Raw genomic sequence first — 144,179 nt, 5'->3', positions numbered from 1 at the left:
TAAGTGGATGTTAGTCATCCGAGTAGCTCAGTGGCGTTAGTCGCCGAGTAGCTAAGTGGATGTTAGTCATCCGAGTAGCTCAGTGGCGTTAGTCGCCGAGTAGCTAAGTGGATGTTGGTCATCCGAGTAGCCCAGTGGCGTTAGTCGCCAAGTAGCTAAGTGGGTGTTTGTCACCCGAGTGCTAAGTGGATGTTGGTCATCCGAGTAGCCCAGTGGCGTTAGTCGCCGAGTAGCTAAGTGGATGTTGGTCATCCGAGTAGCTCAGTGGGCGTTAGTCGCCAAGTAGCTAAGTGGGTGTTCGTCACCCGAGTACTAAGTGGATGTTGGTCATCCGAGTAGCTCAGTGGGCGTTAGTCGCCAAGTAGCTAAGTGGGTGTTTGTCACCCGAGATACAAAGTAGGTGTTAGTCACCTGTAACCAAGTTTGATGAAAATAAAGAGTGTGTTACCCGTGAAGTCGTCTCCCGCCGAGTTACTACATTACAACTGGCGTCAGAAGTAAACCTGTCTTCAAGAAGTATGGACACAAGGAAGACTACCCGTACCCACGAGCGAGGTCGGGATGACGACGGCGTACCGGGGACACCGACCTCGGGAGTAGAGGACGAGGAGTTGCCGCCGATGCAGCACTTCGCGGTGATGGCCGACGCTCCGCTTGCCTCCGACACCGGCCTCCAGGACGCGCACGCCCGGTTGGCGGAGTTGCTACTCGCCGCCGCCGCTGTCTTGGCCGACATCTCCGTTCCGGCGAGCGGAAAAACGGCTGCGGGGGTCGTGGAGGAAGCGACGGTGGAGGATTCCCGCCAAAGGGCGCTTCGCGCCAAAAGTCTGGAAGTTGCCGCCGTTTTTGGGGGGCCGCCACCGATTGGCGGGAAAGACGGACGCCACGTGGCCGGACACCTCCGCGCAGCGCAGCCCACGTCATCGGCGCGCGCCGGAGCCCTCCATTTTGCGCCTGACAACCGAGCCGACATTTTACACAACTCCAGCGGAGCGCGGGAAAATCTCTCCGACGTCGACGACGATCGGGTCCTCCAGCAAAGATTGCCCGCGCTGTCGGCGTTCAAGGCGGATGGGGGCGACTGGGGAGCCTTCCAACGAAGGTTCCTCGCTCATCAGGAGATGTCGGGGTGGTCCGACACCACTGCCCTGCGTGCGTTGCCAGCGATGCTTGACGACGACGCGCTTGCAGCCTTCACATCTGCTGCAAGGTCGTCCCGCTCTACGCTCCAGGCCGCGCTACACCTGATGGCGAAGGTGTTCGGGCCGCCCTCCACGTGCCGCCACCAGTTCTACGATCGGCGGAAGGTGGCTGGGGAAACGACGCTAGCCTACCGCACGGCACTGCTCGCCTTGGCGGACGCGGCTTTTCCCCGCATGGATAAGGAGGGGAAGGACGCCATGGTGACGGAGCAGCTGCTGGTGTTGGCCCACGAGTTGGGGGTCCCCATCAACGTGGCAGACGAGATGGAGATCTGCTCCCTGGCGATCGCCACGAGCATTCACGCGTACGAGGTCCTCAAACGCAAGCCGGGGGTCGTCTGCAAATGGCCGGGGAATGCGGCACTGGCCGCCACGATCGCCGAACCTCAGCCAGCTGCAGTGCAGGAGCGGGGCTTCGCTGCATCGTGTCCGGGGGAGTGGAGAACGGGAGGTCGTTCGCCCACACGTTCGCCCCGCAAGCTGGAGCAACCGAAACCTACGACGTCCGTCGTCTGCTACAACTGCGGCCTTCGGGGTCACGTCGCAGCCGGGTGCCGGGCCCCGCGTCCGCGCGCCGCAGGACCACGTCGGGACGACGACCAGGGCCACAAGTCATCCCAACAAAACCCGGCAAGTCGCGGCACCTCACACGTTCGGTCCACAAACACGGCACATTCGGGTCGCCACTTCGCGGTGGGGGGTTCGCGGCTGGGTGCCGGGGGTTCAATTCGGCGAGGGGGGTCCGTACGCGGCCCGCAAGCAGTCGAGTGGTCCGAATTGGCCCACAGGATCGTGGCTGCGTCAGCCGGGTCGTCCGTGGTAACGGGGTTCATTGACGGGGTTGAGGTCCGGGTGCTTGTTGACACGGGTGCGTCGGCCACCATCATCTCGGACCTTATTTATAACATTCTTCCCGTCCAAAGTAGACCCCTTCTGCCAGTAGACGTGCCATTTTATGCGGCGAATGGGGGATCCCTGGGGATCATCGGCCAGATTCGGGCGACTATTTGCATTGGGGACATTAAATTAGCGGGCCCTATTTTTGTATCATCATCGCTGGCCGTTCCCTGTTTGCTAGGTACGGACTTTTTGTCAAAAATGCCCATCAAAATTCTTATTGATCAGGCCTGCATAGAGCTTCCGTCAGGTCGGCGGGTTGCCTTCTTGTCGAGCCCTATCAAAGTGCGCACGGTTTGTGCGACGGTGCAGGCGCTGGCGACTCACACTGTACGGGTACCCCCGGGATCGCAAATGTTAGTACCCCTTCGGTTCAGGAAGCCACTCGAGGTGGGTGCGGAGGCACAGGGGGTGCTGTTGGGGCCGTCAAACAGAGCCAGTAAGGGCCTCGACTTAGCGGTTGCTCAAACCGTGGTGAGAGGGGACAGTGAGCCGTTCGTAATGGTCCTGAATACGGGGTCGCGGCCGGCCGTAATTGCGCAGGGAACGGTGCTGGCTCACGCCGCGCCGCTGCCCGTTGAGGAACGGCTCGTGGCTCAAGCAGATTTTACTGTCGAGTCGCATCCTCAAAGTGATGAGGGGACTGAGTGGTTGGACTCGCTGTGTGCGGGTTCTGCTAACTTGTCCGGGGTGCAATTGGGAGCATTGAGGGGTTTGCTCATCGAGTTTGCTGACGTGTTCAGCAAACATAAGTACGATATCGGCTGCACTGACCTGTTGCGCCACCACATAGCTACAGGGGACGCGGCCCCTATTCGTCAGAATCCCTTCCGGCTCAGCCCGGCCGAGAAGGAACATGTGCAATCGGCGGTTAATGATATGTTGGCGGCCGATATCATTTCGCCCTCTTCTAGTCCGTGGGGTGCTCCTATTGTCCTAGTAAAGAAACAGGACGGGTCCTTGCGGTTTTGTGTCGATTTCCGCCGCTTAAACAAAATCTCGATGGCGGATGCGTATCCGCTCCCCAGGATGGATGAGTCGCTGGATGCCTTGGCGGGAGCGCAGTTTTTTTCCACACTCGATCTGCTTTCTGGATTTTGGCAATTGCCACTCGATAACGAGTCTAAACCTAAAACTGCTTTCCGGACACCTGGGGGCCTTTTTGAATTCAACCGTTTGCCCATGGGCTTACATTCCGCTCCCGCCACGTTCCAGAGACTCATGGAATTGGTTTTGTCGGGCCTCCAATGGGATACCTGTTTGATTTATCTTGACGATATTATCGTTTTTAGTCGGACTTTCGAGGAGCACCTCCAGCGACTGAGAGCGGTGTTCCTCAGGATGCGTTCCGCTAAGCTTAAATTTAAACCGGCTAAATGTTTTCTGCTTCGGGAATCGGTCAGGTATTTGGGCCATATCGTCAGTCGTTCAGGGATCTCGACGGACCCTGCTAAGACGCATTGCGTCAGCTCATGGCCAACGCCAACCTCGGTCACGGAGGTTCGTAGTTTCATTGGTTTTGCCTCCTATTACCGTCGTTTTGTCAAGCAATTTGCCACCATAGCCAAGCCCCTGCACGCTTTGACGGCTAAGGGTGTGAGGTTTCACTGGGGGGCAGAGGAGGAGGATGCGTTCTGCTCCCTCCGTGACGCTTTGGTGCAGGCTCCCCCCTTGTGTTACCCCGATTTCACACAACCGTTTTTGCTGGACACGGACGCCAGCAATACGGGTATCGGGGGGGTGCTCTCACAGTTGGTCGGGGGGGTTGAACGGGTGGTCGCCTACGGTAGTAGGGTTCTTTCCCCCGCAGAACAACGCTATTGCGTAACTCGTCGTGAATTGTTAGCCATTGTGTTCTTTACACAGCAATTCAGGCCGTATCTTTACGGCCGTCATTTTACGGTCCGGACGGACCATGCGGCTCTACAATACGCTATGCGCGTGGCGCAGCCATCGGGCCAATTGTCCCGATGGTTGGAGGTCCTTCAAGACTACCAATTCACGACGATTTACCGCAAGGGGTTGCGGCACTCAAACGCGGACGCCTTGTCGCGGTTGCCGCCGTGCACGGACTGCACATGTTTGTTGGGATCAGCGCGGTGCAAACCCCCGGTCGCCGGCACCCCGGGAGTTGCGCTCGCCGCCACTGACACCCCGGGAGAGGACGCCCCCACGGGGAGGGATTCGCTGTTGTCGTTGCCCCTCATTGAGTGGGGCCGCCTCCAGATGTCCGACAGCTCCCTACTTACGCTGCGTCGGAAAGTTGGCGCTCCCGAACAAGGGGAGGCGCGGGTCGGTTCCTGGGTGTGCAGACAGGGCCTGTTGATGAGGTGGGACAACATGTCCCGGCGTCACGTGCTCGTTGTGCCTGTTGCTATGCGGGGTAGGGTTGTTCTGGCAGCTCATGAACGGCTCATGCATCTGGGTTTTCACAAAACGCTCGCCCTAATCCAGCGAGACTATTATTGGCCGGGGATGGGTAACGACGTGGCGAATATTCTTAAGGGATGCGTAGGGTGCGCCAAAAGGAAACCGCCACCATTGGCAGCTAATCCACCGCTGCAATCCATTCAGGTTTCGCGTATAAACGAATTGGTAGCGTTGGACATCTTGGGGCCCTTTCCGGTTACACCAAGGGGAAATAGGTTCCTGCTGGTTGGCGTGGAATACTTCACCCGATGGCCTATGGCATGGCCGCTCGCCAACCAGTCGGCTGCGGCGGTGGCGGACGCCTTTGTCCAGGGTTATGTGTTGGACAAGGGCGCCCCCGAACGCTTGCTGACGGATCAAGGGAAGAATTTTTCGAGCGTTTTGTTGCGCGAGGTGTGCGACCTGTTGGGTACAAAGAAAGTGCGTACTTCCCCCTACCACCCGCAGACTGACGGGATGGTTGAGCGTCTGAACAGAACGATTACGTCTATGTTGTGCCAACAGGTCTGCGACGATCAGGTTGATTGGGACTTACAGGTGCCGGGGGTACTCGCGGCCTATCGAATGGCCCCTCATGCGGCGACAGGGTTTTCCCCATTTTTTCTTATGTATGGGCGGGAGGCCGATCCGGCCATGGACGTCCAACTGGGGATTTCCCAGCCACGTGCAAAATCTAAATTGGCAGACCACATCAAATTTAATATCGCCAAATTGACTGAAGCGCGGGAGGGGGCAAGGTTGAATTCGCGGTCGCGGCAAATTGCAAACGAGAAATTGCATGAGCGGAGGGTGCATACGCATGATTGGAAACCAGGCGATAAGGCCTGGCTGCATTGTCCACATGCACCGTTGGCTACGTCCCCCAAGTTGTTGAGACCTTGGAGGGGACCGGTGGAAATTGTGCGGGTTGCACGGCCCCAGAGTATACAGATTAAATGGGGGAAACGCCGTTGGTATGTGCACCCCTCCCGACTGAAGCCCTATGCGGCACCGTGTGACCCCGTTCTGTGCCGTGACGACCGGGCGTGTGATGTGACCGTCGACTCGGGGAGGGAGGTGTCGCAGGCTGATCCTCACGTGTCTCCACCTGACCCACCCCCAGGTGCCTCGGGCTTGACGGCTGCTGACCGTCGAGAGCCTGAACCCCGGGGCACGCACGAGTCCTCGATGCCTGGCCGATGTCTTCCTGAACCGCCGGCACCACCGGACGTTCAACCGCGTCTGGTGCCGTACGACGGACCGGCAAGGCGGACTCGGGCTAGGTCTCAACAATTTTCATGAGGACGGTTTTTCTTGTGCTCTACACCGAGCTCGCCCGGTGTTCCCCTCTGCCGGGGTAATGTCCCGTTGTAGGGACGCTCGGAAGAAAAGGGGACACTGCACGAGTCGAAAGAAAAAAACAAATTTTTCCATTTATTTTTTTTGTATACACATTGCTATTGTCACTCGCCGGTTTGTATATATTGTTCTATTGTCGCGGTGGCATTGGTTGAGGGTTGCGGATGGTGGTGTTCGCGTCGTGTTGTGTTGTTAGCTTAGTTGTTGTTCTTGTTGTTGTGTTGTGTTACGGGGCACACAGGGAGGGTTTGTATATTTTTGTAGCAGCCGGGGCGGCTGCGAGCTATGTGGTAGGGGGTGATGTAGTGGTGGTATTGACGTGCGCCGACTGTGACAGTGATGGATCACGGGGCGGCGCGGGGTGCGGGGTTGGGCACGCGTTGTGGGCGTGGTGTGGACGCGCGCGCCGGGAGTGACAGATGACGGGGCGGCGCGGCGTGAGTGGTGAGGCACGATGAGATGTGGGAAAAGAGGATCGTAGCCAGCGCCCGGCGATTGGTCGAATAAGTGGGTGCTCGCAGCGACGTCCGCAGGTGGGGTATAAAGGGGGACGCGCGAGAGCACTCGGGGAGAGTTACCCAGTTGAAGACCCGAAGACGGAGCTGAAGACTTAGTCAGTGGCGTTAGTCGCCGAGTAGCTAAGTGGATGTTAGTCATCCGAGTAGCTCAGTGGCGTTAGTCGCCGAGTAGCTAAGTGGATGTTAGTCATCCGAGTAGCTCAGTGGCGTTAGTCGCCGAGTAGCTAAGTGGATGTTGGTCATCCGAGTAGCCCAGTGGCGTTAGTCGCCAAGTAGCTAAGTGGGTGTTTGTCACCCGAGTGCTAAGTGGATGTTGGTCATCCGAGTAGCCCAGTGGCGTTAGTCGCCGAGTAGCTAAGTGGATGTTGGTCATCCGAGTAGCTCAGTGGGCGTTAGTCGCCAAGTAGCTAAGTGGGTGTTCGTCACCCGAGTACTAAGTGGATGTTGGTCATCCGAGTAGCTCAGTGGGCGTTAGTCGCCAAGTAGCTAAGTGGGTGTTTGTCACCCGAGATACAAAGTAGGTGTTAGTCACCTGTAACCAAGTTTGATGAAAATAAAGAGTGTGTTACCCGTGAAGTCGTCTCCCGCCGAGTTACTACATTACATATATATAATGGTTGAAGAGGGGAAGGGACAAGTACGGCACACTTTTTATTAATATGGTAAGGTGAGGCTTAAGACTAAGAATAGACTGCATAACAAAAGACTGAGCCTTTGTTATGGAGAGGTGCGGTTTGTGACTACGCCTAGCCTACATAACAAAAGTGTGAGAAAAGAAAGAAAAAACTAAACATGGTAAAACAAAACTGGCTGTCTATCAATAACCTGTAATAGTTGTCTGTCAAATGAGATGGTCCAAATAAGTGTAGTTAAATCTTTGGTGGTACTCTTGCCATACGATCGCTAGCAGTTATTTTGTTTAAATGTACGAGTGCTCTCGACTTGTAGAGAACTCCGTTGTTTCCACAGCAGTGGTTCTTCATTACAAGGTCCGTGCGCCTCTGCCGGCCCTTGGTGACCTTTAGCGCGGCCCATGACGTGGCGCCCTCGTCAATACACAGTGACACCACCCCGCCCCTCCATCATCATCATCGTGCTGATGTCATAAACCCACCAATAGTTTCAAATGGTGTGGCGGCACTCACACTGATGATGTCTTATCGGCGAAAGTGGCCCCCCTTCTGAAATTAGTGAAAAACGCTGCTCTGCAGAGTGGTCCAGATGTGGAAGTAATACAATAATAAAAATAAAACATAATAAATAAAATAATGTTTTATTTTTATTATTTTATTACTTCCCTTCTACGTGACTTTACTTCCCTTCTACGTGACTTTACCGAAAGAACCAAGAAGATGAATCCCTGCAGTCACGAAAGCTTGAAATCGAAATTTATGGTCCAGATGTCTTGTGACCCCCCCCCCAATTAATTGGCCCCCTAAAATGTCATTCACCTTTGCATATTTATTTATGTTTTAAATAAGCCTTGCTTAAAATAGTTTCGGAGAATTAAGTCGGGGTCACAAGACATCTGGACCACCGTGTACAACATGAAATCAAACAGTTGTAATATTTTTTTAACTAATTTCTTTATCACTACTTTTTGTGTTTAGTTTGTTGTCCTTCCCCCGCACCTCCGATTAGCACGGTTGGCTACGTACGGTGTGAAAGAAGTTCAACATACAGGAGATACATTTCTCACAATCCAGTATGTCCAGTATGAACTTCTTTCGCACCGTACGTAATTAGGACAACTAACTAAACGCAAAAAAACAATTAGTTCACTGCTTTAGCCCACCGGTGTGTTGAAGCGTGAAACCACAACAATTTACAATTTGAGTACGACGTTTCGCTGGTAATTGCATCCAGCATCATCGGGTAATTCGCCAAAATTCTGGCGAATTGCCCGATGATGCTGGATGCAATTACCAGCGAAACGTCGTACTGAAATTGTAAATTGTTGTGGTTTCACGCTTCAACACACCGGTGGGCTAAAGCAGTGAACTAATTGTCTTTTGTCAACGTGACACTTTTTTACTGATTGGCCGTGTCGGGTGATGGAGGGTTACGACACATTTATAAATAACGCGATCTAAACCCAAAAACGTTGATTATGAATAATATTGGTCGCGAAAGCCTACCACGTGTTAAACTAAACGCAAAAAAGCTGTTCGAAAGAAAAGTTTTAAATCTAGTTGATTTAAAAGTGCATCGTTCCAGTGGCTTCCTAATATTGGAAGGAACAGCGTTCCAGACGGACGCAGAAGCGCATCTGAAAGCGCGCGATGCAGTGACCGTCTTTGTTCGATGGTCAGCCAAAAGTCGCTACGAGTTTGCGTGATGGTTTCTGCCAATCTAATACTGCGGACGTGCTTTTTCTTCACGTATTACAGTATATAGGATTTGACAAATATTCTGCACGATAATAGAATGGTTTCAGAGCACAGGGACAAAAAAACCACCGATTCAAGACTCCCCCACATGTTTAATTAGTTCCTGTCAAAACCTGAAATGTGTGCGAATGGGGCATGGGACCGCCTTGTAATTACACCGAGAGGGAGAAAGTGGAGCACATGGATAAATTATCCAGTAAGTGTACAGTACAAGAAATACCTGTACAGGCATTGGAGTGGCAGCTGGTTGTTTCTGTATTCTCATATATTTAAAACGGAATTGTAGTTATGAAAATCGCTGACATTAATACACCCTAAACTCCAAGAGCTGGAAAGTGAAATAACTTTTTGTTTATATTAAAAAAATATGCTTGCATTGGCCGGGAATCGAACCCGGGCCTCCCGCGTGGCAGGCGAGAATTCTGCCACTGAACCACCAATGCTTCATGTATTACCCTGACTTCTTAAGCGACTTTTAGTTATCGGCCAGGGATGAATGAAACTAAAATCGAATATTGCCCGAACAAAAGACATACACAGGAACATCCTTGGAAGAACAATGATAGACATTTCAGTTTCAACGCAGTTTAAAAAAGTTTCAACGCAGTATACTAAAGTTTCAACGCAGTGTAAAAAAAAGTTTCAACGCAGAAAAAAAGTGTTGCAATCGAAACGTCGTATTCTATTATTTAATTTAATTTATTATTTTATCTTTAGACGTGACTTAACCGAAAGAAACAAATAATAAAAAAAGTTAAGTTGCATTGGCCGGGAATCGAACCCGGGCCTCCCGCGTGGCAGGCGAGAATTCTGCCACTGAACCAGCAATGCTCCACGTAGTACCGTACCTTCATAAGCGACTTTTAGTTAACGGCCAGGGATGAATGGAACTAAAATCGAATATTTCCCGAACAAAAGACGTACACAGGAACATCCTTGGAAGAACACTGACAGACATATCAGTTTCAACGCAGTTTAAAAAAAGTTTCAACGCAGTATAAAAAAAAGTTTCAACGCAGTATAAAAAAGTTTCAACGCAGTATAAAAAAGTTTCAACGCAGTATAAAAAAAAGTTTCAACGCAGTGTAAAAAAGTTTCAACGCAGTATAAAAAGTTTCAACGCAGTATAAAAAAGTTTCAACGCAGTATAAAAATAAGTTTCAACGCAGTATAAAAAAGTTTCAACGCAGTATAAAAATAAGTTTCAACGCAGTATAAAAAAGGAGTTTTAACGTAGTAGATATGAAAAAAAGTTGAGTTGCATTGGCCGGGAATCGAACCCGGGCCTCCCGCGTGGCAGGCGAGAATTCTGCCACTGAACCACCAATGCTTCATGTATTACCGTTACTTCTTGAGCGACTTTAGTTATCGGCCAGGGATGAATGGAATTAAATTCGAATATTTCCCGAACAAAAGACATACACAGGAACATCCTTGGAAGAAAACTGACAGACATTCGAGTTTCAACGCAGTATAAACAAAGTTTCAACGCAGTATAAACAAAGTTTCAACGCAGTATAAAAAAATTTCAACGCAGTATAAAAAAGAAAAGTTGCATTGGCCGGGAATCGAACCCGGGCCTCCCGCGTGGCAGGCGAGAATTCTGCCACTGAACCACCAATGCTTCACGCATCTCCAAGTCCTCGTGAGATACTTTTGTTGATGGCCCAGGAACGATGAGACCAAAGTTTGATATTGTAAAAAGCAGAAAGAGGACTATCCTTGGAATTCAACTGAAACGTAGATTAACTAAAACATTAACATACTATAACGGGTTTCATGGTTTTGAAAACCCATTCATTTTAAACAGAAGCTGAATTCATACACACCAGTGATCACGATGGTTTTTTTTATTTTACATTTTACTTTGCCAAAACTGCAATTAAAAATAATCGAAAAGTTAAAAATATCGCACAAAGTCTGAAGACGTTGCATTGGCCGGGAATCGACTACTGGGACTCCCGCGTGGAATTCTGCCAACGAGCTAACAATTCTCAGCGGGGAGGGTTTTAGTTTGGTTCAACTTTTGTTCAGTGCAGTTATCAGACATTTTAATTTCACATTAAAAAATGTCTTCTACACAATTCTGAAAGTCTTTGCCACCGCGCCCACAGGTTCACCAACATACAACACATTCCTGCGGAGGGAGCTGGTAGTAACGTTGGGTTGCTCGGTCAATGGCCAGGGTCAACGGCGGCCTGGTGTATTCCGCAAATATGCCCGACTGTGAGCGCGGGCACAAGCCGGCGTGAGTAGGTTAAACGTTGAGTTTTATAAGGGCACCACGGGGTGACCAGCCCCTCCCCACCCAGCTCCACCCCTCACACCCCCCACCCAGCCCCTCCCCACCCAGCCCCTCCCCACCCAGCCCCTCCCATTCTTTGATGCACGACGGACGGACACAATAATCCCCTGTTGGCTGGTGTAACCAGGAGGTTACTACCAGTATTATTTTGAACTTGTATCTAATGAATATTTCCAGTCACTGTACTTGTGTCCGCGTTGTTAGTAGGGCATGTAAGAAGAACGGCAAGTCCACATCTTGACAGGCAATCGCCAATGTCGCGAACAGCTAGCCGTGAGAAGCCTTCAGAAGACAGTTTGTGGAAGTTCGCTCTTCCTCCTCCTCCATTGACGGAGCACCCGAATGTGCCACGTCTCCACGTAGGGGGCCGTCCATAAATGACGTCACGTACCTAAGGGTGGGAGGGGGGGGGGTTTGAGAAATGTGACGTCACATCAAAATTCGCAACTTTAAATAAATATAAACAATAAGAATGTTATAACAACACAATTTTTTTTAGAAATTTGTATTTTTAATTATTTGATTATTTAAATTTACTAAGGTCACCTTTTATTTATTCTATGGAGGAGCATTTTGCTTCTCCATGAGAGAATGGAGAAGCATACATTTTGTAATTTTTTGAAATTATAGTTATTAAACATTTTAATGTTAATGATTGTACCAGGGCTTTTCATTCTGTGGAATGATTATGCGATTATTATAATTGTACTCTCCATTTTTCTTCGTTCTACTACAAAGTTTCAAGTATTTTTTTGTTATAATTACTTTTAATATTTGATAATTAGAAAATAATTTAAATATAATATTCTGAACATCTGCAGTTTTAGTTAGACGTTGAATATTTTCAAGTGAATGTTATGCTAAATTTCAGCTTTCCAATGCCTCCTTTTTAATAAATGTTTTCTCCTACAACATCAGAGTGCAGCGCCACATTAAATACGCACTACAATGATAATAGTTTAAAGTGATTTGAAGCATGTTTATTTTTTGTAACGCCATGTGACGAGGGGGGAGGGGGAGGTCAAAAATCGGTCAAAATCGCGTGACGTCATTTATGGACGGTCCCTTACACTCAAATTATTGTCAACTCGTTCTTATTCAATCTGTCTATTTGTGGCCACGTTTCGTTTCAGGAAATGTAAAATAATGCGAATTCCACGAGGCAATGAAAGACAATGGCCGTATTCTCTGGAATAAAACCCTCTTCCCGTTATTCGGGTATTTTAAATCATTTTAGGGGAGATGCGTTTTATAATCGGCCACCAAAAATTTGTAGACGTTTGAAATAAGATTTGCGTAACTTTTGTTTGGGGTGCGTTTTACTTTTCCGGAGCGTCTCACAATCCCGAGAATACGGTAACTCTGCAAGCCACGTGGCTACTCCCAGGATGCAGTGCGGCTCCGCAGCCTGACGTCACGTGATTTAACAAAAAAAAAACTGCGTGTCTCTGATGTTTTTATTTACCATCAGATTTGAAACGGAAACGTATTCGTACACATTGCCCAGTTGTGATTATTGTTACCTGTGTGTGTGTCTGTGATCTCTCTTCCCAGGCAAGTGAAAAAAAAACGTCGCTTGGTGATTGCTGATGCGTTAGCAGCCATGCAAAAAGCACGAAGAAAAAAAAACACTTTCGTCAATAACATTGTGGCCTCAAAATAAAATAAAGGCGATGTTTTGGGGAATTACCCTTCTTCAAAACACGTAAACAGGAGCATTTATTTCCTTTTAAAAAATTAGGAACTTCAAAAAAAGAATAAAACTCGTTGCATTGGCCGGGAATCGAACCCGGGCCTCCCGCGTGGCAGGCGAGAATTCTACCACTGAACCACCAATGCTTCACGTCAACCCCAAGACTTTCCACCTCACTTATGGCCATCGACTTTCAATGTAGTACTTGCAAGCCAGTGTTGATCGCCGGTTCAATCTCCCGGTGCGGCACGGTAGCAATCACATCCGCCAAGTTGGGGGGGGGGGTCCTACTGATGCTCCTGCTGTTGTGGAGTGTCTCATGCAGCCAGCTATGGCTGCAGGGTTTGGTGGTACATGTTGTTTATATTGTTAATTGTGAAAATTCGGTCACAGTTCCTATGATCACTGTTACATTGATTTTATGGCTTTATTTTGGTGATTTGGAAAAGTTTTTTGGTTTGGCCATGCTTGTTTGTTGTAGTACGGAGTTAGTCTGAAGACCTTAATCTAAGTTGTCTTGTGGTTGTTGTTGTTGTTGTTTGAATGGCTCACAGGGCTATACCAAATAACTGAAACTGAAACTCCTTCTGCCAGCAGTGTAATGAGTAAGAACATTGCAGGGGCTGCGCCTTCACCCATACATCGTGTATTCACTGTATTGCAATGAACATGCACGCACAAAACTCAACACTTTTATATACCCAAACATCGTGTATTCATCTTCTTGGTTCTTTCGGTAAAGTCACGTAGAAGGGAAGTAATAAAATAATAAAAATAAAACATAATAAAACAATTCTCACGACGTTTCGGCCACAACGCAAGCAGCCGTCCTCAGGCGAAGAATGAGACATTATCAAGCTAGGAGCTTATATAGGTGTAGCGAGGAGGAGCGCCTTAACAAAAGAATGTGCATATGAAGAGGAATTTTAGCATACCAATGGGCAATGCGTAGGAGGGGGGGCGGAGGAGTTTCAAAGTCCCATTATGCCCATGCATTATGCAGGATCAACAGCACCACGGGGGGGCGCAAGGAACAACGTTAATAAAGGAAAGGAATGTTAATGATATGTAGCTGCATTTACCAAACAACCACGTAGAAAACCAAAGTAAAAACTACATAAAAAACTAAAATATAAACTGATACTTACTATACTCTACAATAAGCTGAGTTACTAACAACAAATAATAAATTACAATTCTACGTCGTAAGAAGTATATAATATACTTCCATCTAAACTTTATTCTCTTAGCATATACAGTACTATATACTGCCATAGATAAACCCAACATTAAATTATATACTGTATTGCTGTAAACAACCCTATACTTTATACATTTTAATATAACACTATGTATTATTCAACTCACCCTAATGTGTATCGAAATGGTTTATTACGTCCTTCCAATGATTGCTAAGCCTGAATCCATCTTCTCGGTTAAAATTGTCTCTGTGTTTGTATATGTGGATCGCCTCATGAACGAATCTCTCATGATAGCCTGGTGAGACACTGCTTAACCAATACATACTTCACCTGGAATGGAACCTTCTACAAGCAAATTGAGGGCACCCCAATGGGCTCCCCCCTATCTCCGGTTGTAGCCAACATCTTCATGGAGAAATTTGAGACGGACGCCATCCAGACTGCCACTCTACGCCCGACCTTATGGAAGAGGTACGTAGACGACACTTTTGTCATCTGGCCACATGGCCGGCCTGCTCTAGACCAATTTCTCGACCACATCAATTCCATACACCCAGCCATCAGATTCACTATGGAAGTCGAAAATGATGGCAAGCTACCCTTTTTGGATGTCCTAATCAAAAGGAGACCTGATGGTTCAATGAGCCACTCTGTCTACAGGAAAGCCACCCACACGAATGCTTATCTAAAACCGGATTCCCACCACCATCCATCCCAGAAGAATTCCCTCATCAAGACTCTATATCATAGAGCCCAATGCATCTCCGACCATGAACACATTTCCAGTGAACTCAAACACGTACGCCAAGCTCTTAAGGCTAATGGTTACTCCGACTACACAATCCGCAAAGCCATCACTCCAACCATTAAGAAGGATCCTGTTGAGGAGCCTTTCAAGACCATCACCTTACCCTACATTGCTGGGGTCACAAAAAAGATCTCCAAAATCCTGATTAAACACAAGATCCAGGTCCGATTCAACACAGTACATAAAATCCGTGATCTGGTACCGTCTGTAAAAGATGTGATTCCAGACATACAGTACCCTGGCGTCTACAAACTAAGTTGCCTCTGTGGTAGCAGTTACATTGGGGAAACCAAACGACACGTCTCAGACCGCATTCGTGAACATAAAGCTGATCTAAAACACGGTAGGACAAACACCTCAGCCGTGGCAGACCACTGTTACAACTCAGTAGGCTCACATGACATTGACTTCTCCAAGACGGAGGTTCTCTGCAAGCCATCTGGCTATCATGAGAGATTCGTTCATGAGGCGATCCACATATACAAACACAGAGACAATTTTAACCGAGAAGATGGATTCAGGCTTAGCAATCATTGGAAGGACGTAATAAACCATTTCGATACACATTAGGGTGAGTTGAATAATACATAGTGTTATATTAAAATGTATAAAGTATAGGGTTGTTTACAGCAATACAGTATATAATTTAATGTTGGGTTTATCTATGGCAGTATATAGTACTGTATATGCTAAGAGAATAAAGTTTAGATGGAAGTATATTATATACTTCTTACGACGTAGAATTGTAATTTATTATTTGTTGTTAGTAACTCAGCTTATTGTAGAGTATAGTAAGTATCAGTTTATATTTTAGTTTTTTATGTAGTTTTTACTTTGGTTTTCTACGTGGTTGTTTGGTAAATGCAGCTACATATCATTAACATTCCTTTCCTTTATTAACGTTGTTCCTTGCGCCCCCCCGTGGTGCTGTTGATCCTGCATAATGCATGGGCATAATGGGACTTTGAAACCCCTCCGCCCCCCCTCCTACGCATTGCCCATTGGTATGCTAAAATTCCTCTTCATATGCACATTCTTTTGTTAAGGCGCTCCTCCTCGCTACACCTATATAAGCTCCTAGCTTGATAATGTCTCATTCTTCGCCTGAGGACGGCTGCTTGCGTTGTGGCCGAAACGTCGTGAGAATTGTTTTATTATGTTTTATTTTTATTATTTTATTACTTCCCTTCTACGTGACTTTACCGAAAGAACCAAGAAGATGAATCCCTGCAGTCACGAAAGCTTTAAATCGAAATCGTGTATTCACTCTATTGCAATGAACATGCACGCACAAAACTCAACACTTTTATATACCCAAACATCGTGTATTCACTCTATTGCAATGAACATGCACGCACAAAACTCAGCACTTTTATATACCCATACATCGTGTATTCACTCTATTGCAATGAACATGCACGCACAAAACCCAACACTTTTATAACAAAAATATACGGTGGCCCTACAGTGGACTGAAAGGGACAATAAGTATAACCCGTAAAAACAAAGTTTTTCACTATAAATCCTTTATATGCGTGGCGGCTAGAGTCCTCTCGTCCTCTGGCTTGAGATGGCTGCCACCTATGGGTCAGATGATTGCATTGCACCATTAAGCAATTGGTAATTAAATATAATATTTTTGTCCTAAAAAGTGTAAAATTTTTGAAAAAATGTTTCACGAACATTCATTGTCACGCACAACGAGTCTGTGTGGAAAATGTCAGCTCGATTGGATCACGGGAAGTGGGTTAAAAAACGACCTAAAGATTTGCACGGTCTTAAGCAAGCAAGCGAACTTAATATAAAAGATTTAAAAATAAAAAAAAAAACTTTTGGCGACGTTTCGGGAAATGCCCCCTTTCTTCACAGCTCATAAACAGAGAGGCCAGATAGATCGAGTGGATGATGAGGGTTGGAGATCTGCACTTAACACCACGATGTTTTAAATGTTGCTTGATGATGTTATTTTCAATTGGCGTATAAATACAGTGGTAGATTTTGATTTAAAGCTTTCGTGACTGCAGGGATTCATATTCTTGGTTCTTTCGGTAAAGTCACGTAGAAGGGAAATAATAAAATAATATAGATATAAAAGCAAAAATTTACCGAAACAACCAAGAATATAATACAGTGGTAGTTAGCTATTTGTACCTAATAAGTAACTTGTAACCCCCTTCAATTACGTATGAAACTTAAATTAATTTATAAAAATTAGTTGCATTACCCGGGAATCGAACCCGCGCAGGCGAGAATTCTGTCACTGAACCACCGATAGCTTCACACAGCTCCATTGCTTATTGAGAGATTTTTGTTGATAACCAGGGATCAATGGGACTTAACTTGAATAAAGCGCAAAGAAAAGGCTCAGCGAGGAACATCCTTGGAATTTAACTGAGACAGAAGGCGCGCACGTGGATTCACTAAAACATTCACAAAATATCACCGGATTTACGGTTAAAGTTGTTTAAATACCCATTAATGTTAAACTAAATCTGTGTTCAATATTTTGTTTCGATATTATTCTCCGCAAGACATGCAACACAAAAAACAAGACTATAATACAAGTTAAAATATACGATATATTTAAAAATAAAAATACCAGTTGCATTGGCCGGGAATCGAACCCGGGCCTCCCGCGTGGCAGGCGAGAATTCTGCCACTGAACCACCAATGCTGCACACAGGGAGTCACCGCTTCATCCAACTACACATGTGGAGTTATTGTGATTTCTCGATTTAAAGCTTTCGTGACTGCAGTGATTCATCTTCTTGGTTCTTTCGGTAAAGTCACGTCGAAGGGATTTAATACAATAATAAAAAATAAAACATGATAAAATACAATTCTCACGACGTTTCGGCCACAACGCAAGCAGCCGTCCTCAGGTGAAGAACAGGTCTGTCGGAAAGACAGCGTCTGTTGTGACTTCCTGTGGAGTTCACCAGAAGTCTTGAACCCCACAATTCAGCAATGGGATTAATTTATTGATCATGGCCAGAGGCTTGTGTTTTTTGGAATTCAGTAAAAAAATAACCGCAATATTCCAAGACAATGTAAATACGAGATAGTGGTCCTTCCTTCCGATATTAATAAGCCACTGGAGATATGCACTTTTCCATCTCGAGGTAAATATTACTCCATGACATCAAATCTCAAATGCTGTGAAACTGACTAGTCAGCAAAAGTGATATAAGAAGCCGTGAAGTCGTGTGAAGCATTGGTGGTTCAGTGGCAGAATTCTCGCCTGCCACGCGGGAGGCCCGGGTTCGATTCCCGGCCAATGCAACATAATTATTTTTTTTATCCTGCGTTGAAACTTTTTTTATACTGCGTTGAAACCTTTTTTAACACTGCGTTGAAACTTTTTTTATACTGCGTTGAAACTGAAATGTCTGTTAGTGTTCTTCCAATGATGTTTCTGTGTATGTCATTTATTCGGGAAATATTCGATTTTAGTTCCATTCATCCCTGGCCGATAACTAAAGTCGCTCAAGAAGTAACGGTAATACATGAAGCATTGGTGGTTCAGTGGCAGAATTCTCGCCTGCCACGCGGGAGGCCCGGGTTCGATTCCCGGCCAATGCAAGCATTTTTTCTTTATATAAACAAAAAGTTATTCTACATTCCAACTCTTGGAGTTTAGGGTGTATTAATATCAGTGATTTTCATAACTACATTTCCCTTTTTATTATATGAGAATACAGAAGCAATCAGCTGCCACTCCAATGCCTGTGCAGGTATTTCTTGTACTGTACACTTACTGGCAGAGGTGGGACAAAGTCATTGTTATGCAAGTCCAAGTCGAGTCGCAAGTCATCAAATTCATGACTCGAGTCTGACTCGAGTCCAAGTCACATGACTCGAGTCCACATCTCATAGGTGGGACAAAGTCATTGTTATGCAAGTCCAAGTCGAGTCGCAAGTCATCAAATTCATGACTCGAGTCTGACTCGAGTCCAAGTCACATGACTCGAGTCCACACCTCTGCTTACTGGATAATGAATCCGTGTGCTCCACTTTCTCCCTCTCGGTGTAATTACAAGGCGGTCCCATGCCCCATTCGCACACATTTCAGGTTTAGACATGAACTATTTAAACATGTGGGGGAGTCTTGAATCGGTAGGTTGTTTTGTCCCTGTGCAGAATATTCGTTAAATCCTAGTGCAGTATAAGTGAGGTGAAAGGTAGATAAGAGTGTGGAGAAGTTAAAATATAAGTGACCGTATCGATAGTTATAGGCGTGCCTACAACTGGTGCAAGAATAGGTGAATAAAGTGTAAGCAGGTGACTTGATACAACGCATCGGTGTGAGTAATTTTTGAAGACACTACACTATAGTAATAGAGCGAGTGCAGAATCACAGAACCGGAATTGATAGCTTGAAAGCATTTAGCACGGGCCCTTGAAAGTGCAGGGCCCGTAGCTGCATATGCCACTACTTTTGCTTCTAGGATAATCCGGCACTGGGTACCGAGGAGTGAGATGTCCGCCCCTGGGCTCATCAGACTACTTCACACGTTCATCGACATTTTCGGAATGCGCCCTGTTCTCAGTCACAACTCAGATGCTAAGCAGAGGGGTTGAGCTGGATTGTGGATTGTAGAGTTCAAGACTTCTGGTGAACTCCACAGGAAGTCACAACAGACGCTGTCTTTCCGACAGCCCTGTTCTTCACCTGAGGACGGCTGCTTGCGTTGTGGCCGAAACGTCGTGAGAATTATTTTATTATGTTTTATTTTTATTATTTTATTATTTCCCTTCTACGTGACTTTACCGAAAGAACCAAGAAGATGAATCCCTGCAGTCACGAAAGCTTTAAATCGAAATTTATCATAGTGTGTTTTTTGTTTGCATTTTGACTGTAACTATTGTGGTTGATGCAGACATGCATCCTTGTAAAAAGGTTTCAGTTTTGTTGCCAGAAAAAATGGGAAAAACCCTATAATTATACTGAAAACAAATATCCTGAAAATTACTCAATAGGGATCACACGCAGCAGCAACATCATCACCCCAACTGCAAAAACTTCGCAGGATCCTCCTGCATAAGAGTCTTGAGACTCAGAATCTTTCCTTGATAAACAATTGTAATAAAAAATAAATATATGGAAAGCCGGCACAATAATTGTTCTATAATTCGATATATTCAGAGTTCAAACTTGTCATTATTCAGAGTTGCGTCAATCCACTGCTGCATGAAAGCCTTGGCATGCAGTGTCAGTCACGGCACTCGTTTGACCATACTTCACCGCAGTGGTCAGTGCGTGTTGATGAAGAGGGTGTCCAGGTTTCTGATTGGACATCCCCTTCCGCTGACGCTAGCCGTGGCCGGGAATCCAACTCGGGTAGCCGGCCTCACAGCAACGCGCCGTTCGCAACATAGACGCCGCTTCAGAATACAAAACCGAAAAAATCATTCCAAAAAACCCTTCGCATACATCCTGTATTTTACAACGTTACATGCACAGTTTGGGTAAACACACGTGACACAACGTAGCCACCCCATGGTCGTCGAAATTCGAAATTGATGAACGCTGGTTACGCCAATACGGTGGCATTCCTTGTGTTCGGAGGGACATTGATCCGGCCCATGTTATCGTCACAGCACAGGGCCAAATACACAAAGACCCACCCCCCCTCGCATAGCCTTCAACTGCAGTTAAGCGAGCAGCACCTATGAAGGCCAACACAGCCCCACGAGGTGGGTGGGTGGCCAACACCACGCCCGGCTACCTTTGTCTCCCCGCTACTGATGTTTACACACCGCGCCAGGTACTCATTTAAGGCCGAGTCGACCTAGGGGAGGCCCACAATCGCTTCAGATATTCGCAACTGCTCTTTGTCGCGAGCAGGACTCTAACTCGACTTGCCGGGTTCATTGCACAGCACGTGAACCACTGCATCGGCGCTCCAGTCGCTATAAGAGCAACAGCCGCAATGCGCCACGAATTAGTGGTGCTGACATCACCACGGCGCTTGTGCCAGGCTAGGTGCACTTCCCCGCAATGGCTATAGATACAAAGACAAAGATCCCCCGTATAGCCTTAACAGACTGTAGGGGCAAGTGCTGTTAGCGAGCACCTATGAAGGCCGGAACGGTACACGAGGGGGTGGGTGGCTAGCACCACGCCCGACCGCCTTTGTCTCCCCAGTGGCGATGTTTACACACCGCACCAGGTACTCATTTCAGGCCGAGTCGACCTAGGGGAGGCCCAGAGGACCGGTTCAGATAATCGTCACTGGTGTTGGCCGTGAGCGGGAATCGAACCCGGGTCACCAGGTTCATAGTGCAGCGCGCTAACCACTACACACACTCACAATGCATGTCCCAACTAACGTTATGTTCCAGTATGAATGATTACAGTGTCATAAATTGGAAATCTGTTAATAAACACAACCATATGCAAACCAAAACATGCTACATTGTACATATATCGTAAGCATCGAGACCTTGATGATGACGCGAATTAAAAATAAAAATGTCAACTGCAGGTTGTTTTTTTTATGCCCTCAAATCATGTTGAGAATCGGACGAATATCTGACAAATCGTTTGGCGATGCCACTGCCGCTTCTGCTGCCGTTGCCACGTTGGCAAGGGTGCGGAGGCACGTGGAGCGAAACGTCGGGCATCACGGTGCGCCCCGTGAAATAACCCGCGTCGATCGGAAGGGCAACGGGCAGAAGCACCACCGGGGCATGCTGTGGGTCTGTGGCGTTTCCTCGGGCGAGTTTCACGAGCGCTGCCCCGCGTCACCGCTGCCCCGCGTCACCGCTGCCCCGCGCCTCGGTCAGCTTCGTTAAGAAGCAGACGCCAGTCGCGTTGACTCAACAATCGACGACTTTGTCAACAAATTTCGATTTAAAGCTTTCGTGACTGCAGGGATTCATCTTCTTGGTTCTTTCGGTAAAGTCACGTAGAAGGGAAATAATAAAATAATAGAAATAAAACTTAATAAAATAATTCTCAAGACGTTTCGGCCACAACGCAAGCAGCCGTCTTCATGTGGAGAACAGGTCTCTCGACAGACCTCTCGACAGACCTGTTCTCCACCTGGAAGATGGCTGCTTGCTCGACAGACCTGTTCTCCACCTGAAGACGGCTGCTTGCGTTGTGGCCGAAACGTCGTGAGAAATATTTTATTATGTTTTATTTTTATTATTTTCCTTCTACGTGACTTTACCGAAAGAACCAAGAAGATTTGTCAACAAAGTCGTCTGCCTAGTCTCAAGACGTATTTACAGGTTTGACTCGCTCGAAACTTTGCCTTTTTTTGTCGTAACGTTCCGACCCCTCCCTACTGGACATCTGTGAAAAGAAAAGAGCTTAATAGCTCATCGGATTCCTCCAGTGTAATTAAATAGTTCTGATTCTGTGTGGACTTCTTTCGCACTCTACATAGCCGACCGTGCTAATCGGATTTTTTTCTTTTGATACTTGAAACCAGCGAGCTCGGACACAACCTATTAACTATAAACATTTTGTTTTTATTAAGAAAAAACTTTATATATTACCAGGTAAGGCCCACTGAGCCATATAGCTCTTTTTTTAGAAGCAACCTGGCGATCACAAATGCTCAACGAAGTGGCTTATCGCGTGCGAATTTATAGCAGCCAAATATTTTAAACGCATGTTTCAAAATGTGGACGGGATAACCGGGGGAGAGACCCTGAGAAAAATCAATGTGACTACGGGGAGGGAGGGAGGAGAGGGAGGGAGGAGGTGGGGGAGGAGACGGAGGGAGGGGGGGAGCGAGGCAGGGGAGGGAGGGAGGGAAGGGGGGGAGGGAGGGAGGGAAGGGGGGAAGGGAGGGGGGAAGGGGGGAGGGAAGGGGGGCGGAGGGAGGGGGGAAGGGAGGGGGGAGGAGACGGAGGGAGGAGAGGGAGGAGAAGGAGTGAGGAGCAGGGGAGGGAGGGATGGGAGGAAGGGAGGAGAGGGAGGGAGGGAGGCGAGGGAGGGAGGAGAAGGAGGGAGGGGGGAGCAGGGGAGGGAGGGATGGGGGGGAGGGAAGGGGGGGAGGGAAGGGGGGAAGGGAGGGAGGGGAGGGGAAGGGACAGAGGGATGGGGGGAGAGAGCGAAGGAAGGGGGGAGGGAGGGAGTCTGAGTCTAAGGCAGGAGCGTGTGGATCAGTCGGTGCGCTCAGTCGGCTCGCTCAGTCGGCTCGCTCGTCGCTGAACCGCTGGAAGTGCAGTGAGAGCGGCGCCTCCTCGCCGTCGTGCCGCCGGTAGCACCACTCGTCGCGCGTCACCACGTACGCCACCGCGGTGCCGAACGCGATCAGTGCCAGGCCCAGGCAGTTGGCGAGGATCCCCTCTGCCGGGTACTCGCCGTACCGGTCCCTGTGGCCGAGCCGGCGCGACAATCGTGGCAGTCGCAACCAACGCACAACCAACACAACCATAGCAAACGACACAATCATCACAACAAACAACCATAACAACAAACACAGCCAACATCACACCCAATGCAACCCGCACACGCCTGTATGTGTGTGTGGGTGTTTGTGAGGAGAGGCTTGCGGAGCCTCAATGTGGTTTCAGGAAAGGGTGGTCCTGCATGGATGCCATATTTTCTGTCCGTTTGCTACAGCAGAGGTGTAGGGAATTCCAACAAGACCTACATCTCTGCTTTCTTGACCTGGTCAAGGCCGATGATACCATCAGTAGGCCTGGGCTCTGGGTTGTTCTTCGTGCTTTCGGAGCCCCTGACCCTCTGCTCACGATCATTAAGGACCTTCATGATGGTGAGCGGGCCCGGGTAAAACGACGTGGCCGGGAGTCGGAGCCATTCGCTGTACACCTTGGGGTGCGACAGGGATGTCCTCTAGCTCCCACATTATTTAACATCTATTTTGACCACGTAGTTCGTGAAGCCTTCAATAGCTGTACTGGGGGAATTTCCATCTGGTACAGATATAATGGGAGGCTGATCGATGCCCGGGTGCAGTCAAGGGATGGCTCCCTATTTCTCAACCATGGTATGTATGCCGATGATCTGGTAATAGCTGTTCACTCAGAGGAGTAGTTGGAGGTGCTGCTGCTAAACCTGGAGCTTGCCACTAAGAGGTGGAGCCTTACCATCAGCCCCACCAAAACTAAGCACCTATCAGGGTATTTTGTACCATCGGACACTCCACCCCCACAACTCTCAATTGGTGATGGAGTAGTTGTGGAGAGAGTGGAGAGTTTCCCATATCTGGGCAATGTGCTTATAACAGCAGAGGTCTCACTCCGAATCAGTCGAGCGGCATTATCTTTTCATCGGTTGCGTAACGCTGTGTGGAAGCTACCTGGTCTGTCGCTCCGCACGAATCTTCAGGTCTTCTCGGCCACAGTCATTTCCTCTCTTCTCTATGCTTGCGAAACGTGGACCACCCTAATGGAATATCTTTGCTGGTTAGAAACATTTAGGCTGGCCTGCCTATGATCCATCCTGGGTTTAACCAGGCTGGATTGTGTGAGGAGCTCACAAATCCTTGAAAGATGTGGACAAAGTCCCATCGGTGAGCTCCTCCGGCAGGCAAGGCTGCGTTGGCTGGGCCATGTAGCCCGCATGCCAAGTCACCGCATGCCTAAACAGCTTTTGTTCGGCCGGATCGAATTCATAGGTGCTCCCTAACAGCACTTGCCCCAACAGTCTGTTACAGGCTATGAGGGGGATCTTTGTCTTAGTGTGTGCGTGTCGGGGTGGTGGTGGTGGTGGGGGGGGGGAGCAGTCACACACCCTATGGCGTAGATCAGCTTCTCGGTGAGACCCATCATTGCCGTGGCGATGGAGAGCGCGAAGAGCGCTAGGCCGAAGAAGGTGTGGAGGGAGCGGTAGGCGGAGCGCGACTCCTGCGCTGCCCGCGGGAACAGGAAGAAGCCGAACCCCAGCAGCCACTGCGGCAAAGAGGAGACAAAACATCCATAATTTGAGATCAGTTGACAGTTTGCGGGCCACGGTCATTCCAAATTTCCGTCGTACAGACGCCAAAAATGGCTCCCAGCTGATCTGCTATCTCCTTGTCTATACAGGGTGTTTAAAAAAGATTCACCCGATTTGAAATCGCTATATCTCTGCAACCACGAACCGTCCATGAATGAAACTCTTACCACTTGAAAGGGCGGTGCATAGAGAGGGCGGGGCACAGAGAGGGCGGGGCACAGAGAGGGCGGGGCACAGAGAGGGCGGGGCACATAGAGGGCGGGGCATAGAGAGGGCGGGGCATAGAGAGGGCGGGGCATAGAGAGGGCGGGGCATAGAGAGGGCGGGGCACATAGAGGGCGGGGCACATAGAGGGCGGGGCATAGAGAGGGCGGGGCATAGAGAGGACGGGGCACATAGAGGGCGGGGCACATAGAGGGCGGGGCATAGAGAGGGCGGGGCATAGAGAGGACGGGGCACATAGAGGGCGGGGCATAGAGAGGGCGGGGCATAGAGTTTAAAATGATTACCACTCGCACAAACAGCCCCTAGCCGCAGTCATTCGCGAGACACGCTGCCTCAACGTTGGATAGGTCGCATGGGACCCCAAGACTTGGCGCTACAGTCTTGGCCCTCAAGATCCCCGGACATCATCACACCCTGCGACTTTTTCTTGTGAGAAAACGTCAAAGACCCGTCGTGTTTTTGTGCCACCACTAGCGACTAATCTGGATGACCTCAAGAACAGAATCACGGCAGAAGACACTTTGAGAGGCGTTTGGGACGAATTCAACTATCGTCTCGATGTTGTCCGTACAGCAGGTGGAGGGCACATAGAGCATTTATAAAATGGTTAGTAAAACTTAATAACTCGTTAAACCGTTTGTAACTTTTTGTGTAATTGTGACATGTTGCCATCGTGAAATATACTGCTTTGAAATTGGGTCCATCTCTTTTAAACACCCTGTGCAATAGGCCATGACGAGACGAGACGCCGCTGGTCTATTAACGGCGCTCTCCCACACAAACATAACAGCACATCCACACTGAAGGTTTATTTTTGGGCTGGATCGCGCGAAATATTAACTCTTCAATAAACCCCGCCACCACCCGATTGCAGCCGCAGTGGCGAGATGTTAGCTCCCTCGCTCGGTATGCAGGAGGTCGTGGGTTTGTTATAACATGCCAACCCCTTACTAATTGGCTAAAACTAAAAATTAAGCTACTCTTTGGTTTTTATAATAATTGTTTTTTTACCCTTTATCTGGCAACAAAACTGACACTTTTTTTTTACAAGGAGTTATGCTTGCATTGACCACAATACCTGCGGTCGGAATGCAAACAAAAAACACAACTCTGATAATGTATCCACTGTCCTTGAAGTTGATTGGTCCACACCCGAGACAGCTTTTCTTAGAGCCTCGTCTCACATGGTGTCGGACCAGATGACGCCAAAAGGCGCACAACTCAAAGACAATGCACCGTCAGAGTATGAGAGCTCGGGGTAAGCATTTACACCATTGGAACCTCCTTTGCCAGTAGCAAAATATGATAATTGTTGTTTTACCCTTTTATCTGACAACAAAACTGACAGGTCTTGGTGTGTGTCTTGCTCGGTGTCTTTGTGTGTGTCTCTCTCTGCACGTGTGTCTGCCTATGCTGTTCCAGTGTCTGTGGTTTAATCATTCATTCTTACCTGATGATGGTTGCTTCTGTTGCGACCGAAACGTCGTATTTTATTACTATTTCTTTTATTTTCAACGTGACTTTACCGAAATAAGCAAATAGTTATTCCTGCAATCACGAAAGCTTCGAATCTAGTTTAAAAACTAAATTCTTTTAAATTTCGATTTAAAGCTTTCGTGACTGCAGGGATTCATCTTCTTGGTTCTTTCGGTAAAGTCACGTAGAAGGGAAATAATGAAATAAAAATTAATATTTCATTATGTTTTATGTTTATTATTTTATTATTTCCCTTCTACGTGACTTTACCGAAAGAACCAAGAAGATAAACTCTTTTAATTTTACCAGGTAAGGCCCACCTGATCAATATAGCTCTTTTCAGAAGCGACCAGGCTATCACAAATGATAGCTCAACGAAGCTGCTTATTGTGTGGACGTGTACAGCAGCCAAATGCTCTCAATACGTGATGCCGATTCTAAATGTGGAGCGAAAAACTGGAGGATCCGGAGATGAATCAACGCAGGGCCCCCTCTTATTCGTTAGCGACTAACAATCAGGCCCAGTGCGGGGGGGCCCTCACCTGCTGAACCGCCCGTATTGGAACATCAGTCTTGATAAACATGTAATGAGAGCCATGTATGACTCACGTGGCGATCGGCTTGCCGGTCCCGCTTTGTAGCCAATGAGGGGAGAGCCTGGGAGCATGATCTCGGCGTGATCACGGCATGTTAGCTAAGGTGATTGGCTTGGCCGATCTTGGCCTCAGCTAATGGGAAGCCGGATCATAGGCGTGGTCCCGGGAGGTTGACGGGGAGTGATCTGGAATGTTCGACGCGGACTACTGGAGATTGGCTTAGGGGTACCACGTGACCGAGGGGTTAAGAGAGGGGAGAGACGGAGGAGTCGGGAGCAGACCTGGGAACGAAGATAGCAGGAGCCACGCGCGTACGGGGCTCTGGGTGCCACGTGTGCGCGGTGCGACTTCGCTGGCTGTCTGCCCGCTTCCCGTTGCCTGCCAGCAACGGGGAGCGTGTGTGTGTAAACTGTGGAAGTGGAAAATAAAGGACTGATTCCAGGAGCCGTCTCGAGAAGGTTATTACAAACATTTCCGATTCTATCCCATGGGGGTGGGAGGGGTGGGGGTGGGGTGGGGGCGCACGCCGCGATCACCTGCACGAAGTAGAGGATGACCAAGCCGAGGCCGCACCAGCTATGCAAGCTGTAGAGGTGCGGGAAGCCCTTCATCTGGTGGAAGTCGAACACGGCCACCAGTCCTGCGGGGGCGACATGCGTCAAAGATAAAGACAAAGGTCCCCCCCAACCCCCACTTCTGTAGCCTTAACAGACCGTTGGGGCAAGTGCTGTGAGCTAGTAGTTCCTATGAAGGCCGGCACACGCGCAAATACACACACACACACACACCTACAAAGATCACCCCGCATAGCTTTAACAGACTGTTGGGGCAAGTGCTGTTAGCGAGTAGCACCTATGAAGGCCTGCACACACGCAAATACACACACACGTACAAAGATCACCCCGTATAGCCTTAACAGACTGTTGGGGCAAGTGCTGTGAGCTAGTAGCACCTATGAAGGCCGGCACGGCACACGAGGGGGTGGTGTGGGCGATGTTCACACATCGCACTAGGTACTCACTTGAGGCTGAGTCGACCTAGGGGAGGCCCAAGACTGGTTCAAATAATATATAATCGTCACTGGTGTTGACCATGAGTGGGAATCAAACTCGGGTTGCCAGATTCGTAGCGCGTCGCACTAACCGCTCCACTACCGCGAGGCGCGTCACACACAACGCTCGCGTGCCACCCAGGATCACGATGTGACTCCATCACCCGCTCGCTCGCTCACCACACTGTTTCTTTCCTCGCCTTGCTCCATTCTGGAATTCCCTCTCCCGTCATTGTCATCATCATCATCATCGTCGTCGTTTTTTCCGTCATCGTCATCGTCGTCATCATTATCATCGGCATCATCGTCGTCATCATTATCGTTGCCTTTGCCGTCATCGTCATCGTCGTCATCATTATCGTCGGCATCATTGTCGTCGGCATCATCGTCGTCATCATCGTCGTTGTCCTCGTCATCATCATCGTCCTCGTCATCATCATCATCATCATCGTCGTCTTTGTCGTCATCGTCATCGTCTCTTTGCTCCCCCCCCCCCGCATACCCAGCTCTTCCCATACTGTAATAACCTCCCCTCAGTTCAAGAAATGTGTTCCACCTTTGTACAGCAAACTGGAGTTTAAAAACAACAAGAACAAAAACTCTCCGGTGACATCGCACGCGTACGTTTCAACACAGAGCCGACGATGCAGTGAGGTCACCGTACAGCACTCTGGCGGAACGTACAGTCTGTTTTTTGTTGTTGTTGTCATTAATAAACTTTCTTATTGCAAGCAAACGTCGTCTTCGCCTAGATCTGCATGCCGCAGACAAAGCAAACCAAGAACGTTGGCCGGGCACAAGTCGTGATGACGACGTCACCGTGTAAACGCCGCGCCACAACCGCACGGTGTCCGCTCGCTGTCGTACAGACACAGAGAGAGAGAGAGGGACTACGACGACTCGGAGACGCCAGGAGGAGGGACCACAGTCGAGGAGCGGGGAAGGCAGCAACAGCAGCAGCAGCAGCCTCCGCGGTGAGTCGGGGTCAACAATTGGCCAAGCTCTGCAGCCCTCTATACATTAAGGCATTAAGGACCAATGAACGAGTGCTAATACGCGGAGTAGGAGAAAACCCACGTGTGCGTGCGAGGGAGCAACGCTCGATCCCACACAAGTGGAACAGGTGGAGTCCACATTTGCTGTACCAAGCGGCGACTCGGCAACAACTACGCGATCGAGCGAGAGAGTGAGCAACCCAATTTAGTTTCGATTTAAAGTTTTCGTGACTGCAGGGATTCATCTTCTTGGTTCTTTCGGTAAAGTCACGTAGAAGGGAAGTAATAAAATAATAAAAATAAAACATAATAAAATAATTCTCACGACGTTTCGGCCACAACGCAAGCAGCCGTCCTCAGGTGAAGAACAGGTCTGTCCTCAGGACGACTGCTTGCGTTGTGGCCGAAACGTCGTGAGAATTATTTTATTATGTTTTATTTTTATAATTTTATTATTTCCCTTCTACGTGACTTTACCGAAAGAACCAAGAAAAATAACCCAATTCTTTATTTCAAATTATGATCATGCTATGTACAATTGTATAATTGCTGTAAAGCGCCTTGGTGAAGGCGCGATATGAATCTCATTAAGATAAGATGAAATAAATCAACGAGATTGACAAACACAATTCCTTCGAAGTGATTTTCGTATTCAGTTTGCTGTCCTTCCTCCCGCACCTCCGATGAGCACGGCTGGCTCCAGCACGGCACGGAAGAAGTTCTACGTACGTGCGGACGCGTATTGAGCGCGAAGATGCTCGGGGAGCGGAGGCTCACCGATTATGGCGGCGATGAGGGCGCCGACGTGAACGATGCCGTGTATGACCTTCACGCTCTTCTTCGGCTCGTTCCTGAAGATCCTGAAGATGAGGATGGCTGTCGGGAAGCAGGGAGTCGCACAAAGACGAAGATCACACCCCGCACCCAGCCCAAACCCGTGTAGAATTCAACAGACTACCGACGCATTTGTATTTACGCGATCTAACTCATGAAAAAAAACCTTTGTTATGGATACCATCAATAGCAAAAGCTTACGTGTAAACAAAAAACCCCTCCGTGTTGGGGAAAGTGCTGTTAGCGAGCAGCACCTATGAAGGCGGGTGGCCAGCACCATGCCAGGCCAGCATCGTCTCCACAGACGCGATGTTTACACACCGAAGTGGATTCTCATTTGAGGCTCAGTTGACCTAGGGGAGGCCCGGTTCATATAATCGTCACTGGTTTTCGCCGTCTGCGGGAATCGCCGGGTTCGTAACGCAGAGCGTTAACCACTACACTACCGCCCCCCACTCCTACACAGACAAATACAAAGATCCCCTGCACAGCCTACACAGACTGTTGGGGCAAGTGCTGTTATCGAGCAGGACCTATGAAGGCCGGCACGGCACACGAGGGGGGTGGGTGGCCAGCATCACACCCGACCGCCTTTGTCTCCCCATAAGGGATGTTTACACATCGCACTAGGTACTCATTTATGGCTGAGTCGACCTAGGGGAGGCACAGGACTCCTTCAGATTAACCGTCACCGTGAGCAGGAATCGAACCCAGCTTGCTGTGCGTTGATTCAAGAGAAATTAATTAAAAGTAAATCCACTCACATCATATTCTTGGTTCTTTCGGTAAAGTCACGTAGAAGGGAAAAAATAATAATTAAAAATAAAATAATAAACATATACTACGTGTTAAATTAATAAAAATATATGTTTATTATTTTATTATTTCCCTTCTACGTGACTTTACCGAAAGAACCAAGAATATGAATCCCTGCAGTCACGAAAGCTTTAAATAAAAAAAATCCACCCACATCAATCAACTGGATTTCATTCATGCTGTGGCAACTGTGCTCTGTTGTTCTTCTCCTGCACCTCCGATTAGCTCGGTTGGCTACGTAAAGTGCGAAAGAAGTACAACATACATACATAGCGTCTGCCTGCGCAAGTGAGTGGGGTAGTAAGTGAGTGAGTGAGCGGGCGAGTGCGTATGTATGCATGTTTGTTTAATTTTTTGCGCACTGTTTGTAGCCAATTGTGCTAAGCAGTGGTACCGGGAGGGAGCGAGCGGGCAGGCAAGCGAGCAGACAGGTGAGTGAGCGAGTGACTGAGCAAGTAGGTGAGTGGACGAGTGAGCGAGCGAGCGAGCGAACGGGCAGGCAAGCAGGCAGGTGAGTGAGTGAGTGAGTGACTGAGCAAGTAGGTGAGTGGACGAGTGAGCGAGTGAGCGAGCGTGCGGGCAGGCAAGGGGATGAACGGGCAGGCGAGTGAACGAACGAGCGAGCAATTGAGTGAGTGGCCGGGCGGACAAGCGAGCGAGTGAGGGGGCGAGCGAGGGAGCGAAGTGCGCGAGTGAGCGAGCAATTGAGTGAGTGGCCGGGCGGACAAGCGAGCGAGTGAGGGGGCGAGCGAGGGAGCGAGTGCGCGAGTGAGCGAGCAATTGAGTGAGTGGCCGGGCGGACAAGCGAGCGAGTGAGGGGGTGAGCGAGTGAGGGGGTGAGCGAGTGAGGGGGTGAGCGAGTGAGGGGGTGAGCGAGTGAGGGGGTGAGCGAGTGAGGGGGTGAGCGAGTGAGGGGGTGAGCGAGTGAGGGGGTGAGCGAGGGAGCGAGTGAGTGAGTGAGCGAGCAATTGAGTGAGTGGCCGGGCAGACAAGCGAGCGAGTGAGGGGGTGAGCGAGTGAGGGGGTGAGCGAGTGAGGGGGTGAGCGAGTGAGGGGGTGAGCGAGTGAGGGGGTGAGCGAGGGAGCGAGTGAGTGAGTGAGCGAGCAATTGAGTGAGTAGCCGGGTGGACAAGCGAGCGAGTGAGGGGGTGAGTGAGTGAGGGGGTGAGCGCGTGAGGGGGTGAGCGAGTGAGGGGGTGAGCGAGTGAAGGGGTGAGCGAGTGAAGGGGTGAGCGAGTAAGGGGGTTAGCGAGTGAGGGGGTGAGCGAGTGAGGGGGTGAGCGAGTGAGGGGGCGATCGAGGGAGCGAGTGAGTGAGTGAGCGAGCAATTGAGTGAGTGGCCGGGCGGACAAGCGAGCGAGTGAGGGGGTGAGCGAGTGAGGGGGTGAGCGAGTGAGGGGGTGAACGAGTGAGGGGGTGAGCGAGTGAGGGGGCGAGCAAGGGAGTGAGTGAGTGAGCGAGCAATTGAGTGAGTGGCCGGGTGGACAAGCGAGTGAGTGAGGGGGTAAGCGAGTGAGGGGGTGAGCGAGTGAGGGGGCGATCGAGGGAGTGAGTGAGTGACTGAGCGAGCAATTGAGTGAGTGGCCGGGCGGACAAGCGAGTGAGTGAGGGGGTGAGCGAGGGAGTGAGCGAGCGAGTGGGCGAGCGAGTGAGTGAGCAAGCAAATCGGTTGGCGAGGGGACGTGCGGATCGGCGGGCGTGCGGGGCGAGCTGCCACCTTCCCCGTAGAGGAACACCATGCCGATGACCATGCAGAGCGGGTGGACGTTGAAGAGGAGGTCGCCCTCCCAGGCGAAGCCGCCACGGAAGTACGCCGTCCACACGGCGACTAGCACCACGCACAGCAGGCCCAGCACCTGCGAGGCGGCCACGAACCAGGGCAGCCTCTGCAGCTCGCCGCCCGGCGGCTCCGTCTCCTCCATGGACGCGCCGACCCTCGCCGCTCTCACCTCCTGCCGACCGCCGCCGCACCACCACCACCGAACCGCGCCTGGAAGCCCACAATGCCCCGGGGCACTGAGGTCAGGGCCTGGCACCGTCGGGGTCTGTCCGCTGTTGTTTTTTAATTCCGGCCGGATGAATTTCTCGCTTTGTTCCGTCTACGGGAGTGACAGGGGAGACAGAAACAAGACAATGATCCCCCGTATAGCCTCGACAGACTGTAGGGGCAAGTGCTGTTAGCGAGCACCTGTGAAGGCCGACAGGGCACACGAGGGGGTGGGTGGCCAACACAAAAACAAGACAATGATCCCCCGTATAGCCTCGACAGACTGTAGGGGGCAAGTGCTGTTAGCGAGCACCTGTGAAGGCCGACACGGCACACGAGGGGGTGGGTGGCCAGCGCCACGCCCGGCCGCCTTTGTCTCCCTAGCGGCGACGTAACAGGACCGGTTCAGATAATCGTCACTGCGTGTTCGGCCGTGAGCGGGAATCGAACTCGGGTCGCCGGGTTCGTGGGGCAGCGCGCTAACCGTTGCGCCACCGCTCCCCACAACATCACCACCGGCACTGCGGATGAAGACGCGCACACTCCCGTCATCGAACGCGATCACACCATGGCACGATCACCACGATCAGCATCACACATTCTGGCGTGGTTTGCAAAAAAATTACAATGCATGTAAATAATAATAAAAAAGAAATATATTTGGCTGTCAGTCAACTCCGCAAATTCTTTGTGGCTGTTACCATCAAAACACTCCCCCACGGGGGTCGTCTCACGCCCAGCGCGATGACGAAGACATGCAACACTTGCCGTGAAGAGCAAAGTGCCGCAAGCGACCCGCCCTGGAGGCGAGGTCACTGAATGTCGTTAGACCGGTTCCATTGTTGGGTGAGCCCCGCCCCCCAGTCCCATCCCCCTCCCCGCCCCCCAGTCCCAACCCCCCCGCCCCCCAGTCCCAACCCCCCCGCCCCCCAGCCCCAACCCCCCCGCCCCCCAGCCCCAACCCCCCCGCCCCTCAGTCCCAACCCCCCCGCCCCCCAGCCCCAACCCCCCCGCCCCCCAGCCCCAACCCCCCCGCCCCCCAGCCCCAACCCCCCCGCCCCCCAGCCCCAACCCCCCCGCCCCCCAGCCCCAACCCCCCCGCCCGCCAGCCCCAACCCCCTCGCCCCCCGCCCCCCCCGCCCCCCCACCTCCTCCCCAGGTATTCGCACACGAGGACTTTTGCCATGCTCTGTAGAGTCGGCGCAGCCTCGCCCACCGGGGTCTGCCCCGAGACCTCCTCCTGTCAGCGGAGTCGTCAAGATCGGCCTCTGTGCAGGAGGAGGACGCTGCTGCTGCTGCTGCTGGGCAGTTTGGAGGCAGTCGCCCTCCAGCAGCAACAACAACGGAGGGCAGAGGGAGCGACGCTCACAACAACGAGCCGAGCGTCGGGCGGATAAAACGCAGCAAGTTGGCACAGTGGGCGGTGCAGCTGGTGGTGCATCTGTAGGTCATCTCAGTCAGCCAACCCATGGCACCTGCTGTGTCTGTCCCCTGACCTCCTCCTGCACCTAGCCTGGCACAGCAGGGGGTGCAGCTGGTGGTGCATCTATCGGTCATCTCAGTCAGCCGACTCATGGCACCTGCAGGGTCTGTCCCCTGACCTCCTCCTGTCAACGAGCCTCCGACACTTCACGTGGCCTCAACGTGCACCTAGCCTGGCACAGGCGCCGTGGTATTGATGGTGTGTGGTGGTGGTGTGGTGTAGGTGGTGATGGTGTGTGGTGGTAGAGGTCATCGTGTGGTGGTGGTGGTGATTGTGTGTGGTGGTGGTGGTGATTGTGTGTGGTGGTAGTGGTGGTAGTGTGTGGTGGTAGTGGTGGTGGTGGTGTGTGGTGGTGGTGATGGTGTGGTAGTGGTGATGATGTGGTGGCGATTGTGTGTGGTAGTGGTGATAGCGTGGTGGTGGTGATTGTGTGTGGTAGTGGTGATGGTGTGGTGGTGATTGTGTGGTAGTGGTGATGGTGTGGTGGTGATTGTGTGGCAGTGGTGATGGTGTGGTGGTGGTGTTTGTGTGTGCTGGTGACAGTGTGTGGTGGGTGGCTGTGTTTGGTGGTTGCAATGATGGTGCCAAGCCTCTGGTCTGACCTCTGCCTGCGCCCGCCGTGAGCTGTTCCGAACTCAACCGCAAACCGAGACCACAAACCCTCACCCCAACATCTGAGCATACAGTGCACGCATCACTACACAATCAAAACAAAGATCCCTTCACTTGAGGCAAGATCTGTTCGCGAGCACATATGAAGGCCCGCCACCTTGTGCCATGTGGGCGAAAACCAGGTTACGGAGAGCAAACGCACGCGCGCGAAAGGGGAGAACGTTTTATCCCATACAAAAGAGACAGACGATACTACAAAATCAAAACAAAGATCCCTTCACTTGAGGCAAGATCTGTTCGCGAGCACATATGAAGACCCTGCACCTTGTGCCATGTGGGCGAAAACCAGGTTACGGAGAGCAAACGCACGCGCGCGAAAGGGGAGAACGCTCGATCCCATACACAGGAAACAGACGATATAAGTCCGAACTTTTCTTCTCCTGGCGAGCCAGGGTATGACTAATAAATATTACTACACCTCGACGCCGCCCATGGGAAGGGAGAGTTGTTGCGGCATTCGTGTGGGTGATTTGACAACCCTCCCTCCTGCCAAGCGTTCGTAGTCAAGGCGCTACGTTTGCTTCGCGTGTAAACAATCAACAGGAACTGGGTAGAAAGCGCACATACTCAGTGCATGAAAAAAAACCCCAACAGAATGCCCCGACGCGTACGCTGTTGCGGCCAGCACTGTGATTGTGTTACTGTGTGTTGAACTTCTTTCGCACCGTACGTAGCCAATCGTGCTAATCGGAGGTGTGGGGGAAGCCAATAAACTATGGGTCTCTGTGCGAGTCTATGGGTCTATGTGTGAGTCTATTGGCCTCTGTGTGAGTCTATTGGCCTCTGTGTGAGTCTATTGGTCTCTGTGTGAGTCTATGGGTCTATGTGTGAGTCTATTGGCCTCTGTGTAAGTCTATGGGTCTCTGTGTGAGTCTATGGGTCTCTGTGCGAGTCGATGGGTTTCTGTGTGAGTCTATGGGTCTCTGTGTGAGTCTATGGGTCTCTGTGTGAGTCTATTGGTCTCTGTGTGAGTCGATGGGTCTCTGTGTGAGTCTATTGGTCTCTGTGTGAGTTTATGGGTTTCTGTGTGAGTCTATGGGTCTCTGTGTGAGTCTATTGGTCTCTGTGTGAGTCGATGGGTCTCTGTGTGAGTCTATGGGTCTCTGTGTGAGTCTATGGGTCTCTGTGTGAGTCTATGGGTCTCTGTGTGAGTCTATGGGTTTCTGTGTGAGTCTATGGGTCTCTGTGTGAGTCGATGGGTCTCTGTGTGAGTCTATTGGTCTCTGTGTGAGTCTATGGGTCTCTGTGTGAGTCTATGGGTCTCTGTGTGAGTCTATGGGTCTCTGTGTGAGTCTATGGGTCTCTGTGTGAGTCTATGGGTTTCTGTGTGAGTCTATTGGCCTCTGTGTGAGTCTATGGGTCTCTGTGTGAGTCTATTGGTCTCTGTGTGAGTCTATGGGTCTCTGTGTGAGTCTATGGGTCTCTGTGTGAGTCTATGGGTCTCTGTGTGAGTCTATGGGTCTCTGTGTGAGTCTATGGGTCTCTGTGTGAGTCTATGGGTTTCTGTGTGAGTCTATTGGTCTCTGTGTGAGTCTATGGGTCTCTGTGTGAGTCTATTGGTCTCTGTGTGAGTCTATGGGTCTCTGTGTGAGTCTATGGGTCTCTGTGTGAGTCTATGGGTCTCTGTGTGAGTCTATGGGTCTCTGTGTGAATCTATGGGTCTATGTGTGAGTCTATGGGTTTCTGTGTGAGTCTATTGGTCTCTGTGTGAGTCTATGGGTCTCTGTGTGAGTCTATTGGTCTCTGTGTGAGTCTATGGGTCTCTGTGTGAGTCTATGGGTCTCTGTGTGAGCCTATGCATGTTGAACTTCTTTCGCACCGTACGTAGCCAACCGTGCTGAATCGGAGGTACAAGGGGGTGGGGGGAAGGACAACACACTGAGCACACAAAAGGCAGTGATAGAGAAATGAGTTTTCAAGCGAGATAATTTTTAAGTGCGTTGCTCCGGTGGCTTCTTAATATCGGAAGGAAGAGCGTTCCAGACGGCCGCAGAAAAGCACGTTCGAAAGCGACCGTCTTTGTTCGATGGCCAACCAGAAAGCCGCCACCGCCGCTACTGCTGCTGCGAGGATGACACTGGGGTGTGCGTGGAGACATTCCTGCGGAGGGAGCTGGTAGGAACGTTGGGTTGCTCGGTCCATGGCCAGGGCCAACGGCGGCGTGTTGTATTCCGCAAATATGCCCGACTGTGAGGGCGGGCACCAGCCGGCGTGAGTAGGTTAAACGTTGAGTTTTATAAGGGCACCACGGGGTGACCAGCCCCCTCCCCACCCAGCCCCACCCCTCCCACCCCCCCACCCAGCCCCGCCCTCCCCACCCAGCTCCACCCTCCCCACCCAGCCCCTCCCCACCCTCCCCTCCCCACCCAGCCCCTCCCCACCCTCCCCTTCCCACCCAGCCCCTCCCTTCACGATGGACGGACGGACACAATAATCCCCTGTGGGCTGGTGGAACCAGGTGGTTCCCACCAGTATAACACGGAGTGTCAAGTCTCCAGTGCATGTCCACGGAGTGCTGTGAATATGAGACCCCCCCCTCACCCCCCCCCCTATCGCTGTCGCCCTAATAGCAGCCGACGCAGGCTGTCGGGGCAAGCTGTGCGTGTCAGCAATTCCATGGATCAGCAGCGTCACCACATATATGTTGTGTAGCCAATGGTCAAGAGACACTCGTTCAAAGGGTGGGAGAGGCCTGCCCAACCGGTTGAGACGTTAGCCGCGGGGCGAGGGATCGTGAGCCCAGCGCGCTAACCACTGCGCCACCGCTCCCCCCCCCCCGACACGCACATAAATACACAAAGACAAAGATCCTTAACAGACGTTTTGGGGCAAGTGCTGTTTGCGAGCATACCGATGAAAGCTGGAACGGTACACCCACCCCCGGCTGCCTTTGTCTCCCCAGTGGCGATGTTTACACACCGCACCAGGTACTCATTTGGGGCTGAGTCGACCTAGGGGAGGCCCATGACCGGTTCAGATAATCGTCATTGTTGTTAGTGGCCGTGTGCGGGAATCTAACTGGGGTCGCCAGGATCGTAGTGCAGCGCGCTAACCGCTACACTACCGTTCCCCATCGAACACACACACACACAAAGATCCCCCATATAGCCTTCACAGACTGTAGGGGCAAGTGCTGCTAGCGAGCACTTATGAAGGCCGGCACGGTACACGAGGGGGTGGGTGGCCAGCACCACGCCCGACCGCCTTTGTCTCCCCAGTGGCGATGTTTACACACCGCACCAGGTACTCATTTGAGGCTGAGTCGACCTAGGGGAGGCCCAGGACCCGTTCAGATAATCGCCATACACAAGCACACATACGTACACGCACACAACACATGCACATTTAAATCTAGTTTCAAAACTAACTTATTTTATAACTGTTTTTTTTTACACGCTTTTATTTAACTCACTCTGTCTTTTGTTGTCGTATCCTCAAATCTTGTAACTCAATTTTAACCCACTTCCCAATGTGGTATCGGCTGCAAACTTGGTATACTTACGTCTTACTGATGACAATACCATATTCTATCATAAAAAAATATATATTATTAAACATTATTTTTTATATGTTACTAGCATAAGTACCCGGCGTTGCCCGGGTGAAAAATATATTTCTTAATAACCTTACATATATACACAGATGGGCTGCTACCCCTGCCCCCCCCCCCCCAGCCACAATCTCCTGGGCCGCTGTGCAGTAATATGTAGGGCCTATAGTGTGGTGGGGTGTCGAGGCCTAGTACCGTGCAGAGCCTCCGGCCTCGCCTAAATTGCCCACCCGGCTGAGGCTGGGTACAGGGGCCGTTACCCCCCCCCCCCCCCCCGCGCTACAATAATACTGTGTAATCGCTATAATTGTATTATCTACCGACCCTATAATAGTAATTGCACACATTGTGGTGGGGGGGGGAGTGAAGAGGACGTGAAACTTTGATGAATTTACCTCAGAGTCGCGTGCTGGGTGTCGAGGCCTAGTACCGTGCAGAGCCTCCGGCCTCGCCTAGATTGCCCATTCGGCTGAGGCTGGGTACCGGGGCCGTTACCCCCCCCCCCCCGCGCAACAATAATATTGTCTAATCGCTATAATTGTATTATCTACCGAGCCTATAATAGTAATTGCACACATTGTGGTGGGGGGGGGAGTGAAGAGGACGTGAAACTTTGATGAATTTACCTCAGAGTCGCGTGTTAATGCGTGCGCATATTTTTTACGGGAATTAAAAATGGCGTCCACCCCGCAGCGAATGCGTCGCTACCCGTTGCCAGGGGCAACCGCCATGGAAAACCAAACGGACCAATCGTCTCTCGCAAATCCCTCACATTTCGTCCAATGAAACTGCGTATGGTCCGGCGACACACAGACAGACAGGCACACACACAGACACACACACAGACAGACAGACAGATTTGCGATTTTATATATATAGATGTTTCGGCTTGGGTCTAATTGTCCACGCTCAACTGACTTCGGCTGTGATTGACCACGGGTGCCTTACATTATGACAAGCTTCGGGGCCACTTCCTGGAGTCGTAGAGTTTTGCCATTACAAGTACGGTACATTTCATTAAAGCGTGTTTTTAAAAAAGTATTTTTAAATATTACTTATTTGGTGTTCACTCTATTGTCTTTCCCGATTAGCACCGGTCGGCCGTGTACTGTGCGAAAGAAGTTCACACGCATACACACACAGACGGCTCCTCCTCTGTCGCCTACAAAGCACTGACCAATACACCGTCGTCACTTCTGCAAGGAACTTCCCAAGGCGCTTGCCACATCTCCTACGATAAGATAAGCAGCGTTTTTCCTCCGAAGCGCCGATACTACTCCAGCTGTTCGGCCGCATCATTGCATCACCGCGCTTGCTGGTGGTAGCGCAGTCGGTGGTGTTGTAATGATGCTCTCCAATGTTGCTTACGGCCACTGTCTTGCGCTCCAAAAGAAATTGGCCTCTGCGCGACTCTTTAAAGGCCGGCTTAACGCGCAGTTGGCTTTCGCGACCAAATGTCATCCATGATAGAGTTGTTTTTGGGTTAGATCGCGTAAAATATATCAACGTGTCGTTAATGTTTGTGGCTTGGCTCTCCAACACACAACCGGTGGTGCTGTGCTAGTGACGAATTGGCCACGTTCTGTTTACATGACAACCCTTACTAAATTTCGATTTAAAGCTTTCGTGACTGCAGGGATTCATCTTCTTGGTTCTTTCGGTAAAGTCACGTAGAATGGAAATAATAAAATAATAAAAATAAAACATAATAAAATAATTTTCACGACGTTTCGGCCACAACGCAAGCAGCCGTCCTTAGGTGAAGAACAGGTCTGTCGAGAAAACAGTCTGAATGACACGTCCTGGGCTTGGAGCGTCTATTTAAGCTGGGATGGAGGGGGAAGAGCGCCTTGACAACCCTTACTAGTTGGCTGTGTCGGGTGGTGGTGGGTTTTGACGACACATTTATACATTTACGTGATCTAACCCCAAAAAAAAATCTTTAAAGGCCATTTGAAAAGCCCAACATCCTGAATTAAGCACCCCCCCCCCCCGAAGCTGGAATCATGTTTTTTTAGCCCCGCCCCCCCCTTCGAATACGTTATCATGTGCACCAACAGGGGCTTGCGCAACAAACACGTACACCTCGTGTTTTCTTTTAGCCCCGCCCCCCCTCCCAATACGTTCCATTCATTGGCTACCACATTCTGATAAGCTCCTCCCCCCTTCTCCCCCTTAACTTGTATTTAAGAACTTGCATCTTGGAATCCCTGCCTCACTTGATACAGCAAATCTGGCTGTGACGGTCCCACCTGATGACGGAGACTTGTGTTGCCTCCGAAACGTCGTGATTTTTATTATTTTATTTATATTATTATTAATTTCATTTTTTACCTACGTGACTTTACCGAAAAAACTAAGAGTATGAATCCTTGCAGTCACGAAAGCTTCAAATCTAGAATGGAATCATGTTGTCACATCTCTGACGGAGAACCCAGTTGCAACCTCGCTTGACCTTTGAATTCAAAGTGATTTTCGAATGTCACGTGACCACAATTCACATGCCAGTTTTCCAAAAAAAAAAACTGTTCATCAGGATAAACTTTCAATCCTGATTTGAAGCTTTCGTGACTGCAGGAATCCATATACTCGTTGGTTCTTTCGGTAAAGTCACGTAGGTATAAAAATTTAATAAATCACGACGTTTTTATCGCAACACAAGCGGTCGTCATCAGGCGGGAAAAGTTTCATCCAGCAGTGGAACTGTTGAACCAGCGAGAGAGCTGTTACAACAAAAGGTGATTATATATGTGGCGATGGGCAAGCAGGCGGGGTCTGAGCTGGAAAGGAATTCCATCCACGGACGCAAGCACGCCAGTTGTGTTAATGGGGGGAGATTCGGGGAAAGGATACACTTTTACATCAGACGTATAGTAATAGCTTTTTACCCTTTTAACTGGCAACCAAACTGACACCTTTATACAAGGGATCATGTTTGTATTAACCAGAACACTTGCGGTCAAAATGCAAATAAAAAGACAACTCTGATAATGTATGCACTGTCCTTGAAATTGATTGGTCCACACCCGAGACAGCTTTTCTTAGCGCAGGCAAAGAGGTCATAGGGATTTCCCTCCCACCCTATCTCATTACAATTACCACAGACACACCTGTACACACGTACTGTATGCATACATAGTGACTCGTCATCACCACCAGCCATGGCCAATCCACCGCTGGATGAAGGCCATCTCTCGCGATCCTTCGATGGAACGATCCCATCGCTCCATCTCCTCGCGGCACGTGCTCCAGGAGGCTCGAAATTCCTTGGCACTCAACGCAATGTTCCAGCCCACGGTTCTTCACTCATTACACTGGTCAACACACTTTTTTCTGGCATAAGGTATTCCAACGGTTGTAAAGTAATTTCGGGGTGCTGATTCCAAATCTGGCATCAGTTTTTGTCTATCACATCAGGTTTTTTGAGATATCAAATATTGCATTTTCAATAAAAACTGCAGAAGAAAAATATTAAATAAATGTGGATATCTACATAAAATGATATTATGAACACACTATCCTAAAAATACAGCACCATATTTTAACACTAAAGCAGTCACTGACTCGCAACAACTTGCAATCATAAGTGACGGAGTTAATTTCGGGTAAAACCAATGAAAATGGGGTATGCCGATAGCATACAAATGAGATGTGATAGAGCAAATCTGAGATCAGATTTGGAATCAGCACCCTGAAATTAGTCTAAAACAGCTGCAAAAGTCCAGGCCAGAAATTTGTTTTTGTTGACCAGTGTTTTCAGTGGGGGGGGGGGGGTTGAGGCACTTTCGCCGATAAGACATCATCAGTGCGAGGGGGGTCACCGCACAATTGAAAATCATTGGGGGTTTGACAGCGCGAGGATGATGATGGGCGGTGTTGTCACTCTGTGTGTATTGGGGAGGGGGCCGCACTGAAGGCTACCAGGGGCTGTCATTGGGCCGTGGGCCTTGCAATGAAGAACGCCGATCTGGATCCACCGGCCTTCATCCCATCCCTTGTGACCAAGCCCCACTCACGCTCCTCGACGGCCTGAACGATGGCATTCTCTAAAGCAGTGGTTCTTAACCTATACACTAAATACTACTATACACTACACTATATACTACGCTATACACTACACTATACACTACACTATATACTACGCTGTACACTACACTATACACTACTATACACTACACTATACACTACTATACACTACACTATACACTACTATACACTACACTATACACTACTATACACTACTATACACTACACTATACACTACGCTATTATACACTACAATACACTACACTAAACACTACTATACACTACACTAAACACTACTATACACTACACTAAACACCACTATACACTACACTATACACTACTATACACTACTATACACTACACTATACACTACACTATACACTACTAAACACTACTATACACTACACTATACACTACACTATACACTACTAAACACTACTATACACTACACTATACACTACACTATACACTACTCTCCACTACACCAGTGGTTCTTAACCTGGGCTGCGAGACATGGACAGATATTTTTAGAAGGTAAATAATAATAAAACACAAACTAAGCACGGCCACGCAAGTAACAACTACTTTGTGTCATCAAACCCTCCGTGTGTTTATTAGCACTGTAATTTATTTTACGAGTGAGAACCAAAGGGGTGCAAGGCTGCGGTAAAGGTTAAAGACTACTGCTCTAAACTAAACGATTTTTATTTTTTATTTCACAAGGTAAGGCAGCACTGAGCTACGGGTGTAGCTCTTTTTCAAAAGCAACCTGAGCACAAACGATAGCTCAACGAAGTGTCTTCTTACGTGGCAATGTATAGCAGACAAATACTCTAAACGCGTGATGTTGATTCTTAATTGTGGATGGAAAACCCGGAGGACCGGGAAAAAATCCACGCGACCACGGAGAGAGAGACACGCAAACTCCAAATATACAGCAGCAGGCGTCAGGGTCGGGATTAATCCCACGACCTCCTGTACACCAGGCGAGGTAGTTAACATCTCCTAGCCACCGTGATGATGATGATGAGAGAGAGACACGCAAACTCCAAATATACAGCAGCAGGCGTCAGGGTCGGGATCGAACCCACGACCTCCTGTGTACCAGGCGAGGTAGTTAACATCTCCTAGCCACCGTGATGATGATGATGAGAGAGAGACACGCAAACTCCAAATATACAGCAGCAGGCGTCAGGGTCAAGATGGAACCCACGACCTCCTGTAGACCAGGCGAGGTAGTTAACATCTCCTAGCCACAGTGATGATGATGATGAGAGAGAGACACGCAAACTCCAAATATGCAGCAGGCGTCAGGGTCGGGATTAAACCCACGACCTCCTGTACACCAGGCGAGGTAGTTAACATCTCCTAGCCACCGTGATGATGATGATGAGAGAGAGACACGCAAACTCCAAATATACAGCAGCAGGCGTCAGGGTCGGGATCGAACCCACGACCTCCTGTGTACCAGGCGAGGTAGTTAACATATCCTAGCCACCGTGATGATGATGATGAGAGAGAGACACGCAAACTCCAAATATGCAGCAGATGTCAGGGTCGGGATTAAACCCACGACCTCCTGTACACCAGGCGAGGTAGTTAACGTCTCCTAGCCACCGTGATGATGATGATGAGAGAGAGACACGCAAACTCCAAATATGCAGCAGATGTCAGGGTCGGGATTAAACCCACGACCTCCTGTACACCAGGCGAGGTAGTTAACATCTTGCCACCACGACGCACCATCTTGCATCTCAGGGTAATCGCAAAGCGAGCGGACATGCGTCCATTCTTCCTTTGCGCAACGTTTCAACTTTTGTTCCACTGTTGTTGTTGTTGATGACCAAGTACAGACCACACAATCAGGACACCATGTCGACGAGCATCCGAGGACAGGATTATATCGAGGATGTGTGGAGGACAAGTGCTGTTTGCGAGCACCTATTAAGGACACCCCTGCACACGAAGGGGTGGGTGGGTGTCGGCCAAGCACCATGCCCGGCCGCCTTTGTCTCCCCAAGTGGCGACGTGTAACACACCGCACCGGGTACTCGTATGAGACTAATTCTGTAACACACACTAAAGACAAAGTTCCCCCGTGTAGCCTGTGACAGACTGTTGGGGCAAGTGCTGTTAGCGAGCAGCACCTGCCGAGGCCGGCACTGCAACACGAGGGGGTGGCTTGGCCAGCCCCACGCCCGGCCGCCTTTGTCTCCCCAAGTCGGCGCTAATGTTTAGTTTCAAGTTTCATGTATTAGGTATAGCCCCGTGAGACATGCGGCTATTGGGTCGAACAGAGAACATCTGAAAGCGACGACGCGCAACAGAAACATCCTGGGATAAACCAGATAAAATCTTCCAGAGAAAGAAAAAAAACCTCACCGTGTTACAACGCTGTGTGCAAACATCCCACACCGCACCGTCTGTACCGCACACACACTCACACACTCACTCACCCACTCGCTCACTCACCCACTCGCCCTCTCGCTCACTCGCTCACTCACTCACTCACCCACTCGCTCACCCACTCTCTCACTCACTCACACACTCACTCACTCACGAACTCACTCACTCACACTCACTCACACACTCACACTCACTCACTCACTCACACTCACTCACTCACACTCACTCACTCACCCACTCACGAACTCACGAACTTACTCACACACACACCCACTCACGAACTCACTCACCCACTCAAACACTCACTCACTCAAACACTCACTCACTCAAACACTCACTCACTCAAACACTCACTCAAACACTCACTCACTCAAACACTCACTCACCCACTCACTCACACACCCACTCATTCACTCTCTCACGAACTCACCCACTCACGAACTCACGAACTCACCCACTCACGAACTCACGAACTCACTCACTCACCCACTCACTCACACACCCCCTCACTCACCCACTCATTCACACACTCACTCACTAGCTCACTCACTAACTCTCTCACACACTCACTAACTCACACACTCACTAACTCACACACTCACTAACTCACTCTCTCACACACTCACTCTCTCACTCACTCACTCACCCACTCACTCACTCACTCACACACCCACTCACTCACCAACTCACTCACTTACACACCCACTCACTCACCCACTCACCCACTCACTCACCCACTCACTCACCCGCTCACCCACCCACTCACTCACTCACGAACTCACCCACTCATTCACTCACTCACACACCCACTCACTCACAAACTCACTCACTTACACACCCACTCACTCACCCACCCACCCACTCACTCACCCACTCACTCACCCGCTCACCCACCCACTCACTCACGAACTCACGCGTGTGCAAGAGGAGTCGGTCCGCGGACCCCGAGGGAATTCAACGTGGCCCAGGAAACATCGCGGGGTTCGAAGTGCCGGCCTCTCCCTCTCGCTCTGAGCCATTGGGAGGGGGGCAGGGCAGTGGTGGGAGGGGGGCATGGGGGGTAGGGCAGTAGTGGTGGGGGGAGGGGTAGCGGGGGAGGGGCGATGTAGCGGGGGAGGGGCGGGGCGGCGTGGGCTGGGCTGGGTGACGTGCGCACCAAAGATAAAGACGCAGCCGCATAGGAGGGCACAAGCGGCAGTTGGGGCAAGTGCTGTGAGCGAGTAAGTCGCTCATCTGAGTGCCGGCACGACGCATGGTGGGTGGGAGTAACATCCGCCTTTGTCTCCCTCGTGGCGATGTTTACACTCGGTACTCATTTGAGGCTGAGTCGACCTAGGGGGGGGGTTAGGCAGAGGGGGAGTTGTGTGGAATTCCTGCCCATAGGGGACGGGCGACTCTCTGTGTTGCATTATACTTCCTAATTTTACTAAATTTGCTTTCTACCGTGCTTGTGTATGGGTCCATTCTCTCCTCTGGCCGCTATGGGGCCGTCCATAAATGACGTCACGCGATTTTGGACGATTTTGGACCCCCCCCCCCCCTTCGTCACACGGTGTCACAAAGCTCTGCCCCCCCCCAAATAAAACATGCTTCAAATCGCTTTAAACTATTGTCATTGTAGTGCGTATTTAATGTGGCGCTGCACTTTGATGTTGTAGGAGAAAACATTTATTAAAATGTATATTTAATTAAGTAGAACGTGTTGTCTATATTTATTTAAAGTTGCGCATTTTGATGTGACGTCACATTTCTCAAGCCCCCCCCCCTCGTCACACATCGTCACAAATGTTCTTGACCCCCCCCCCAGGTGCGTGACGTCATTTATGGACGGCCCCTATGGGCAGGAATTCCACACAACTCCCCCTCTGCCCCCCCCTCTATTTAAGGCCTCGACACAGAGACGGCGTTTTTCTGTGTGGGTCTCTCTCTCTGCTTGTGTGTCTGTGTCTATGTGTGTGTGTCTCTCTCTGTGTGTCTCTGTGTGTCTCTCTGTGTCTCTCTGCTTATGTGTCTGTCTGTGTGTCTATGTGTGTCTCTCTCTCTGTGTGCCTATATGTGTGTCTCTCTCTGCTTGTGTGTCTGTCTGTGTGTCTATGTGTGTGTCTCTCTCTCTGCTTGTGTGTCTGTCTGTGTGTCTATGTGTGTGTCTCTCTCTCTGCTTGTGTGTCTGTGTGTGTCTCTCTCTGTGTGTCTCTGTGTGTCTCTCTCTGTTTGTGTGTCTCTCTGTGTGTTTCTGTGTTGTCTCTCTGTGTGTGTGTCTCTCTCTGCTTGTGTCTCTCTCTGCTTGTGTCTCTCTGTGTGTCTCTGTGTTGTCTCTCTCTGTGTGAGGGGCTGGTCACCCCGTGGTGCCCTTATAAAACTCAACGTTTTACCTACTCACGCCGGCTTGTGCTCTCCCTCACAGTCGGCCATATTTGCGGAATACACCACGCCGCCGTTGACACTGGCCATTGACCGAGCAACCCAACGTTCCTACCAGCTCCCTCCGCAGGAATGTGTTGGCGAGTGGCCGGTCAGCTAATTGGTTCGGGTCAGAGCGAATATTCGTGGCTATTTGGTGAGCGGCATTACCAGTGGCAAGTTGATAGGGCGAGTACTGGGGTCGGCACACACACCCACACCTCAAGGCTCGTTGATTGCACCACGGGCCCGGGGTGCCATGGGTTGCCCGACTGAGATGACTGGCCCAATGCACACCACCTGTGCTCCACACGATCCCAAAGATATTCGTTTTAGCCGCCCGTTGTTGTGAGAGCGTCGCTCCTCTGCCCTCCGCTGTTGCTGGAGGGCGACTGCCTCCAAATGCAGTCCATCAGCAGCGTCCTCCTTTACAGAGGGCGATCTTTACACAACCAAATCAGGTCGTTTAGACTTTAGACCCTTCTATCCGGCCAAACGATCCCCCGTATAGCCGTAGACTTTTGGGGAAAGTGCTGTTTGCGAGCACCTATTGAAGGCCGGTTCGGTAGACAAGGGGGTGGGGGTATTCTTTGGTTCTTTCGGTAAAGTCACGTAGGTGAAAAAAAAACCTAAATTCTTTTTTATTTGTATATTTTATTTCAGAAAAAAAATGAAAATTACGACATTATTTTTTATTTTTATTTTTTTTTCACCTACGTGACTTTACTGAAACAATCAAAGAGTATGGATCCTTGCAGCCACGAAAACTTCAAATCTAGAAGGGGTGGGTGGCCAGCACCACGCCCGGCCGCCTTTGTCTCCCCAGTAGCGATGTTTACACACCGACCTAGGTGCTCATTTGGGGCCGAGTCGACCTAGGGGTGGCCCGGGACCGGTTCGGGTAATCGTCACTGGTGTTTGCCGTCAGCGGGAATCGCCGGGTTCGCAACGCGGCAAGCTAACCACTACACGACCGCTCACCACTGCCACACAAAGACAAATACAAAGATCCCCCGTGTAGGCTTAACAGACTGTTGGGGCAAGTGCTGTTGGTGAGCACCTATGAAGGCCGGTACGGTACACGAGGGGGTTGGTGGCCAGCACCACGCCCGGCCGCCTTTGTCTCCCCAAGTGGCGACGTTTACACAACTCCACGTGTACACACGCACGTGTACACGCAACACATACTCACACTCCAGGGCAGTGCACGGTCACTTGTGATCTGTATTTGTTCATTCACAGTCTTTATCACGTATAATAAACAATACACGTACGCATGCGTCGCAGTTTTATTTCCAACCGGTGCGTGGGCGCGTGTCTACGACGACCCGTGGTCTCGCCCGACGGGGGGAAATAACTTGATAATTTCGGGGACTCCTCTACTTACGAGCATTCGACTTACGCACTTTTCAGAGATACGAACACACCATGTCCGTATGTCCAGTTACCTGTTCGGACCGAGAGTCGTGAGTTCAACCGCCGTGCAATAGATGGCGATGGTTGTTTGGTGTCATTACCCTGCATTCCCGTTCATTACCCATCATTCCCGTTCATTACCCAGCATTCCCGTTCATTACCCAGAATTCCCGTTCATTACCCAGCATTCCCGTTCATTACCCGACATTCCCGTTCATTACCCGACATTCCCGTTCATTACCCAACATTCCCGTTCATTACCCAGCATTCCCGTTCATTACCCAGAATTCCCAGCATTTCTACCTGGGCCGCAGCCATTGCCTGTTGTTGTGCTGTCACTGTGGGGTTGATAATGATCAGGTCGTAGTAAGATGAACCAGTGGAATCTACATCACCAGGCGAGTATACAACTTTTAAAGCCATTCCCCGTGTGTAGTGTACACCAAGGCCGTAAGGCCCCCCCAAAATTCAAGTATGCTCTAAATGTCCCCCCCAATATTTTGGTATGAAAACATTAATTGCTATGCTATGTAAATAAAAACAATTTGCTCAACCTTGGCCACAATATCTGGACTTGTCTTCGTATAAATCAACGCATAGATTTATGTTCATATGATTGTGGTTATTGGTTGTACTTTATTAATCCCTAATCTCTGCTATTAAATACAATGAAACAAGAAATGGTAAAAAAAAGTTAAAACAGAGCAATGTAATACAATACACTATGCGACATTATTCTAAATAAAAAAAATGTCCATCCCATGTGTTTGTGAAATTTTAAATATTTTAGGCAGGAAATTAGATTTTAAATTTAGATTGTTTTTCTGGGTTGGGACCCCCAGACACCCTGGAAGATTTGGTCCCCCCCAATGTTACGGCCTTGGTGTACACGCCATGCAACATGTTCGGAATCGACAGGAGTAGAGTTTGGACTTACGAACAAATCGACTAACGAACACAGACCTCTGGAACCTAACTCGTTCGTAAGTAGAGGAGTCCCTGTCTCGTACTCGTTTATAATTAATAACATCAGCATGCGGATATTATTACAATGACTGTACAGCCATACGTCACGGGGCATCACGCCTAGCAAAGGTGTTGTAGGTGTACGTGTGTGCAAGTGCCAAACTTGCGCGTGTTGCATCTGCCAGTCATCTCGCGAGTCACCCCATCATCATTACACGTGGCTAGCGAATCTTCGTCATTTCACGTGACAGCCTCAGGGTGTACCTCCTAGTCTGGCACAAGAGTCGTGGCGACGTGGCCGTCACTTCGTGGCTAACGGTGGCGGCTGTTATTGTACAATGATGTATGTGGGCACGTGGTAAGATAAAAACCAGTTTATAGGTTTGACACCTTTATACAAGGCATCATGTTTGATTTTCTAAGAAAAGCTGTCTCGGGTGTGGACCAATCAACTTCAAGGACAGTGCATATCATCATCATCAGAGTTGTTTCTTTTTGTTTGCATTTTGACTGCTTGTGTTGTGGTTATTGCAAACATGATGCCTTGTATAAAGGTGTCAGTTTTTGTACCAGTTGAAAGGGTAAAAACCTATTACTATATTTTGCCACTGGTAAAGGAGATGTCTCATAGTGTAGTTTAGTTGTATTTGTATATATTGTTTTCGAAGTGATGCGTTTGCCTTTCCGACACTTTGCGCTCCTATCTTGTTTGTGTATTGTTTGTTGTTGTTACGTTCTGACCCGCTCCGTGAGAAAGAGCTTCATAGCTTTTCGATTTAAAGCTTTCGTGACTGCAGGGATTCATCTTCTTGGTTCTTTCGGTAAAGTCACGTAGAAGGGAAGTAATAAAATAAAAAAATAAAACATAATAAAATAATTCTCACGACGTTTCGGCCACAACGCAAGTAGCCGTCCTCAGGTGGAAAACGGGTCTGTCGAGGAGACAGAGTCTGAATGACAAGCCCCAGGCTTGGAGCGACTATTTATGCTGGGATGGAGGGGCGAAGAGCGCCTTGACAAAATAATTTGCATATCAAGAGGAATTTAGCATATTTATGGGAAATGCAGATATACCTACGCATTTCACAAGTAGTACTAATCGCATATATGCATTTCCCATAAATATGCTAAATTCCTCTTGATATGCAAATTATTTTGTCAAGGCGCTCTTTGCCCCTCCATCTCAGCTTAAATAGTCGCTCCAAGCCTGGGGCTTGTCATTCAGACTCTGTCTCCTCGACAGACCTGTTCTCCACCTGAGGACGGCTACTTGCGTTGTGGCCGAAACGTCGTGAGAATTATTTTATTATGTTTTATTTTTATTATTTTATTATTTCCATTCTACGTGACTTTACCGAAAGAACCAAGAAGAAGCTTCATAGCTCATCAGATTTCCTCCAGTACAAATACATATTCTGATGTGTCAGTATGTATGGCCGTTTGTATTTGTGGTATTCTCTTTTCCTTTTAAAGCCGCAGTAGTATTATTATTATTATTGACGAATGTGTTTTTTGTGGTCCGTCAATTATTTGTGCACCACTTCCAACTGCAACGCAGCAGCAGCAGCAGCATCACAAGATCATTCGTAAGTAACTATGAATTAGCATGCATGTTGATCTTCTTTCGCACAGTACGTAGCCAACCGTGCGAATCGAAGGTGCATGCAGTCCCCCCCCCAACACCCCAAGAGATGGGGCGGGCCGCGGTGGTTTGGAGATGTTAACTCCCTCACCTGGTATGCAGGAGGTCGTGAGTTCGATCCCGACCCTGACGTCTGCTGCTGTATATTTGGAGTTTGCGTGTCTCTCTCTCTCTCTCTCATCATCACGGTGGCTAGGAGATGTTAACTACCTCGCCTGGTATGCAGGAGGTCGTGAGTTCGATCCCGACCAGGACCCCCGCTGTATATGTGGAGTTTGCGTGTCTCTCTCTCACCACGTGGTCGCGTGGATTTTCTCCAGGTGCTCCTGGGATATCCCCTCCACATTAAGAATCAACGTCACGCGTTTAGGGCGTGTGGATTCTATACATTTCCACTTCGTTGAGCGTATCATTTATGAAAGCCTTACCTGGTAAGTTTAACACGGAGGCTTTCGCGACCAATATCATTCATGATATCGTTTTTTTGGGTTAGACCGCGTAAATATATGTGTCGTTAAACCCGTCACCACCCGACACGGACAATTAGTAAAGGTTTGTCACGTGAACAGAACGTGGCCAATTCGTCACTCGTACAGCACTAACCGGTGTGTTTGGAGAGCAAATCCACAACGTTTACGATCCGAGTTCGACGTTTCGCCAGTAATCACAACTGGCATCATCAGGCGGACAGACATATTTGTGAAGAAATAAAATAAAATAAAAATTGTTGATATTTTGCCACTGGTAAAGGAGGTCTCATAGTGTAAAAGCATCGTAGCTCATTCGATTCCTCCAATATAAATAAATGGTTCTGATTCACTTGTTTAGAATTGGTGCGAAATAACGACTTATCGGGAAGAGACGCGTTGATTTTTTTGTTCCCTGCCGAAGGTGGTGTCACGTGGCGCCACTTTTGTTAGCATGCACCTAGCAAGAAAGCTGAAAAAATAATCACAACAGGTTTCTGCCCAATTTAAAGCTTTCGTGACTGCAGGGATTCATCTTCTTGGTTATTTCGGTAAAGTCACGTAGAAGGGAAATAATAAAATAATAAAAATCAAACATATTAAATAATTCTCACGACGTTTCGGCCACAACGCAAGCAGCCGTCCTCAGGTGAAGAACAGGTCTGTCGGAAAGACAGCGTCTGAAATGCTGAATTTGTGGCCGAAACGTCGTGAGAATTATTTTATTATGTTTAATTTTTATTATTTTATTATTTCCCTTCTACGTGACTTTACCGAAAGAACCAAGAAGAGGTTTCTACCCCTTCTTGGCGATAAAACAGGAGTCGTGTTAAGATGTTCAAGCGCCAAATAAGATACCTCTTGCAAGGAATCAATTACTACACTGACCACACACTGGTACTTGTAGTGAACATGAAAACAAACGTGTCTCTTGCTTCTTTCGGTAAAATCACGTAGAAGGGAAATAATAAATTTGAAAAGAGAAAAAAAATTCTTGCTGTGGGTTTCACACCTGATAATGATTGCTTGTGTTGCAATCGAAACGTCGTGAGAATTTACTTGTTTTATTTGTATTATTTCAATATTTCCCTTCTCCGTGACTTTACCGAAAGAACCAAGAATATGAATCCCTGCAGTCACGAAAGCTTTAAAGTCGAAATGTAAGCGTGGCTCTGATAAAAAATTTGCAATGTCTTTGAAACGGATTAGCTTGCACCAGAGACGGCAGCCTTCTTCATAGCCTCGTCTCACCACCAGTGTCAGAGCAGAGGACAGCGCCTCAAGGCGGACAGTAAGAAAGCTGTCGAGGCACTGGATTAGCTCGTGTTGCAAATGTCCCTTGAAGTCCGAAACGAATCGGAAATTGACCTCAAGAAATCCAGCAATCCGAAATCGCTGAAGACGCATCCACAACACAACATTAACACAATACATTTAACACCCACACGCCTGCACCAAACTCAACTTAGTCCAGATCCAAGGCGTACAATCCATATACATATTGACACTACCTCTATGGCGTCTCCGCATGTGTGCTGTGAAGGACCATTACCCGAAACGTCGCCTATCATTTCTAAAAAAAATAATTCAAGCAGTGTTATTGAATTGTTTCTAGATTTGAAGCTTTCGTGACTGCAAGGATTCGTATTCTTAGGTTTTTTTCGGTAAAGTCACGTAGGTAAAACATTTAAATTAATAAAAGTAAAATAAAATAAAAATCACGACGTTTCGGAGGCAACACAAGCTTCCGTTTTATTTTACTTTTATTAATTTTAATGTTTTACCGACGTGACTTTACCGAAAAAACCTAAGAATATTGAATTGTTGTTGTTAACTGAGCTTGTTCACCACTGTCAACGCAGCAGCAGCGAACTTGTTAAATTTAAATGTACATCGTCGATGTGATGACTGCCGAGTGCCATTACGACTGTGCCAGGCTAGGTGCACTTAAGAGGCTGAGTTCAAGTGGAGAGGACCACGTCGCTCGAGAACAAACCAACGGTGACCGGCAGATGGAGTATCCTGACCTTACCTGACACGCGTGACAAGCGTGCAAACAGAGCCCTTGTCTCTCGCCGGATAGTCGTACACATTGTAGTGTTGGTGAGCACGTGCCTATTGAGGCTGGGATAGTGTGGGGGGATAGATTAGAACCACCCTCGATCCGGTTGATATACAGCCGTGTCATCTATTCTGCACTGTGGAATCGAACCCAGGCAGCCAGGATCGTAGGGCAGTGCACCAATAATTAAACCATTGATCCATACAAAGACAAAGATCCCCCGTATGGAATTAACGGACCGTTGGGACAAGTAATGTTTACGAATACCTATGAAGGCCGGAACAGCACCCGAGGGGGTGGGTGGCCAGCCCCACGCCCGGCCGCCTTTGTCTCCCTAGCGCCGATGTTTACACACCACGCCGTGTACTCCTTTGAGGCTGAGTCGACCTAGGTAATCGTCCCTGGTGTTGGTGGCCGTGAACGGGAATCGAACTCGGGTGGCCGGGTTCGTAGCGCAGTGGGCTTAACCACAGCACTGCTAACTCCGCCGTAAAACAATGACGAACGTACACAGACAAAGACCCCCCCCAAAACATAGCCTTTAACAAACTGTTAGGTGGCCGCTCAAAATTCCCACGCTATGATGAAACCACTTCGTTGAGCTATCATTTGTAATAGCCAGTTCGCTTCTGAAAAAAAATGCGACAAAGCAGCTCAGTTAGGGGGCCTTACGTGGTACATTTTACTGGTAGGAACCTCCTGGTTACACCAGCCCACAGGGAATGTTTGTGTCCGTCCGTCCGGCGTGCATCCAAAAATGGGAGGGGTGGTGCTGGGTGGAGAGGGGAGGGTGGGGAGGGGAGGGTGGGGAGGGGCTGGGTGGGGAGGGTGGGGCTGGGTTGGAGAGGGGCTGGGTGGGGAGGGGCTGGGTGGGGAGGGGCTGGGTCGGGGGGTGGGGAGGGGCTGGATGGGGAAGGTGGGGCTGGGTGGGGGGTGGGAGGGGTGGGGCTGGGTGGGGAAGGAGGGGCTGGTCACCCCGTGGTTCCCTTTTAAAACTCAACGTTCAACCTACTCACGCCGACTTGTGCCCGCCCTCACAGTCGACCATATTTGCGGAATACACCAGGCCGCCGTTGACCCTGGCCATTGACCGAGCAACCCAACGTTCCTACCAGCTCCCTCCGCAAGGAATGTGTTAAGTGGTTGAATACTTAGTTGAAGTGCCTCGGTTCGAATGCCGACTCGGGCGCCTTTCCCGTGTGTGGAGTTCGTTCTCTCTCCACCGTTCTGCAGTGTTGAGTTTGTGTGTTGATCGAGTGTGAGCGAGTGTGCGGAGTTGGTATATTCTCTCCAACTCTCGCTCCTTCTGCACGGGTTTCGTCTGGGTTCTGTACAGTCTCGTCCCATAGCTAAATGAACACGCGCGCGCACAAACAGTGGAACGGTGGTATTGGCCAAAGCATGCCACTGCTGAAACATCATCACCTCTAAATGACTCAATTGGGATCACGCACACACAGCATGTGCGATAGCCACGTCGCTTCTGAAAACCAAAAAATCTACAAAGCAGCTCAGTGGGGCCTTACCTGGTAAAATAAAAACATCGTTTCTAGTTTCATCCACAAGGCAACTGCTGTTGACTTCCCCACAACGTGTTAGCAATTTTATCGACCCGGGAGGAAGGGATGATGGGACCGAGCAAGCTTTGACCTTTCAGTTCAACTTGACCAGGGCCTTGGCTGAAGCCCTCTCGCCTCGGCAATCCGATGCGGAGAATTTCACCTCGAGTGGCGTTCGCGAAGCTGCTTGGCCTCGTGCAGATGTCCGCATCTCCCAGCTCTTCCAGAACCACGAGCGGCACCCCATGTAACCGGTGCAGATGGGTCCATTGCCCGAAACGTCACCTGGTTGTACACTTTCCTTTTCGCTCTGAGGCGGTGTTTGTTGATGAATACGTTGAAGGCTTTTTTCGCTTGTGATTGCCGGCGTGGTAAAAGCGCGCCGCACGGCAAGAAGTGGTCTGTGGGTTTCATTCCCGACTCGGGCACCTCTCTGTGTGTGGAGTTTGTAATAGTTTGTCTCTCTCCACCAGTTCCGGGTGGGTTCCCTCCGAGATCTGCACTTTTCCTTCCATGGCTAGCAGCGGCTTGTGCATCACCGCCAAAGTCGTGTCACCATCTCATTTGTTGTTTGATTTGGTAGAATTTGAGATCCGCTGACAGTTGGCGGCCATGGTTATTCCGAGTTTCCGTCGTACGGACGCCACAAATGACTCTCAGATTTAACCCCCCCACCCCCCCTCCCCCCGTGTGATCCGTTATCTCCTTCTGTGTATAATAGGTCATCACGAGATAAGACACCGCTGAGATATTAACAACGGCTCTTCCACACCGAACATAGCAACACATACGGCACACACACACAGAGGCATAACAACACATACATGCACACAGAAAAAACCGCAGTACATCTATAAAGATGACGATTACCCCACGAAGTCATTTAATACTGTTGGGGCAGGTGCTGTTAGCAAGCCCCTGTGAAGGCTGGAACGGAGTACGAGATGGTGGCGTGGCCATAACTGCTCCCGGCCACCTTTGTCTCCCCAGTGCTGTTTTTTTTTTTTTACACAGCACCAGGTTCTCATTTGAGGCTGAGTCGACCTATAGGCGAGGTCCAGGACTGGTTCCGATATTCGCCGCTGATGTTGGCCGTGAGCGGGGAAATCAAACGCGGGTCGCCGAGTTCAATGCGCAGCGCTGTGACCGCTACACCGCCGCTCCTCCCAAAAGACAAAGACCCCCCCATATAGCCTTAAGAGACTGCTGGGGTAAGTGCTGTTAGCGAGCACCTATTAAGGCAGACACGAAGGCGTGGGTGGCCGGCACCACGCCCGGCCGCCTTTGTCTCCCCCCGGGGGGCTGACGTTTCCGCACCGCAGCAGGTACACGCACGCACACGCAAATGCAACAACACGCACACACATTGCACAGTTTCCCCCAGAGCGGACCCACAGGTGGGTCAGGTGAGTTCAGCTGCGCTGCGCTGGGGCTGGGCTCAGGGCGTGTCCTGGAAGAGCCCTGTGAAGTGGTGGTGATGGTGGTGAGGGCCCAGGTGTGACGGCGAGGCGCCCAGGTGAGACGCGGCCAGGTGAGACGCTCCAAGGTGAGACGCTCCCAGGTGAGATGCGCCCAGGTGGGACGTGCCCAGGTGGGACGATGACGCGCCCAGGTGCGACGCACACGCCAGGCCCCCGAACAGGTGCGACGGTTGCAGAGCCAGGTGCGAGGAGGCGGCGGCGGCGGCGGCGGCCGCAGCGGCGGCAGCAGCGACCGCGGCGGCAGAGGAGGCCGGCGACGATGAGGATGATGAGGAGGTCGGGGACCCGATGTGGCAGCCTGGGACACCGAGAGCTGATGAGCCGGAAGCTGAAGAGACGATTGCCTGCTGGTGCTGCTGGTGCTGCTGCTGCTGCAGGTGCTGCTGGTGGTGGTGATGGTGGTGGTGGTGATGGTGGACCCACGGGTAGGTGAACTGGGCGGGAGGAGAGACCGGGGCGGCCCCACTGACCAGGTTGAGCTTGTGGAAGCTGGAGGTGAAGTGGAGCGGGGTGAGCGCGGATTGGAGTTTGTAGGCGGTGGGGTCCGGAACCGGAGCCTGGCACGCCTGAGCCAAGCCCTGCACAGGCACACAGGCGGTCCTCGACTTACGAACACCCACACTTACGAACACTCACACTTACGAACACCCTCACTTACTAACACCCTCACTTACGAACACCCCCACTTACGAACACCCACACTTACGAACATACCCACTTACGAACACTCTCACTTATGAACACCCAACTTACGAACACCTCCACTTACAAACACCCCCACTTACGAACACCCCCACTTACGAACACTCACACTTACGAACACCCACACTTACGAACACCCTCACTTACGAATACTCACACTTACGAACACTCACACTTACGAACACCCTCACTTACTAACACCCTCACTTACGAACACCCCCACTTACGAACACCCACACTTACGAACATAACCCACTTACGAACACTCTCACTTATGAACACCCAACTTACGAACACCTCCACTTACGAACACCCCCACTTACGAACACCCACACTTACGAACACCCTCACTCACGAACACCCCCACTTACGAACACCCTCACTTACGAACACCAGCACTTACGAACACCCCCACTTACGAACCATGAAATATGTTTCAACCTTGACTTAAAACGCGAACTCGCACTTTTGCCTGGGCCTCCAACTCTGGATCGCCCCTCACACCTTCTCGGCAGAATGCACGTCACGCACAGTGGGTGACTACTTCCTCAATTCTTGAGGCTCCACAGCCCTAGCTGCAGGTTCCACCTCGCCCCCGTGGTGTTATAGGGGCGAGGTGCTGTTAGACAACCCGGAAAAAAAGACGCTCCATAGCTCATCGGATTCCTCAAGTATCAATACACATTTCTGATGCTGATTGGTGAAAAAAAAAGTGCTTGGTCGCTCGTTGACCGCTTGTGTTGCGATCGAAACGTCGTAGTTTTTTGTTACTTTTTAAATCCTTTATATTAAGTTCACTTGCTTGCTTGCTTGCGCGCTTACGACCGTGCAAATCTTTCGGTCGTTTTTTAACCCACTTCCCGTGATCCAATCGAGCTGACATTTTGCACACAGACTCGTTGTGCGTGACAATTTATTTTCGTGAAATTTTTTTTCCAAAATTTTACACTTTTAGGTAAATTTTTTAATTATATTTAATTACCAATTGCTTAATGGTGGCAGGCAATCATCTGACCCATAGGTGGCAGCCATCTCAAGCCAGAGGACGAGAGGACTCTAGCCGCCCGTTTCAAAGACCAATGTGGGCTGGGTTGTGGCCCATTGAACACGCATATAAAGGATTTATGGGTTAATTTTTGTTCTATTCTTTTAACCTATCTACGTGGCTTTTACCGAAAGACCCAGGAATGTGAATCCCTGCAGTCACGAAAGCGTTAAGTCAACAATTTTCAATATTACAGGAAATCCTGCTCACAATCAGCACGGCGTGCAATAGTCAGCGCTCGCCACGAGGAGGCAGCAGTGAAGAGGCCGCGGATTCAAATCCAACGTCCGTTTTACGTCCTGTATTTCTGATTGTGATCTGTGAAACAAAGAGCTTTATAGCTAACCGGATTCCTCCAGTATCAATAAACATTTCTGAATGTGATCTGAGAAAAAAAGAGATTTATAGCTAATCGGATTCCTCCAGTATCAATACATATTCTGATTCTTATCTGAAAAAAACAATAGATTTATAGCTCATCCGATTCATCCGGTATTAACACAAAATATCCCTCATATAGCCTTAACAGACTGTAGGGGCAAGTGCTGTTAGCGAGCACCTATGAAGGCCGGAACAGTACACGAGGGGGTGGGTGGCCAGCACCACGCCCGACCACCTTTGTCTCCCAGGTAGCGATGTTTATACACCGCACCAGGCACTCATTTTCGGCTGAGTCGACCTAGCGGAGGCCCGAGACCGGTTCAGACGATCGTCACTGGTGGTGTTGGCCGTGAGCGGGAATCGAACTCGTGTCGCCGGGTTCATAGCGCAGCGCGCTAAGCGCTACACACACAAAATCAAACAATCAACATTTCTCCGATTCTAGATTTGAAGCTTTCGTGACTGCAAGGATTCATATACCCTTAGGGTTTTTCGGTAAAGTCACGTAGGTAAAAAATGAAATAAAAATTAATAAAAGTAATAATATAAATAAAATAAAATAATACATCTATTTATTTTTTCTCATTACCCTGGTAGTGCGTTGTCTTTGAACTGTGCGCCTTTTGGCGTCATCTGGTCGAACACCATATGAGACTAGGCTCTAAAGAAAGCTGTCTCTGGTGTGGACCAATCAGTTTCAAAGACAATGCATACATTATCAGAGTATTGTTTTTTGTTTGCATTTTTGTTGCCAGAAAAAAGGGAAAAACCCCTATTAGTACATTTAATTCTATTATTACTTATATTATTACTTTTATTAATTTTAATAAAAATTTTTACCTACGTGACTTTACCGGAAACAAGTATAACCCGTAAAAACAAAGTTTTTCACTATAAATCCTTTATATGCGTGGCGGCTAGAGTCCTCTCGTCCTCTGGCTTGAGATGGCTGCCACCTATGGGTCAGATGATTGCATTGCACCATTAAGCAATTGGTAATTAAATATAATATTTTTGTCCTAAACAGTGTAAAATTTTGGAAAAAAAATTTCACGAACATTAATTGTCACGCACAACGAGTCTGTGTGCAAAATGTCAGCTCGATTGGATCACGGGAAGTGGGTTAAAAAAACGACCGAAAGATTTGCACGGTCCTAAGCAAGCACGCAAGCAAGTGAACTTAATATAAAGGATTTAACAAAGAGTATATTTCTCCGATTTCTCCCAAATCCCGCTCACCTGGAAGTCGAAGCGGTAGGCGTAGCGCTTGCCGTGCACCTTGCTCATGATGTTCTTGTCGTAGTAGTAGCGCAGAGCGCGGCTCAGCTTGTCATAGTTCATGTTGGGCTTGGCCTTGCGCGCTCCCCAACGGCGCGCCACTTCATCGGGGTCCGTGAGCTTGAACTCGCCGCGCGCGCCCTCCCACGTGATGCAGTGCGCGTTCGCCGCGTCCGACAGCAGCTCCAGCAGGAACTGCCACAGCTGGATCTGCCCGCTGCCTGCGGACAGGTAAGGTGTGTGTGTGTACAGGTGTGTGTGTAGGTGTATGTGTGTGTGTGTGTACAGGTGTGTGTGTGTACAGGTGTGTGTGTGCAGGTGTGTGTGTGCAGGTGTGTGTACAGGTGTGTGTGTGTACAGGTGTGTGTGTGTACAGGTATGTGTGTGTACAGGTGTGTGTGTGTGTACAGGTGTGTGTGTGCAGGTGTGTGTGTGCAGGTGTGTGTACAGGTGTGTGTGTGTACAGGTGTGTGTGTGTACAGGTATGTGTGTGTACAGGTGTGTGTGTGTACAGGTGTGTGTGTGCAGGTGTGTGTGTGCAGGTGTGGGGAGCGATAGTGTAGCGGTTAGCGCGCTGCACTATGAACCTAGCGACCCGGGTTCGATTCCCGCTCACGGCCAACACCAGTGACGATTATCTGAACCGGTCCTGGGCCTCCCCTAGGTCGACTCAGCCTCAAATGAGTACATGGTGCGGTGTATAAACATCGTCACTGGGGAGACAAAGGCGGCCGGGCGTGGTGCTGGCCACCCCACCCCCTCGTGTGCCGTGCCGGCCTTCATAGGTGCTCGCTAACAGCACTTGTACAGGTATAATACAAAGGTGTGTTTGTGTGTAATGAGCGGCATTTTCAGTTGTGTGGAACCTCACCTATCGCTCCACGCGAAGCTCCGGGTCTTCTTGGCCACAATCATGCCCTCCCTTCCAACGGGACATCTGCGCCGATTTGAAACATTAAGGCTGGCCTGCTCTACGATCCATCCTGGGTTGAACCAGGCTGGATTGGTGTGAGGAGCTAAAAAAAAACGTTTCAAGATCTGGACATTGTTCCCTTCTGCGAGCTCCTCCGGCAGGTGAGGCTGCGTTGGTTGGGTCACGTAGCCCCCACGCCTAGCTCGCGAATACTCAAGCAGCTTCTATTTCTAGATTGGAAGTTTTCGTGGTTCTTTCGGTAAAGTCACGTCGGTAAAAATAATATCAAATAAGAATAAAAAAAAATTCACTACGGAAGTTTGTGTTGCCTCTGAAACGTCGTGATTTAGTTATTTTTTATTTTATTTTCACCTACGTGACTTTACCGAAAGAACCAAAGAGTATAGCTTCTTCTTCTTGGTTCTTTCGGTAAAGTCACGTAGAAGGGAAATAATAAAATAAAATAAATAAAACATAATAAAATAAATGTATTACGTTTATTTCTATTTTTTTCCCCCTTTATTATTGTATTATTTCCCTTCTACGTGACTTTACCGAAAGAACCAAGAAGATGAATCCCTGCAGTCACGAAAGCTTTAAATCGAAAAGTATAGCTTCTATTTGGCAGGAGAGCGGAGGCTAAACGGACGCGGCACGGGCTGGAGAAGAGATGGAGCCTCACGTGGTACAGGAGGATGTGGAGCTCAGTGGACTTGCCCTAGACTGGCGTAGAGCTCGTGAAGGACGCTGCTGGGCATTTGGAGGCAGTCGCCCTCCAACAACAGCAGAGGAGCGATGCTCACAGCAACGAGCGGAGCGCAGGGTGGATAAAATACACCACTTTGGCACAGTAGCGAGCAAGAGTTGGTGCATCTACCAGTCATCTCAGTCGGTCAACCCATGGCACCTGGGTCTGTCCCGTGACCTCCTGCCAACAGCGAGCCTTCGACACTTCACGTGGCCTCAAAGTGCACCTAGCCTGGCACGGCGCCGTGGTGACGTCGCCAGCACTTAGCGAACGCCGGCTGGTTTTGTCGTTCTGTTGATGTCGATGTGTTGGTGTCTGTTGTGTTGACGTGTTGGTTTGTGTCTGTTGTGTTGATGTGTATTTGTGTGTGTCTGTTTGTGTTGGTGTGTGTTGATGTTGATGCGTGTCTGTTTGTGTTGGTGTGTGTTAGTGTGCCGGTTTGTGTTGATGTGTGTTGACGTGTTGGTGTGTCGGTGGTTTGTGTTGATGTGTCGGTTAGTGTTGATGTGTGTTGATGTGCTGGTTTGTGTTGATGTGTGTTGATGTGTTGTGTTGATGTGGTGTTGATGTGTTCTGTTGATGTGTTGTGTTGATGTGTTGTGTTGATGTGTGTTGATGTGTTGGTTTGTGTTGATGTGTGTTGATGTGTTGTGTTGATGTGTGTTGATGTGTGTTAATGTGCCGGGTTGATGTGTTGTGTTGATGTGTTATGCTGCTCACCTTTGTGGTGGGGGTGCGTGGCCCCCACCCCCCACCCAGATCCGTCCCGGACCTGGTGCCCCCCCTCGTACTTGGGCTCTGAGACGCAATCACAGACAAAGACAAATATCCCCCGTGTAGCCTTAGCAGACTGTAGGGGCAAGTGCTGTTAGCGAGCATCAGAACGGCACACGAGGGGGTGGGTGGCCAGCACCACGCCCGACCGCCTTTGTCTCCCCAGTGGCGATGTTTACAAACCGCACTGGGTACTCATTTGAGGCTGAGTCGACCTAGGGGAGGCCCAGGACCGGTTCAGATAATCGTCACTGGGTGTTGGCCGTGAGCGGGAATGAAACTCGGGTCGCCAGGTTCGTAGCGCAGCTCGCTAACCACTACACCACCGCTCCCCACGCATACATATCCACACACAGTACACACACGTGTGTGTGTGTACTGTGTACATATATAACATTCACACATACGTGTGTATGTATGTCAATACGCACACAAATATTCCCTCCGATGCGTTGCCTGGTTTTGCCCCGTGTTGTTCTGAACGATGTCCGACGTTTCGAACTAAATGCAGCATATTCTTAGGTTTTTTCGGTAAAGTCACGTAGGTAAAACATTAAAATTAATAAAAGTAAAATTTAAAAAATCACGACGTTTCGGAGGCAACACAAGCTTCCGTCTTCAGTGCCTCCGAAACGTCGTGATTTTTTAATTTTATTTTTTATTTTACTTTTATTAATTTTTATTTTTTACCTACGTGACTTTACCGAAAAAAACTAAGAATATGAATCCTTGCAGTCACGAAAGTTTCAAATCTAGAACTAAATGCAGCAGTTGAACACCTTAGGCTTTCGCGGCCAATACAAATTCATAATGAAGGTGTTTGGGTTAGATAGCGTAAGTATAAATGTGTCGTAACCCTCCACCACCCGACACAGACAATCAGTACGGGATTTGTCGCGTAAACAAAACGCCAAGTACAGGTAGTCCCCGGGGTTACGATGGTCCGACTTACGATATTTCGATCTTACGATGGCGATATCGATACGACAAAATTGCCATCAACAACCTAAACATCGTTCATAGTATGCAGACGACGGACAGAATCTTGGTGAGTACAGTACAATACGATACGTTACGATACGTTCAATGCATGTACGATACGTAGCTTTAGCGATTTCATTTCAAGGTTACCACGATACGATAAGTTCAATGCATTTTTTAAAGTTTTCATAGCAGATAGGATTGTTTTCTGAACAAAAACGTTCTATTAAATTGCAGTTCATACAGGTAGGCTAAGAATTTACCTTGTTGTTTTTACTTTACATTTTACAGTATTGCATTTCCCATGAATATGCTAAATTCCTCTTGATATGCAAATTATTTTGTCAAGGCGCTCTTCTTCCACCTCCAACCCAGCTTATATATAAGCTCCAAGCTTGGCAGTGTCTCATTCTTCACCTGAAGACGGCTGCTTGCGCTGTAGCCGAAACGTCGTGAGAACTATTTTATTATGTTTTATTATTTTATTATTTTATTACTTCCCTTCTACGTGACTTTACCGAAAGAACCAAGAAGAGTATATCGTTTATACAGTACGGTACTGTAAATTGCTCTGTTTTGCTAAATTATCACCATTCTTTAAGACGCCTGGGTAGGCTAGCCCATCTTCGACTTACGATATTTTCGACTTACGATGGGGTTGTCGTAACGCATCTCCATCGTAAGCAGAGGAATACCTGATAATTGTTTTTTTACCCTTTTATCTGGCAACAAAACTGACACCTTTTTTACGAGGAGTCATGTTTGCATAGACCACAATACCTGCAGTCATAATGCAAACAAAAAACATAACTCTGATCATGTATGCACTGTCCTTGAAGTTGATTGGTCCACACCCGAGACAGCTTTCCTTAGAGCCTAGTCTCACATGGGTTGGACCAGATGACGCCAAAAGGCGCACAACTCAAAGACAATGCACCATCAGAGTATGAGAGCTCGGGGCAAGCATCTACACCATTGGAACCTCATTTGCCAGTAAAAAATAAGATAATTGGTTTTTTACCCTTCTATCTGTCAACAAAACTGACACCTTTTTTACAAGGAGTCATGTTTGCATAGACCGCAATACCTGCAGGCATGATGCAAACAAAAAACATAACTCTGATAATGTATACAATGCACCATCAGAGTATGAGAGCTCGGGGTAAGCATTTACAAACACGACTCGTAAAAAAGGTGTCAGTTTTGTTGCCAAATAAAAGGGTAAAAAACCCATTATCATATTTTTTACTGCCAAATGAGGTACCAATGGTAGAGGACTACCTGTTACTACTTCGGCCCACCGGTGTGTTGCAGAGTGAATGTTGTGGATTTGCTCTCCAACACATTTATACTTACGCGATCTAACCCAAGAAGCTTCATTATGAATAAACGCAGCAGCAGCAGCGCTCACATTTGTCCCTAGATTGTACAAAGGTTGCCGGCTTGCTGCTGGTGTTTGACGCTGGCCAGCCGATCTAATTTACTTACGAAGTCTGCAACTCTGAGTTCGACTCCCTGCAGGTACGCCTAGCGCCTCGCAAGCCCTTTGGCTGTGGGAGTTCGTTCATGTGATCCATCGACCATTGCGTAGCGCGGTTTCCGATTCACCGCACGCCCATCCATCCGTCTTGTCTCTCAACATTGCGAGGAATGTATTGCTCTCAGCGAACGCAGCGAAACGTCGGACATCGTCTTCATCATTTCGCTTTCGCCAGGAGAAACCCCACGGCGTGCGAGGGGGCAACGCTCTATCCCAGGGGTTGGCGAAGCTGCGGCTCAGGAGCTGCTTGCGGCTCTTTCAGGGCTGCGGTGCGGCTCTTGAAATTCTAAATTAATGTCTCATTTTGTTGTTTCGGTTGCCCATCCCTCGCCATGGATGTCAAGTTTACCATGGGAGTCAAGTTCACCATGGGAGTCCAGTTCACCATGGGTGTCCAGTTTACCATGGGAGTCCAGTTTACCGTGGGAGTTCAGTTCACCATGGAAGTCCAGTTCACTATGGGAGTTCAGTTTATCGTGGAAGTCCAGTTTACCATGAAAGTCCAGTTAACCATGAAAGTCCAGTTTACCATGGGAGTCCAGTTTACCATGGGAGTCTAGTTTACCATGGAAGTCCAGTTCACCATGGGAGCCCAGTTTACCATGGAAGTCCAGTTTACCATGGGAGTCCAGTTTACCATGGAAGTCCAGTTTACCATGGAAGTCCAGTTTACCATGGAAGTCAAGTTTACCATGGGAGTCCAGTTTACCATGGGCAGGGGGTCGGCAACCTGTGGCTCCAAAGCCGCACGCGGCTCACCAAGGAGCCGTTCCGTGATGAGATTTATTCAGGACCGCCTGAATAAGGATTCGTTTTTACCGAATTCGCAACAACAACAAAAAGCTTCGTTGTTGTTTGGGTTGTCCACGCCCGGCTCCCTCTATCCCCATACAAGTGGCAGAGGCGGAGTTCGCGTAATTGCTGCACCGCTTTTCTCCCTGGAAAAGTCACGGTGCGTTCCACCAACCCTCGCTGCCTCCACCGTGCCGGGTCACGGGTCACGTGCAACAGCTCGCGACCCACAATCCTCTCTCTGCAACTTCGTAGCGACCTGGCAAGGACTGCGCGAGGAAGTGACGTGGCCGCACCAAGCAAAAAAAAAAACAAAGCCCGTCCGCCTTTGTCTCCCCAGTACCGGTGTTTAAACACCGCAACCAGGCAGGCATCTACGGGACCAAGTGGAGGCACAGGACCCGGTTCAGAAATCGAACTCAGCGTCGCCGGGTTCTTAGAGGCAGAAGTCGCAAACGGGTTTTGATTCCTTACCCGTACCCGGCCGCACCAGGGTCGCAAACGGGTACCCGTACCCTACCCGTACCCGGCCGGGTACGGGTAGGGTACGGGTATCGGGTACCCGATTGCGACCTCTGGGATGAAGCCATGTTGCAGGCGCGGGTGGGTTGATTCTAGGAACTTGAATTGTGAGAAGAGACAAGACGTTGGGAAATGAGTGACAAACGGTTACTCACCAGTAACTCACGGCCTACCCGTACCCGTACCCGGCCGCACCAGGGTCGCAAACGGGTACCCGTACCCGTACCCGGCCGGGTACGGGTAGCCGGGTGTCGGGTAGGGTACGGGTATCGGGTACCCGATTGCGACCTCTGCTTAGAGGTGATCATCGTTGTGTCATTAACGAACCAATGCACCACCGCTCCACACGAATTCACACGTGGACACGCACACAACCGTAGCCTTTAACAGACTGGGCAAGTCAGCAGCATGCCCGGCCGCCTTTGTCTCCCAGGTAGTCCTTTGATGCTGAGTCGATCTTGGCTAGGCTCAGGACCGGTTCAGATAACACTGGTCAACACACTTTTTCTGGCATAAGGTATTCCAACGGTGTTAAGGTAATTTTGGGGTGCTGATTCCAAATCTGGCATCAGTTTTTGTCTATCACATCAGGTTTTTGAGATATCAAATATTGCATTTTCAATAAAAACTGCAGAAGAAAAATATTAAATGTGGATATCTACATAAAATGATATTATAAACACACTATCCTAAAAATACAGCACCATATTTTAACACTAAAGCAGTCACTGACTCGCAACAACTTGCAATCATAAGTGACAGAGTTAATTTCGGGTAAAATCAATGAAAATGGGATATGCCGATAGCATAAAAATGAGATGTGATAGAGCAAATTTGAGATCAGATTTGGAATCAGCACCCTGAAATTAGTCTAAAACAGCTGCAAAAGTCCAGGCCAGAAAAAAATGTTTTTTTTGTTGACCAGCTGTTTTTTTTGTTGACCAGCTGTTATGTATTGTTTCCTGAGCGAGAATCAAAATCGCTTCGCTGGGCTGGTAGCGCAGTGGTTTGGTGCACTGCACCACCGCGTATCTATAATTACCAGTAATAAATACCTGTACAAACATGTACATACATTAATGTAACAATTATAATATATTAGTGTGTATAAGATGAGCGGTGGTGCAGTGGTTTGCGCAATTCCCGGCCACGGCTAAATAACCGATCCTGTGCGCAGCATTAATCCGGGCGGCCGCGAGATTCGAACCGTGAATCCCTGCTGGGCCCCTTAGCCACGGTCACAGCGCGAATGTTCATATAATAACACGGGTCGCCGGGTTCAAAGCGCAGTGCGCTAACCACTGCGCCACCGCTCACCTCACATATATACATAAAACACAAACGGTACGCACACGCACATACACAATTGTGATGTTACACACGTGTGTGATGTATGTAAGTATATGTATGGTATTCATATATACGTAGATTACGTGTAAAATACAGATAAATAATTTCAACATTTATAATGATATGTAACATTAAAATGTATAAATAACTTGTAATACATCATACACAAAACATGAACTATACATCTTCTTGGTTCTTTCGGTAAAGTCACGGAGAAGGAAAATAATAAAATAATAACAATAAAACATAATAAAATAATTCTCACGACGTTTCGGCCACAACGCAAGCAGCCGTCTTCAGGTGGAGAACAGGTTTGTCGAGAAGGCAGAGTCCTGTTCTCCACCTGAAGACGGCTGCTTGCGTTGTGGCCGAAACGTCGTGAGAATTATTTGATTATGTTTTATTTGTATTATTTTATTACTTCCCTTCTACGTGACTTTACCGAAAGAACCAAGAAGATGAATCCCTGCAGTCACGAAAGCTTTAAATCGAAATGAACTATACAATAAAGACAGACAAAGATCCCCCGAATAGCCTTAACAGACTGTTGGGGCAAGTGCTGGTAGCGAGTCGGACCGATGAAGGCCGGCACGGCACACGAGGGGGTGGGTGGCCAGCACCACGCGCGGCCGCCTTTGTCTCCCTAGCGGCGATATTTACACACTATATGGACCGTACATATATAGACACACACACATACGGCTCGATGGACATACGTGTACACATCTAATTGATGTACATCACGTTGACTGTGTCATCTACGGCATAGCGATGTTTCAGAAGGGATGACGCAATTCATTTGCGCGCGTTACAAATTGTATAATTATTACATAGAGAGAGAGAGAGGGATGAAATTCGTCACAAATATAAATCATTGCGACAATATTTATAAACTTACAAGACACATCCGAATAAAATATACATTTCGGGTTACCGGTTTTGGAACAACAACGATTATAATGACCAAACCCTAATATCTACATGATCATCGATAAGACATGAGGACAAAGGCCCCCCGTATAGCCTTAACAGACTGTTGGGGCAAGCGCTGTTTGCGAGTAGCACCCTATGAAGACCGCAACGGAATACGAGAACAACGCCCGGCCGCATTTGTCTCCCGAGTTGCGATGTTTACACACCGCACCAGGTACTCTTTTGAGGACACAGACAGCTGTCTTTCCGACAGCTGTGTTTCTTCACCTGAGGACGGCTGCTTGTGTTGTGGCCGAAACGTCGTGAGAATTTTTATTTTACTACTATGAGACATCTCCTTTACCAGTGGCAAAATATAGTAATAGGTTTTTACCCTTTCAACTGGTACAAAAACTGACACCTTTATACAAGGCATCATGTTTGCAATAACCACAACACAAGCATTCAAAATGCAAGCAAAAAGAAACAACTCTGATGATGATAATTATTTTTTGAGTTGTACGCCTTTTGGCGTCATCTGGTCCAACACCAATGGAGACTAGGCACTAAGAAAAGCTGTCTCGGGTGTGGACCAATCAACTTCAAGGACAGTGCATGTCATTATCATCATCAGAGTTGTTTCTTTTTGTTTGCATTTTGACTGCTTGTGTTGTGGTTATTGCAAACATGATGCCTTGTATAAAGGTGTCAGTTTGTGTACCAGTTGAAAGGGTAAACACCTATTACTATAATTTTTATTTTATTATGTTAACATTTTATTATGTTATTATTTCCCTTCTACGTGACTTTACCGAGAGAACCAAGAAGACCGAATATATTAGTTTTTAGTTTATTTTACGGACCGCTGCGTTTAGCTGGAGCAGGTATTGTGGTGCCTGTAGCTCCAGGCACTGGATGTGGGGAGCGGTAGGGAGATGTTAACTTCCTCGCCTGGTCTGCAGGAGGTCCAGGGCTCGATCCCGACCCTGACATTCATTGGGATTATTTGATTATTTTGGTTGCGATAAATGTCCACAATGATGGCCCGTTTTGTTGAGCTATCATGTTGTGGCCAGGTCGCTTCTTAAAAATAATTTGATACCTCAGGGGGCTTTGCCTGGTATATGATGGGGATGGTTTCGTGTTGTATTTGTTTGTGTTTGTGTGATTTGTTTACATTTCTTGTACTCTAGATTTAAAGTTTTCGTGACTGCAGGGATTCATAATCTTTGGTTCTTTGGGTAAAGTCACGTAGGTAGAAAATAAAATAAATTAAATCACGACGTTTCGGGCGCAACACAAGCGTCCGTCATCAGGTGGGACCACCACAGCAATAAACAATTGCTGAAGTGGGCAAAAGGGTTGCGGTAACAAGAGGCTATATAGGTAAGAGAGGGGGGGAGGAGCCAGGGAGGAGAGATAGAGAGGGGGGGGGTACTGTAGGAGGAGTGGAGTGCTGCTCACGACACTCCTACTACCCTTAACCACCCCCCTATCTCTCCTTCCTGACTCGTCCCCCCCTCTCTTACCTATATAGCCTCTTGTTACAGCAGCCACTTTGCCCACTTCAGCAATTGCTTCTTGCTGTGGTTGTCCCACCTGATGACGGACGCTTGTGTTGCGCGCGAAACGTCGTGAGTTAATTTATTTTATTTTATACCTACGTGACTTTACCGACATAACTTTCGTATACTTTGCACGACTATCGTGTCTTCTTGGTTCTTTCGGTAAATAATTATTTTATTATGTTGTATTTTTATTATTTAATTCTTTCCATTCTACGTGACTTTACCGAAAGAACCAAGAAGATGAATCCCTGCAGTCACGAAAGCTTTAAATCGACTATCGTGTGTTCGTACTGCTTGTTGTTGTGACGTTCTTGCACCCGTGCCCCTACTGAACATCTGTGACAAGAAGAGCTTCATAGCTCATCGGATTCCTCCAGGATAAGCACATTTATCCTGATTCTGAATGTCACGCTGTGTCCGTGCCGCACAGATAGCCGCTGACACGAAGCCGTCGATTGTCATCAAGCGATGGTTGCCTGAAGAAGGGAGATGAGGTCAGTGTGGGGAGGAGTGTGGGGAGGAGTGTGGGGAGGAGGTGATGGGTGTGTGGAGGAGGTGAGGTGAGTGTGTGGAGGAGGTGAGGTTGAGTGTGGTGAGGAGTGTGGGGAGGAGTGTGGTGAGGAGGTGATGACGAGGTGCGGAGGAGTGTGTGGGAGAGGTGAGGTGAGTGTGAGGAGTGTGAGGAGGTGATGGGTGTGAGGAGGAGGTGAGGTGAGTGTGGTGAGGAGTGTGTGGAGGAGGTGAGGTAAGGGTGAGGAGTGTTAGGAGGTGATGGGTGTGTGGAGGAGGTGAGGTGAGTGTGTGGGAGAGGTGAGGTGAGTGTGAGGAGGAGTGTGTGGAGGAGGTGATGTAAGTGTGAGGAGCTGATGGGTGTGTGGAGGAGGTGACGGATGTTAAGAGGAGGAGGAGGTTAGAGGGGGCTAGGGTGGAAAGTGATGAGGTGGCGGAGGGTGTGAGATATTCATGAAAGAGGTAAGAGGAGGTGATACGGGGGGTGTGAGGGGTCTCTCCCCTCCTCCCCGACTCTCAGGAAGCGGAGTTTCCGAGGTCCGGAACCCGACTCGGAGCAATAAAATAATCGACGGGGAAGAGAGGGAGACACACGGGGGTGGGGGGGGGGCAGAGGGAGACACACGGGGGGGCAGAGGGAGACACACGGGGGGCAGAGGGAGACACACGGGGGGCAGAGGGAGACACACGGGGGGGCAGAGGGAGACACACGGGGGGGCAGAGGGAGACACACGGGGGGCAGAGGGAGACACACGGGGGTGGGGGGGGCAGAGGGAGACACGGGGGGGGGGGGGTGGACAGAGGCACGTGGAGACGGCCAGAGAGACACGACGAGATGGACAGAGACACGGCTAACGCGCATAACACACACGCACGCGCATCACACACACACACGCACGTACATCAGAAAGACAAAGATCCCCCATATAGCCTTAACAGACTGTAGGGGCAAGTGCTGTTAGCGAGCACCTATGAAGGCCAAAACGGTACACGAAGGGGTGGGTGGCCAGCACCACGCCCGACCGCCTTTGTCTCCCCAGTTGCGATGTTTACACACCGCACCGGGTATTCATTTCAGGCTGAGTCGACCTAGGGGAGGCCCAGGACCGGTTCAGATAATCGTCACTGGTGTTGGCTGTGAGCGGGAATCGAACCCGGGTCGCCAGGTTTTGTAGCGCAACGCGTGAACAGCTACATTATTACACCTATCCACACACCTGTACACACACACACCTTTACACACACCTGTACACACACACACCTATACACACACCTATACACACACCTGTACACACACACCTGCACACACACACCTGTACACACACCCGGGTCGCCAGGTTCATAGCGCAGCGCGCTAACCGCTATACTACCGCACGCACAACGCACACTCGCGTGTACACGTGTCGTGTACACAGGTGGAGTGGTGGCGCACTGGTTAGCGCATCGCTCATTGAACCCGACCTGCTACGTAACTTCAATTGCGCACTCACCAGGGGCTATGACATCAGTCGTCAACCATTGACCAGGGGGGTGAAGTATGGCAGACAAAAAAAAACTTCCAAGATGATCGACACGGCGTGGCGGAAGCCTTCGTCCGACGATTGACCCAAACTAGCGCCGCTCGTCACGAAGTGCCTTGTGCCAGGCTAGGTGCACTTTGTGCAATAGCTATACGCGCACAAATCACGGACGTGCTTGATCTGCGTACATCGATGAGACGTAAGACAGTACACCAGACACTTAGTTTATCATTCAAATACGCACACATCGGTTACTTATAAGTTTCACATGCCATGTGTGTTTGTGTTATTGGACAGAGAGCGGTGGCGCAGTGGTTAGCGCGCTGCGCTACGAACCCGGCGACTTGAGACGGAGTGTCGCTCACGGCCAACAACGGCGACGATAATTATCTGAACCGGTCCGGGGCCTCTCCTTGGTCGACTCAGCCTCAAATGACGACCTGGGGCGGTGTGTTCCGTGGCGGCCGACAAAGGACGCTCGCCAACAGCACTTGCCCTAACAGTCGCCTGAGGCTATCCCGGGGTGGGGATCTTTTGTCTTTGTTAAAAGACACAATTGCAGGGCGATCCGTTTGTAGACACCCCACTAAAATACATCTGGAGGAACCACAGAGTATCTGAAACCATTGCATATCAAAGATCCTTTAAGTGTCTTCCCACCAATATCAATGCAAGCACTGCTTCTTGTAACATTCTCCACCCTGTAATGTGCCGAGCACATCGCTTCCACGATTATTCATTTGGGATTGTCGAGAAGGGAGAGAGAGTGGGTGGTATCTGTAAATGGATCGCCCTGCATAACTCGCAAAAGGTTACGACGGCGCTTTCGCGTGTTTCAGTTTTAAGTTTAATTTATTTGGTAGAGCCCCGTGAGCCATTCGGCTCTTGAATCGGGTGCAACCGCAACAAACAAAAATACTAAAACATGAACAAGAAAATATCTTAAAAGTGAAGTCACGTAGAAGGGAAAAAATAAAATAATAAAAATCAAACATAATAAGCGAAAATTCTCACGACATTTCGGCCACAACGCAGACAGCTCTGTTCTTCACCTGAGGACGGCTGCTTGCGTTGTGGCCGAAACGTCGTGAGAATTTTAGCTTATTATGTTTTAGGTTTATTATTTTATTATTATTTCCCTTCTACGTGACTTTACCGAAAGAACCAAGAATATGAATCGATGCAGCCACGAAAGCTTTAAATCGAAATTTTAATCTTAAAGTGACTATGCGCAAACAGAAAAAATCCAGGAAAAAAACTGCGTGGAGGTCATTTCTGTAGAAGTATTACGATGAAACGGAACGCATGAGACCCACTGACACATCATCACCTTCAACGCAGTGGTCCTTAACCTGCCGCCTTGAACCCCCTTAGGTTCATCTTCTTGGTTCTTTCGGTAAAGTCACGTAGAAGGGAAATAATAAAATAATAAAAATAAAACATAATAAAAATAATTCTCACGACGTTTCGGCCACAACGCAAGCAGCCGTCTTCAGGTGAAGAACAGGTCTGTCGGAAAGACAGCGTCTGAGGACGGCTGTTTGCGTTGTGGCCGAAACGTCGTGAGAATTATTTTATTATGTTTTATTTTTATTATTTTATTATTTCCCTTCTACGTGATGACTTTACCGAAAGAACCAAGAAGATGAATCCCTGCAGTCACGAAAGCTTTAAATCGAAATTTTATTATGTTTTATTTTTATTATTTTATTATTTCCCTTCTACGTGATGACTTTACCGAAAGAACCAAGACGATGAATCCCTGCAGTCACGAAAGAAGCTTTAAATCGACATTCCCCCTTCGGTTCTCGAACGCTACAAAATGCGCAATGTTAACCAATACCGTCATTATAATAAACGTTACGGGAAACACATCCCCTATTTATTCATCATATAAACAGAAATCTATTTTATAGCAATGTATTGGGTGGGGGGGGGGGGGACATTTTGAGAATATTTGAATATTGGGGGGGACACATTTCTGTGTATATGATTGCGGTTATGGTTGTACTTTATGAATCCCTAATCTCTGCCATTACATACAGTGAATCAAGAAAGGGTAAAAAAGATCAAACAGAGCAATGTAATACAATACACTATTAGACATTATTGTAAAACACAATTAAAAAGTCAATCCTATGTGTTAATAATTGTTTAAATTCGTTTTCAAATTAAGATTTTTTTTCTGGGGGGGGGACCCCCACACCCCCTGGAAGATTTGGTCCCCCCCCAATGTTGACTCCATGGCTACGGCCTTGATGTTAATAAACAGAGTAAAATTTCGATTTAAAGCTTTCGTGACTGCAGGGATTCATCTTATTGGTTCATTCGGTAAAGTCACGTAGAATGGAAAAAAATAAAATAATAAAAATAAAACATAATAAAATAATTCTCACGACGTTTCGGCCACAACGCAAGTAGCCGTCCTCAGGTGGAGAACAGGTCTGTCGAGGAGACAGAGTCATTCAGACTCTGTTGTGGCCGAAACGTCGTGACAGAGTCATTCAGACTCTGTTGTGGCCGAAACGTCGTGACAGAGTCATTCAGACTCTGTTGTGGCCGAAACGTCGTGAGAATTATTTTATTATGTTTTATTTTTATTAGTTTATTATTTCCATTCTACGTGACTTTACCGAAAGAACCAAGAAGATGAAACAGAGTTAAGTTGTAACTTATGCGCCGCGTGATTAATTTGTGTTTTCGATGATTTACCTTCAAAAAAAAAAATCTGGCCACGTCTCGCCACCCCTCCCCCGCCACCTCCTAAGAGGTGCGTGATGCACCCAGGTGAAGAAGACCCACACTGCTTGAACAGAACGTGCCGGGGATCTTGTGCTGTTAGCGAGCACCTATTACAGCCGTGACTGTGCAAGGAGGGAGTGTTGTGAGCAGCACCGATTCGTAAGTCGCTACCCGCTTCATGATGACGCCACGAGACCAAGACTCCCCCGCCTTCGCCTATGCCGCAGTGGCGATGTTTGCTACGCACCGCAGAAGGTACTAATTTGAGGCTGAGTCGACCTATGGGAGGCCCAGGACCGGTTCAGATAATCGTCATCGGTGTGGGCCGTGAGCGGGAATCGAACTCGGGAGGCAAAGGTTCTTAGCGCGAATAAATAAAGACAAAGATCCCCCGTATAGCCTGTAACAGACTGTTGGGGCGAGTGCTGTTAGGGAGCACCTATGAAGGCCGGCACGGCACGCGAAGGGATGGAGTGGCCAGCATCACGGCCGACCGCCTTTGTCTTCCTTTTGGCGATGTTTACACACCACACCAGGTTACTCATTTTTCGGCTGAGTCGACATAGGGGAGGCCCAGGACCAGTCCAGACAATCGGCACTGGTGTTGGCCCTGAGCGGGGATCGAACTCGGGAAGCAAAGGTTCTTAGCGTGAATAAACACAGACAAAGATCCCCCGTATAGCCTGTAACAGACTGTTGGGGCAAGTGCTGTTAGCGAGTAGCACCTATGAAGGCCGGCACGGCGCACGAGGGGGTGGGTGGCCATGGTTACTACACGCCGCACCAGGTACTCATTTTGAGGCTGAGTCGACCTAGGGGATACCACAAACTCACACACACACGTGGACCCACCCACACAGACTATACGACACGCATCAATTTACGGAACACAGAGAGAGAGAAAGTCATCACCTTGTTGTGATACGGCAACGCAATTGCGCAAAAAAATTTAAAACGTAACTTAGAAAGTGGGGTTGACGAATTAGATATATGGTACGTTAAATCCGCATTGACGGAGTATCGAATCTCTGTACATGTAAAACTAACGTGGATTAGACCACACACTCACACAGATGATAACTTACACAAAGATCTCCCCGCGTAGCCTGAACAGACTGCTGGGACAAGTGCTGTTAGCGAGTAGTAGCTATGAAGGCCAACACCACCCCCGGCCGCCTTTGTCTCCCCAGTGGCGATGTTTACTACGCACCGCACCAGGTACTCATTTGAGGCTGAGTCCACCTAGCGGAGGACCAGGAGCAGTCCAGACAATTGTCACCGGTGTTGGTCGCGAGCGGGAATCACAAAGATCCCCCGTATAGCCTGTAACAGACTGTTGGGGCAAGTGCTGTTAGCGAGCACCTATGAAGGTCGGAACGGTACACGAAGGGGTGGGTGGCCAGCACCACGCCCGACCGCCTTTGTCTCCCCAATGGCGTTGTTTACTACACACCGCACCAGGTGCTCATTTGAGGCTGAGTCGACCTAGGGGAGGCCCAAGGCCGGTTCAGATAATCGTTACTGGTGTTAGCCGTGAGCGGGAATCGAAACCTTGGTCGCCAGGTTCATAGCGCAGCGCGCTAACCGCTACACTACCGCTCCCCACACGCGTGCACACACACACGTGCACACACACGTGTACACACACACGTGTACACACACACGTACACACACACGTGCACACACACACGTCCACACACACACGTGTACACACACACACACGTCCACACACACACGTGTACACACACATACACGGTCACACACGTACACACACACACGTGTACACACACACACACGTGTGCACACACACGTGCACACACACATACACGTGTACACACACGTGCACACACGTACATACACACACGTGCACACACACACGTGCACACACACACGTGTACACACACACACGTGTACACACACACACGTGTACACACACACACGTGCACACACGTGCACACACGTGCACACACACGTGCACACACACGTGCACACACATACACACGTGTACACAAACACACGTGCACACACACACATGCGCACACACGCACGTGCACGCACACACTCACTCACCTGTCGACAGGTACATGTTGACCATGAAGTTACACGTCGTGTAAGCGCTGCATTCGGGATGAGAATTCGCCCTCATTATGAACACCCCGCTTGAGAGTACGCGGAGTCTATAGCGACGCTCTACAGCCGGCCCGGACCCACATCTCGAGTGCAGCTATCCTATACACAGCACACACCTACAGCGGTACAACTATACGGCATAGCCACATCTATCGCGGCACGGCTATACCACACGACACATCCACATCTTCTAGCATCATCCGTAACGGCACGGCTATACTAGACAGCACATCCACATCTCCAGCAGTGCAGATATCCAATACGGCATGACCACGTCTGTAGCATCGTCACTAGCAGTGTCGCTATACCATCCACTCCACGTCTGCTGCAGTACGAGTTTATACCATATGACACATCAACATCTCGAGGAGCATCTCAAGTATCACTGGTCTACCATGCAGATCTATAGGGGCTCGTCTATACCAGACCACTCAGTATCTATCGCAAGCGTCGACTCAGCCACGCTGCATGGCAGCATCCAGCATATTGATCTCGTCCACATCTACAGAGCAGGTCCCTAGCCCCACCCCTATCCATCTCCTCTGCACATCTCCAGAAGTTCTCCGGCCTTACGCTGCTGCTGCTGCTGCTACTGCATCTCCTACACGCAGACACACAGCTGCTACTATTGCATCTCCTACACGCAGACACACAGCTGCTGCTACTGCATCTCCTACACGCAGACACGCAGCTGCTACTACTGCATCTCCTACAGGCAGACACACAGCTGCTGATGCTGCATCTCCTACACGCAGACACACAGCTGCTGATGCTGCATCTCCTACAGGCAGACACACAGCTGCTACTACTGCATCTCCTACAGGCAGACACGCAGCTGCTACTACTGCATCTCCTACAGGCAGACACACAGCTGCTGATGCTGCATCTCCTACAGGCAGACACACAGCTGCTACTACTGCATCTCCTACAGGCAGACACGCAGCTGCTACTACTGCATCTCCTACAGGCAGACACACAGCTGCTGATGCTGCATATCCTACAGGTAGACACACAGCAGCTGCTACTGCATCTCCTACAGGCAGACACACAGCTGCTGATGCTGCATATCCTACAGGTAGACACACAGCAGCTGCTACTGCATCTCCTACAGGCAGACACACAGCTGCTGATGCTGCATATCCTACAGGTAGACACACAGCAGCTGCTACTGCATCTCCTACAGGTAGACACGCAGCTGCTGATGCTGCATATCCTACAGGCAGACACACAGCTGCTGATGCTGCATCTCCTACAGGCAGACACGCAGCTGCTGATGCTGCATATCCTACAGGTAGACACACAGCAGCTGCTACTGCATCTCCTACAGGTAGACACGCAGCTGCTGATGCTGCATATCCTACAGGCAGACACACAGCTGCTGATGCTGCATCTCCTACAGGCAGACACGCAGCAGCTGCTGCTGCATCTCCTACAGGCAGACACGCAGCTGCTGATGCTGCATCTCCTACAGGCAGACACGCAGCAGCTGCTGCTGCTTCGTACAGCAGAGCGGTGACCCCTCTGTGCTCACAGAGCGTGGCGTCTCATCATCGCCCGCTCTTACCTGCGCTACCCTACAGCCCGACTACTCCTCGTACGGCTCTCATCCTCGACAGCTCTAGGGAGTGCTGGTGAGATGGGAGAGGTCCTTCCCGGTCTACATACAGGACAAGCTGCCCACAGCAGCAGTAGCAGGTGATGGTGGTCGCTTTCCCTATCCGCTCTGTCACTGCCATCTCTCCCAAGTTGCCAGGAAACCATTCTACATACACACACACGCACGCACATTATTGTGGTGTAGATTGTAGATTGTTGGGGGTGCTGTGGGAGGGAAGGGGTGGGGGCCATGTGCGGGGGGGGGGCAGTGGGTGGGTGGATGGATGAGCGGGGAGATGGGAGATGCGAGGTGATGGTGTGGATGGGGTGAGTGAACGGGTGGGTGGGTTGATGGGTAGACAGACGGGTGAGTGGGAAGTAGGGAGTGGTAGATATGGATGGCTGGATGAGCTGAGTGGGTGAGTGGATGGTTTGGTGGATGGATGGGCTAGGTGAGTGGGTGAGTGAGTGGATGGCCAGGTGAGTGGATGAGTGGATGGCTGGGTGGGTGGTTAGGTGGGTGGGTGAGTGAGTGGATGGGCAGGTGAGTGGATGAGTGGATGGTTGGGTGGGTGGTTAGGTGGGTGGGTTACTAGGTGGATGGATGGGCTAGGTGAGTGGGTGAGTGAGTGGATGGGCAGGTGAGTGGATGAGTGGATGGCTGGGTGGGTAGCTAGGTGGGTGGTGACTAGGTGGATGGATGGGCTAGGAGAGTGGGTGAGTGAGTGGATGGGCAGGTGAGTGGATGAGTCGATGGCTGGGTGGGTGGCTAGGTGGGTGGGTGGCTAGGTGGGTGGGTGAGTGTATTTATGAGCGGTTGTTTAGCTGTTAACGCGATGAGCTACAAACCGGGCGACCTGAGTTTGTAGCCCGCTCACGGCCAACACCAGTGACAATTATCTGAATTGGTTTTGGGCCTCCCCTAGGTCGACTCAGCCTACAATTAAGACAGATGGGCGTGGTGTTGGCCACCCACCCCCTCGTGTGCCGTGCCGGCCTTCATAGGTGCTCGCTAGCAGCCCTTGCCCCAACAGTCTGTTAAGGCTACACGGGGGATCTTTTTTGTTACCTTTGTATGTGTACACGCGGTGGAGAGCGGTGGCGCAGCGGTTAGCACTCTGCACTACGAATACGGAGACCCGACTTCACGATTCCTGCTCACGGCCAACACCCAGTGACGAATTATCTGAACCTGTCGTGGGCCTCCCCTAGGTCGACTCAGCCTCAAATGAGTGCCTGGTGCGGTGTGTCAAAACATCGCCACTGGGGAGACAAAGGCGGCCTGGCGTGGTGTTGGCCACCCACCCCTTCATGTGCTGCCGTGCCGGCCTTCATAGTAATAATAATAATTTTCCATTCAAATCTTTCGTGACTGCAGGGATTCATCTTCTTGGTTCTTTCGGTAAAGTCGTCACGTAGAATGGAAATAATAAAATAATAAAAATAAAACATAACAAAATAATTCTCACGACGTTTCGGCCACAACGCAAGCAGACGCACATTCAGACTCTGCCTTCTCGACAGACCTGTTTTCCACCTGAAGACGGCTGCTTGCGTTGTGGCCGAAACGTCGTGAGAATTATTTTGTTATGTTTCATTTTTATTATTTTATTACTTCCCTTCTACGTGACTTTACCGAAAGAACCAAGAATAATAATAATAATAATTTTGACACTGGGCGAAATCCACGGTGGCCGGCCCAGGACACGTTGCTGGCGGTGGGAATGTGTCGCTCGGCTGGGAACGCCCTGGAACTTCCCCAGAAAGAGGTCAAGTCTGTGTATAGTAAGTAGTGTGTCATGTATAGTAGTGTAGAGTGTAGTAGTGTATAGTTTATTGTATAGTGTATGTAAGTGTATAGTGTAGTAGGGTAAAGTAGTGAAAAGTGTATATTAGTGTGTAGTGTTGTAGTGTATAGTGTAGTAGTGTATAGTAGTGTATAATGTAGTAGTGTATAGTGTAGTAGTGTAAAGTATAGTAGTGTATAGTGTGTAGTGTAAAGTAGTGTGTAGTAGTGTATAGGGTAGTAGTGTAGTGTAGTAGTGTAGTGTATAGTGTAGTAGTGTATAGTGTAGTAGTGTATAGTGTAGTGTAGTAGTGTAAAATAGTGTATAGTGTAGTAGTGTATAGTGTAGTGTATAGTGTAGTGTATAGTGTAGTAGTGTAGTGCATAGTGTAGTAGTGTATAGTGTAGTAGTGTATAGTGTAGTAGTGTAGTGTATAGTGTAGTAGTGTAGTGTATAGTGTAGTAGTGTAGTGTATAGTGTAGTAGTGTAGTGTATAGTGTAGTAGTGTATAGTGTAGTGTAGTAGTGTAGTGTATAGTGTAGTGTTGGAGTCTGTAGCCAGGGACAGGGAGGCGTGACCCGCCACGACTCAGCACGCTGCTGCTGCCACGACCCTCGCCAGGACAAGCGGACTGAGAAACGAGCGAATTTATTCGCGGAGGAAATCCACTCTGAGCCAAAGGGCTCTTCGTACGGAAAGTCCTGCTGCTGCATTGGGGTTTTTCATATTTGTAAGACGTGTTCAGCCCAAGAAGTGTCGCCTTAATGTTTCAAGCGGAGATTGAACCGGAGCACCTGTACAACCCCCCCCCCCTCCCAACGCTCTATCGCCGCTCAGATGGAAACAGATGGCGATCGGTCCACACCTCGCTGCACCGCCTTCTGCTGGCGAGCCAGGGCATTGGGCTCGTCCTCGACACGCCCCAAGGGAAGGGAGTTTCACAACAGTCGTGCGGTGGTCCACCAACCCTCGCTGCTGCTCGTCCACAGTGCTGGACTACGGCAGAGGTCGCAACCGGGTACCCGATACCCGTACCCTACCCGATACCCGGCTACCCGTACCCGGCCGGGTACGGGTACCCGTTTGCGACCCTGGTGCGGCCGGGTACGGGTAGGCCGTGAGTCACTGGTGAGTAGCTGTTTGTCACTCATTTCCCAACGTCTTGTCTCTTCTCACAATTCAAGTTCCTAGAATCAACCCACCCGCGCCTGCAACATGGCTTCATCCAGAGGTCGCAATCAGGTACCCGATATCCGTACCCTACCCGTACCCGGCCGGGTACGGGTAGGGTACGGCCGGGTACGGGTACCCGTTTTCGACCCTGGTTCGGCCGGGTACGGGTAAGGAATCAAAACCCGTTTGCGACCTCTGGCCACCACCGCTACCGCCCGGCTAAGTGCCCTTGCCATTGCCCCAACAGTCTGTTGCAGGCTATACGGGGAATCTTTGTCTTTGTGATTCCCGCTCACGGCCAACACCGGTGACGATTATCTGAACCGGTCCTGGGCCTCCCTTAGGTCGACTCGGCCTCAAATGAGTACCTGGAGCGGTGTAGTAGAAACATCTTCAGTGGGGAGACAAAGGCGGCCGGGCGTGGTGCTGGATACCCACCCCCATCGATGCCGTTTCGACATTCATAGGCGCCACTTCTCGCTAACATCACTTGCCCCAACAGTCTATTACGGCTATATGGGGGATCTTTGTCTCTGTGATTCCCGCTCACGGCAAACACCGGTGACGATTATCTGAACCGGTCCTGGGCCTCCCCTAGGTCGACTCAGCCTCAAATGAGTACCTGGTGCGGTGTGTATAAAAACAATCGTCAGTGGGGAGACAAAGGCGGTCAGGCGTGTTGCTGGCCACCCACCCCCTCGTGCGCCGTGCCAGCCTTTTATTTTACTTTTATTAATTTAAATTTTTACCTACGTGACTTTACCGGAAAAAACCTAAGAATATGAAGCCTTCACAGACCCCGCTGTCACACAGCACTTGCCCCAACAGTCTGTTGAGGCTATCCGGGGGGAGGGGGGATCTTTGTCTTTTGTAGCCGAGCCGAGGCGGGCAGGGGGGGGGGCTGTGTGGGTGCCGGGAGAAGCCGAGGGGAATAATCGGGCAAGTATTAAAACGGAGATAGTGCAGCGCCTGCAATTTCCTCTCGTCGGCTACCCGGCCCCTTATCTCGCTGCGTCGTCACCCTTTACGATCCCGGCCACAATATCCACGCGCCACGTGTCACACTCGCCGTGACGCCATAAACACCGCCTGCTGCTGCTGCCGAAGATGATGATGATGACGATGATGCTCAACAGGTCCCACCCCCCTCCTGCAACTCTCGCCTTTCCTGCCCATCATCAGCTTTGTCAACAACAACAACACACAACTGCCGCCGTTCGCCGCGAAGTGGCCGTGACATCACCCCGGCGATTATGCCAGGCTAGGTGCACTTGGAGGCTGAGGCCACGTGTCACGGGACAGACCCCAGCAGGCGCCATGGGTTGACTGGCAGATTGACCAGCCGTGCCCCCCTACTGTGCCGACTTGCCGCGTTTTATCCGCCCTGTCCTCCGCTCGCTGTTGTGAGCGTCGCTCCTTCGCTCGCCGTTGTTGCTGCCTCCAAAACTGCCCAGTAGTAGCGGCAGCTTCCTTCACGAGCCTCCTCCTCCACAAAGGCCGATCTTGACACCGCTGGTACCGATCATCGGCAAAGTCCACTCAGCTCCACATCAGCAGCAGTAAACCACGTTCTTTCCGCTGCTGGGTGTGGCAAGGGAGGATTTGGAGCCGATTGTGCCTTTGCCGATTAGCATCTTAATGGGTTCCTTTGTGCTCATTATTAGAAGTAATCATTCATACACGAGACAGCTACAATGGATTCATGATGCCTGCCACCTGCTGCGCTCACGTGCTCATTTAATCGCTTCATCTCCTCGGTGGGCCCCACTCTCGGACGCGTGTCCCTACTTTTGGCTGCTGCTTCCGTGGTTTGTCCCCAACAGCGGCCACCCTCTCTTCTAGCCAGGGACGTGTCCTGTACTTATGAAGACAAAGATCCACCGTATAGCCTTAACAGACTGTAGGGGCAAGTGCTGTTAGCGAGCACCTATGAAGGCCGGAACGGTACACGATGGGGTGGGTGGCCAGCACCACGCCCGACCGCCTTTGTCTCCCCAGTGGCGATGTTTACACACCGCACCAGGTACTCATTTAATGTTGAGTCGACCTAGGGGAGGCCCAGGGACCGGTTCAGATAATCGTCGCTGGGGTTAGCCGTGAGCGGGAATCGAACCCGGGTCGCCAGGTTCATAGCGCAGCGCGCTAACCGCTACACTACCACTCCCCACCCTGTACTTATATATACAGACACACACACACCGCACGTAGCCAAACGTGCTAATCGGATGTACCGGGGGAAAAGTACGACAAACTAAACGCAAAAAAGCAGTTATGAATAAATTAGTTTAAAATCTTGATGATGATGATTTTAAAGTGCGTAGCTCCAGTGGCTTCCTAATATATCGGAAGGAATAACGTTCCAGACGGCCGCAGAAGCGCATCGGGAAAGTGCGACAAAAAATCCCAAGTGCCGTGTGCATACTCGTTGGTTCTTTTGGTAAAGTCATGTAGGTAGAAATAAAATTAAATTAACCCGTAAAAACAAAGTTTTTCACTCTAAATCCTTTATATGCGTGGCGGCTAGAGTCATCTCGTCCTCTGGCTTGAGAGGGCTGCCACCTATGGGTCAGATGATTGTCTACCAGCATTAAGCAATTGGTAATTAAATATTTAAAAATGTTTCCCTAAACAGTGTAACATTTTGGGAAAAATTTTTCACAAAAATGTATTGTCACGCACAACGAGTCTGTGTGGAAAATGTCAGCTCGATTGGATCACGGGAAATGTGTTAAAAAACGACCGAAAGATTTGCACGGTCGTAAGCAAGCAAGCAAGCACGCAAGCAAGCAAGCGAACTTAATATAAAGGATTTAAAAAATACTGTGTGCATCTCTCAATCCATCCACACTTCTTTGCGCACTCTTCACCTTTTTGTTTGCTGGAGGTTAATCGATGAGCTCAAATAATAAAACAGCGACTCGGTGAATGCCACCTGCTGTGACGTTCAGATCAGATATATGAATACTGCAGTGACAAGGGTGGAACAACTCTATTAATATGTGTTCTGTTAGCGAACACCTATTAAGAGGGGCACCTTTCACGAATGGGTTGTGTAATTCATCACCGCGCCTGGCCGCCTTTGTCTCCCCCAGTTCTGATTTTGTTTCATCGTACCAGCTACCGTGTGCTCGTTTGGAGGTTGAATCGATTCAGGGGCTCTACCCAGGAGAGGTTCATAAAACCATTGGCACTGATTTAGTAAATATTCGAGAGTCGAACTTAAGAAGCCAAGATCGCAGTTCAGCGCGCGCACCACTGCGCCACCGCTCCACAAAAACCACACTCACACGCAACGTGTTCGTGTGACATAGAGACATAAATTCCCCGTGTAAACATGCTGTAGGGGCAAGTGCTGTTAGCGAGCACCACATGAAGACCGGAACGCAAGCATCACTCCCGGCCGCCTTTGTCTCCCCGGTGGCGATATTTCACACGTCGCACCAGGTGCTCATTTGAGGCCGAGTCGACCTAGGGGGAAGCCCAGCAGCGGTTGCAAGATATTCGCCACTGTTTATTGGCCGCGAGCGTGCGCGAGTTTCGCACTCGGGGTCGCCGGGTTCGTCGCAGCGGGGTGCGCTAACCACAGCGCCACCGCTCCCCTAGTCACACACCAGAGGTGACTTCATGAGCGCCTGGCCGAGGCATCGACTGTTGTTGACTCTACGCTCCCCGATTTAATCACGAGCCGCTCCGCGCGCCGTGAATTATTGCCAGGGTCAATAGACGTCGGCGGAAACGCCCAACTCCACGGTGACACAAACGAATCGCAAAGTAAACTCTAACACCGACCCACCGCAGCCGCCTCCACACTCGCTCTCGAAGAGAAAAAAAATTTCACACTTTTATTTAACTCACTTCGTCTTCTTGGTTCTTTCGGTAAAGTCACGTAGAATGGATATAATAAAAGAATACAAATAAAACATACTAAAATATTTCATTGTTTTTCTTTTTCTTATTTTTTAATACAATTTTTTATTATTTTATTATTTCCATTCTACGTGACTTTAAATAAAACATAATAAAATATTAGATTATTTTTCTTTTACTTATTTTTTTGAAATTTTATTATTTTATTATTTCCATTCTACGTGACTTTACCGAAAGAACCAAGAAGATGAATCCCTGCAGTCACGAAAGCTTTAAATCGAAATTTAACTGTTGTATCCTCAAAAAAAAAATATTGTAACTCAATTTTTACACACTTCCCAATGTGCTATGGACTGCAAACTTCGTATAGGTTTGTCATACTGATGACAACACGATATTATATCAATAAAAAAATCCAAAACATATATTTTAAAACTTTTTACACGCTTTTATCTAACTTACTATATGTGTTGTCGTATCCAAAAATCTTGTAACTCAATTTCAACCGTATTCCCAATGTCGTATCGACTGCAAACTTCGTATAGCTATGTCATACTGATGACAATACTATATTCTATCATTAAAAATTATTTATATTTTTAAACAATCTTTTAAACGGCTCTAATTGTCCACGCTCAACTGACGTTGCCTGTAAATCACCACGTGGTCCCTGACGTCACGGCAAGCCTCGGGGAGCCACGCCCAGGGGCGGGGGATGTGGAAGGAGGGGGGAGGGGCGATGGGGGAAGGGGGCAGGGGGAGGGGCAGCTCGGACAGTACATTTCATTAAAGCGTGGTTTTTAAAAAAGTATTTTTAAATATTTTATTGACTTTTAAACCACTTTTTATTGCCGCCAGCAGCAACAGCACTGGAGGCGATTCCGATATGAAATACACAAAGTCACCAGCAACACAAATGAAAATAATCGCTACAAATCCACGCGCTGTTGCGCTAAATGCACCGCGCACAATACGAAATAAAAGTCACGTGGTGGTGATGGTGGTCATCGCGCACGCCACGGTGACGAGCGAGCGCTTCAGAAGGTGAACACCACGAGGGTGCCGTCCACGCTGGTACAGAGAGGGGTTTTTTCAGCTCCCCAGCGTTCTAAGAAGACGCGCTGCACATCACCGACATGTGTGTGGTACATGGCGTGCCCCAGCCGGAGCCGCGCCTTAAGCAGGCCCCTGAACACTGGAAGCACAGAGCAGCCGTCAGTGTCACCTTGCAGCATCTTTTGTCTCGTTCTGTACACCAGAGAGAGAGAAAGGAGAGGGGGGGACTCAGAGGAACCACAGACGAACTGGACATCTGTGGAACAACTGGACATCTGTGCAAAAAGAGCTTTATCGCTCATCGGATTCCTCCGGCGTAGATAAAGAATCTGATTCTGAACGGGAAGGCAGCGGCAGCAGCAGCCACACGGTGAATCGGCGCTACCAATAATTGTGCACGCTCTGGGGGTCCTCTGTATATGAGGGTGTTTCTCAGCAAACTCGTGAGCATCAACTTGTAGGAGGAAAGTGGAGCGCTCGGAGAAAACCCGCCGCGCGTTTGAAGGGCCAACGATCCATCCCATTTTAACACGTAGGCTTTCGCGACCAATATTATTCATCATCGGGCAATTTGCTCGATGATGCTGGATGTAATTACCAGCGAAACGTCGTACTCAAAAATTGTAAATGTTGTGGATTCACCCTTCAACACACCGGTGGGATAAAGTAGTGAACTATTTTGTCTTTTGTCAACGTGACACTTTTTAACTGATTGGTCGTGTCGGGTGGTGGAGGGTTACGACACATCTTCTTGGTTCTTTCGGTAAAGTCACGTAGAAGGGAAATAATACAATAATAACAAATATTATGTTTTATTTTTTAAATTTTATTATTTCCATTCTACGTGACTTTACCGAAAGAACCAAGAAGATGAATCCCTGCAGTCACGAAAGCTTTAAATCGAAAGGTTACGACACATTTATAAATAACGCGATCTAACCCAAAAACGTTCATTACGATCTATCCAATGCAGATAGAACAGACGGGAGTCCATATTTGCTGCACGCCTGTCTCCTGGCGAGCCAGAATTCTGGTTCTTACTGAACGCCCCACGGGATGGGAGTTTGACAATATTCATGTGCGGTGATCCATCAACACTCGCCGCTGCCTGTACAGCAGCACTGGATGACAGACAACCACGCAATCAAAAACTCGCTGCTGCCTTGGTGTTGGTGCACAATCGCCCAATAATTTGAACTTAACACATCCGTCAATAACACTGTGGCTTTGAAAGGAAAAATATACCAAAGGCGACGTTTCGGGAAACGACCCTTCTTCATAGCACGTGCAGTAAACGGAAAAGTCAGAGACATAGAGTTGGTGACTGCATTTTACACCATGGGGCCTGGTGATAATTAGATTTAACAAATGCTTTCTAACGGATGGGCGTACAGATAGTTAATATCGAGCAGCTATTGAGTAACAGACAAAGACTTCAGTGACGAATAAAAGGTTCTAAATAAAGTCATTTATATGAAAAAGTACAATCCTACAATATTCTTAGGTTTTTTCGGTAAAGTCACGTAGGTAAAACATTAAAATTAATAAAAGTAAAATAAAATAAAAATTACGACGTTTCGGAGGCAACACAAGCTTCCGTCGTGATTTTTTATTTTATTTTACTTTTATTAATTTTAATGTTTTACCTACGTGACTTTACCGAAAAAACCTAAGAATATGAATCCTTGCAGTCACGAAAGCTTCAAATCTAGAACAATCCTACAATGTTGATGCCACATTGCATTGTGGGTAAACGCTGTTGCAGTGGAGTAATATAAAAGTTAAAATTCACGTCCGTTTGTTCATCCACTGCCCCAACGTCGTATCAGTTACGGGGGTTGTTTGACCACACATGGGAGCCTTTAACATTGAAGTCTATGGGAGCCTTAAACATTGAAGTCTATGGGAGGATTTAACATTGAAGTCTATGGGAGCCTTAAACATTGAAGTCTATGGGAGGATTTAACATTGAAGTCTATGGGAGCCTTAAACATTGAAGTCTATGGGAGGATTTAACATTGAAGTCTATGGGAGCCTTAAACATTGAAGTCTATGGGAGGATTTAACATTGAAGTCTATGGGACCCTTTAACATTGAAGTCTATGGGACCATTATTATTTGGTTCTTTCGGTTAAGTCACGTCTAAAGATAAAATAATAAATTAAATCAAATAATTATTTAATTTACATTAAATAATTATTTAATTTAATTTATTATTTTATCTTTAGACGTGACTTAACCGAAAGAACCAAATAATAATTCCTGCAGTCACGAAAGTTCTAAAATTAAGTCTATGGGACCCTTTAACATTGAAGTCTATGGGAGGATTTAACATTGAAGTCTATGGGAGGATTTAAATTGAAGTATATTGGAGGATTTAACATTGAAGTCAAAGGAATGATTTAACATTGAAGTCTATGGGAGTCTTTAACATTGAAGTCCCTGCAAGCCTTGCAAATTGAAGTCTATGGCAGTCTTTAACATTGAAGTCTATGGGAGGATTTAACATTGAAGTCTATGGCAGTCTTTAACATTGAAGTCTATGGCAGTCTTTAACATTGAAGTCTATGGGGGGATTTAACATTGAAGTCTATGGGGGGATTTAACATTGAAGTCTATGGCAGTCTTTAACATTGAAGTCTATGGGAGGATTTAACATTGAAGTCTATGGGGGGATTTAACATTGAAGTCTATGGCAGTCTTTAACATTGAAGTCTATAGGGGGATTTAACATTGAAGTCTATGGGGGGATTTAACATTGAAGTCTATGGGGGGATTTAACATTCTTCGGCTGTTCATCGCATTTCCTGCCCGCTGGTGTGATGTGAGGCCAGCCCTTTAGCAGAAGTGTCGGCCACACTCTGGGAAAGTGTGTCTCGTCTACTGAATGGGATTTGTGTTGTGCAGTTGCTGGTGTTGATGCTGATAGGCTTTTCCCTTTTTAAATCCTTTATATTAAGTTCGCTTGCTTGCTTGCGTGCTTGCTTGCTTGCGTGCTTGCTTGCTTGCGTGCTTGCTTGCTTGCTTGCGTGCTTGCTTGCTTGCGTGCTTGCTTGCTTACGACCGTGCAAATCTTTCGGTCGTTTTTAACCCACTTCTCGTGATCCAATCGAGCTGACATTTTCCACACAGACTCGTTGTGCGAGACAATTAATTTTCGTGAAAAAAAAATTCCAAAATTTTACACTGTTTAGGGAAAACAAATTAAATATTTAATTACCAATTGCTTAATACTGGCAGACAATCATCTGACCCATAGGTGGCAGCCATCTCAAGCCAGAGGACGAGAAGACTCTAGCCGCCACGCATATAAAGGATTTATAGTGAAAAACGTTGTTTTTACGGGTCTACTTGTTTTAAATCCTTTATATTAAGTTCACTTGCTTGCTTGCTTGCTTACGACCGTGCAAATCTTTCGGTCGTTTTTTAACCCACTTCCCGTGATCCAATCGAGCTGACATTTTGCACACAGACTCGTTGTGCGTGACAATGTATTTTACACCTTTTAGGAAAAAAAATAATAATATTTAATTACCAATTGCTTAATGGTGGCAGACAATCATCTGACCCATAGGTGGCAGCCATCTCAAGCCAGAGGACGAGAGGACTCTAGCCGCCCGTTTCAACGACCAATGTGGGCTGGGTTGTGGCCCATTGAACACGCATATAAAGGATTTATAGTGAAAAACTTTGTTTTTACGGGTTCATTTTTCTGCATTGATGTTGAGCATGAAACCACCAGATGATGTTTACAAAGTGCTCTGGACATCCATAGGGTCTTAGAACTTTTGCAGAGTGTGGTTCTGTCCACCGCGTCGAATGCCTTTTGAGAAATCGACAAAAACCACGAAAAAGATTTTGTTGCTGCTCAGCCGCTTTTCCCTGTTTGTCTGAGGGTGAGAATCATGTCATTTGTTGATCTTCCTGCATGAAAACCACACATTGACTCTCAGGTAGGACTTGCACCGCAATGACTTTCAGCCATTTCAGGAGTAAATTGGCAAGGATCTTCCCCCGCTGTTGACAGAAGGGAGCTACCACGATGGCTTTCGCAGTCTTCTCTGTCACCTGTGCGCTTGTCTATTGTAATAATAACGAGGGCATCTTGGAATTTCTGGGGGAGCTCTTCTTATTTCGATTCAAAGCTTTCGTGACTGCGGGGATTAGTATTCTTGGTTCTTTCGGTAAAGTCACTTAGAAGGGAAATGAAAAGATAATAAAATTATAAAGTTAAAACAATAAAATTCTCACGACGTTTCGATTGCAACACAAGCAATCATCATCAGGTGTGAAAACCACAGCAAGAAAATGTTTGCATTTTTTTGCTTGCTGTGATTTTTGAAAAAAAAAAATTCTTCTTGTGGTTTTCACACCTGATGATGATTGATTGTGTTGCAATCGAAACGCCGTGAGAATTGTATTGTTTTATTTTTATTACTTTCTTATTTCCCTTCTACGTGACTTTACCGAAAGAACCAACAATATGAAGCTCGTCTTGTTCAACGGTCGCACTCGAGGACCGTGGATGGACTTCAGTTCCGTTTGTACACTTGTGGTGGAATTCCATCTTGTCCATGCACCACTCACTCACTGGTACTCTTTATGGGTTTGACTTGTTGCGTTTGGATCAATGTGTTTCCAATGTGTTTTTTTTTACTTGGTTGAGCGAAGTGGAGAAACAATATGTCCATATCTCCGTGGATGTCACGCGCATCAGTCAGTAACTGGCCTCCATCAGTGCTTCTGATAGGTAGGATGATAGTACGGTATTTGTTCTCGGACCATAGATCTCTTTAAGAGGACTACACATCCCTTGTGGGTCACGACGAGTAGCAAGTGCATCGATTTCATCTGCGGCGCGCTCCAATCAACCTGACCGTGGTGACGTCACCACGCAGCGGCAATCAACCTGAGCGTGGTGACGTCTCCACGCAGCCTGGCTCCAAACAACCTTAGCGTGGTGACGTCACTACGCAGCCTGGCTCCAAACAACCTGAGCGTGGTGACGTCACAACGCAGCGGCGCTCCAAACAACCTGAGCGTGTTGACGTCACCACGCAGGTGCTCTAATCAACCTGAGCGTAGTGACGTCACTACGCAGCCTGGCTCCAATCGACCTGAGCGTGGTGACGTCGCGACGCAGCGGCGCGCTCCAATCAACCAGAGCGTGGTGACGTCACAACGCAGCGGCGCTCCAATCAACCAGAGCGTGGTGACGTCACAACGCAGCGGCGCTCCAATCAACCAGAGCGTGGTGACGTCACAACGCAGCGGCGCTCCAATCAACCAGAGCGTGGTGACGTCACAACGCAGCGGCGCTCCAATCAACCTAAGCGTGGTGACGTCACCACGCAGCGGCGCGCTCCAATCAACCTCAACCTAAGCGTGGTGACGTCACCACGCAGCGGCGCGCTCCAATCAACCTCAACCAGAGCGTGGTGACGTCACAACGCAGCGGCGCTCCAATCAACCAGAGCGTGGTGACGTCACAACGCAGCGGCGCTCCAATCAACCTAAGCGTGGTGACGTCACAACGCAGCGGCGCTCCAATCAACCTAAGCGTGGTGACGTCACCACGCAGCGGCGCGCTCCAATCAACCTCAACCTTAGCGTGGTGAAGTCTCAAGACAGTGTGGCTCCAATCAACCTGAGCTTGGTGACCTCACCACACTGCCTGGATTCAATCAACCTGAGCGTGGTGACGTCACCACGGAGCTCCAATGAACCTGAGCGTGGTGACGTCGCCACGCAGCAGCGCTCCAATCAACCTGAGCGTGGTGACGTCACTACGCAGCGGAGCGCTCCAATCAATCTTAGCGTGGTGACGTCACCACACAACCTGGCTCCAATCATCGTTAGCGTGATGTCACCACGCATACCTGTTCAACCGATTATCATCCTACAAAGTCATATTTACTGCAATACACCCGTTCTTGGACAGGCAGTAAGGCCAGTAATACTACTGGTAGGAACCTCTGGTTACACCAGCCCACAGGGGATTATTGTGTCCGTCCGTCCGTCGTGCAGGGAGGGGTTGGGTGGGGCTGGGTGGGGAGGGGCTGGGTGGGGAGGGTGGGGCTGGGTGGGAGGGGTGGGGCTGGGTGGGGAGGGGCTGGTCACCCCGTGGTGCCCTTATAAAACTCAACGTTTAACCTACTCACGCCGGCTTGTGCCCGCCCTCACAGTCGGCCATATTTGCGGAATACACCACGCCGCCGTTGACCCTGGCCATTGACCGAGCAACCCAACGTTCCTACCAGCTCCCTCCGCAGGACAATGTGTTAATACCCGTGTTGGTTTGGTTGTTAAGCGAACGATGCCGCCTCCTCATCCCCAGGGTTCAAGTCCCATTTCCACTGCCACCACCACCACCAGAGGTCACGGGACGAAGCCACGAACCAACCCGGCCACTGGGCCGAAAGGTCGTCGCCCGCTGGTGAAGTGACGAGCCACTGTTTTGGACAGGACCACTTTCCGAAGGGTCGCTGGCAGAGGTCGCAAACGGGTTTTGATTCCTTACCCGTACCCGGCCGCACCAGGGTCGCAAACGGGTACCCGTCCCCGGCCGTACCCTACCCGTACCCGGCCGGGTACGGGTAGGGTATCGGGTACCTGATTGCGACCTCTGGGATGAAGCCATGTTGCAGGCGCGGGTGGGTTGATTCTAGGAACTTGAATTGTGAGAAGAGACAAGACGTTGGGAAATGAATGACAAACGGTGACTCACCAGTGACTCACGGCCTACCCGTACCCGACCGCACCAGGGTCACAAACGGGTACCCGTACCCGGCCGGGTAACCGGGTATCGGGTAGGGTACGGGTATCGGGTACCCGGTTGCGACCTGTGATCGCTGGTAGTCGTTCTCTTAAGACCGACACGATGCTACTGACAAATGTGTCGAGTGTGTTTTGCTGTCAACTGCGTTTGTGCACCGCTTCTAACGCAGCTTCACTCCAATAATCTGCAGCCATAGATTCCCCCACGGGAGGGTGCCGCGTGTCTGTGCACTGCAGCTGATAGCAGCAGGGCCAGGCCACTGCGTTACAGAGTCCTGTGCTAAGCTAGGACCCACATCGAAGAGTTGGTTGCCTGCCAATAACATCTGGCAGTTCTCCAGTGCTCGTTCAAGCAAGCCTGACTGCTGACCAAGCCTGTTCAGGGTGTTGCTTGTGTTGAATCAACGCAGTTGATGAGATGCAGTTTGTGCGGCTGACGGAATGAGTAGGACCACTCACATTATATTCTTAGGTTTTTTCGGTAAAGTCACGTAGGTAAAAAAATTAAAATTAATAAAAGTAAAAAATAAAATAAAAATCACGACGTTTCGGAGGCAACACAAGCTTCCGTCTTCAGGTGGAACCGTCACAGCCACGACAGCTGTATCAAGTAAATGAGAGATTACAAGAGCTACCACTCCGTATATATAATGGTTGAAGAGGGGAAGGGCCAAGTACGGCACACTTTTTATTAATATGGTAAGGTGAGGCTTAAGACTAAGAATAGACTGCATAACAAAAGACTGAGCCTTTGTTATGGAGAGGTACGGTTTGTGACTACGCCTAGCCTACATAACAAAAGTGTGAAAAAAGAAAAAACTAAACCTGCTAAAACAAAACTGGCTGTCTATCAATAACCTGTAATAGTTGTCTGTCAAATAAGATGGTCCAAATAAGTGTAGTTAAATCTTTTTTGCATGGTTAATCACATCTTTCCAATGATGTGGAGGCTGTTGTTCAGTTATTTGATTCCTTGCATTGCAGCAGCTGCAGTTGTACATTTGCCCACAAGAGGGCATCACGTGACTTTTGTAGAACCTATAGTGCACATAGCCACCTCAACCCTATAGCCCTAACCTGCAGTGCACATATAACCATCTCAACCCTATAGCTCTGACCCTAACCTGTAATCCACATGTAGTCACCTCACCCGAAAGCCCTAACCCTAAATAGAGTTACAGCTATTTCGTGAGTCCCAATTCCATGCCGTTGCAATTCGGACCCCCGGATGTAGAATTCCGACTCCTGGAAGTGGAATTGGGACTCTGGAAATGAAATAGAAAACAATTGAGAAGCCTAAAAAAGCAAAATGGTATTTAAAACAAGTTCTATGTAGCCTTAAAAGTGTCTCGGTGAGACAAGTCGAACGGTAGGTATATGGCTGGAGTCTGTAGGATGTAGGGTTCCAATGATATTTTGAAAAAAAAATAACGATTGTGTCTATGGCTGCATCGTATGCCTTTATTACTTGAAACTGCAGTTGAAAAAAACTAACTCGAATACAGACAACCGGGACAGGTAACATGTCACGCATTGGTGCAGTGACCCAGGAAATCACAACGAAGACGCGAAACAACAAAGCAAAACGTGGCCACATTAATCAGAAGCAGAGACCCAGAGAAAAAGCATCTAGGTCTGGCCTTGTAGAATACAAGGGCGAGCACAGCCAGAGAGAGGGCATCATTTATGAAAGGCTGGCACGGCACACGAAGGGGCAGTTTGGCCAGAAAACGCCCTGCAGCCATGGGTTCCACAGAACAATACCGAACATGCCCAGTTGCTCATTTTCGATAGTCTATCTCGGAGAGGCCCAAGCTGGGTCAAACTCCGCTCGCCACTCAACATTTCTGCGTTGCGGCCAGGTACATCATTAAGTCGGGCTGCAAGGACTGTGAACGCAGCGCGTGAATCACAACACCTTCAGTCTGCAACGAACCACGCGCGTACACACTGCGATACGATGCTCCCCCACATAGTCTGAACAGACTGTTGACAAGTGCAGTTTGCGAGCACTTATGAAGGCCGGCATGGCGCACGAAGGGGGGGGGTGGGTGGCCAGCACCACAAACGGCCGCCTTTGTCCCCTACTAGCGATGTTCACACACCGCACGAATCCCTTATTTTTGGCTGAGTGGCCCTAGGGGAGGCCCATTACCGGTTCAGATAATCCTCACTCGTGTTGGCTGCGAGCGTGAATCGAATTCGGGTCGCCGGGTTCGTATCACAACACGCTAACCGCTGCACGATACGACACTACGCACCCACACGACACACCACACTACACACAGCCACACACGCCATTCGTGGCAGACCACCTGCCCTGCACAACGCAACGCGGTCGTGCCCACGCGGTCCTGCAGCAGCCAACGTCACTGCTTCTGCTGCTCGCTCGGCACGCAACGTGGCCACTCTGACGGCTGACTGCACCGCACGGAAAGACGGTGGGTGGAGAAGTCGGGGTTAATTAGGAGAGAGAAGGGCTTCAGCGGTAGGTGGAGGCTGCGTGCGGAGCAGTTGGTCGTAGCAAGTGGGTGGAGGTGGCGCTTGTCGGCGAGTGGAGGGGAGAGGTGGGGCGGGGTTTCCTCAGTCCTCCAGGACGAAGTTGGGGTTGACGACGAGGAAGGGGTCCTCCTCCTGCACCACCTCGTCGCCCTCGCCCGAACGCCGCTGTCCGAGCCCGGTCTGAGCGATCTCGATCAGAACGTGATCCTGACGCACGCACGCGCATACAGATACATACAGACATACACATGTGCAATCACAAACACGCACGCAGGGATAGTCACACACGTAGATGTGTACATTCAAATGTACTGTGCAGTAGTGATGCAGCGGCGGTTAGTGGCGAGTGGTGGCGAGCATGGTGGAGCTCTGTGGCGAAGGCCCGCGAAGGATGCCACGGGGCACTTGGAGGCAGTCGCCCTCCAACAACAACGGAGGGCAAAAGAGAGCGACGCTCACAACAACGAGCCGAGCGCCGGGCGGATACAACACAGCAATTTGGAGCAGTAGAGGGCACAGGTGGTGCATCAGCCAGTCATCTCAGTCAGCGGGCGTTCAACACTTCACGTGGCCTTAAAGTGTACCTAGCCCGGCACAAACGCCGTGGTGATGTCACCATCACCTAGTGGGCGAATGGCGGGTGTTGTTACTCACATAGTGCACTAGCCGGTAGATCACTTTCTCCACGACGGTTTTCTTGGTGACCAGCTCAGCCTCGGTTTCGATCTCACTCTCAATCTCCTTCAGGTACCACTCCACCAGCTCCCCCCTGCGCACCGACGCATCCTCCAGCTCTGCAGCACGCACGGTCACGCACACCGCTGGTAGGTAAGCACACAGCTTACAGTCATGCACACGGCACACAACTTCCACCACATCACTACAAACAGCACATCACATCGCTGTAACCACCAAGCCCAGCACCACACGATCGGCAAGAACTCGTCATACCGAGACCATTCTACCAAGGGGCCACCGAGGACCAGGATTCATTCCCAGAGAGGGCATCAGGGGGGGGGGGAGCTCACGTGCGGCGAGCAATGAGGTACCGGGGGAACGGGTAGCGCCGCGTCACCGTGTGCACTGGGGAGGGCGTTTCGCCAAAAGCAAACCGCCATCGTCGTAATCATTACCCTCCATGCGGCGCAGGTGCAGCACCAGCAGGTTGGAGAGGCGCCGGTATTCGCTGAAGGAGAGACGGAGAGAGGCCTTGGCGGGAGTGGGGGGGGCGGCCCCCACTTTTTGCGGGGGGCTCTCAGGGTCGGCCGCGTGCACAGAGCCGTTCATTCCCCCGTTCGTTCCCCCGTTCGTTCCGTCGTTTACGCCGTCGACGCCGTCTGGGAGAGCGGGGCGGTGCCACAAAGTCAGAAGTCTGTTGCGGAACATTCTGGTATGTGAAACGGCAACTCTGCGTGTATATTCCAGCTCGTGGCTATGCACGCGGCCCGCGATCAAGCACCGAGGAGAAGGCGGTACCACGCTAACCTCCACCTGTTCGATCTGTACGGGATAGAAAGTTGTCCCCATCACGTGCGTGGGTGTTCTCCCGGTGCTCTGGTTTCCTCACACACAAACTCATCAATTGGTTGAAAACATCTCAATATATATAGGGGACCGTAGAGCTTGGGAAATTGTTGGCAGCAGCGGCTCGCCACTTGACTGCCGCTGTTGCTTCCCTTCTATCTTGTCTGCGATCACTGTATTGCGCGTTACAGGTTGAAATTTCACGTCGCGATTCCACGACAACCTTGAGAATGCACAATCGTCCGTGTGACTCTTGCGCCCGAGACTATATCCTGGTATCTTGAGTTCTCCACCTTGGGCTAAAACAAAACCAACTTCGCGCTTAAAACTGTAGCCACTGTGGGGAAAGAGTGTGCTGGTAAATTTCGATTTAAAGCTTTCGTGACTGCAGGGATTCATCTTCTTAGTTCTTTCGGTAAAGTCACGTAGAAGGGAAATAATAAAATAAAACAGAGTCTTGACAGACCTGTTCTCCACCTGAAGACGGCTGCTTGCGTTGTGGCCAAAACGTCGTGAGAATTATTTTATTATGTTTTATTTTTATTATTTTATTACTTCCCTTCTACGTGACTTTACCGAAAGAACCAAGAAGATGAGTGTGCTGGAAACCTGAGAAACCCCCGGGATAGAGGTGGGAGGGATTCTAGGCCACGTGGTGGAAAGAGAAAGAACCACCCCGTGGTGGCGATGGTGGTGGTGGTTTTGACGAGTGCAATGGTGTGGTCGTCGTTTTGATGATGGCAATGGTGGTGGTGGTCGTTTTGATGATGGCAATGGTGGTGGTCGTTTTGATGATGGCAATGGTGGTGGTTTTGATGAGTGCAATGGTGTGGTCGTTTTGATGATGGCAATGGTGGTGGTCGTTTTCATGATGGCAATGGTGGTGGTCGTTTTGATGATGGCAATGGTGGTGGTCGTTTTGATGATGGCAATGGTGGTGGTTTTGACGAGTGCAATGGTGTGGTCGTCGTTTTGATGATGGCAATGGTGGTGGTGGTCGTTTTGATGATGGCAATGGTGGTGGTCGTTTTGATGATGGCAATGGTGGTGGTTTTGATGAGTGCAATGGTGTGGTCGTTTTGATTATGGCAATGGTGGTGGTCGTTTTGATGATGGCAATGGTGGTGGTCGTTTTGATGATGGCAATGGTGGTGGTCGTTTTGATGATGGCAATGGTGGTGGTTTTGACGAGTGCAATGGTGTGGTCGTCGTTTTGATGATGGCAATGGTGGTGGTGGTCGTTTTGATGATGGCAATGGTGGTGGTCGTTTTGATGATGGCAATGGTGGTGGTTTTGACGAGTGCAATGGTGTGGTCGTTTTGATGATGGCAATGGTGGTGGTCGTTTTGATGATGGCAATGGTGGTGTGGTCGTTTTGATGATGGCAATGGTGGTGGTGGTCGTTTTGATGATGGCAATGGTGGTGGTGGTCGTTTTGATGATGGCAATGGTGGTGGTCGTTTTGATGATGGCAATGGTGGTGTGGTCGTTTTGATGATGGCAATGGTGGTGGTGGTCGTTTTAATGATGGCAATGGTGTGGTCGTTTTGATGATGGCAATGGTGGTGGGGGTCGTTTTGATGATGGCAATGGTGGTGGTCGTTTTGATGATGGCAATGGTGGTGGTGGTCGTTTTGATGATGGCAATGGTGGTGGTCCTTTTTATGATGGCAATGGTGGTGGTTTTAATGATGGTAATGGTGGTGGTCGTTTTGATGATGGCAATGGTGGTGGTCGTTTTGATGATGGCAATGGTGGTGGTGGTCGTTTTGATGATGGCAATGGTGGTGGTCGTTTTGATGATGGCAATGGTGGTGGTGGTCGTTTTAATGATGGCAATGGTGTGGTCGTTTTGATGATGGCAATGGTGGTGGTGGTCGTTTTGATGATGGCAATGGTGGTGGTCGTTTTGATGATGGCAATGGTGGTGGTGGTCGTTTTGATGATGGCAATGGTGGTGGTCCTTTTTATGATGGCAATGGTGGTGGTCGTTTAGATGATGGCAATGGTGGTGGTCGTTTTGATTGATGATGTCAATGGTGGTGGTCCTTTTTATGATGGCAATGGTGGTGGTTTTAATGATGGTAATGGTGGTGGTCGTTTTCATTGATGATGGCAATGGTGGTGGTCCTTTTTATGATGGCAATGGTGGTGGTTTTAATGATGGTAATGGTGGTGGTCGTTTTGATGATGGCAATGGTGGTGGTGGTCGTTTTGATGATAGAAATGGTGGTGGTCCTTTTTATGATGGCAATGGTGGTGGTCGTTTAGATGATGGCAATGGTGGTGGTCGTTTTGATTGATGATGTCAATGGTGGTGGTCGTTTTGGTGATGGCAATGGTGGTCGTTTTGATGATGGCAATGGTGGTGGTCGTTTTGATGATGGCAATGGTGGTGGTCGTTTTGATGATGGCAATGGTGGTGGTCGTTTTGATGATGTCAATGGTGGTGGTCGTTTTGACGATGGCAATGGTGGTCGTTTTGACGATGGCAATGGTGGTCGTTTTGATGATGGCAATGGTGGTCGTTTTGATGATGGCAATGGTGGTGGTGGTCGTTTTGATGATGGCAATGGTGGTGGTCGTTTTGATGATGGCAATGGTGGTGGCGGTCGTTTGGATGATAGAAATGGTGGTTTTGATGATGATGGTGGTGGTTTTGACGTAGGCAATGGTGGTGGTCGTTTTGATGATGGCAATGGTGGTGGTCGTTTTGACGATGGCAATGGTGGTGGTGGTCGTTTTGATGATAGAAATGGTGGTGGTCCTTTTTATGATGGCAATGGTGGTGGTCGTTTAGATGATGGCAATGGTGGTGGTTTTAATGATGGTAATGGTGGTGGTCGTTTTGGTGATGGCAATGGTGGTCGTTTTGATGATGGCAATGGTGGTGGTCGTTTTGATGATGTCAATGGTGGTGGTCGTTTTGACGATGGCAATGGTGGTCGTTTTGACGATGGCAATGGTGGTGGTCGTTTTGATGATGGCAATGGTGGTCGTTTTGATGATGGCAATGGTGGTGGTGGTCGTTTTGATGATGGCAATGGTGGTGATCGTTTTGATGATGGCAATGGTGGTGGCGGTCGTTTGGATGATAGAAATGGTGGTTTTGATGATGATGGTGGTGGTTTTGACGTAGGCAATGGTGGTGGTCGTTTTGATGATGGCAATGGTGGTGGTCGTTTTGATGATGGCAATGGTGGTGGTGGTCGTTTTGATGATAGAAATGGTGGTGGTCCTTTTTATGATGGCAATGGTGGTGGTCGTTTAGATGATGGCAATGGTGGTGGTTTTAATGATGGTAATGGTGGTGGTCGTTTTGGTGATGGCAATGGTGGTCGTTTTGATGATGGCAATGGTGGTGGTCGTTTTGATGATGTCAATGGTGGTGGTCGTTTTGACGATGGCAATGGTGGTCGTTTTGACGATGGCAATGGTGGTGGTCGTTTTGATGATGGCAATGGTGGTGGTGGTCGTTTTGATGATGGCAATGGTGGTGATCGTTTTGATGATGGCAATGGTGGTGGCGGTCGTTTGGATGATAGAAATGGTGGTTTTGATGATGATGGTGGTGGTTTTGACGTAGGCAATGGTGGTGGTCGTTTTGATGATGGCAATGGTGGTGGTCGTTTTGACGATGGCAATGGTGGTGGTGGTCGTTTTGATGATGACAATGGTGGTGGTCGTTTTGACGATGGCAATGGTGGTCGTTATAATGATGGTAATGGTGGTTTTGATGATGATGGTGTTGATGATGATGGTGTTGATGATGGTGATGGCGCCGTTGCTTCCCGCTTGGGGTGGTGAAGGCGGCATGGAGCGCTGACCTGAGGCCTCCTCGCTCGCATGGTAGTCCTCGTCCTGATCCAGGTTGATGTCGGGCGTCTCCACACGGATGATCGACTTGTTGAGCAACCGGAAAGCCTCCTTCACGTGCTTCGGCTGCACCTAGAGCCCCCAGAGACGCACATTCAGTTTCAGTTCAGTTACATTTATCAGGATTTTACCCTGTGAGCCATTCGGCTCTTGATTTGGGTTCAACCGCAACAAACAATACAATTACAAGATACACCTAAAATTCATTGTACACAAATCTGAACATCACGTACGAAAACAATTAAATCTTACGGAAAAAGCGCAACCCGTCCCATGCTGTGCACAGAAAGTGCAAACATTTCCATTTCGATGTTTGACCCCAATAACAATCATAACACAATACAATTTGCAACGCGCGTGTGTAACAAGACACTGGAAAAGACGTGGGCGGTCACTGGTTTAACTTACTACTTTCACTGTGAGGCACGATACGGCAACCAATTGCGGCCATTATAGGGAGAGAAATAATTTATACACTTTTCTCATGGAGGGAGGAAATGCTAATGAAATGGCTCCACGGTGTTAGGACATACGCGTAAAGAACTAACTTTGTCATCCACAACGGGATTGGTCACGCTCCAGTCACTCGTGTGTGCGCGTGTCAACCCAACTGACCAATTCCTAACGAAGGTCAGATTCTCTCCAGTGACAGCAACATTGGAAGTGACACCACAAAGTGTGTGTTACGAGAATCATTTGGAAAACACCGCATGATATTTCAGAATCAGAATATTTCTCCTGGAGGAATCTGATGAGCTATGAAGCTCTTTTTGACAGATGCCTAGTAGGGGACGGGTAGGGGCGGGTAAGAACGTTACAACAGTACAAAACACGAAAGGAGTGCAAAGTAAAAGGTAAACAAATCACACAAACACAACCAAATACAACACTAAAACCATCTCCATCCTGCCAGACAATGCCCACCCGAGGTATTCACCGATTTTTCAAAAGCGACCTGACCACAAACGATAGTTCAACAAAAGTGGCGTACCATTCGGATATTAACACAGTTGCAAAAATAACACTGGTCAACAAAAAAACAACATTTTTTTCTGGCCTGGACTTTTGCAGCTGTTTTAGACTAATTTCAGGGTGCTGATTCCAAATCTGATCTCAGATTTGCTCTATCACATCTCATTTTATGCTATCGGCATACCCCATTTTCATTGATTTTACCCGAAATTAACTCCGTCACTTATGATTGCAAGTTGTTGCGAGTCCGTGACTGCTTTTAGTGTTAAAAGATGGTGCTGTATTTTTAGGATGGTGCTGTATTTTTAGGATAGTGTGTTTATAATATCATTTTATGTAGATATCCACATTTATTTAATATTTTTCTTCTGCAGTTTTTATTGAAAATGCAATATTTGATATCTAAAAAACCTGATGTGATAGACAAAAACTGATGCCAGATTTGGAATCAGCACCACCAAAATTACCTTAAAACCGTTGGAATACCTTATGCCAGAAAAAGTGTGTTGACCAGTGTATAATCTAACACTCAGAAGCTGCCAAAGTTGTGGGACCAACCCACTTGCAACACCACCACCACCACCGCCACCGCACCTCGTCACAGCAGTGCATGCGCGCCATGGACTCGGAGAGGCGGATCATGCTTTCCAGCTGGCGCACGGTGATGCGCCACGCCGACTTGGTGATGCCCGAGCTGTCGCGCTGACGCAGCCGCTTGTACTGCTCCACCATGAAGTCCTCGGCCGCCTTGGTGATCTGCGCGCGGCGACACGGGGCGACACGGGGCGACACGGGGCGACACGGGCCCGGGGCACGCTTCAGATTCCGCGACCGTCGGGGATTGTGGGCGGTTGGGAGGGGAGCGGTGGGTGGAGGAAAGGGTGGTGTGGTGAGAGGTGGGTGGCGCACCTTGGGCTTGAACTGCCGGGCAAACATCTGGTAGCGGCGCATGTCCTCGAGCGAGTACACGCGCTGCACCGCCGCCTCCTTGTGCGAGTGCAGGTCGACGATGCGGCGCGCGATGGCGTAGTCCGTCACCTACGCGCGCACGTGCAAGCATGCTCGTGATGGCCGTGTCAAGGGCAGTGAACGAGAGTCCAGAGGGACTCAAATTGCCATTGAGGCGGTGCTCATCCCGCGTGAACCCGAGCCGGCGATGAACAAAGTGGTACTCGCTTTATTGACCCCCGGATTGAGGATGAGCTGAAGAGTCAACCCCAAGACTAGGATGTAAACTCGCAACCTTACGATTGCGAACCACTCGCTCTGGAGCCATGGCACCTAACCGGTTATAATGGCCTCGTCATAGACGATGAACCAGTATCGTTCATACCCCTGAGTCTGCGACCAGGGTCTGGGCGTCCAAGAATGTACGGGCACCACACAAGCGTCACCTTGCACAATGGCCCTCACTCTCGAACCCCGTTGTCACAGGCAATCTGCGCAACGGGAAATCCGCGTGAACAAGGGAATGCGTAGGGCCGATTTCCTCGCGCGGAGAGGCAGCAGGAACATTTCACGTTCCGAGTTGTCGGCAACGAGGTCGCGAGCGTACGCGGAAGAGAGCCGCCCCCCCGATCACGGGACAGCCGGGGTAAACGTCGTCAGTATTAGCGTGGCGGGGAAATCGAACTCGGCACTAGAAAAAGACAAAGAACCCCCGCGTAGCTTGCACGCGCGGTTGGGGGCAAGCATGCGTGCGGGGGGTGGGTGCTGGGGACGCCACCCACCTCGTTGCACTCGTCGACGAGGATGAAGAAGAGGTCGAAGCGGGACATGATGGGCGCCGACAGGTTGACGTTGTGCTTCAGGGACTTGGCGCGGTCGTAGCGACCCCCCACGGGGTTGGCGGCCGCTAGAATCGACGTGCGAGCGTTCAGCGTCGCCTGCGGGGGTCGGGGTCACAACGAGCGGATGTCGGCGCGAGATCGAACCACAAACGGGGCGGCCACACTCAAAACCATGGCGGCGAGCGAGACCGGCTGTGAGGAGGGGGCAAATATGAGGTTTCACATCTGCGAAAGCGGTTTTGAAACTGCCTACAACTTGACCATCCCCCCCCCCCCCGGGCTCTTCCGCCCGCCGCTAGAACCCGTAGCGTGGCACTCATTTCATCGGCCGCGAAGGGATGAGTTGACGATGTGCAGCTAACGGACCCGGGACACGCACCTTCACCCCGGCCTTGGTGATGGATATCGTCTGCTGCTCCATGGCCTCGTGGATGGCGACCTGGTCCCGCGGCTCCATCTTGTCGAACTCGTCGATGCAGCAAACGCCCTGCACGCGCGCGCACACACGTACAACCAAAATGGCAAAGGGTCCCCCTGTGCGGCGCACACAGGCCGTCGGGGCAAGCGCCGTCAGCGAGCGCCTACGAGGGCCGGCACGGGGACGACAGGGCAGTGCCGCCGCCGCCGCCGCCACCGCAACCGGCCGCCTTCCGTCTCCACGCCGGCAAGTCGTTCGAGGCCGCGAGCGAGAGGCGAGTGCCGGTGCGAGCGAGGAAGCTCACGTTGTCGGCGAGCATGAGCGCTCCGGCCTCGATGACGAACTCGTGCGACTCCTCGTCGCGCACCACGGCCGCCGTGAGGCCCGCCGCGCTGCTCGCCTTGCCACTCGTGTAGACGGCGCGCGGGGAGAACTCCTCCACGTGCCTGCGGCGCGTCACGCACAGCGACGTCACGCGCGCACAGCGACGTCACGCACAGCGACGTCACGCGCACAGCGACGTCACGCACAGCGACGTCACGCGCACAGCGACGTCACGCGCAGCGACGTCACGCGCAGCGACGTCACACGCACACAGCGACGTCACGCACAGCGACGTCACGCACAGCGACGTCACGCACAGCGACGTCACGCACAGCGACGTCACGCACAGCGACGTCACGCACAGCGACGTCACGCACACACAGCGACGTCACGCACAGCGACGTCACGCACAGCGACGTCACGCGCGCACAGCGACGTCACGCGCGCACAGCGACGTCACGCGCACACAGCGACGTCACACACAGCGACGTCACGCACACACAGCGACGTCACGCACACACAGCGACGTCACGCACAGCGACGTCACGCACAGCGACGTCACGCACACACAGCGACGTCACGCACACACAGCGACGTCACGCACACACAGCGACGTCACAGACAGCGACGTCACACACAGCGACGTCACGCGCACACAGCGACGTCACACACAGCGACGTCACACACAGCGACGTCACACACAGCGACGTCACGCACACACAGCGAGGTCACACACAGCGACGTCACACACAGCGACGTCACACACAGCGACGTCACGCGCACACAGCGACGTCACACACAGCGACGTCACACACAGCGACGTCACACACAGCGACGTCACACACAGCGACGTCACACACAGCGACGTCACGCACACACAGCGACGTCACGCACACACAGCGACGTCACGCACACACAGCGACGTCACGCACACACAGCGACGTCACACACAGCGACGTCACGCACACACAGCGACGTCACGCACACACAGCGACGTCACGCACACACAGCGACGTCACGCACACACAGCGACGTCACACACAGCGACGTCACACACAGCGACGTCACACACAGCGACGTCACACACGCACAGCGACGTCACACACGCACAGCGACGTCACGCACAGCGACGTCACGCACAGCGACGTCACACACAGCGACGTCGCACACGCACAGCGACGTCACACACGCACAGCGACGTCGCACACAGCGACGTCACACACAGCGACGTCACACACACACAGCGACGTCGCACACGGCGACGTCACACACGGCGACGTCACACACACACAGCGACGTCACACACACACAGCGACGTCACACACAGCGACGTCACACACAGCGACGTCACACACAGCGACGTCACACACAGCGACGTCACACACAGCGACGTCACACACGCACAGCGACGTCACACACGCACAGCGACGTCACGCACAGCGACGTCACGCACACACAGCGACGTCACGCACACACAGCGACGTCACGCACACACAGCGACGTCACACACAGCGACGTCACGCACACACAGCGACGTCACACACAGCGACGTCACACACAGCGACGTCACACAGCGACGTCACATACAGCGACGTCACACACAGCGACGTCACACACGCACAGCGACGTCACGCACAGCGACGTCACGCACAGCGACGTCACGCACACACAGCGACGTCACGCACACACAGCGACGTCACACACAGCGACGTCACGCACACACAGCGACGTCACACAGCGACGTCACACACAGCGACGTCACACACAGCGACGTCACGCACACACAGCGACGTCACGCACACACAGCGACGTCACGCACACACAGCGACGTCACACACAGCGACGTCACACACGCACAGCGACGTCACACACGCACAGCGACGTCACGCACACACAGCGACGTCACGCACACACAGCGACGTCACGCACACACAGCGACGTCACACACAGCGACGTCACGCACACACAGCGACGTCACACACAGCGACGTCACACAGCGACGTCACATACAGCGACGTCACACACAGCGACGTCACACACGCACAGCGACGTCACGCACAGCGACGTCACGCACAGCGACGTCACGCACAGCGACGTCACGCACACACAGCGACGTCACGCACACACAGCGACGTCACACACAGCGACGTCACGCACACACAGCGACGTCACACAGCGACGTCACACACAGCGACGTCACACACAGCGACGTCACGCACACACAGCGACGTCACGCACACACAGCGACGTCACGCACACACAGCGACGTCACGCACACACAGCGACGTCACACACAGCGACGTCACACACAGCGACGTCACACACAGCGACGTCACACACGCACAGCGACGTCACACACGCACAGCGACGTCACACACGCACAGCGACGTCACACACGCACAGCGACGTCACACACAGCGACGTCACACACAGCGACGTCGCACACGCACAGCGACGTCGCGCACAGCGACGTCGCACACAGCGACGTCACACACAGCGACGTCACACACACACAGCGACGTCGCACACAGCGACGTCACACACGGCGACGTCACACACACACAGCGACGTCACACACAGCGACGTCACACACAGCGACGTCACACACAGCGACGTCACACACACACAGCGACGTCACACACAGCGACGTCACACACAGCGACGTCACACACGCACAGCGACGTCACACACGCACAGCGACGTCACGCACAGCGACGTCACGCACACACAGCGACGTCACGCACACACAGCGACGTCACGCACACACAGCGACGTCACACACAGCGACGTCACGCACACACAGCGACGTCACACACAGCGACGTCACACAGCGACGTCACATACAGCGACGTCACACACAGCGACGTCACACACGCACAGCGACGTCACGCACAGCGACGTCACGCACAGCGACGTCACGCACACACAGCGACGTCACGCACACACAGCGACGTCACACACAGCGACGTCACGCACACACAGCGACGTCACACAGCGACGTCACACACAGCGACGTCACACACAGCGACGTCACGCACACACAGCGACGTCACGCACACACAGCGACGTCACGCACACACAGCGACGTCACACACAGCGACGTCACACACGCACAGCGACGTCACACACGCACAGCGACGTCACACACGCACAGCGACGTCACACACGCACAGCGACGTCGCACACAGCGACGTCACACACAGCGACGTCACACACACACAGCGACGTCGCACACGGCGACGTCACACACGGCGACGTCACACACACACAGCGACGTCACACACAGCGACGTCACACACAGCGACGTCACACACAGCGACGTCACACACACACAGCGACGTCACACACAGCGACGTCACACACAGCGACGTCACACACGCACAGCGACGTCACACACGCACAGCGACGTCACGCACAGCGACGTCACGCACACACAGCGACGTCACGCACACACAGCGACGTCACGCACACACAGCGACGTCACACACAGCGACGTCACGCACACACAGCGACGTCACACACAGCGACGTCACACAGCGACGTCACATACAGCGACGTCACACACAGCGACGTCACACACGCACAGCGACGTCACGCACAGCGACGTCACGCACAGCGACGTCACGCACACACAGCGACGTCACACACAGCGACGTCACGCACACACAGCGACGTCACACAGCGACGTCACACACAGCGACGTCACACACAGCGACGTCACACACAGCGACGTCACGCACACACAGCGACGTCACGCACACACAGCGACGTCACGCACACACAGCGACGTCACACACAGCGACGTCACACACGCACAGCGACGTCACACACGCACAGCGACGTCACACACGCACAGCGACGTCACACACGCACAGCGACGTCACACACGCACAGCGACGTCGCACACAGCGACGTCACACACACACGGCGACGTCACACACACACGGCGACGTCACACACGCACAGCGACGTCACACACGCACAGCGACGTCACACACGCACAGCGACGTCACACACGCACAGCGACGTCGCACACAGCGACGTCACACACAGCGACGTCACACACACACAGCGACGTCGCACACAGCGACGTCACACACGGCGACGTCACACACACACAGCGACGTCACACACAGCGACGTCACACACAGCGACGTCACACACACACAGCGACGTCACACACACACAGCGACGTCACACACAGCGACGTCACACACAGCGACGTCACACACGCACAGCGACGTCACACACGCACAGCGACGTCACGCACAGCGACGTCACGCACACACAGCGACGTCACGCACACACAGCGACGTCACGCACACACAGCGACGTCACACACAGCGACGTCACGCACACACAGCGACGTCACACACAGCGACGTCACACAGCGACGTCACACACAGCGACGTCACACACGCACAGCGACGTCACGCACAGCGACGTCACGCACACACAGCGACGTCACGCACACACAGCGACGTCACGCACACACAGCGACGTCACACACAGCGACGTCACGCACACACAGCGACGTCACACAGCGACGTCACACACAGCGACGTCACACACAGCGACGTCACGCACACACAGCGACGTCACGCACACACAGCGACGTCACGCACACACAGCGACGTCACGCACACACAGCGACGTCACACACAGCGACGTCACACACGCACAGCGACGTCACACACGCACAGCGACGTCACACACGCACAGCGACGTCACACACGCACAGCGACGTCGCACACAGCGACGTCACACACACACGGCGACGTCACACACACACGGCGACGTCACACACACACAGCGACGTCACACACAGCGACGTCACACACAGCGACGTCACACACAGCGACGTCACACACAGCGACGTCACACACAGCGACGTCACACACAGCGACGTCACACACAGCGACGTCACACACGCACAGCGACGCCACACACGCACAGCGACGTCACACACGCACAGCGACGTCACACACAGCGACGTCACACACGCACAGCGACGTCACACACGCACAGCGACGTCACGCACAGCGACGTCACGCACACACAGCGACGTCACACACAGCGACGTCACGCACACACAGCGACGTCACGCACACAGCGACGTCACGCACACACAGCGACGTCACGCACACACAGCGACGTCACGCACACACAGCGACGTCACGCACACACAGCGACGTCACACACACACAGCGACGTCACACACAGCGACGTCACACACAGCGACGTCACACACAGCGACGTCACACACAGCGACGTCACACACACACAGCGACGTCACACACACGCAGCGACGTCACACACACGCAGCGACGTCACACACACACAGCGACGTCACACACACACAGCGACGTCACACACAGCGACGTCACGCGCGCACAGCGCGTCACACGTACGTGGCGCGGTGTGCGACACCCAGTATACAACACACGGAGTGCCACGTGCCCGCGCACTCACTTGAGGAACTGGCTCTTGGCCGTGCTGGGGTCCCCCACCACGCACACGTTGATGTCTCCACGGAGCGACGTCCCCTCCAGCGTCTTCTTGGGAACCCCGCCAAACAGCATGAGCAGCACTCCGCGCTTCACCTCATCGTTGCCTGCAGGCCCACGTCGCCGCCCTCGTCAACGTCATCGATCGTATCCCGCGCCCCCCGCACGCGTGACGTCCCCCCCCCCACCCCTCCCGAGATCCCCATCTACGCTCACCGTCAGCCGTCGCGTCCACCGTCATCACCGTCGCGGCGTCCGTCAACTAATCCATTGCAGACATCACAGTTGGTCGAAATGAAGTCGCGGACCAACCCCCCCCCCCCCCTTCCCACATCGATCGCTCCACATTCAACACAAGCGCATTTCACAGTCCACATCCCGTCGGGCCACTCGGCCTCCCAGCGGTCGCTCGAATCACCTCCGGACGCGGGCGCGGGGTTAGCGGGATTAGCGGGGTTAGCGGGGTTAGCGGGGTTTGCGGGGTTAGCGGGGTTAGCGGGATTAGCGGGGTTAGCGGGGTTAGCGGGGTTAGCGGGGTCAGCGGGGTCAGCGGGGTTAGCGGGGGTTAGCAGGATTAGCGGGGTTAGCGGGGTTTGCGGGGTTAGCGGGGTTAGCGGGGTTAGCGGGGTTAGCAGGATTAGCGGGGTTTGCGGGGTTAGCGGGGTTAGCGGGGTTAGCGGGATTAGCGGGGTTAGCGAGGTTAGCGAGGTTAGCGGGGTTAGCGGGATTAGCGGGATTAGCGGGACGCACCGTGTATGGTGGGGAAGAGGCTGGAGCACAGATTGTGGTAGAGGCTCTTGTCCTGGCTCATCTCAAACACCTTATCCCACTCGGCCACCGTCATCTGGTTCTTGATGCTCTCGGCCGACTGGTCCTCCTCTCTGATCTCCTTGCCTCCAAACTGCGCCAACGACAGAGACGCCACGCGTAGAGCGATCAACGCGACGGCGATCAACACAACGGCGATCGACACGACCGCAAACACCGCGGCACGACCGACGCGACCGCACGCGGCACCAATCAATGTACCCGGGGGTTGGTGGCCTCCGCGTGGCACGCGAGGAAGGCCAGGCGGTAGGAGAGGTCGCGCACGCCCAGCGCCTTGAGGCCACGCACGCCGTCCGCTTCGAAGCCGTCGCGCCCGGTCACCCGCGAGCTCGTCTCGGCACGAACGCCTGCACCGAGGTCGCACGTCACAGCCAGGGGGGGGGGCCACATGTCGCAGGCGGTGAGCGGGGCGCGAGAGATGGCGAGCCGCGCGGCGCAGACGGCGCTTAATCAAGAACACGCTATAAAAAAAAAATCAAATTGCGCGGGATTTTCGGTTTGTGTGCAAGGCGGCTCTTTTTTTAAATCCTTTATATTAAGTTCGCTTGCTTGCTTAGGACCGTGCAAATCTTTCGGTCGTTTTTTAACCCACTTCCCGTGATCCAATCGAACTGACATTTTCCACACAGACTCGTTGTGCGTGACAATTAATGTTCGTGAAAACAAAAATTCAAAAATTTTACACTTTATAGGACAAAAATATTATATTTAATTACCAATTGCTTAATGCTGCCATGCAATCATCTGACCCATAGGTGGCAGCCATCTCAAGCCAGAGGACGAGAGGACTCTAGCCGCCACGCATATAAAGGATTTATAGTGAAAAACTTTGTTTTTACGGGTTAATTTTTTTCCCCCAACAATTTTGTAAGGGTCGGGCGAGCGACCTGGCGTAGAGAGCTGCGCGACGTCAGGCACCACGATGAGCGTGCCGATGAAGTCGCAGCGGTCGCCGGCCTGCGCAGTCTCCACGGCCTCGGCGCGCAGCACCACCTCGACGCTGCGTGGGATGCTGCCCCGCGGCAACTCCGCCTGCGTCTCCTGCACGCGCACCTGCACCACGCGCGGCACACACGCACGTACCACCGTCACCCACCACACTTGCCAAGAGACAAAGATCCCCCATGTTAGGGAGTAGCCCCTATGAAGGCCGGCATGGTACACGAGGAGGTGGGTAGCCAGCACCACGCCCGGCCGCCTTTTGTCTGCCCAGTGGCGATGTTTTCATACACTTCGCCAGGTACTCATTTGAGGCTAAGTCGACCTAGGTGAGGCCCAGGACTGGTTCAGATAATCGTCACTGGTGTTGGCCATGAGAGGGAACCGAACTTGGGTCGCCGGGTTCATAGCGCAGCGCGCCAAACGCTACACTACCGCTCCCCACTAAACACACAAACATCATCCGTGTAGGAACAGACTGTTTAGGCGAGTATTGTTAGCGAGCACCTATTAAGGCCGGCACTGTACAAGGAGGAACATTGGTTCCACTACCCAAGATCTGCACCATCTTATTGTTTGTCTAAGAGTTAACATCTCCTTGCACAGACGCATTCAACTATCCCACACCACCCCCCGCCCCGCGCAGAGGTCGTGGCATTGGTGGTGGTGGGGGGGGGAGAGGAGGAGAGACACCCCCACCTTCTGGAAGTCGACGAAGCGCGACTTGTTGGTGTCGAGCAGGAAGCGGCGTCGGTTGGCGCACACGGGGTTGCGGCAGATGGTCGGCTGCGTGTACTTGAACTGCTGCTCCACGTCGCGCACCACCGACTGGCAGTCGAGGCACTGGAAGGTGCCGCTCACCTGGACAAGGCCCAGGCACCCACAGCACCATCAGCAAACACGCAGGAGCCACGATCCGCAACTCGGGAGCACCGCCGTAGCTGGATCGAGCATCGGGTGGAGCGATAAACCAATGAACGATGCATTCTAGAATCTTAGGGCCGAAATCGGTACTTCCAAGGCTCTGAATCGATAGTGAATCCACGATGTTACACGAGGACTGTTGGATTCCCAGCCAACTTTTCCCTGTTTGCTCTGGCAATCAAATGTCGGTGGGAGATGGTCCTGTCACTCAGAGGTCACAACGCAAACTGGGCACTGCCGAGATCCTGGGTTCGAATCCAGGCAGCTCCCTATGATTAAACTGATTCAGTTTCAACTGGTCACCAACAACCGCACAAAGCATCAAATAAAATCTGGTTCTGTACTAAATTGGGAAATTATTCCAGCTCTGAGAATTAAAAAATTGACAGACTGACCGTCACATGACAAACATTACTGTTGGCGACAGGGTGGGTGAGAAATCTGCTGCCTCCTACTATTGTGGACCCAAGGGATCTCGGAAGTCGCTCTGCGATAATCGCTTTCTGTGGGCAGTTCGACAACGTGAAGCGTCACACTGGCTCTGCAAGAGTTCCAAACGGCCACCTTGTCCAGTCACGCTAACAGCGCAACAGCGACGGAACTGGGACGGGTTTGCTAACTTTTTGGGAAACTGCACGTTCACCAAAAACTACGATTTTAAGGCTCTTTAAAATCGTTACGGGAGTCGGACGCGCCGCTTGTCGCTGGCCAGGCAGGGCCTCTCACCAGCTCGGGGTGCACGGGGTGCGTGCGCACAACCTGCGCGCTGATGCGCAGCAGGGTGCCAATCTTGGTGGTGGTCAGCTCTCGGATCCTGGAGAGAAGACAAAAATGGAGCTCTTAGACCGAGTCAAAGGGCTGCGTCTCCGCTCTCTCTCTCTCTTCGCAGGACTGGGACGCTGACGGCAACTCAAGCGCCGTTTTACAGCAGGAGCCGGTCTGCAGGAAAGCCACCGCTGGCTCGCCATAATGTGGTCACCACGACTCTCTTTATTGGCCGGAAGCCGGACTTCCTCAAGCATTGTCCATCACTGGCTCCACCATCGGCCATTCTCCCGCGCTTAAAATCCTCAGTGAAAGAACTCATCCAATATCTCTCAGTAGACAGTCGAGTGCATGACGTTACCACCTCAAGAGCTTTGCGGGACATCCGTCCGACACTCCTGACCACTGTAGCCAACACCATCATGGGGATAGTTTAGTTTTATTTGTATGTATTTGGGTGATTTTTTTTTACCTTTCTTGTACTTTGCACTATTATCGTGTTTTGTATTATTGGTTGTTGTAACGTTCTTACCCGCCCCTAGTGGATATCGGTGAAAAATAAAGTTCCCGACTCGACTACTGCAATGCTACACTCGCATGACATCAATGAAGAACATCGACAAACTTCAGGTCACTTGAGTCTGTTTGCAAAATTGTGCAAGTTACAAGTCGAATTTCTTCTAAATAAAGCAGGAAGCCGATCGCTCACCGAACTTCACGATCACAGACCCAGTCAGAATATTCATCGGCTGCTTTTAACGAGAAGTGACGTGTTACAATAATCGTTGGGAAAACTAACACGCAGCACCGTTGACACTTCTTCTTGGTTCTTTCGGTAAAGTCACGTAGAAGGAAAATAAAATAATAAAAATAAAACATAATAAAATAATTCTCTACCTTCTCGACAGACCTGTTCTCCACCTGAAGACGGATGCTTGCGTTGTGGCCGAAACGTCGTGAGAATTATTTTATTATGTTTTATTTATTGTATTTTATTATTTTCCTTCTACGTGACTTAACCGAAAGAACCAAGAAGATGAATCCCTGCAGTCACGAAAGCTTTAAATCGAAACCACTGACACTTGTTGATAGACGCACTCAAACCATGTTAAGGGAGACAAGGGCAGGGTTGGGCTAGAGCAGCGTTGCCCGTTTGAGACACTGGGAGGTACGCAGATGGAGAAGCACGCAGCACCCACTTGTGTCTGGCGAGCACCTCCGTGAAGGCCACGTAAAACTCCTTCGCCTGCGGGATGTCCTTCCAGTGGTCGCGGGCAAAGTTACGCACGGCACGGCACAGGTAGGGGTGGACCCTGCGGCACACAGACACACGGCAGGTGACGCCGTCTGAGAATCGGCTGGCTCAATCTGGTAATTGGCTGGTTCTCTGATAATTGGTGGGACGGCCAGTGGCACCTGTAGTAATCCTCCTGTACAGTGGTGGCCAACTGCTGGTTGTGCTGCTCCAGGTCCGTGAAGTCCACCACCAGCGTGTTCCGCTCGGGGCGGCCAAGCTCCTCGGCGTCTCGCACGTACTTCCTCTCGCCTTCTGCCGTCTGGAACCTGCTCGGCAGAGGAGACGGACAAAAGGGTCGTGCCAAGCGAGGGGCACGGGTGAGCGAGGGGCATGGGTGAGCTTGAGAAGGGCACGGGTGAGCGAGGGTGAGGGGGCAAGCATGGGGTGTGGTGCTCATCAATGTGTTTTATTTTACAGGCAGACCTCGATTAACACGACCCTGTATTAGAATGCTGATTAGTTATAGTGTGCTCTTTGTCCTGGAAAAATGCTTACCAAAAATAAAATCAGCGCTTACGAGCGAAAACACGCAAGCAGCGCCGGCAGAGGAAACGTACCCACCCCTATCATTCGTTCAGTCAATGAGAGCGACTTGTGCTCCAAGCCAACCAGACCAAACTCCCCCACGATACGATTTCTCACGACTGGAGGTCAAAATGACATAATAATAAAATCGTATTTCCCAACAATGTTATTACCGTTCATTTAGCCAGGTGAGAAATTACTTAGGCTTGCCACAAATGAACCACGAAACCTTGCTGATCTCATCAAGGAGCATAAACCATCACGCGAACTCTGGTCTTCCTCACAGCTGCTTGTGGCGAAGCCATCGAACAAAAACGGTGACTGCATCGTGCGCTTTCAGATGCGCTTCTGCGGCCGTCTGGAACGCTCTTCCTTCCGATATTAGGAAGCCACTGGAGCTATGCACTTTTGAATCAACTCGATTGAAAACTAATTTCTTTCGAATAGATTTTTGTGTTTAGTTTGTTGGCCTTCCGCCGCACCTCCGATGAGCACGGTTGGCTACGTATGGTGTGAAAGAAGTTCAACATACGTACATACACCGCACCTCCGATTAGCACGATCAGCTACGTAGAGTGCGAAAGAAGTTCAACATATGATAATTGGTTCTTTACCCTTCTATCTGGCAACAAAACTGACACCTTTTTACAAGGAGTCATGTTTGCATAGACCGCAATACCTGCAGTCATAATACAAACAAAAGAACATAACTCTGATAATGTGCACTGTCCTTGAAGTTGATTGGTCCACACCCGAGACAGCTTTCCTTAGAGCCTAGTCTCATATGGGTTGGACCAGATGACGCCAAAAGGCGCCTTTTGGCGTCATCTGGTCCAACCCATATGAGACTAGGCTCTAAGGAAAGCTGTCTCGGGTGTGGACCAATCAACTTCAAGGACAGTGCACATTATCAGAGTTATGTTCTTTTGTTTGTATTATGACTGCAGGTATTGCGGTCTATGCAAACATGACTCCTTGTAAAAAGGTGTCAGTTTTGTTGCCAGATAGAAGGGTAAAGAACCAATTATCATATTTTTACTGGCAAATGAGGTTCCCAAGTTCAACATACACTATGTGGAGTTGCATTGTACATGAATACAGTAGTTACTTTATGGTCTCCCTCGACACAAACACCCCCGCTCCCTATGCAGCCCTTGCCTGGTCATGAAGGTTTGCTCCAGTACAGCTGCTGCTGCTGCTTCAACAACAACAAAAACATCATACGGCCAAATAAAAAGAGTAATGGGACAGCTTTTTTAACCTCTGGACAGTAGCGATTGGTCAGCCCCCGTGCCATTATAAATATCAACGTTCATCATAGAAAGTCCCATGACAAGGGAGACACACACGAACAAATCGACAATCACCACCACTAGCACTCACTCACCACTACACTCACCACTACTACACTCACCACTAGCACTCACCACTAGTACACTTACCACTAGCACTCACCACTAGCACACTTACCACTACTACACTCACCACTAGCACTCACCACTAGCACTCTCACCCACTAGCACTCACTCACCACTAGTACACTCACCACTAGCACTCACCACTACTACACTCACCACTACTACACTTACCACTAGCACTCACCACTAGCACTCACCACTACTACACTCACCACTAGCACTCACCACTACTACACTCACCACTAGCACTCACCACTAGCACTCACCACTACTACACTCACCACTAGCACTCACCACTACTACACTCACCACTAGCACTCACCACTACTACACTCACCATTACACTCACCACTAGCACTCACCACAAGCACTCACCACTACACTCACCACTACTACACTCACCACTACTACACTCACCACTACTACACTCACCACTACCACTCACCACTAGTACACTCACCACTAGCACTCACCACTACAACACTCACCACTACCACTCACCACTACACTCAACACTAGCACTCACCACTACTCACCACCACTACTACACTCACCACTACTACACTCACCACTACTACACTCACCACTACTACACTCTCATACCTGTCAACCCCTGATCAGTGCCTACCTTATTACAGACCAATTAAAGACCTTATTGGCCACCCCGTACCCTTATAAATATCAACGTTCACTCTACAAAGTCCCATCACAAGGGAGAAACACAAAGACACATTTATTTGTGTGTGCCCGTATTGAAGCGGCTGTACGGCCCTATGGACCTGACAACTCAATTTCCCTGCACAATAATACGGAGTAAACCTAAATGGGCTAACACGGCACGAGGTCATTCATCCAGCAGTGGAGTGACACGAGAGCTTTTTAGAGGCCCCACTTACTCCTCAAGGAAGTCTTGGAAGAGTTTCTGACACTTCTCGGCCAACTCATCCTTCACCGTCTGGCCGGCGTGGCCCTGAACAGGCTCCTGCACATCCATGGCTCGCGATGGCCGAGGAGGTAGATGAGGAGACGAGGTGGAGGAGTTGCAAGAGACGCGGTGGAGGAGACGAGGAAAGATGGAATCGCGCTGATCACTTTCGTCACCGCACCGCGATTTCGCGCCAAAACGGGTCACGTGGTCAAGTTCCCGCCAAACTCAACCAATGCGCCGCGCGCATTTCGTAGCACGTGACGTTGACGTGGGGGAGGGGGGCGTGGCGTCACTCTCGTTCTTAGGTTTCGATTTAATAAATTAAATAGAACGTCAAGGAATCGATTCTCGGGATGGCACGTTATGCAGGAGTCGATTCTCGGGCATCGCCGGGGTGTCTCTTCGTCAAGGAATCGATTCTAGGGATTGCACGTAACGCAGGAGTCGATTCTGGGGCATCGATTCGTGGAGAATTTTACACAGCAGTGTATAGTCGTGCAGTGTATAATAGTGTAGTGTATAGTGGTGTATAGTGTAGTGTATAGTAGTGTAGTGAATAGTGTATTGTATAATAGTGTAGTGTATAGTAGTGTAGTGTATAGTAGTGTATAGTGTAGTGTATAGTAGTGTTGTGAATAGTGTATTGTATAATAGTGTAGTGTATAGTAGTGTAGTGTATAGTAGTGTATAGTGTAGTGTATAGTAGTGTAGTGAATAGTGTATTGTATAATAGTGTAGTGTATAGTAGTGTAGTGTATAGTAGTGTATAGTGTAGTGTATAGTAGTGTTGTGAATAGCAGAGGTGTGGACTCGAGTCATGTGACTTGGACTCGAGTCAGACTCGAGTCATGAATTTGATGACTTGCGACTCGACTTGGACTTGCATAACAATGACTTTGTCCCACCTATGAGATGTGGACTCGAGTCATGTGACTTGGACTCGAGTCAGACTCGAGTCATGAATTTGATGACTTGCGACTCGACTTGGACTTGCATAACAATGACTTTGTCCCACCTATGGTGAATAGTGTATTGTATAATAGTGTAGTGTATAGTAGTGTAGTGTATAGTAGTGTATAGTGTAGTGTATAGTAGTGTAGTGAATAGAGTATTGTATAAGTGTAGTGAATAGTAGTGTATAGTGTAGTGTATAGTAGTGTATAGTGTAGTGTATAGGGGCCGTCCATAAATGACGTCACGCACCTAGGGGGGGGTGGTCAGACATTTGTGACGATGTGTGACGAGGGGGGGGGGGGTGAGAAATGTGACGTCACATCAAAATGCGCTACTTTAAATAAATATAGAATTGTTATAACAACACTAATTGTTATAAAAACACTCCTACAACATCAGAGTGCATAAATATAGACAACACGTTCTACCTCATTAAATAGACTTTTTAAACTATTGTCATTGCAGTGCGTATTTAATGTGGCGCTGCACTCTGATGTTGCAGGAGTGTTGTTATAACAATTAATAAAAATGTTGACCACGTGTTTTTCCTCTTTCCTTCTGATGACGATCGCTTGTGTTGTGATCGAAACGTCGTAGTGTTTTTTTTGTAATTTTCTTTGAACCATCTACGTGACTTTACCGAAAGACCCAAAGAATATATGGCCTTTCGGAGTTTCAGTTCCATTTATTTTCAATTTCATTTCTTAGGCATAACCCTGTGAGTCATGCGGCTCTTGACTCGGGTGCAACCGCAACAAGACAAAAAACATGAACAAGAAACATCTTAAAGTGATACTCGGAGGTTGTTTCGGTAAAGTCACGTAGGTAAAATAATAGTAATAATACAATAAAAAATAACTAAATTAAATCACGACGTTTCGGAGGCAACGCAAGTCTCCGTATTACCTACGTGACTTTACCAAACAGTATGAATCCTTGCAGTCACGAAAGCTTCAAATATAGAATCTTAAAGTGACTGCACGCAACAGAAAAATCCTGGAAAAAACCAGCAAGGATTTTCCAACGACGAGATTCCGTTGTGCCCCGTGGACTATGTATGGCGTAGACTCGACTGCATTTGCACCGCAAGTCAACGTCCCTAGTCCATTCCAGCACATCGCTGGGAATGTGCGTCTCAGCCCCCGCCACGTAATGCCGTGAGCGATGTCAGTGCCAATTTCTGTTCCAGATGCCACGTTGGGCTGTAACACATTCCTGCGGAGGGAGCTGGTAGGAACGTTGGGTTGCTCGGTCAATGGCCAGGGTCAACGGCGGCGTGGTGTATTCCGCAAATATGCCCGACTGTGAGGGCGGGCACAAGCCGGCGTGAGTAGGTTAAACGTTGAGTTTTATACGGGCACCACGGGGTGACCAGCCCCTCCCCACCCAGAAACCCACCCCTCCGACCCCCCCACCCAGCCCCACCCCTCCCACCCCCCACCCAGCGCCACCCTCCCCAACCAGCCCCTCCCCACCCTCCCCTCCCCTCCCCACCCAGCCCCTCCCTCCCTCCCCACCCAGCCCCTCCCTGCACGACGGACAGACGGACACAAGAATCCCCTGTGGGCTGGTGGAACCAGTGGGTTCTTACCAGTATTATCCCAAATGGCCAAAGTAGGCACTCTGTCCTAGGACCGACGAAAACTAAAAGGGGCTATGATAAAAGAAAATGTTGACCACGTTTTTTTGTTAGTATGTGTGTATGATTAAATTTTTTTTACCAAGATATCTTCTTGAATAATTGTATTTATATAGCGATGATATGCACAGTGTGTACAACAAAGAGGCAGTAATGTCAATCGTTTTTTTTTACAAGGCGAGAGAGAAATTAACACCTGAGATGAACTTCTCTGAGATTTGTTTCACTGCTAATATCAGCAAATAACATCTTCAAATCGTGTTTTTCGCATAAGGGGCCGTCCATAAATGACGTCACGCACCTAGGAGGGGGTCAGACATTTGTGACGTTGTGTGACGAGGGGGGGGGGGGGGTGAGAAATGTGACGTCACGTAAAAATGCGCAACTTTAAATAAATATAGAATTCTAGATTTGAAGCTTTCGTGACTGCAAGGATTCATATACTCTTAGGTTTTTTCGGTAAAGTCACGTAGGTAAAAAAAATAATAATAGAAATAAAATAATAATAATTGAAAATATGTAATTGTAATAACAACACTAATTGTTATGACAACACTCCTACAACATCAGAGTGCAGCGCCACATTAAATACGCACGACAATGACAATAGTTTAAAGCGATTTGAAGCATGTTTTATTTTCAAAATGGAAATATGGTTTTGGGGGGGGGTAGGGGGGGCAGAGCTTTGTGACGTCATATTTAAGGGGGGGAGGGATCTGACTTTTTGTGACGCCGTGTGACGAGGGGGGGGGGGGTAAAAAATCGTCCAAAATCGCGTGACGTCATTTATGGACGGCCCCTAATCCCATTTCTCGATAGAGAGTAGTAGTGCAACAAGGTGAGACAATGCGTCGTTGTGCTACGCGTGACACAAGCGGCGGTAGAGGTAGTGTGGGGTGGCAGCAGTATCAGTTGCAGAGAGTTATACTGGTAGGAACCTCCTGGTTCCACCAGCCCACAGGGGATTATTGTGTCCGTCCGTCGTGCATCCAAAAATGGGAGGGTTGGGCTGGGTGGAGAAGGGATGGTGAGGAGGGGCTCGGTGGGGAGGGAGGGGCTGGGTTTGGGAGGGGAGGGTGGGGAGGGGCTGGGTGGGGCTGGGTGGGGAGGGGAGGGTGGGGAGGGGCTGGGTGGGGAGGGTGGGGAAGGGCTGGGTGGGGAGGATGGGGAGGGGCTGGGTGGGGAGGGTGGGGCTGGGTGGGGGGTGGGAAAGGTGGGGCTGGGTGGGGAGGGGCTGGTCACCCCGTGGTGCCCTTATCAAACTCAACGTTTAACCTACTCACGCCGGCTTGTGCTCGCCCTCACAGTCGGGCATATTTGCGGTATACACCACGCCGCCGTTGACCCTGGCCATTGACCGAGCAACCCAACGTTCCTACCAGCTCCCTCCGCAGGAATATGTTCACAGAAGGCTTCGGAACCACAAGTGCCTAGGGCTTCCAAGAACATTAATCCGGCCCTGATGCCACGGACAGGGAACGTTGCACGCTGCTTCGGTTTTGACGGTTAGTTGACCATACTTCACCTTGTTGGTTCGTGCGGGCTGGTGAAAGGGCGGGGTTACTATATACCAAGGCCGTAGCCATGGAGTCAACATTGGGGGGGACCAAATCTTCCAGGGTGTCTGGGGGTCCCAACCCAGAAAAAAATTCTAAATTTTGAAACGAATTTCCTGCCATTTCCTGCCCAAAATATGAAAAAATTCACCAACACATGGGATGGACATTTGATTTATTTTTTACAATAATGTCTAACAGTGTATTGTATTACATTGCTCTGTTTTTATATTTTTTTACCATTTCTTGTTTCATCGTATGTAATGCCAGATATTAGGGATTAATAAAGTACAACCATAACCACAATCATATGAACAGAAATCTATGCATTGATTTATATGAAGACAAGTCCAGATATTGTGGCCAAGGTTGAGCAAATTGTTATTTTTATTTACATAGCATAGCAATTATTATTTTCATAGCAATATATTGGGGGGGGGGGGGGACATTTTGAGCATATTTGAATATTGGGGGGGGGGGATGTGTCCCCCCAAATGTATAAGTTACAGCCTTGCTATATCCGTACCGTGTAAACTGGAAGCTCCTGCACTTAGCGTCTGGCAACGCAGCCTCCAGCACAACGTGAAACGACATGGAGCACGGCGGTCCGCCTGTGCCAACCATCGTCCAAGATTGGTTCTTTCGGTAAAGTCACGTAGGTAAAGAAAATAAAAGAAATCAAATAAAATATAAAAATAAATCAAATTTTATCACGACGTTTCGATTGCAACACAAGCAACCATCATCATTGTGTTGCAATCGAAACGTCGTGATTTATTTATATTAATTTTTTATCTTTCATTTTATTTGTATTTATTATTTTCTTTGCCTACGTGACTTTACCGAAAGAACCAAGAGTATGGATCCTTGCAGTCACGAAAACTTCAAATCTAGAATCATCCAAGATCAACCACCCCCTGCTTTCAACTTCCTCGCTAATATATTAGACTCGTCCGGCTAGGTCATACACGCAGGGCTAAGAGAATTATCGCAGACAGGTTAAATAATGGATGGATGACCCCCCCCCCATCCCACCCCGACCGTCGCTGGCGCTTTGTATCGGGGTCCTTGTTTAATCATAATTAAAAATATTCTATAATAATGGATGCTGAGAGATGCCCCATGCATTGCCTGCGGCGCTGTTTTGTAAAGTGGCATTGCTAGGTCAGGCACGGGCGGGGGAGTGCGGGCTTAGACTCTGCTCCCAGTCAGGAATCACTTCTCCCCCTCCACGCACAATGAACGCACTCATTCTTGTTGCCCGTCAGAACCTCGTGGGCTTGGCGGAGGGAGTGTCTCACGAGTCTGATCACGGCCCAACCGACTTATCGCGCACGTTGATAGCTTTCCTGCATGCCGCGAGAACTTGGCAGGAGTCTTGAGACCCAGTGAGGCTTTCCTGGGTAAAACAAACGCCGTGATGATAGCAGCAGCAGCAACAACAACAACGGTGACATTGTACCAGAGCCATGCGCAGACGTGGTGGTTTTTATTCTTCTTATTCTCCTCCTCCGGGGAAATGAAAGCGACCCTCGGAGGCAGTCGTAGCAGCAAAAGTAGCTACTACGTATGCAGTAGATGCTACATATGTAGCTACTACTACATACGTAGTAGCTACGGGCCCCGCACTTTCATGGGCCACGCGCTAAATGCTTTCAAGCTATCAATTCCGGTTCGGTGATTCTGCACTTGCTCTATTACTATAGTACGATACCGCCTTCAACTTTTATGAATGGCCGGGTGTCTAACGCGAGCGATTTGTGGTATTGTCTGGCTGTATAGCAAACGATAAAATACAATTACTTAACTATGCAAGTACAAAAATTCTGTTTTAATATCTACGTTTTTTTATTTAGGGCCCTTTTATAACATCATATGCTACATGCCCCGCACTAGCTTATCCGGCACTGAGCCCCCCTCCCCCCACTTCCCCCCGCAGGCCACCCTAACGCCCACCCCAGCCCACCACTATTCTCCCCGCATGGCGCAGCGTTGCGCGCTGTGGTGAGTGACGCCGCCAGCGGCGACTGAGGCGGACCGCGAGACTCGGCGTGGTGCCTCCATCCCCACCCAGCCCGCCTCGCCCGGGGGGGGTGGGGGCGAAAACCCCTACTCAGCGACACCGCCCCCCTAAAACCCTCCTCGCCCACTACGCCCCTCCTCACCCTCCCCCCCAGCCCCCTCCTCACCCTCCCAGCCCCTCCTCCCCCTCCCCCCCAGCCTCCCCCTCCCCCCAGCCTCCTCCTCCCCCTCCCTCCCAGCCCCATCCTCACCCTCCCAGCCCCTCCTCCCCCTCCCTCCCAGCCTCCTCCCCCTCCCCCCCAGCCTCCCCCTCCCCCCAGCCTCCTCCTCCCCCTCCCTCCCAGCCCCCTCCTCACCCTCCCAGCCCCTCCTCCCCCTCCCTCCCAACCTCCCCCCTCTCCCTCCCAGCCCCCTCCTCCCTCTCCCAGCCACCTCCTCCCCCTCCCTCCCAGCCTCCTCCTCCCCCTCCCTCCCAGCCTCCTCCTCCCCCTCCCCCCAGCCTCCTCCTCCCCCTCCCCCCCAGCCTCCTCCTCCCCCTCCCTCCCAGCCCTCTCCTCCCCCTCCCTCCCAGCCCCCTCCTCCCCCTCCCTCCCATCCCCCTCCTCCCCCTCCCTTCCAGCCCCCTCCTCCCCCTCCCTCCCATCCCCCTCCTCCCCCTCCCTCCCAGCCCCCTCCTCGTCCTCCCTCCCATCCACCTCCTCCCCATCCCCCCCCAGCCTCCTCCTCCCCCTCCCTCCCAGCCTCCCCCTCCCTCCCAGCCCCTCCTCCCCCTCCCCCCCAGCCTCCTCCTCCCCCTCCCTCCCATCCCCCTCCTCCCCCTCCCTCCCAGCCCCCTCCTCGTCCTCCATCCCATCCACCTCCTCCCCATCCCCCCCCAGCCCCCTCCTCCCCCTCCCTCCCAGCCGCCTCCTCCCCCTCCCTCCCATCACCCTCCTCCACCTCCCTTCCAGCCCCCTCCTCCCCCTCCCTCCCATCCCCCTCCTCCACCTCCCTTCCATCCCCTCCTCCCCCTCCCTCCCATCCCCCTCCTCCACCTCCCTTCCAGCCCCCTCCTCCACCTCCCTTCCATCCCCCTCCTCCCCCTCCCTCCAATCCACCTCCTCCCCATCCCTCCCAGCCTCCTCCTCCCCCTCCCCCCCAGCCTCCTCCTCCCCCTCCCTCCCAGCCTCCTCCTCCCCCTCCCCCCAGCCTCCTCGTCCCCCTCCCCCCCAGCCTCCTCCTCCCCCTCCCTCCCAGCCCCCTCCTCCCCCTCCCTCCCAGCCCCCTCATCGTCCTCCCTCCCATCCACCTCCTCCCCATCCCCCCCCAGCCTCCTCCTCCCCCTCCCTCCCAGCCTCCTCCTCCCCCTCCCTCCCAGCCCCTCCTCCCCCTCCCCCCCAGCCTCCTCCTCCCCCTCCCTCCCATCCCCCTCCTCCCCCTCCCTCCCAGCCCCCTCCTCGTCCTCCCTCCCATCCACATCCTCCCCATCCCCCCCCAGCCTCCTCCTCCCCTCCCTCCCAGCCTCCTCCTCCCCCTCCCTCCCAGCCCCTCCTCCCCCCCAGCCTCCTCCTCCCCCCCAGCCTCCCCCTCCCCCTCCCCCCCAGCCTCCTCCTCCCCCCCAGCCTCCTCCTCCCCCTCCCCCCCAGCCTCCTCCTCCCCCCCAGCCTCCTCCTCCCCCCCAGCCTCCCCCTCCCCCTCCCCCCCAGCCTCCTCCTCCCCCCAGCCTCCTCCTCCCCCTCCCCCCCAGCCTCCTCCTCCCCCTCCCTCCCAGCCTCCTCCTCCCCCTCCCTCCCAGCCTCCCCCTCCCTCCCAGCCTCCTCCTCCCCCTCCCTCCCAGCCTCCTCCTCCCCCTCCCTCCCAGCCTCCCCCTCCCTCCCAGCCTCCTCCTCCCCCTCCCTCCCAGCCTCCTCCTCCCCCTCCATCCCAGCCTCCTCCTCCCCCCAGCCTCCTCCTCCCCCCCAGCCTCCTCCTCCCCCTCCCTCCCAGCCCTCCTCCCCCCCAGCCTCCTCCTCCCCCTCCCCCCCAGCCTCCTCCTCCCCCCCAGCCTCCCCCTCCCCCTCCCCCCCAGCCTCCTCCTCCCCCCCAGCCTCCTCCTCCCCCTCCCCCCCAGCCTCCTCCTCCCCCCAGCCTCCTCCTCCCCCCCAGCCTCCCCCTCCCCCTCCCCCCCAGCCTCCTCCTCCCCCCCAGCCTCCTCCTCCCCCTCCCCCCAGCCTCCCCCTTCCTCCCAGCCTCCTCCTCCCCCTCCCCCCCAGCCTCCTCCTCCCCCTCCCTCCCAGCCTCCTCCTCCCCCTCCCTCCCAGCCTCACCCCCTCCCTCAGCCTCCTCCTCCCTCCCCCTCCCCCCCAGCCTCCTCCTCACCCTCCCTCCCAGCCTCCTCCTCCCCCTCCCTCCCAGCCTCCTCCTCCCTCCCAGCCTCCTCCTCCCCCTCCCCCCCAGCCTCCTCCTCCCCCTCCCTCCCAGCCTCTTCCTCCCCCCCAGCCTCCTCCTCCCCCTCCCTCCCAGCCTCCTCCTCCCCCTCCATCCCAGCCTCCTCCTCCCTCCCAGCCTCCTCCTCCCCCTCCCTCCCAGCCTCCTCCTCCCCCTCCATCCCAGCCTCCTCCTCCCTCCCAGCCTCCTCCTCCCCCTCCCTCCCAGCCTCCTCCTCCCTCCCAGCCTCCTCCTCCCCTCCCCCCCAGCCTCCTCCTCTCCCTCCCTCCCAGCCTCCTCCTCCCCCTCCATCCCAGCCTCCTCCTCCCTCCCAGCCTCCTCCTCCCTCCCAGCCTCCTCCTCCCTCCCAGCCTCCTCCTCCCCCTCCCCCCCAGCCTCCTCCTCCCCCTCCCTCCCAGCCTCCTCCTCCCCTCCATCCCAGCCTCCTCCTCCCCCCCAGCCTCCTCCTCCCCCTCCCTCCCAGCCTCCTCCCCCCCCTCCCTCCCAGCCTCCTCCTCCCCTCCCTCCCAGCCTCCTCCTCCCCCTCCCCCCCAGCCTCCCCCTCCCTCCCAGCCTCCCCTCCCTCCCAGCCTCCTCTTCCCCCTCCCCCCAGCCTCCTCCTCCCCCTCCCTCCCAGCCTCCTCCTCCCCCTCCATCCCAGCCTCCTCCTCCCCCCCAGCCTCCTCCTCCCCTCCCTCCCAGCCTCCTCCTCCCCCTCCCTCCCAGCCTCCTCCTCCCCCTCCCCCCCAGCCTCCCCCTCCCTCCCAGCCGCCCCCTCCCTCCCAGCCTCCTCTTCCCCCTCCCCCCCAGCCTCCTCCTCCCCCTCCCTCCCAGCCTCCTCCTCCCCCTCCATCCCAGCCTCCTCCTCCCCCCCAGCCTCCTCCTCCCCCTCCCTCCCAGCCTCCTGCTCCCCCTCCCTCCCAGCCTCCTCCTCCCCCTCCCTCCCAGCCTCCTCCTCCCCCTCCCTCCCAGCCTCCTCCTCCCCCTCCCTCCCAGCCTCCTCCTCCCCCCCAGCCTCCTCCTCCCCCTCCCTCCCAGCCTCCTCCTCTCCCTCCCTCCCAGCCTCCTCCTTCCCCTCCCCCCCAGCCTCCCCCTCCCCCCCCAGCCTCCTCCTCCCCCTCTCTCCACCCGACCGTGTCCCATCCCCAGGATCGCCGTCTCCACGAGCTGCGCGGCTGCGTGAAGGAGGGGGGAGGGAGGGAGGAGAGTGGCGGGGGCAGGGGGCCCGCGCGCGCGCGCACGCGGGGGAGTCCGTGGCGACTTCGCCTGCCATCTCCCCGTCATCCAGTGGAGGAGGAGGAGGTCGGTAGTCGTCGTCGTTGTTGTCGTTGTTGTCAGCAGGTCTCGTGCGAGCAGCACGGCCGACGATGTCGGTGACGACGCTGGCGACGATGTCGAGGTTCCTGCTGAGCTCCCTCGTGCTGCTCACGGCCGTGGCACGCGCTCCGTGCTCACGTGCCGCCTCTTCCTCCTCGTCGTCCTCCTCCTCCTCGTCGTCATCGCTGCTCGTCGACGCAACGCAGACGCAGTCCGCCTTCGGCTGCCCGCCGTGCTCGACCGAGACGCTGTCGCGTTGCCCCACGGCGCCCCCGTGGTGCCCCGAGCTGGCGCGGGAGCCGGGCTGCGGGTGCTGTGCGGTGTGCGCGGCGCGCCAGGGCGAGGCGTGCGGGGTGTACACACCGCGCTGCGCCATGGGTCTCCGCTGCTACCCGCGGCCCGGCGAGGAGAGGCCCCTGCACTCGCTGGTGCGTGGCCGCGGCATCTGCACCAGCAGCGCCAAGCGCGGTGAGCGGTGGGGCTCGGTTGGGGGTTGGGGTTGGGTGGGACGCGGTGCTCCCGCTGAGCACTCCCTCGAGGGCGCAGATCCACCTGGGCGATATTTGCGGACAGACCCATTTAGGTGGCATGGGTGGACTACTGTGCCAGGCTAGGTGCAGGAGGTCACGGGACAGACCCTGCAGGTGCCATGGGTGGACTGCTGTGCCAGGCTAGGTGCAGGAGGAGGAGGTCACGGGACAGACCCAGCAGGTGCCATGGGTGGACTGCTGTGTCAGGCTAGGTGCAGGAGGAGGAGGTCACGGGACAGACCCAGCAGGTGCCATGGGTTGACTGCTGTGCCAGGCTAGGTGCAGGGGGAGGAGGTCACGGGACAGACCCAGCAGGTGCCATGGGTTGACTGCTTTGCCAGGCTAGGTGCAGGAGGAGGAGGTCACGGGACAGACCCAGCAGGTGCCATTGGTTGACTGCTGTGCCAGGTTAGGTGCAGGAGGAGGAGGTCACGGGACAGACCCAGCAGGTGCCATTGGTTGACTGCTGTGCCAGGCTAGGTGCAGGAGGAGGAGGTCACGGGACAGACCCAGCAGGTGCCATTGGTTGACTGCTGTGCCAGGTTAGGTGCAGGAGGTCACGTCATAGACCCAGCAGGTGCTATGGGTTGACTGCTGTGCCAGGCTAGGTGCAATAAGAGGTCACGGAACAGATCCAGGTAGTGCCATGGGTTGGCTGCTGTGCCAGGCTATGTGCAGGAGGAGGTCACGGGACAGACCCAGCAGGTGCCATGGGTTGACTGCTGTGCCAGGTTATGTGCAGGAGAAGGTCACGGGACTAGACCCAGCAGGTGCCATGGGTTGAATTCTGTGCCAGCCTACGTGCAGGAGGAGGTCAGCGGACAGACCCAGCAGGTGCCATGGAATAACTGCTGTGCCAGGCTACGTGTAGGAGGAGGTCAGGGGACAGACCCAGCAGGTGCCATGGGTTGAATTCTGTGCCAGGCCACGTGCAGGAGGAGGTCAGGGGACAGACCCAGCAGCAGCTATGGGATGACTGCTGTGCCAGGTTAGGTGCAATAAGAGGTCACTGAACAGACCAAGGTCGTGCCACCTGGGCCCTAACTGCGCACTCGGGGGGAGTGCGCAGATAGGGCCCAGGTTGATCAGCGAGGGGTTAGAGCGAGCGATTTGCCGGTTCGTTTTATCCTTTTGGTTGATCGAGCTCCGGTTGGGCTCGCACACGGATGACCGGAATATTCGCCGCGGCTGATGGGCACCGCTCATCTGAGCAGGGGGTGCGGGGGGGGGGTATCAGTTTAAAGCGCAGGCTTTCGCGACCAATATTATTGATAATCGTTCGATGATGCTGGATGTAATTACCAGCGAAACGTCGTACTCAAATTGTAAATGTTGTGGATTTACTCTGCAACACGTCGCTGGGCTGAAGCAGTACACTACACGCTGCACCACACACTATACAAGTAACTAATTGGCGTCTTGATTACGTGACAAATCCCTTGCTGATTGGCTGTGTCGGGTGGTGTAGGGCTACGACACATTTATACTGACGCGATCTAACTACAAAAAACATTGAATCTTAATTTTGGAGCTTTCGTGACTGCAGGAATTATTCTTTGGTTCTTTCGGTAAAGTCACGTATAAAGATAAAATAATAAATTAAATAATAGCATACTACGACGTTTCCATTGCAACACAAGCAATCATCATCAGGTATAAAATAAATAGCAACAAAAATCTAACCAGAAAACTATAGACAGACATATAAGCAGACAGACATCATAAAGATACACAGAGAGAGAACACGTATCGGCACAAAGAGAGAGGTCGTCTCTGTGACGGGGCCTTAAATATAGAGAGGGGGAATCACTTTGACCTTTGAGCGATGACGGCGAGAGCGCTCGTAAACATGTTGACACGGGTAATGATTAACCTTGCACTGCGGGCAATAACGATCGGCGTCACGGCGGTTGGTCGTTGTGTCTCGAAGCCGAGCGCCAGGGCTGTGTGGCCTCCTCAAAAGTGCGATTCCCATGAGTTCAAGTTCATTTATTAGGTATAACCCTGTGAGCCATTCGGCTCTTGAATGAGGTCCCCTCTCGAGCGCACGCACAAGAACGACGCGCGGCACGAACCCAACACCACCACTACAATTGTGCCCAAATGCTCCGTGAGGCTTCGGTCACTATCGCTACTCCATCATAATCATCATCAGTAACTCCATCCTCATTTTTCGATTTGAAGCTTTCGTGACTGCAGGGATTCATCTTCTTGGTTCTTTCGGTAAAGTCACGTAGAAGGGAAGTAATACAATAATAAAAAGAAAACATAATAAAATAATTCTCACGACGTTTCGGCCACAACGCAAGCAGCCGTCCTCAGGTGAAAACCAGGTCTGTCGGGGAGACCGACAGAGACAGACAGAGACGCTGTCTCCCCGACAGACCTGGTTTTCACCTGAGGACGGCTGCTTGCGTTGTGGCCGAAACGTCGTGAGAATGATTTTATTATGTTTTATTTTTATTATTTTATTAACTCCATCCTCATTCGTATATAAACGCAGGTCCACACAGAGAGCAGAGAGAGAGGGGGGGGGTCTAAACACGGGACGTAGAAGTGTTCTCTCAAGAGAGGGCTCTGCGTGGAGGAGGAGGAGATGGAGGAGATGGTGGAGGTTTAACGGTGCCCGTGGCGCAGAGGCGAACGACACGGACAAGGACGAGGAAGCTTCGTCCGCGGACGTCGCGAGCAACGTCGACGGTGCAGGAGCCCCCCCTGCAGCAGGACCCGCGCAACCCCAGCCGCTGCCGCTACCCGCGCGCACCTCGCACCCCGACGACGGCAAGTCCGTGGCGGTGCATCGGGAGCGCGTGCAGAAGCAGGGCCAGGAGCGCCGCCGCATGCACAACGGCAGCAGGGAGGGCGGTGGACGCAGCCCCCCCCAACAACAGCAGCAGCAGCAGCAAGCCGGCAGGCAGCACGCGAACCTTCGGCCAAACGCCCTGCCGGAGGGCAGCGCCAACCCGCGGCACGTGAAGCCCTGGGGGAGGCACGGCCCGGTGAGTTGGTGCCGAGGGGGTTGGTTGCCACCTGTGAGGACGGGAGGAGTGGGGTGGGGGGGGCAGTCGGAGTGGTGCAGGTTGCAGCAAGCCGGGGCGGTGGCGGAGTGGGGAGCGCGCAGCGCAGCGAACAGAGCCACGTCGTGCTTTTTGGTTCTTTCGGTAAAGTCACGTGGGTAGAGAAAACAATAAATCACGACGTTTCGGGCGCAACACAAGCTGCTGAGGCAGCAGGCCATGCTTTCCCACCTGATGACGGACGCTTGTGTTGCGCCCGAAACAGGGCTGTCGGAAAGACAGCGTCTGGATGGACGCTGTTCTTCACCTGAGGACGGCTGCTTGCGTTGTGGTCGAAACGTCGTGAGAATTGTATTTTATTATGTTTTATTTTTATTATGTTATTATTTCCCTTCTACGTGACTTTACCGAAAGAACCAAGAAGATGAATCCCTGCAGTCACGAAAGCTTTAAATCGATTGTAGGCACGCCGGTTCGATTCCTGGCAACCGGCTAACAGCAGTCGGTGGGAGTGAAATCAGAATCAGTCCTGGACCACCCCACCCCACCACCCACCCCACCACCCACCCCACCCCACCACCCCACCCCACCACCCATCCCACCACCCACCCCACCCCACCACCCACCCCACCCCACCACCCCACCCCACCACCCACCCCACCACCCACCCCACCCCACCACCCCACCCCACCACCCACCAACCCCACCACCCACCCCACCACCCACCCCACCACCCACCAACCCCACCACCCACCCCACCACCCCACCCCACCACCCACCCCACCCCACCACCCCACCCCACCACCCATCCCCTCGACCCCTTCACGAGCACGCAATGAACACCGGTGCTGGTAGTGCTGCTGCTCAAGTGCTGCTGGTGGACGCTGCTGCTGCTGCTGCTGCTGCTGCTGCTGCTGCTCCTGCTGCTGCTGCTGCTGCTCCTGCTGCTGCTGCTGCTCCTGCTGCTGCTGCTGCTGCTGCTGCTCCTGCTGCTCCTGCTGCTGCTGCTGCTGCTCCTGCTGCTGCTGCTGCTCCTGCTGCTCCTGCTGCTGCTGCTGCTGCTCCTGCTCCTGCTGCTGCTGCTGCTCCTGCTGCTGCTGCTGCTCCTGCTGCTCCTGCTCCTGCTGCTGCTGCTGCTCCTGCTGCTGCTGCTCCTGCTGCTGCTGCTGCTCCTGCTGCTGCTCCTGCTGCTGCTGCTGCTGCTGCTCCTGCTGCTGCTGCTGCTGCTGCTGCTGCTTCTCCTGCTGCTGCTGCTGCTCCTGCTGCTGCTGCTGCTCCTGCTCCTGCTGCTGCTGCTGCTCCTGCTCCTGCTGCTGCTGCTGCTGCTGCTGCTCCTGCTCCTGCTGCTGCTGCTGCTGCTGCTCCTGCTGCTGCTCCTGCTGCTGCTGCTCCTGCTGCTCCTGCTCTCTGCTGCTGCTGCTGCTGCTGCTCAGTGCCTGCAGGAGCTCGAGGCGGTGGTGGAGAAGATCGAGCGGCTGCAGCGGCGCTCGCGCGAGGAGCGCGTCCCACTGGAGGAGCTCTACCTCCTCTACATCCCCAACTGCAGCCGCGACGGCCTTTACCACGCCAAGCAGGTGGCCACCCACCCACCCACTCACTCACTCTGCCACCCACCCACCCACACACCCACTCGCCCACTCACCCACCCTCCCACTCACCCACTCACCCACCCACCCACTCACACACACACCCACCCACTCACCCACCCACACATCCACTCGCCCACTCACCCACCCACCCACTCACCCACTCACCCACCCACCCCCTCACCCACCCACCCACACATCCACTCCCTCACTCACCGACCCACCCACCCACCCACTCACCCACCCATCCACCCACTCACCCACCCACCCACTCACCCACTCATCCACTCACCCACCCACCCACTCACCCACCCACCCACCCACACACACACCCACACATCCACTCACCCACACACCCACTCACTCACCCACCCACTCACCCACCCACTCATCCACTCACCCACCCACTCACCCATCCACCCACACACCCACCCACCCACTCATCCACTCACCCACCCACCCACCCACACATCCACTCGCTCACTCACCCACCCACCCACCCACTCACCCACACATCCACTCGCTCACCCACTCATCCACTCACCCACCCACCCACTCACCCACCCACCCACTCATCCACTCACCCACCCACCCACACATCCACTCACCCACCCACTCACCCACTCACCCACCCACACATCCACTCGCCCACCCACCCACTCACCCACTCACCCCCTCACCCACCCACACATCCACTCACCCACCCACCCACCCACCCACTCACCCACCCACACATCCACTCGCCCACCCACCCACTCACCCACTCACCCACACATCCACTCGCCCACACATCCACTCGCCCACCAACCCACCCACTCACCCACCCACACATCCACTCGCCCACCCACCCACTCACCCACTCACCCACACACCCACACATCCACTCGCTCACTCACTCGTTCGTTCGTTTGCTTGCACACTCATTCATCTCTGACGGCCTCTACCACGCCAAGCAGGTGGCCACCCACCCACACATCCACTCGTTCACTCGCTCACTCGCTCGTTTGCTTGCTCACTCATTCATCTGTGACGGCCTCTACCAGCCGAGGGTGGCAAACCCCTGTTGTTACTGCTCGTTGCGTGACGTTACCCCTCGCTCCCCTCCCTCCCCCCTCCTCTCCCCTCCCTCCCCCCTCCCACCCTCCCCCTCCTCTCCCCTCCCTCCCCTCCCTCCTACCTTCCCCTCCCTCCCCTCCCTCCCCTCCATCCCTCCCTCCCTTCCACCCACCCTCCCTCCCCTCCCACCCTCCCTCCCCTCCCACCCACCCACCCATCCTCCCCACCCCTCCCTCTCCACCCTCCCTTCTCTTCTCCCACCCTCCCTCCCCTCCCTCCTATCTTCCCCCTCCCTCCTATCTTCCCCTCCCTCTCCTCCCTCCGTCCCCTCCCCCCTCCTCTCCCACCCTCCCCTCCCTCCCCTCCTCCCACCCTCCCTCCCCTCCCACCCTCCCACCCTCCCTTCCACCCTCCCATCCACCCTCCCTCACCCTCCATCCCCCCCACCCCCCCACCCACCCCTCCCCCGGCGTGCCGCGGCTCGCGCCGCCGCCGCGCGCAGTGCCGCACGTCGCTGAGCGGGCAGCGAGGCGAGTGCTGGTGCGTGCACGCGGACACGGGGGTGCACGCGCCCGGCTCGCCCGTCGTGCGCGGCGACCTCGACTGCGCCGCGCGGCGCGGACCCGAGCCGCCCAACCGCAAGTGACGCTTCTGAGTGGGGGTGCACGACCCCCGCCCCCCTCCCTCGAAGGCGGTCGTTGTCGCTGCAGGCCACGATCGACACGAGCGGGGTTGCGAGACGGTGGGGGGCAGGGTGGGGAACTTGTTGACGTGAAGAGATGAGGGGCGATGGCTTATTGTGTGGAGAGAGAGAGGGAGGGTTTTGCGGAGTTCGAATGCTCGTTGTTGCGTTGCCTCGGCTCTCCGTGCCTCCCCTCCGCGCCGCTTCGTGGGGAATCGAACGGCGGTTGTGCTATGCATAGACTCGCTCGCTACGCCGTCAGAGAAATGTGACATCTCAACTTACTGGGCTCGGGGCTGATGGATACACGGAGAAGGGTCCGGAGTTCAGCAACACCGGATATGGTGCAGATAGAAACACAGCCCCCCCCCCCAGTAGGCTCACAGTCCCCCTCCAACAGGCTCTCAGCCCCCCCCCCCCAACAGGCTCCCAGCCCCCCCCCAACAGGGTCCCAGCCCCCCCCCCCCCCAACAGGGTCCCAACCCCCCCCCCCAACAGGGTCCCAACCCCCCCCCCCCAACAGGGCCCCAGCCCCCCCCCCCAACAGGGTCCCAGCCCCCCAGCAGCGTCACAGCAGCCGCTGCCTGCGCTCGGCTACGGCCGCCAGTTAACACCGACAGCGAACGCCGATGACTCTGTTGGGCACCCGCAGCAACGAATGATTTGCGTAATGTGTCGTAATGTGTCGGGGTGGCTTCCCGCGTGCGGGGGGGGGAGTCCCGTGCGGTCAGCAAAGTTGGCTGTCTCCACGTGGCGCGCACGCCGCACTGCGTCTGCCAAAAAACCCAAACAAAGGCCCCTGAAATCGACACGGCCAAGCACAACAAACCGCAGGCTCTTCGTGTCTCTCCTCTCTCTCTTCCACCTCATGATTAAGTTTTGTAAGCTCCCCTCCCGGGGTCTGGGAAACAATCCGCAGGCCCGCGTGGAAGTTGTTGCTGACTCACGGATCGCAGCGAGGCAGAGTCATCGTTCCCACGAATGTCGCTTGCCACGTTCCTCTACTCGTGGCGCCGAGGACTCGGTCCACGAGACTGCTTCATCTCGACTGTGTTCATCCATCACACTGCAGGTCACATACACATTCACTCACTCGCCTGCCCGCCTGCCCACCCCACTCACTTGAAACTCCACTCACTTGAAACCCCACTCAGCCACTGCACTTCGGGTCGAAACAATTATCCGTCTCCTCCACGTTGGAATTCCCTCCCATCACCTCTGCCCGAGCTCGGCAAAACGCGTTCACTCCCTCACGCCTTCAAACTTCGACGGTGCCCTTTGTTGATGTCCGCTCGGCGCGTTCCCCCAACAGCCCCGTGGGGATGAGGTGACCGTGACATGCCCCCAGCGCTTGCCGGCGAGTGTGTGGCCATCGTCATCACCATCGTCATCATCGTCATCACCATCGTCATCACCATCGTCATAGCCATCGTCATCACCGTCGCCACCATCGTCATCACCATCGTCATCATCGTCATGACCATCGTCACCAACGTCGTCATCATCACCATCGTCACCAACGTCATCACCATCGTTACCATCGTTATCATCGTCATAACCGTCGCCACCATCGTCATCACCATCGTCACCACCACCATCATCTTATTATTATTATATTTGCGTTGCTGTGTTCTTCTGCCTGCATCCTGTGTTGATGGCAATCTGAAGAGCCCAGCACTTTTTTCAGCTCATGTCGGGGGGGGGGGGAACGCTGGGGAAATAACCAAGCGTGCCGCTCGCAGTTTCTCCTCCCGTCGGCGCGTTCCCGCACTCGAAGCGGACGCGGAGATGCCCGGCGCTACTACGCCGATGAACCAGTTCACGTTACGATAGGACCACGGTGGGCTCGGCGTAAAACAGGCGCGCCGAGGACGTGTCGTGCGCTCGATTTCCGTTGCTGCTCTCGTCAAATAAACGTGACTTTTGTTTATTCATCGACCGGAGTTTGGCGCCTTCATTTGCCCCGCGCCGATCGCTGACAGCAGCCCCCGCGTAGAGTCGACGCGCTCGCTGCCAAATCGGTTCGAGCTCGGCTCACGGACCGACGTGCACACCGCGCTCCCTGAACGATGCAACTCGACCTTTTAGGGCGACGGGCCTGCTGGCGACGCACTGGCACGGGAACAACATGGTTGTGTGTGTGTTTTTGTATTGCCCCAACAAGGCCGCAGCAGCGAGCTGTGGCCCTCGCGGCGTTCGGTCGGGTTCAGCAAAGCGGCGGAAGGGAGCGGCGACGCGCCGAGTGGGAACCTGGAACGCGGTGCCGTTCTGGCTGCGGCAGAGGTCGCAACCGGGTACCCGATACCCGTATCCTACCCGATATCCGGCTACCCATACCCGGCCGGGTACGGGTAGCCGTTTGCGACCCTGGTGCGGCCGAGTACGGGTACGGGTAGGCCGTGAGTCACCGGTGAGTAACCGTTTGTCACTCATTTCGGGTAGGGTACGGGTAGCGTATGGGTACCCGTACCCGGCCGGGTACGGGTACCCGTTTGCGACCCTGGTGCGGCCGGCACGGGTAAGGAATCAAAACCCGTTTGCGACCTCTGGGCTGCACGTGGCGTCAGCGCCGCCACTCTCACGTCCTCAGTCAGCGCCAGACCCCCCTTGCCTGGCTCGACAATGTGGACCACCGGTCTGCCACGTGCGTCCATCAGCACACGCAGCGTGTTCACCTGGTGAGCCGCAGCGTGTTCACCTGGTGAGCCGAGGGACGACGGGAGCTGCCTCGACGGCGCCGTCATGGTTAGCGCACTCAACTGCCGCCCGCGGGTCTGTCGGTCCGATTCGATCTCCCGGCGCGGCAGGCGGCAGGCGAAACTACGGTGCAGTTTTCTTCAAACTCCATCTCTGCCCGACGCAGCGGTCGATCGCCATATCCCATGTGGTGGGGCGAAACGTGGGTACTCCCAGCTTTTGCAACGGCACGTCTGGTCAGGGTGGATTTGGGCCAAACGAGCTCCTTCTTGTTGGTGGCTGGTCCGCTGCAATCGATGACCGAGTTTTGGTAATCGCTAATCGATCGCGAAAACTGCCACCGCTTAAAGCGAGGTTACTTTTTTTTTGTCATCAGCCCGAGCGTTTAAGCCGCCAACAGCCGAGTAGGACGGCGTCGTTTGACCCCGGTCCTACGAAGCGCGCGGCTGGGTGGCCGTCACTAGCACCTGGCTGCTGAGCGAGCCCCCGGCGCCTTGCCGGCAAGGTGAGTCCTCAATCCCAAGTCCCAACCTCGGCGTCGCCGCAGTTTCCTCCCGGCAGGCAGGCACGGGGCTGGAGCCGCCGAAGCTGTGCGAGCCACCGCATTAAACAGTAAAAATAAAAATATTGCAAGGCGGGTAATAAATTAACTTTGTCCACCGATTCTGAGAAAAATAAGTGGTGGCTAAGCGCGCCGGGTCCCGTGGGGCGCGCGGTTTCTACCCCTCGGTGTTTCCACGCTCGGTCGGATTCAGGGTACCGGGAACCCGCGGCTGCCGTTGGCTCTGCCCGAACCTCCGGGGCAGTCGACGGACGCTGGCGCCAGGCAGCCACCGCAAGCCGCATGCTCTCGGCTCGCTCGTGAAGAAGCGTGGGCAGTCATCTTCTTGGTTCCTTCGGTAAAGTCACGTAGAATGGAAATAATATTTTATTATTTCCATCTTCTTGGTTCTTTCGGTAAAGTCACGTAGAATGGAAATAATATTTTATTATTTCCATCTTCTTGGTTCTTTCGGTAAAGTCACGTAGAATGGAAATAATATTTTATTATTTCCATCTTCTTGGTTCTTTCGGTAAAGTCACGTAGAATGGAAATAATATTTTATTATTTCCATCTTCTTGGTTCTTTCGGTAAAGTCACGTAGAATGGAAATAATATTTTATTATGATGAATCCCTGCAGTCACGAAAGCTTTAAATCGAAGCGTGGGCAGCTTCGCAGAGTCAAGAGTGGCCACCGCAACCACCGCAACCACGGCAACCACCGCAACCACGGCAACCACCGCAACCACCGCAACCACCGCAACCACGGCAACCACCGCAACCACCGCAACCACCGCAACCACGGCAACCACCGCAACCACCGCAACCACTGCAACCACCGCAACCACTGCAACCAACGCAACCACCGCAACCACCGCAACCACCGCAACCACGGCGCTCCTCGTGCACTGCTGCCTGGCCTCCCGATCGCTGTTTGTTTTTGTCCCTTCTCTATCGCTCTCAATTTAGTTTTAAATCTTAAAAGCGCTCGATTCCAGATGTTCGCTGGAGCCAGACGCCGCGGTTTTTTTTTCGTTTTGGCACGGGGAAAATGAGGGTCAAGATAAAATGTTCGAAACGCGATGTTTAAATTTAGAACGGTCCAGCAAAAAGCCAAGAAAGCCTCGCTCTAGAGCAAAAGCTGCAAAACATTGGGGCCCTTTGTGTTGAGACAACGGCTGGCACGGACACAGCGAGCGATTGTTCGGAGGCCGCCGAGACCCCTAGCCGAGCCTCACGTTTAGTCATTCACTTCGCGTGTTTTTTTTAAAAAAAAATTTCCTCCTCCTTCGAGCGATGATTTATCTGCGGCAAAAATATAAATGAGCGCGAGAGACCGCGCGGGTCTCTTGACGGCAGCAACGCGATGCAGCGGCCGCTCACGTTTGTGTGTGTGTGTTGCGTGTGTTTTTGATTCCGTTACTCAGCGCGCTCGTGGCGACCTCGGTGTGAGTTGCGGGGAACGTCGAACGATCGCTCGTTGATCAGTCCGCTTGTGTTGGCGGGGGTCGCGGTGTGTTGGGTGGTGGCGGTCCACACCTCCCTGTCCCTGGCAACGGAGTCTAGCACTACTACACTATACACTACTTTACACTACACTATACACTACTACACTATACACTACTATACTATACACTACTATACACTACACTATACACTACACTATACACTACTTTACACTACACTATACACTACACTATACACTACTACACTCTACACTACTATACTATACACTACTATACACTACACTATACACTACTATACACTACTTTACACTACACTATACACTACACTATACACTACTTTACACTACTACACACTATACACTACTACACTATACACTACTACACTATACACTACTATACACTACACTATACACTACTATACACTACACTATACACTACTTTACACTACTACACTATACACTACTATACACTATACACTACTAGACACTACTATACACTACACTATACACAACTACACTATACACTACTATACACTACTTTACACTACTACACTATACACTACTACACTATACACTACTATACACTACACTATACACTACTTGACACCACTACACGATACACTACTATACACTACACTATACACTACTTGATACTACTACACTATACACTACTATACACAGACTCTAGCTCTTCCTGGGGAATTCCCAGGCGTTCCCAGGCCAGCCAAGCGACACAGTCCCACCGCCAGCAGCGTGTCCTGGTCCGGTTATAATTGCCATTGGTCTCTTCCTCCACGCTCGCCAGACGTGGTAATAGGTGAGCGTACCCGAAGCGACCTTCCGATTGAAATCGTTTCGCGCCGCTGGCAGCGCCAGAGGCCCTCCGTTGCCGGCCGCTCGGCATCTTTGGCGTGCGCTTTCGGGCTCCGTGCTTGGGCACCGAGGTCGAGGTGGAGACATCGTCGCGGGCAAATCCGTCGATGCCACCCGCCCCACGAGAGGCGGCCGACGATCGATGGAGGGGGCCGCGGCGGCGCGAGCAGCAGCAGCGGCACATAGGCTCGAGATACGAACGAGAGACGTGGACGCTAAGCACGGACATTGAGACACGGGAGGAGACACGGGAGACGACACGGAGACGCGGGTCCCCGTGGACGCCTCCCCTCCTGGGTGGGGGAAGCCGACGGTGACCACTACAGCGTGGGTGCGGTCAATAACGGTCAAGGACGATGCACCAGCACCCACCAGCACCCACCAGGGTCCATCAGGACCCACCAGGACCCACTAGGACCCACCAGCTCCCACCAGGACCCACCCGCAAAATCCGTGAATTTCTCTCGAGAAACGGGAACGCAGAGAGGAGCGCCCCTCTCCGAGGCTGCCGTGCTCCCCGCAGCACTCCCTCGGAGCACGTGGACAGCCCGCACAGCGTCACGAGCGTCACGCACTGGGGCAGCCGTCCCCACCCCCGTGATCCGCGGACCCACTGGCGCTCAGTATGGCCGAGCGGGGGGGGGTGTGATGAGTTGGTTCGTGGAACCGTGGCAGGTGCTGGGATTTTTTTCTCCTGTCCGGAAAACGCCAGATGCTTTGTTCAATACTCGTCTCCCACTCAAATGTCCCCCGCATAGAATAAAACACATTCCTGCTCGGTCAATGGCCAGGGTCAACGGCGGCGTGGTGTATTCCGCAAATATGTCCGACTGTGAGGGCGGGCACAAGCCGGCGTGAGTAGGTTAAACGTTGAGTTTTATAAGGGCACCACGGGGTGACCAGCCCCTCCCCACCCAGCCCCACCGCTCCCACTCCCCCCCCAGCCCCACCCTCCCCACCCAGCCCCTCCCCACCCTCCCCACCCAGCCCCTCCGCACCCTCCCCACCCCACCCAGCCCCCCCCTCCCCACCCAGCCCCCCCCCCCCCACCTAGCCCCTCCCTGCACGACGGACGGACGGAAACAATAATCCCCTGTGCGCTGGTGTAACCAGGAGGTTCCTACCAGTATAAGTTCCCCCTCCTCCCCCGTCCCATCGGCCACACTGATTTCTGCGATTGCATAACTTCAAGGGGCATCACTTAACGGAGTGTCGATATCGCGGGTAATCGTCATATCGTGAAGTTGCATATCGTATCGTGGGCAATTATATCGTGAAGTTGCATATCGTATCGTGGGCAATTATATCGTGTAGCTGCATATCGATTCGAGGACAATTAATACGTGTAGCTGTATATCGTATCGTTGGTAATTATATCGTGAAGTTGCATATCGTATCGTGGGCAATTATATCGTGTAGCTGCATATCGATTCGAGGACAATTAATACGTGTAGCTGTATATCGTATCGTGGCCAATTATATCGTGAAGTTGCATATCGTATCGTGGGCAATTATATCGTGGTAGCCTCACCCTCGTCGATTTGTTTTTACCCCGAAGGGAGAACTCGAAAGGGAGCAGGCTGACAGCGAGCCGTGTAAGCACAACAATTGGAGGTGTACGCTACGGGCGACGATCTGTGGGCGACATCAGGACGCAGCCCACGCTGTGTGCGGATCGCAGTCGCGGTGCTAAGGCATTGAACGAACCGACCGGAGGCCGAACAGCAGCAGCAGCAGATGAACTTCATCCCAGCGCTGGCGAATTGCTGGCGAGATGCCTCCCTTCCCCAACCCCACTCCACACCCTCCACTCCTCTCAAAACAATAATACCAATACACCTCGAAACACTTTCAGGTTCACCTCCCCGCCCACCACACCACCACCCCACGGTTTCTTGGCTCCGAGGAGCCGTGCGCTGGCAAACTGCGCGCTTTGACGAGCATCTGCACGGACGCCGAGTCGCGCTCGCTTCCACGTGGCCTCCGCTTGGCTCCACGCTCCCATCGCCTCCAATTACCGCGGACGTCGCTCGCAGGGAAATGAAAACCACATTGGAGGCACGTAGTGGGGCAGTGGGGGGGGGGCTGGCACGGCGGCCACTGCGGCCCCAACGCGGCCAAGTAAAACATGGCCATTGACATCAGCGCCCCCCCCCGGCCTTCGCTGCACCTGATGGAAATCAGTCGGCGTGATTGATGAGCCGAAACTCACGGATTCACTCCATTCACTCGCTCACCGCGGGGTCCCGTTTGCTCTTCTCTGGCTACTGGCGGGGACGCCGTTAACCGTGAACTTCTTGAATTCCTCCATCGATGTTGACGCTGGCTGTCTCATCCACACACAGCGTAACCACCACCACCACCACACTGCAGTTCACGACAACACAGCCACTCGCTCACACCGCTCACATCACTCACCCGCTCACTCACCCACCCGCTCACTCACTCACCCGCTCACTCACTCACCCGCTCACTTACTCACTCCGCTCACTCACCCACTCACTCACCCACTCACTGGCCCATTTACCACACTGCAGGTCACAAAAACACACCCAACTCACTCGATCAGTCACTCGCTCAGTCACTCACTCACCCACTCACACTCGCTCAGTCACCCACTCACTCGCTCAGTCACTCACCCACTCACTCGCTCGTCACCCACCCACTCACTCACCCACTCACTCGCTCAGTCACCCACTCACTCGCTCAGTCACTCACTCACTCACTCGCTCAGTCACCCACTCACTAACCCACTTACCACACTGCAGGTCATAATAACACACCCACTCACTTGATCAGTCACTCGTTCAGTCACCCACTCACTCACCCACTCACTCGCTCAGTCACCCACTTACTCGCTCAGTCACTCACTCACTCACTCGCTCAGTCACCCACTCACTAACCCACTTACCACACTGCAGGTCATAATAACACACCCACTCACTTGATCAGTCACTCGTTCAGTCACCCACTCACTCACTCACCCACTCACTCACTCATCCACTTACCACACTGCAGGTCATAACAACACACCCACACACTCACCCAATCATACACTCAAGTCACCCACTCACACAGTCACCCACTCACTCACTCATTCACTCACTCACTCTCACACGCTCCACCTTCGAATTCCCTCCTCCAATTGTCGTCATCAAGATCTTTTCTCAAGCCCTTACAAAAATAATAACCTCGATCATGCAGGGCTGCGCCTTGAACTTTTATCCTCACCCCCCCCCCCGCCTTTAGAAGCTGTACCTTTGCAAGGTGGCTGGCTGCGTCAAGCGCTACACCGACCCCAGCTCGCTGCGATAGTACGTGAAGACGGCGCACGTGGGCACGGCGCACAGCACGAGGGGGCAGCGAGGGGTGGCGGGGGTCACGGGGGTCCACGCAGGGACCACGGGCGAAGTCTGCGGGGGTGGTGGGGGGGGGCACAGGGGAACAACGCCCCCCCACCCCACTCCCCAAACTGAGCACCTTTATTAAGTTCTTTTCAGGAGTTTACAATTAAAATCTAAAAATAAATTAATTATGTGCACCCCCTTGTTCCGATATGTTAAGTGATCCACAAACCTTGCCTCCAAAGCACAGGCGATGATTTAAAAAAAAAAGATAATAATTATGTATTTATTCAGCTATGTTTAACGCAGTGGCCCAGCGCAGGCCCAAAGCCACACACCGTCACGTGATCAGCAACGGACAGCTCCTTCAAAGGTGTCGTAGATAGGAGTCGGTGCGTTTCTCTCGATGTGATCTAACTAAATTGTTCTTTGAGTTGACGTCAGCACCCCCTGCTGCCGTCTGTGGCAAGCCACGGGGGGGCGGGGGGGGGGAGTGG

The 144,179-nt window shown here is 51.6% G+C and overlaps 4 protein-coding genes and 7 non-coding genes across 12 annotated transcripts; 3 read left to right on the top strand and 8 right to left on the bottom strand.

Moving 5' to 3' along the window:
* Positions 1-9,147: 9,147 nt before the first annotated feature.
* On the bottom strand, positions 9,148-9,218 carry TRNAG-GCC (transfer RNA glycine (anticodon GCC)). The gene has a single exon. It is a non-coding gene; the product is annotated as a tRNA-Gly (tRNA).
* An 816-nt stretch (positions 9,219-10,034) lies between these two features.
* TRNAG-GCC (transfer RNA glycine (anticodon GCC)) lies at positions 10,035-10,105 on the bottom strand. The gene has a single exon. It is a non-coding gene; the product is annotated as a tRNA-Gly (tRNA).
* Positions 10,106-10,328: 223 nt separating this feature from the next.
* On the bottom strand, positions 10,329-10,399 carry TRNAG-GCC (transfer RNA glycine (anticodon GCC)). The gene has a single exon. It is a non-coding gene; the product is annotated as a tRNA-Gly (tRNA).
* A 2,449-nt stretch (positions 10,400-12,848) lies between these two features.
* Positions 12,849-12,919, bottom strand: TRNAG-GCC (transfer RNA glycine (anticodon GCC)). Its single transcript has one exon. It is a non-coding gene; the product is annotated as a tRNA-Gly (tRNA).
* Positions 12,920-17,386: 4,467 nt separating this feature from the next.
* Positions 17,387-17,457, bottom strand: TRNAG-GCC (transfer RNA glycine (anticodon GCC)). The gene has a single exon. It is a non-coding gene; the product is annotated as a tRNA-Gly (tRNA).
* A 537-nt stretch (positions 17,458-17,994) lies between these two features.
* On the top strand, positions 17,995-18,065 carry TRNAG-GCC (transfer RNA glycine (anticodon GCC)). The gene has a single exon. It is a non-coding gene; the product is annotated as a tRNA-Gly (tRNA).
* A 229-nt stretch (positions 18,066-18,294) lies between these two features.
* TRNAG-GCC (transfer RNA glycine (anticodon GCC)) lies at positions 18,295-18,365 on the top strand. Its single transcript has one exon. It is a non-coding gene; the product is annotated as a tRNA-Gly (tRNA).
* Positions 18,366-22,687: 4,322 nt separating this feature from the next.
* On the bottom strand, positions 22,688-45,847 carry LOC144951469 (transmembrane ascorbate-dependent reductase CYB561-like). Its single transcript, XM_078881768.1, has 6 exons — positions 45,737-45,847; positions 32,416-32,797; positions 29,826-29,924; positions 27,539-27,642; positions 24,502-24,659; positions 22,688-23,117 (listed from the first exon to the last, which is right to left on the bottom strand). Exons 1-6 carry the CDS (start codon positions 45,839-45,841, stop codon positions 22,931-22,933), a joined length of 1,035 nt encoding a protein of 344 aa, XP_078737894.1. The 5' UTR covers positions 45,842-45,847; the 3' UTR covers positions 22,688-22,930.
* A 10,925-nt stretch (positions 45,848-56,772) lies between these two features.
* On the bottom strand, positions 56,773-77,239 carry LOC144951391 (transcriptional regulator ERG homolog). The gene is made up of 5 exons (XM_078881629.1): positions 77,164-77,239; positions 62,603-62,680; positions 60,183-60,442; positions 57,282-57,393; positions 56,773-56,873 (listed from the first exon to the last, which is right to left on the bottom strand). The coding sequence occupies exons 1-5, from the start codon at positions 77,237-77,239 to the stop codon at positions 56,773-56,775; spliced, it is 627 nt and encodes a 208-aa protein (XP_078737755.1).
* A 17,692-nt stretch (positions 77,240-94,931) lies between these two features.
* MCM6 (minichromosome maintenance complex component 6) lies at positions 94,932-118,221 on the bottom strand. The gene is made up of 18 exons (XM_078881808.1): positions 117,986-118,221; positions 115,266-115,412; positions 115,049-115,162; positions 113,811-113,898; positions 112,860-113,021; positions 112,109-112,274; positions 111,423-111,568; positions 111,144-111,294; positions 110,359-110,500; positions 104,867-105,008; positions 104,524-104,631; positions 104,085-104,240; positions 103,264-103,392; positions 102,949-103,110; positions 101,334-101,454; positions 97,115-97,318; positions 96,636-96,775; positions 94,932-96,188 (listed from the first exon to the last, which is right to left on the bottom strand). The coding sequence occupies exons 1-18, from the start codon at positions 118,081-118,083 to the stop codon at positions 96,063-96,065; spliced, it is 2,502 nt and encodes an 833-aa protein (XP_078737934.1). The 5' UTR covers positions 118,084-118,221; the 3' UTR covers positions 94,932-96,062.
* A 9,573-nt stretch (positions 118,222-127,794) lies between these two features.
* Positions 127,795-134,812, top strand: LOC144951493 (insulin-like growth factor-binding protein 2). Of its 2 annotated transcripts, none has more exons than XM_078881810.1 (4): positions 127,795-128,358; positions 131,058-131,419; positions 132,880-133,011; positions 134,582-134,812. In XM_078881810.1, the coding sequence occupies exons 1-4, from the start codon at positions 127,941-127,943 to the stop codon at positions 134,723-134,725; spliced, it is 1,056 nt and encodes a 351-aa protein (XP_078737936.1). In that variant the 5' UTR covers positions 127,795-127,940; the 3' UTR covers positions 134,726-134,812. The 2 variants fall into 2 exon arrangements, with proteins under 2 accessions (XP_078737936.1, XP_078737935.1); XM_078881809.1 differs by having other exon boundaries at positions 132,871-133,011.
* Positions 134,813-144,179: the final 9,367 nt, after the last annotated feature.

This window comes from Lampetra fluviatilis, chromosome 62 (assembly GCF_964198595.1).
Source record: "Lampetra fluviatilis chromosome 62, kcLamFluv1.1, whole genome shotgun sequence".
NCBI classification, from domain to species: Eukaryota; Metazoa; Chordata; class Hyperoartia; order Petromyzontiformes; family Petromyzontidae; genus Lampetra; species Lampetra fluviatilis.
The sequence above is the reverse complement of the archived record's forward strand: the minus strand, read 5'-3'. Positions and strand labels throughout refer to the sequence as shown.

Excerpts from the sequence above, each read along its gene's own strand:
- LOC144951469 (XM_078881768.1), bottom strand. The coding sequence starts at position 45,841 with ATGGCTCAGAGCGAGAGGGAGAGGCCGGCACTTCGAACCCCGCGATGT. Across the intron at positions 29,925-32,415 it reads GGTGTTCCTCTACGGGGAAG|CCATCCTCATCTTCAGGATC; the intron begins GTGGCAGCTCGC and ends GCTTCCCGACAG. Across the intron at positions 24,660-27,538 it reads TCATCCTCTACTTCGTGCAG|TGGCTGCTGGGGTTCGGCTT; the intron begins GTGATCGCGGCG and ends TCTTTGCCGCAG.
- LOC144951391 (XM_078881629.1), bottom strand. The coding sequence starts at position 77,239 with ATGAGGGCGAATTCTCATCCCGAATGCAGCGCTTACACGACGTGTAAC. Across the intron at positions 62,681-77,163 it reads CAACATGTACCTGTCGACAG|AGCCCAAGTACGAGGGGGGG; the intron begins GTGAGTGAGTGT and ends ATTGCGTCTCAG. Across the intron at positions 57,394-60,182 it reads CCTACCGCTTCGACTTCCAG|GGCTTGGCTCAGGCGTGCCA; the intron begins GTGAGCGGGATT and ends GTGCCTGTGCAG.
- MCM6 (XM_078881808.1), bottom strand. The coding sequence starts at position 118,083 with ATGGATGTGCAGGAGCCTGTTCAGGGCCACGCCGGCCAGACGGTGAAG. Across the intron at positions 111,569-112,108 it reads CGCGCAGCTCTCTACGCCAG|GCGTTCGTGCCGAGACGAGC; the intron begins GTCGCTCGCCCG and ends ACCTCGGTGCAG. Across the intron at positions 96,776-97,114 it reads GCACCTGCGCCGCATGGAGG|AGCTGGAGGATGCGTCGGTG; the intron begins GTAATGATTACG and ends TGCGTGCTGCAG.
- LOC144951493 (XM_078881809.1), top strand. The coding sequence starts at position 127,941 with ATGTCGGTGACGACGCTGGCGACGATGTCGAGGTTCCTGCTGAGCTCC. Across the intron at positions 128,359-131,057 it reads CACCAGCAGCGCCAAGCGCG|AGGCGAACGACACGGACAAG; the intron begins GTGAGCGGTGGG and ends CCCGTGGCGCAG. Across the intron at positions 133,012-134,581 it reads GCCTTTACCACGCCAAGCAG|TGCCGCACGTCGCTGAGCGG; the intron begins GTGGCCACCCAC and ends CGCCGCGCGCAG.